At 44.1% G+C, this 115,296-nt stretch overlaps 2 protein-coding genes and 1 long non-coding RNA gene across 4 annotated transcripts; 2 read left to right on the top strand and 1 right to left on the bottom strand.

Annotated features, from left to right (window-relative positions):
* Positions 1-23,340: 23,340 nt before the first annotated feature.
* CIR1 (corepressor interacting with RBPJ, CIR1) lies at positions 23,341-66,232 on the bottom strand. The gene is made up of 10 exons (XM_069733171.1): positions 65,994-66,232; positions 56,042-56,136; positions 51,277-51,350; positions 49,436-49,446; positions 48,311-48,366; positions 48,155-48,203; positions 47,499-47,616; positions 30,600-30,706; positions 27,958-28,046; positions 23,341-24,326 (listed from the first exon to the last, which is right to left on the bottom strand). The coding sequence occupies exons 1-10, from the start codon at positions 66,063-66,065 to the stop codon at positions 23,702-23,704; spliced, it is 1,296 nt and encodes a 431-aa protein (XP_069589272.1). The 5' UTR covers positions 66,066-66,232; the 3' UTR covers positions 23,341-23,701.
* A 78-nt stretch (positions 66,233-66,310) lies between these two features.
* SCRN3 (secernin 3) lies at positions 66,311-83,131 on the top strand. 2 transcript variants are annotated; one of them, XM_069733172.1, is made up of 8 exons: positions 66,311-66,552; positions 76,393-76,562; positions 77,299-77,480; positions 77,560-77,759; positions 78,377-78,589; positions 78,833-78,995; positions 81,748-81,928; positions 82,802-83,131. In XM_069733172.1, the coding sequence occupies exons 2-8, from the start codon at positions 76,407-76,409 to the stop codon at positions 82,940-82,942; spliced, it is 1,236 nt and encodes a 411-aa protein (XP_069589273.1). In that variant the 5' UTR covers positions 66,311-66,552; positions 76,393-76,406; the 3' UTR covers positions 82,943-83,131. The 2 variants fall into 2 exon arrangements, with proteins under 2 accessions (XP_069589273.1, XP_069589274.1); XM_069733173.1 differs by having other exon boundaries at positions 66,381-66,552; positions 78,380-78,589.
* Positions 83,132-87,895: 4,764 nt separating this feature from the next.
* On the top strand, positions 87,896-89,272 carry LOC138644601 (uncharacterized). The gene is made up of 2 exons (XR_011314629.1): positions 87,896-88,076; positions 88,949-89,272. It is a non-coding gene; the product is annotated as an uncharacterized lncRNA (long non-coding RNA).
* Positions 89,273-115,296: the final 26,024 nt, after the last annotated feature.

Genomic DNA, 115,296 nt, shown 5'->3' on the forward strand with positions numbered 1-115,296 from the left:
TTGTGTTGATCTGTGTAGTGCCGGCTGCAGAATGAGCTAACTGAGAATCCATCAGCTAGCTCATTCAGTTTGAATGAGAATCTGTCACCCTCTTATCTGTCTTTCTCTGAGCTCCTCTCAGCTGATTTCTGAGCACAGACCACATCAAAGTTGAATATTCCAGGAAACAAAGAGGCGGTAGAAGTCAAACGCTACAAAATTTATAATGGAATCCGATTGCAAAAAATATTTTTAGCCCCTAATATATGCATGTCAGTAAAAAAAATAATAAATTGTCCCAAAAGGTAGATATCTCTTCCTTGGTGCAGTATTGTTAGCGTATCATGCAAATACAACTATGAGGCTGCCGTCACACTAGCAGTAATTGGTCAGTATTTTACATCCGTATTTGTAAGCCAAAACCAGGAGTGGGTGATAAATACAGAAGTGGTGCATATGTTTCTATTATACTTTTCCTCTAATTGTTCCACTCCTGGTTTTGGCTTACAAATACTGATGTAAAATACTGACCAAATACTGCTAGTGTGATGGCGGCCTAAGACTTACGCCACTCGTACATATTGGATAGCTGTTGGCTACCTCTCCCCGTACACGAGACCGCTCGTCCTCGGCCAAGTTCTCCTGCCTGTTCTTATGTCCCCACTGAACAAAAAGGATCAGATGTTGTAATCCAACAGCCCTGATCCTTCTCTCCCCTGACGACATCTGGCGGGGGGAAAGTCAGGAGCCCCCCATACACATTAGACTGTCTGCCGATCCCAGCAATATTGACAGGTTCACAAGACTTTAGTCTAATGTGTATGGAAGCATGTAAAAGGAGTGTTGCGTTACAGACAACCCTCTTACAAGGCTTCGGTTCCTCAAGTCCCCCAGCAAATGGCTAATTCTGCAAGGGCCGTCCATGCCTTACAGTCCTGTTATTAGCAGCCCTCTGCTCTGACTTATAGAAGGATCAAATATGATATCCAGATGCCTTAAAGGGGTTGTCCGGCCTTAGGGTACAAGTCTGAAGTCACTCTATGTGACTGCAGACTTGTAAACCCTCACAGTGTACAGTACATGTGCTGTCAGGATTCTCCGATGCCGGCGTAGGGAGTGGACAAGCGTAAGACTGCAAGTATAGGATTTGCATACATGCCGACTAGACATGTCCGGTCTCACTCATAACAAGTGTATTGAGCGAGGCTGGATAAGTCTAGTCGGAATGTGGCCGGGAGTATGCAAACTGCATACTTACAGTCACTTGACCGCACGTTCCGGACAACATAGAGTGACTGCAAGCTTGTACAACCAAGGGATACCGTCACCTCGGACAATGCTATTTATCTGCAGATACAGGGTTAAGCTGCAGGTTAATAGCGTAACAATGCTGACTGTCCGCCCTACTGAAAGCGTGGCCACCAGGAGAAAATTATCTTATATCCTCCCGGTAGCCGCCGGCTTTCAGTCATAGAGGTGTGCACGGAGCGGCTAAGTTCACCTGGAACTATACTGTAAGTGGCAGCTGTAAGCACGCCTCGCCACTTTGATTGACAGTCAGCTCTGCAGCACATATGTGCACAGTGAGCTGTCAATCATAGCCGTGGCGTGCTTACAGCTGACGCTTAAAGTATAGTTACCGGTGAACGTAGCCTCTTCGCGCATACGTCTATGACTGAAAGCCGGCGGCTGCCGGGAGGATAAAAGTTCATTTTCTCCTGATAGCCGCACTTTCAGTAAGGCGGACGAGCAGCGATGTAACGCTATTTACCTGCCGATAAACCCTATGTCTGCAGGTAAGTAGTGTTTTCCGAGGTAACATGATCCCTTTATTAGACCTTATGGAAAAGGATAGTGTAAAGGTGGAGCAGCAGTTTTTTTGCAGTCCTACGTAAAATCGCAAATAACATTGCATGGACACTTATCTCTGCAAATTCTGACAAACTCAGTTCCTCTTCGCCTGTACAGTTTATAGCTTGGAATGATCCTGGTGTCTTCCAAATGTCAGACTCAGAACATCTAAAATTTTTGTGCGTGATGGAAAATGACTGAACGATGATCTGCGCAGCGTATAAAGGCAATTAACATCCTCTTCATTTGGGTGTAATACTATTTTTTTTTTCCAAAATGTCATTTGAAACACAAGATGCAGATTTCTGGAAATGATTTTTTTTTTTCATTATCTAGAAACGTAGAAGTTAACGTGTTTGGGATGTAATGAAAGGTTCTTATTCTGTAAATGTTGCCAATCAAAGACTAAACACAAACAGTTCTGCATATAAATCTATAACCATTATTGTTCCTAATGAATCAAAGTGATCCACATCTGTGCACAATGGAGGAGACGAAGCAGAACGATGAGTGCGGTTAACTTCATAAACGGGGTGTCGCAGAAATTTAAGAAAACAAGATTAGTTTTTTTATTGGGATTTGTAGGCTCCGTGTTACGTGCCTGATTCTGTCCAAGCGTAAGGTCTCATATGATTTCAGTGATGTATCTCTTACTGGGCAGTAAAAAAACTTTTTTATTCGCTGCAGATCTACCAGTTCTCTGAATGCTGTTCTCTGTATAACCCCGCCCACATCACTGATTGGCAGATTTCTGTGTACATAGGCAGAAAGCTGCCAATAAGTGGTGGGGGCGGGGCTGGACTACATGGTAGCAGGTTTATTAGTCCTCTAGTGATAATCTCCTGCTAATAAAACAGTGATTTTATAAAAAACTACAGGAAACAGCTCAGTAAGTGACACATTGTTGGAATCCGGGTCTCTGCTCCCACATTATGCTGCTCTCAGATTAGGTGGCAAAAACCTAGTGACACATTCCCTTTAAGGATATCGTACATGATATATAATAGGACAATATATCATATTTTAAATGTATTTTAATAAAGGCTAATATTTGTGTAAGTATAAATAACCCAAAGGATATTTGGAAAAAAGGAGGAGTAAAACATGGGAGGAAAAAAGTATATATATTCACCATACGTGTTTCGGACAGGACATGTTCTTAGACTTGGTGTGAATAAATCATTTGTTTTGAGCGAAGCTGTGCATGTCTAGTAGGCATGTAACCACATGTATGCAAATTGCATACTTGCGGTCACGTCGCGTGGTCATCTACTTCTGGCATCGGTGAATCCTGACAGCACGAACACTGCATGCTGAGAGAATTCACAAGTCTACAGTCACATACAGAGACTGCAGATATTATCCCCAAGACTGGACATACCATTTAAAGGGAACCAGTCACCCCCAAAATCGAAGATGACCTAAGCCCACCGGCATCAGGGGCTTATCTACAGCTTTCTGTAATGCTGTAGATAAGCCTCCAATGTAACCTGAAAGATGAGAAAAAGAGGTTAGATTATACTCACCCAGGGGCGGTCCCGCTGGGGTCCGGGTCCGATAGGCGTCGTGGTCCGGTCCGGGATCTCCCATCTTCTTACGATGACGTCCTCTTCTTGTCTTCACGCTGTGGCTCCGGCACAGACGTATTTTGTCTACCCTGTTGAGGGCAGAGCAAAGTACTGCAGTGCACAGGCGCCGGGAAAGGTCAGAGAGGCCCAGCGCCTGCGCACTGCAGTACTTTGCTCTGCCTTCAACAGGGTAGACAAAGTACGCCGGAGCCGGAGCGTGAAGACAAGAAGAGGACGTCATCGTAAGAAGATGGGAGGCCCCGGACCGGACCGCGACGTTCATCGGACCGGGACCGCCCCTTTGTGAGTATAATCTAACCTCTTTTTCTCATCTTTCAGGATACATCGGGGCTTATCTACAGCATTCCAGAATGCTATAGATAAGCCCCTGATGCCGGTGGGCTTAACTCACCTTCGATTTTGGGGTTGACAGGTTCCCTTTAATGTGACCATTCACACATGCAGTTTTTGTTATGGATTTGTGTGTGGAGCTCAGTGTATGTCCGATCTTCACTCCACTCTAGTGGATCGGACTCGGGCAGTCAAGTCTGCCAACATACATTAAAAACTGAAGAAAAATGAAAGACATCACTATTCTGTTTTTAACTGATCTATTGCGAAGTGTCAATGAAAAAAATAACTTAGAAATAATTGGTATTAGATGCTTACTAAGGCCACGTTCACACTATCAGTATTTGGTCAGTATTTTACCTCAGTATTTGTAAGCCAAAATCAGGAGAGGAACAATCAGAGGAAACGTATCATAAACGTCATCACTTCTGTATTTATCACCCACTCCTGGTTCTGGCTGACAAATACTGAGGTAAAATACTGACCAAATAATGAATGTGTGACCGTGGCCTAATTCTCATACTGTTGTACTAAGGCTCCCTTCAAACATCCATTTATTTCCAGTTCCGGAAAAAAAAAGTACAGGCATCATCTGTTTTTTTTTCCGTTATGGCTTAAGAAAAATAAATTCCAAAGCTTCTCCTATACTTTGAAATATTAAACACGTACAGCGCACGGAAGACATATTTTTACAGGGAAGGGCCATAGACTTGTACTGGCCCTTGTCATCCGCGCTGCTGGTAAAAAAACAGACATGTGCACAGCAGCATAGGTTATAATGGGTACATACAGCGTCCATAAAAAAATGATGCCACCCGCACATGTGATGGAGGCCTTACCTAAAGTGCAAGTTTAGCTGAGCTACAGATGAATGTTACTGGGGAAATGCCACCCGCACCTGTGCAGCTGACCAATCCATCAATCCAACGTGAAACTTGATTACTTTCCATAACAAGGTCTGTAAAATGAACTAATTTGAATAGAAACTGATCTGCAGTACCAGGTAGCGGCCATAAGTGGACATAGCCATGGATACCTAAGGTCCTGCAATGCCTGCACATGAGGAAAGAGACAGTGAATCAGAAAAACTATCCTACATTTCTAATTGGAGGTATTTTCTAATATTATTATTATTATTACACCTACTACATATTGGTATAGGATCTTGGAGATGGGAATACCCCTTTAAGCCTATGTGGATACCTCTTATCCTACAGAGCCCAATATCACCAAAAGAGGATCATACTCCGGCAACATACAGCCAACCTATAGACACAGGAGTCTTCGGAATAGATGTATCAGCAGCCATCGCACCGTGGAGGAGTGACCGAGCACAGCCCGAGCACAGCAGCAGCGTCTCCTGATAGGGAGGAAATGCAGAACTTCCATCACCACCTCCTCCTCTTCCTCCTCCTCCTCCTCTGCTCCATACTCCTCCTCCACTAACTCGCAGCCATTGGAACCTACTATGAGCCTGATGCAGATTCTGATGCTGCCACCTGCTGGCCACCATAGTTATGTCTCCCCACAAACAAATGAAAAATGTCCTGAACTTGTGTAATAAGTTATCTGAATAAAGAAAAAAGAGACATTTAATGTCACTGTTCATCGCATGCAAATTTTTTTTTTTCAGTGCTGGAGTGGCGCTTTAAATGTAAGCCCCCTGCCCCCGGTCATGTACTTATTGTACATGTACTGCGTGTACAGTACCATGTAAACCTATGGAAAACTAAATCCGCAGTGGCCATGCTGCGGAAAATACAGCTCGGAAACGCTGCGTTGTATTTTCCGCAGCATGTCAATCCACAGCGGTTTACACCTGCTCCACAATAGGAATCCACAGGTGTAAAACCGCCGGTGGAATCCGCATTAAATCTGCATTAAATCCGCAGTGCATTTTACCTGCGGATTTTTCAAAAGAAGGTGGGGTAAAATCCGCACTAGATTCTGCAACGTGTGCACATAGAACAAAAATCAAAACAAATATAGAGAAATACCGAGGCCGAGAAAGGCAATAGCCCTGCTCCCTGAGTATATGCATATATGCAGACAAATATGACAGATAGTGTACTACTCCCAAAATATATCAATACCAGAGAACATGAAGTACAATAAACACCAAGGAAATGAAAAATTAAAAAACAGTTTATTAATACAAATATAATTATAAACAATAACAGCCAAATCAAAAGGCAGAACACAAAAAGAGAGGATAAGTGCAAGGAACCTGCTAGCACAACAGGAGATGAAGACCAATAGTACAAATGCAAATGGTTACGAGTAGATAGAACAAATCCTAATCCTAATCAATGAGGGTACAGGGGGGTGGTAAGATCCTGATAGGTAGACAGTGTTGGTTCTAAGCATAGATCCCTATGAACGCTACCAAAAAGGGCAAATCCCCACCACCCCTACATGTCCCAACAGAAGGCTATCACTCACCCATAATAATCAATGTAAGTAAGGTCCTCCTGCTGCGACCCCTTGACGCGCGTTTCGCGTAAGTGCTTCTTCGAGAAGGGGAGTAGCGTGTGTTGTGTCCCCTGGGTTTAAATCCTAATGCCCCCAAATGCCGGCAGGTGTGGCGCACGCGCATCGAGAAGCGCATACCGGAAGTAACCATCCCATACTGTGGCCGTCAGTACGGTGTGCGCATGCGGCAAAATCTTGCCTGGTGACGTCATGGAGCATGCGCACATCGTCACGTGTGCACATAGTCTCTGGCATCTGCATGTTTTTTTTTGGGTGCTGCTCCGGTCCCCCTGCACCATCTTGTGAGCGCAGCTTCTGCCTGGCCGTAAGTCAGAAGTTACGTCACAAGAGCACAATGGAAGCCAGTGAGAGCCAGAACGAGGATCTCATAGACTTGTATTGTAAAATGAAAGACTGGAGTCGCCTGTCGGTGACTTGTAGCCTGAGACTGAAGGGAGCGGCGCTGAATACGGATGAAAACGCCAGAAGGTGAGTATCAGACAGGGGACTTAGACAGTAGTGCAATAAAAAAAACCGCTAGAGAGCTGCTTTAATGCAGTTTTTGGAGCCAAATTCACAGGTGAATTGAATGGGAATGAGAACTATAAAGGAAGCGCTTGCATTCTCCTTGAATTCATTGTTGGATTTAGTTTGAAAAACTGCCTCAAAAACTACAGGGACATTTAAGAAAAAAAAAGCAAAAACAAACAAAAAACCTTCCGAGTGCAGAATCACTTTATTTCGGTTTGCACAATGCAGTTTGATGTAATTTTTGTGCATCTCACTAATTTTAGATAAAATTATAGAAGGTGGGACATTGGTATTTTCCCCTACAAAAACTAAAAAGATGGCTTCTAGAGAACAGTATACTGCAGAATGGGGGCAGACTGCATGAATGGCATACTATAACTTCTTATGTATTACCATGTACATGTTTATGAATATTAAAGGGGTTATCCAGGACTATATCATATTTTTACTACGGGCCTAAGAACTAACTAGTTGCTACCTCTCAGCCTGTTGGGCCCGGCGCTGGTCTCTGTCGTCACAGAGCAATCACAGATGACTCCAGCGGCTTTCACTGATGTTACGTCGACAGAGCAATGGCTGCTCTTCCGATCTGCTTTGTTGATGGGGCGTCACTGCCGTTGTCATGCTGATTGACTGCTGGCTCCGTGTTGCCTAACTGCAGGAAGCCGGCTGTCAATCAGCATGACATCGACAGTCTCACCCCATCCACAGAGCAGCCCGGAAGAAGAAGAGCTGCTCTGCTGAGGTGGAGGAGCAGAATCGCCATTGGTGACCACTCTTAGCCGGCGCCGAATAGAAAAGGCAGGTAGTTGCCTTTGTGTCCACCTACCTGCCTATTAGTTTTTAGGTCCATGGTAAAAAAAAAAAAAGAGTCCCCTTTAATAATAGTTTCAGCTGCAGGACACCTGTGCCCCAGCATTGCCCAGTGCATCCCCTGCTGTTACGCCCTTGGCGCAGTGGCCATAGTCATTTTGGACTCCCGTTCCCGGTACGGATGCACATCACACACCAGGATGTCACCTGCAGGCGGAGGTCGTGTTGTTGCATTCAGGTCTGGTTCTTACAAGCTGGAGAAATAATGAGATTGCTGATTCCTAAATTACTGCTGCACTCGCCTGGAAAATGTGTCTGCTGCAATCCCAGGCAGATGTAACATCAGATCTAAGAAATCATCGAGACATCAATCCTGCGACTATTTGCTTGTGATCAGGTGGACGTCCTTATCCTAACAGAACTATGGCGGATGTGATTTGCTTCTATGCAGAAATGTTAAATGCATAATAAAAGGTAAAAGCACAAACATTAATGTCCGGGTTTTCATTTTTATTGCTTTGCAATCTGGCACTAAGCTGCAAAGAGGCTCCATGAACAAGGGGGGACGGGGGACATAGAGGAGTTTATCATCATCATAACTGGATCTAAATAAGCAACTTTTAAAAATTAAAATCCTCTCCTTTTTCTTTAATTCCGCTTGTAACGGGGTCTACCAATCTGGGGTACCTCTTTCAGTACCACCCTGTGTTTCAGGAGGTCCACTCTGCTTTGGCTGGAGTCTGAATGAAGGACGCTGGCTGGAATTGCTTATACATGGGCGCATATAAAAGATCACTGCTTCTCCATGTATTTCCAGTCTGACAACACTTTACTCACAGGACACAGAGTGTATCACACAGATACAGAGGGCAGGCCAATAGAAAAGCGGCAGGCCAGACATACATTACAATAGCCGCAGGTGGCCGGAGACTGCCGATATTTACTGTGGGAATTCCAAAGGTGGGGGGCGGACAAAAGGGGAATATCGTGTCCCCTCTGCCCAGGGGCGCAGCCTGTGGACTGATGCATTAGGGACATGCATCTCACATGGAACCTATTATACATACATATAACTGCACAACATATTCTGGGTGCGGAGTGGTTCCGTAACACCGCTCATCCCTTAGGTTACAGACCACAATGGATCACAGGTGGCCAATTTCCTAAGAAAGGAGCGCAGTGCTTGCAAGCTCTTTGCTATAGAGCTTGTAAGCACTGCTCTGAAGCTGGCTGAATCACTGGTTCTGGCCAGAGACCCTGATTCCAGCGATGTGTCACATACTAAGCTGCTTGCTATATTTTTGATAAAATCACTGTTTTATCAGCAGGAGATTATAACTAGAGGACTAGGGCGGGATTATATAGAGCTGCTAGATCTGCAGCAGGAAAAACAGGGATTTTATCTAAGCAGCCAAGTGACACATCGCTGGAATCAGGGTCTCTGCCCCTACATTATGCCACTCTCATGAATTCACATATCACCTTCTATAGCGAAAATAAGTGAAAGTCCTATGTAGAAATACTGTATAGAAAAAAAAACACGTAAGCTCGCAGATCTAGTGACTTCTAGAAGGAACACGTCCACCGTTCAGAATCTGATGGAACAGGTGACATATTGGAAAGTATGTAATGCCGCCAGAATCATGACTTTATAGAAATAAAGGTGTGTAAATGACTCCACAGAATAACATTAGCCTATAGGGACTTACTCTATAGAGAACAAATGCAAATCCCAGATACACCATAGTTATAAGTCCCTTTTCTCAATATGTATTGTTTTATTTCATGTTACCTGCTCTAATCATAAGCTGTATGTAATAGGCTCCAATATGATGTTACGCAGCCTCGATAATGTCGTTTCTGGAGGAATTCCTTCATAAAAGAGATTTATTGAATTTATGTTATGCCGTTAAAGGATTTCACCCCGACTATTGATTATTATGTGTCACTTATGGCGAGACGTCGCATCATACACGGGCATTGGCAATGCAACAGCACCCCCTTCTGGAATATTGGACAAATTATTTTTTTTTTTCTTTAAACTATTTTTTATTTGATGAGGAACTATTTCTTAAGGTCTTCACTTTTCGCTATTACTGACATTGAGACATGCAAAAAAAAAAACCATCAGTGGGGTCCAAGGAGTCTGATAGCGAGGGTTAGTAGATTTCATGATGATGATTACAGACGTTTGATGCCACTTCTTTATTATAACGTGAATAAATAGATGCTTCCTCACTGCAGCAATGTTCATAGCAGTGCGGCCAAATCTGGACCAGTCTCAAACCCGTTCACGTGAATGGCCTGAGCAACAGTGTCCGACACGGCTCGACGCGGCTACACTTATAGACATTGGGCCCTGATTCATAATTTGGGATTTTTTTTAATCACTTTTCTTTTACGTGCGGTATTCGCTGACGTTTTTCCCCACTAAATTCATCAAAATGGTGCAAAAGGTTTAGGAAATATGACCCAAAGACCCAAAAGTTATCAATGTTATTTATTTTTGTTTTTAACTGTTTTGGTCACTTTTTTGTGCAAACCAAATCAATCCTTATTAGGTCTCTAACTGAGTCAAAATAATAAAAAAATCTGCCAGTAATTTTCTTACTCCTGACGGAGAAGGAGACTGGACTGAGATGTGTCAAAAAAGGTGATAAAAGTCGCATTTCATGAATCTGTCTAAAACATCTGTAATACGCAAAGTTGTAACGGAATAGTAAAAAGTAAAAACGTAAAATAGAAAGACAAGTTAAAAAATGGCACAACACCTATAGAAAATAAGGCACAAATGCAAAAAACAATAACAATAAGCAAATCACTATAGAAAAATACAACGTACAAATGGCAAACATGAACCGGAGCCGTTGGATGTTGTCCTCAGTAACATTCTGCCATTAGATTCCTTTGTGTTGGGACTGGCTCTTATTTGATTTCCCCTTAGGACTCATTCACACGTCCAAGGAAATGGGTCCGAGTTTTTGTCATCAGTCATTTTGATCAGAGTTTTATTAGAGTTTGGCTCGAGTTTTTCTCCGATGAAAAAGAAAAAAAAATGTTTCTGCAGCTTCTCTTATTAGTCCGTGGAAAACAGAGAACGCATGGACCCATGGTGTCATTGTTGACTTTGATCTGACACAAAAGTATAATAGAAACACGTCACCACTTCTGTATTTATCACCCACTCCTGGTTTTGGCTTACAAATACTGCTAGTGTGAACGTGGCCTTAGGGGAACAATCTTCCCACTTCTCCAGGCTCACATCTATGGAATCGGTGTATTTTCTGACCGACCCTATTTAGCCAATGTTTTTTTTCTGCCATTTTGGGTCACCGGCAAGCGAACCTATCCTTGTACTTACACCAGCAGCATAATCTTGTGAATGCTGAGGACAAAGCCTCATTTATAAATCTATATATTAAAGCTTTTAATGTAAAATAACAGGGCTTTGTTTATTTCACTTTACTGCAATGGCGTCTGTAGGATAAATGCAGTTACACCCATATTTTTCCCAGAATGGCTGTGCATTATAAAATGGTTTGGCTATGGTCTGTAATTATAATGCAAGACTCAATACGTACAATAAAAAAAATTACGTGAGACTACGCCGGCCGCCGAACGTCGCGCGCATTAAAACTAAGGAAACTGACATTAAAATCAGCACATTAGGTGGTTTATTCAGACCAGAGCAAATTATGACTGCATTGTTAACAATTGTTAATGGTATATTGCTGCGGCTTTTAATGAAAAGATCCCAACGCTTCTCACTTAATTCCCCCCTCCTTTGTATAGATGTTGGAAACCAAATAGTTACATTGTTAATGAGTCCTGAAAATATTTTATATCACTTTTTTTCTTTTTTTTTTGCTGCAGAACAGAAGTGACAACCAGGGGCTTTGAACAAAGCTTGTGATCAGGATAAAAAGTAAAAGGCAATTTGTAAAATTATATATGTTTCCCAGACTGAGAAAAAGAAGGTTGAGGCTTTAAAACATGTTGCTATTTCTGCTTGGTGTTAATTGGCTCTATGACAGCATAATGAACAGGTTCGCAGCTTTCCTCCGATCAGTAAAGCCGCTGGTGAATATTAGAAGAATGTGGATTTCAGCAGTGCGGATTATGATGTGAAGTTCGTCTACAAGGTCCAGATATTTCAGTGCTAGATGTCAATGCTAAGCCGAGACTTTGTGGGGATAAAAAGAAAAAAAAAAAAAAACAACAAGGCATAAAAATGTACGGTAATATATGAAAAAAAAAGAAGAAAACTTGCTTATGAGAAAGTATGGTATCAAGTGGGAAAAAAAGACTGCTGTGATAAAAGGATTTAACTTAGGAACGTTACTGTACAAAGTTTTATATTCACTATCATTGTGCAGCAGCATCGTTATTTCCATCCTCTGTTCAGTTAGTTATAGGAAGTAAAATTTTAAAATGTACAGTAATGTATGAAAAAAAAGAAGGAAACTTGCTTATGAGAAAGTATGGTATCGAGTGGGGAAAAAAGACAACTGCTGTAATAAAGGGATTTGACTTCGGTATTTATAGAACGTCACTGTACGAAGTTTTATATTTGCTGTCAATGTGCAGCAGCATGATTATTTCGATCCTCTGTTCAGTTGGTTATAGGAAGAAAAAACTAAAAAGCCTACAACCTGCAGTAACCACCGATCGACCAAACCGCTGCACAACCAGCTCTATCCTCACCTACTGTATTCTCACCCATCCCTTGTAGATTGTGAGCCTTCGCGGGCAGGGTCCTCTCTTCCTGTACCAGTTATGACTTATATTGTTTAAGATTATTGTACTTGTCTTTATTATGTATACCCCTCCTCACATGTAAAGCGCCATGGAATAAATGGCGCTATAACAATAAATAATAATAATAAAATAAAAGTAGTGCCGGGTCCATTACCTGATGAATCCCATTGACAATAAGTCCATTCACCCCCAGGCCATTTTTCTTTTTTTTCCTTCCCTTCTTCCAAGAGCCATAACTTTTTTCTTATTGTTCCGTCAATATGGCCGTACGAGGGCTTTTTTTTTTTTTTTTTTTTTTGCAGGATCAGTTGTACTTACGAATGACACCATTCATTCTACCACAGTGTACTAAAAAACTGGGGGAAAAAATCCAAGTGCATTGAAAATGCAAAAAAATAATAATACAATTTTGCAAATTCCAAACGTATACTTTTTTTTTTTTTAGTTAAGTGGCTATAAAAAAAGTCAGAAATTTGTACAGAAAAAAAAAGTTTGCTTTTGCCATCTTTTTCTGAGATTTGTAACGTCTTAATTTTTTTGGAATATGGAGCATATTTTTTGTGCCCTGAGAGGATGTTTTTATTGATACCATTTTCGGGTAGATACGATGTTTTGCTCTCCTCTTATTGCACTTTGAGGTGGCCAAAGAAAACCATAATTTTGGCGTGCATTTATATTCTTGATTAATTTTATATTTTCATAGATCAAACTTTTACAACACAACGATACCAAAGATGTGTAATTTTTTTTTAAATTGTTTTATTTTTTAATGAAGTAAAAGGAGGATGATTTTGAGATTGACGGCAGGATTTAACAGGTTAACAACCGTGGGTGGAGCATCGTTACACCAGTGGCTGTTAGAGGCTGGGATAGATGCGAGCTCGCCTCATAGGCAGAGACAAGACATATGACGTACATGTACGTCATATGTTGTGAAGGGTTTAATCGTTTTGTGCATTAAATGGTAAAGGAGTACCAAAATAGGAGTGCCAATCCGACCCATGACGCAGCATATGCGTCATGGAAAGATCGCGTCCCTGCAGGCCGGGTGAAAGGGTTAACTCCCATTTCACCCGATCTGCAGGGACAGGGGGAGTGGTAGTTTAGCCCAGGGGGGGTGGCTTCACCCCCTCGTGGCTACGATTGCTCTGATTGGCTGTTGAAAGTGAAACTGCCAATCAGAGCGATTTGTAATATTTCACCTAAAAAAATGGTGAAATATTACAATCCAGCCATGGCCGATGCTGCAATATCATCGGCCATGGCTGGAAACACTAATGTGCACCCACCCCACCCCTCCGATCGCCCCCCCAGCCCCCCGATCTGTGGTCCGCTCCCCTCGGTCCTGTGCTCCGCTCCCCCCGTGCTCCAATCACACCCCCCGTGCTCCAAACAAACCCCCCCGCACTCCGATCCCCCCCCGCACAGCGATCCCCCCCCGCACAGCGATTCCCCCCCCCGTGCTCCGATCCACCCGCCCGCACAGCGATCCCCCACTCCGTGCTCCAATCCACCCCCCTGTGTTCCGATCCACCCCCCCGTGCTCCGACGGCCCCCCCCCCGTGCCCTGATCTCCCCCCCCTTATACTTACCTGGCCTCCCGGGGACCGTCCGTCTTCTTTCCTGGGCGCCGCCATCTTCCAAAATGGCGGGCGCATGTGCAGTGCGCCCGCCGAATCTGCCGGCCGAATCTGCCGGCCGGCAGATTCGTTCCAGAGTGAATTTTGATCACTGAGATATAACCTATCTCAGTGATCAAAATAAAAAAAAAAAAGTAAATGACCCCCCCACCCCTTTGTCACCCCCATAGGTAGGGACAATAAAAAAAATATATATATATTTTTTTCCACTAAGGTTGGGGTAAGAACTAGGGTTAGGGGTAGGGTTAGGGGTAGGGTTAGGGTTAGGAATGTGCACACATATTCTGGTCCTCTGCGGATTTTTCCGCTGCGGATTTGATAAATCCGCAGTGCTAAACCGCTGCGGATTTATGGCGGATTTACCATGTTTTTTCTGCGCATTTCAATGCGGTTTTACAACAGCGATTTTCTATTTGAGCAGTTGTAAAACCGCTGCGGAATCCGCAGAAAGAAGTGACATGCTGCGGAATGTAAACCGCTGCGTTTCCGTGCAGTTTTTCTGCAGCATGTGTACAGCGATTTTTGTTTTCCATAGGTTTACATTGAACTGTAAACTCATGGGAAACTGCTGCGGATCCGCAGCGTTTTCCGCAGCGTGTGCACATACCTTTAGAATTAGGCTATGTGCACACGGTGCGGATTTGGCTGCGGATCCGCAGCAGTGTTCCATCAGGTGTACAGTACCATGTAAACATATGGAAAGCCAAATCCGCTGTGCCCATGGTGCGGAAAATACCGCGCGGGAACGCTGCGTTGTATTTTCCGCAGCATGTCAATTCTTTGTGCGGATTCCGCAGCGTTTTACACCTGTTCCTCAATAGGAATCCGCAGGTGAAATCCGGACAAAAAACACTGGCAATCCGCGGTAAATCCGCAGGTAAAACGCAGTGCCTTTTACCCGCGGATTTTTCAAAAATGGTGCTGAAAAATCTCATACGAATCCGCAACGTTGGCACATAGCCTTAGGGTTAGGGTTGGGTTGGAATTAGGGTTGTGGTTAGGGTTAGGGGTGTGTTGGGGTTACGGGTGTGTTGGGGTTAGGGTTGTGATTAGGGTTACGGCTACAGTTGGGATAAGGGTTAGGGGTGTGTTGGGGTTAGTGTTGGAGTTAGAATTGAGGGGTTACCACTGTTTAGGCACATCAGGGGGTCTCCAAACGCAACATGGCGCCACCATTGATTGCAGCCAATCTTGTATTCAAAAAGTCAAATGGTGCTCCCTCACTTCCGAGCCCCGACGTGCACCCAAACAGTGGTTTACCCCCACATATGGGGTACCAGCATACTCAGGACAAACTGCGCAACAATTACTGGGGTCCAATTTCTCCTGTTACCCTTGTGAAAATAAAGAAATGCTTGCTAAAACATCATTTTTGAGGAAAGAAAAATGATTTTTTATTTTCACGGCTCTGCGTTGTAAACGTCTGTGAAGCACTTGGGGGTTCAAAGTGCTCACCACATATCTAGATAAGTTCCTTGGGGGGTCTAGTTTCTAAAATGGGGTCACTTGTGGGGGGTTTCTATTGTTTAGGCACACTAGGGGCTCTGCAAACGCAATGTGACGCCCGCAGACCATTCCATCAAAGTCTGCATTTCAAAAGTCACTACTTCCCTTCTGAGCCCCGACGTGTGCCCAAACAGTGGTTTACCCCCACACATGGGGTATCAGCGTACTCAGGAGAAACTGGACAACAACTTTTGGGGTCCAATTTCTCCTGTAACCCTTGGGAAAATAAAAAATTCTGGGCTAAATAATTATTTTTGAGGAAAGAAAACGTATTTATTATTTTCACGGCTCTGCATTATAAACTTCTGTGAAGCACTTGGGGGTTCAAAGTGCTCACCACACATCTAGATAAGTTCCTTTCGGGGTCTAGTTTCCAAAATGGGGTCACTTGTGGGGGGTTTCTACTGTTAAGCCACATCAGGGGCTCTGCAAACGCAACGTGACGCCCACAGAGCATTCCATCAAAGTCTGCATTTCAAAATGTCACTACTTCACTTCCGAGCCCCGGCATGTGCCCAAACAGTGGTTTACCCCCAAATATGGGGTATCAGCATACTCAGGAGAAACTGGACAACAACTTTTGGGGTCAAATTTCTCCTGTTACCCTTTGTAAAATAAAAAATTGCAGGCTAAAAGATCATTTTTGAGAAAATAATTTTTTATTTTTATTTTCATGGCTCTGCGTTATAAACTTCTGTGAAGCACTTGGGGGTTCAAAGTCCTCACCACACATCTAGATTAGTTCCTTTGGGGGTCTAGTTTCCAAAATGGGGTCATTTCTGGGGGATCTCCAATGTTTAGGCACACAGGGGCTCTCCAAACGTGACATGGTGTCCGCTAATGATTGGAGCTAATTTTCCATTTAAAAAGCCAAATGGCGTGCCATCCCTTCCGAGCCCTGCCGTGCGCCCAAACAGTGGTTTACCCCCACATATGGGGTATCAGCGTACTCAGGACAAACTGGACAACAATATTTGGGGTCCAATTTCTCCTATTATCCTTGGCAAAATAGGAAATTCCAGGCTAAAAAATCATTTTTGAGGAAAGAAAAATTATTTTTTATTTTCATGGCTCTGCGTTATAAACTTCTGTGAAGCACCTGGGGGTTTAAAGTGCTCAATATGCATCTAGATAAGTTCCTTGGGGGGTCTAGTTTCCAAAATGGGGTCACTTGTGGGGGAGCTCCAATGCATAGGCACACAGGGGCTCTCCAAACGCGACATGGTGTCCGCTAACAATTGGAGCTAATTTTCCATTCAAAAAGTCAAATGGCGCTCCTTCCCTTCCGAGCCTTACCATGTGCCCAAACAGTGGTTTACCCCCACATGTGAGGTATTGGTGTACTCAGGAGAAATTGCCCAACACATTTTAGGATCCATTTTATCCTGTTGCCCATGTGAAAATGAAAAAATTGAGGCTAAAAGAATTTTTTTGTGAAAAAAAGTACTTTTTCATTTTTACGGATTAATTTGTGAAGCACCTGGGGGTTCAAAGTGCTCACTATGCATCTAGATAAGTTCCTTGGGGCGTCTAGTTTCCAAAATGGGGTCACTTGTGGGGGAGCTCCAATTTTTAGGCACACGGGGGCTCTCCAAACGTGACATGGTGTCCGCTAAAGAGTGGAGCCAATTTTTGATTCAAAAAGTCAAAAGGCGCTCCTTCCCTTCCAAGCCCTGCCGTGCGCCCAAACAGTGGTTTACCCCCACATATGAGGTATCAGCGTACTCAGGACAAATTGGACAACAACTTTCGTGGTTCAGTTTCTCCTTTTACCATTGGGAAAATAAAAAAATTGTTGCTAAAAGATAATTTTTGTGACTAAAAAGTTAAATGTTCATTTTTTCCTTCCATGTTGCTTCTGCTGCTGTGAAGCACCTGAAGGGTTAATAAACTTCTTGAATGTGGTTTTGAGTACCTTGAGGGGTGCAGTTTTTAGAATGGTGTCACTTTTGGGTATTTTCAGCCATATAGACCCCTCAAACTGACTTCAAATGTGAGGTGGTCCCTAAAAAAAATGGTTTTGTAAATTTCGTTGTAAAAATGACAAATCGCTGGTCAAATTTTAACCCTTATAACTTCCTAACAAAAAAAAATTTTGTTTCCAAAATTGTGCTGATGTAAAGTAAACATGTGGGAAATGTTATTTATTAACTATTTTGTGTCACATATCTCTCTGGTTTAACAGAATAAAAATTCAAAATGTGAAAATTGCGAATTTTCAAAATTTTCGCCAAATTTCAGTTTTTATCACAAATAAACGCAGAATTTATTGACCTAAATTTACCACTAACATGAAGCCCAATATGTCACGAAAAAACAATCTCAGAACCGCTCGGATCCGTTGAAGCGTTCCTGAGTTATTACCTCATAAAGGGACACTGGTCAGAATTGCAAAAAACGGCAAGGTCTTTAAGGTCAAAATAGGCTGGGTCATGAAGGGGTTAAAGCCTACGTACTTTTTTTTTATTGCTCATTTGCTTCCTAAATGTAAGTTTAAGCAACTTTCTAAATAATTTTCATTAAAAATGTCCAAATGTCCTACCCGTTTTCTGCTGCGGAGTAGGTTCACACAAGTCTATAAAAACAAAACAAAAAAAAAAAATCGGTCAGAGCTTCATCCAGAAAACTCAATTTTTTTTCTCACTTGTCATCCATGTCCAATCATTTTTTTTTCATGGATAGCATTCAGACCAAAAATACAGTCAGGTGAACGAGCCCTAAGCCCTTTATTTTGCTGTGAAATGTGCAGAAATCTCACCAATCTGTCAGAGCTCTTGCTTTTTTGGTTCTGACTAGGGATGAGCGGAGACGTGGGAGTTCAGGTTTTGCTACCCTACCTGAACTTTATTCCAAAATTTGGTTTGGGTACCCAAGCTTGAATGAGAACCCAAACCCCATTGAAAACAATGAGGATCTGAACTTTTGAGCTCTCTGTCCTCTCCCCCTTCTAATGGAAGTCCTTGGAGTTTCGGGGAAGTCCATGTTCGGCGTTTACCATCGCACACGAACTGCCCGGCACAAACCCTGAACTTTCAAGTTTCGGTTCGCTCATCCCTAGTTCTGATGGACCGCTGCTCTTCCACGCCTTCTCACAGTGTCAGGTTTTTCACGAATAGACCTTTAGACCTTGTACCTTATATAATACCACAAGGAAAGCGGTGTACTAGTCCCAATTGGTATAAAATATAAACTTTATTGGCATACAAATATGTAAGGTCAAACAGAGACAGTAGAGAGCTAAAAATCTGCAAAACATCCGTAATTACATGATGGGGGGGGGGGGGGGGGGGGAGGCGGCATACACACTACAGCAATAAAAAATCAAATGTAGATGATTTATGGTGGTACAAGAGATCCGCTGTCTAATTTTACATTGCTTAGAATTATCAAAATTAGCGAAATCGTCACATCTAACAATGTTAGGACAGGCAACACAACCGCCACACGGGTAGCATCCCACCCCTCTTGGAAAACTATCGAGAAACGTAGTCACCCCATGTTCTGGGTAATGGCTCGAAACGAGGTGATCCCTCAAGTTTTTTGCCCGTTGGAATGCCATAGATGGTTTCTTTGGTAACAGTTTGGCAATAGCCGGGTCCACCCTTAGAATCAGCCAAGCCCCTTGGAGGATTGATCTGATCCTGTCAGACTGAGAACTAAAAGTAGTGATAAATCTCAATTTAGGAGGGTCCACAGGGTCAGGGAAGGAGTCATTACCATATAGGAGATTATGGCGAGTAGCATGTTTGGCACGATTGAATGCATGCTTGATGGACCTATTGCTATATCCACGAGATTTAAAGCGCTCCCTCAGGTCATCCGCCTGGGACAGGAAGTCCGCCTCCGAAGAACATATTCGACGAAGGCGGAGAAACTGTCCAACAGGTACAGATCTTATCATATGTCGTGGATGGCCCGACGAAGCGTGAATGTATTTGTGGACGTCTCTTTACGGTAGATATCCGTTTGTAGTATCCCGGCAGGGTCTCTCCTTATTGTCACATCAAGAAAATCCAAAGACTTGCCACTATATAGGAATGTAAGATGGATATTGAGGTCATTGTCATTTAGGGTATGGATCAGCCGGCCGGAGTGCCCTGCTACATGAATAAGATATCGTCTATGTACCGTGTCCAAAACGGGACTGGTCCATAGACCCCAATTCATCAGACAGGAAGAGTTCCCTCTCCCACAGCCCCAGGAAGAGACCAGCATAGGCGGGCGCAAAGGCCGCCCCCATGGCGGTCCCCTGGAGCTGCAGGTAGAAGTGACCCTTGAACACAAAAAAATTGTGTGAGGATCGGGGGACGACGTGGCTTGCAGCTCAGCGTTCACCATTCCATGGTATGTCACCAGTTATCAGCTAAGTACTCCGCTTGTTTGATTATGTTCTCCCTAGTCCCACTGGTTGGTTACATATATTATGTATGGGAGTGTCTGATAAATCTAGATGGAGTATTAAACTAGATTTTATATTGCTGTAGTGTGTATGCTGCCTTTCCCCCCCCCATCATGTAATTACGGATGTTTTGCCAATTTTTAGCTCTCTACTGACTTTGTTTGACCTTATATATTTGTATAAAAATAAAGTTTATATTTTATAGCATTTGGGACTAGTACACCGCTTTCTTTGTGGTATTGCATTAGTATTGGTGTATCCTACAAACTTGGCTTCTATTTAATATGCCGTTATGATATTGTTACATCTCTCTAGAAGCCTTATATGTTTTCCTTGTTTCTATCTTGTACCTTATATAGTCTATGGGGCCTGTTCACACGTCCGAGTATTGTTGATGACCAAGTGGTCACCACAAAATCAGAGGCATGTCCGTTATAAACTAAAAGAGCCACCTTGTGCAGCAGTAATGCTGCATTCTAACAAGGTGGCTCTTTTAGTTTTGTGTTCAGTTATTATTAAAATAAAGCGTTTTGAAACTCTGCAGAAATACCGGTCTTTGTCCACGGAGGCGGGTCTGAAGCCTCCTCTGTGAAGTGCCCAACAGCCGTCACTCACATCTTCTGGGGCGATGGTCGCCGCCCCCTGCGTGCTGTTTTCTTTTCAAATCCAATGTCGGCGCTGTGTAAATATTTGTGGGGCAGGCGCAGTAAGCTCTGGCTGTCTGACGTCACAGCCAGGCTTGCAGACTGCGCCTGTGCTGGCAGTGCGGCCAGCCACCTCGGGAATCCCTGCCCCGCAATGTGTTATGCATTATGCACAGTGCGGGGCTAGGATTCCTGGGAATGCGCACTGCATGTCTCAGACTCTCACCCACGTCCCCCGCCTTCCAGCCTCTGGCTATTCAGCTGAGCTCATCCTGCCGCCTCCTCCTTCTGCTCATAGCAATCGCCGGGAAAGAAACAACCTACGAAACTTGCCTGCTAGCTGGAAGGCGGGGGACGTGGGTGAGAGTTGGATTTGAAAAGCAAACAGCGCGCAGGGGGCGGCGACCATCGCCCCAGAAGATGTGAGTGACGGCTGTTGGGCACTTCACAGAGGAGGCTTCAGACCCGCCTCCGTGGACAAAGACAGGTATTTCTGCAGAGTTTCAAAACGCTTTATTTTAATAATACCTGAACACAAAACTAAAAGAGCCACCTTGTTAGAATGCAGCATTACTGCTGCACAAGGTGGCTCTTTTAGTTTATAACGGCTGCAGGGAGGTGACAGTGGCCCTTTAAGTCTATAGATCTGTGGAAAAAAAAATGAGAACTTGAAATGAGAACATCAGCGTTCTGTCCATTTTTTTTTTTTTTTTACAGACTATTTGATAGGAGAAGTTAGAGAAATCTCCTTTTTTTTTCATACGAGAAAAAATGCTAAGATTTTGATAGTAAAAACTGACACACAGACCAAACACTGATGGGAATCTGATCCAAAACACTGGTGAAAATCTGTCCTTTTTTTGCGTACGAGAAAAATTATTGTCATCTGAATGAGTCCTAACCTATGTAAATTAAATGGAATGTGTCAGCAGGTTTTTGCTGTGTAATCTGAGAGCAGCATGACATAGCAGAGAGCCTGATTTCAGAGATGTGTCACTAACTAGGCTGCTTGCTGCAGTTTTGATAAAAGCACTGTTTTATCTGGGGAAGATCTACCAGTGCTCTTGAATGCTGAGCTCAATGCAACCCCGCCCACACCACTGATTGGCAGCTTTCTGTATATGGTGCGCATAGGTGGAAAGCTTCCAATCAGTGATGGGGGGTGGAGTTACACAACAGCAGGACTAGATGGCACAAGACAACTAGTCCACTAGTGATAATCTATTCCTGATAAAACAATGATTTTATTGAAACTGCAACATATTGCCCAGCATGTGACACATCGATGGAATCAGGCTCCTGCCTCTTCTTCCGAGGTACCACACACACTGAAGGCTTACCCATCAGGGACAGGAAACCAAATGATGCGTCAGAGAGGTACCGCCCTTTTACCTGTAGGTTTCCTGTCCCTGAAGGGTGGATCCACTCTCCGTGGTGCTGTCATGGGGGACTGAGAAAGAAACTTTAATAAGGCGATATTTAGGTTGGTCAAAATGTCACCACATAGACTATATAGTATTTTATTACTGAAGCATGAGGCGCATTTCTACCATAGAATATTCAGATTGTTAAAAAAAAAAAAAAAATCTATGTCCTAATTTCTTTAGAAATAAAAAATCTGAACAACTAAGGCCTCTTTCACACTTCAGTCTTTTTCAGTCAAAATCCGTAGTTTTGTGAAAAAACGGATCCAGCAAATTTGCACACTGGATCCGTCTTTTTCTCATAGACTTGTATTAGCGACGGATAGCCTCACGTTTTGTCCGTCGCGCGCTGGATCTGTTGGAATTTGTTTATCTGTCTGGAGAGGACGGACAAAGTAACTTTTTTTTGCCTGCGTCTAAACGTCGAACAGCGACGGATCCAGCGGCGTCTGTCGTTGGCTAGAATGGAAGCCTATGGGCACAGGATCAGTCACTGTCCATCAAATGACAGAATCCAGCGACGGATTTCGTTTTTGTTTTTTTACACTGAGCATGCTCCAAATTTGGATTTCAGAAGACTGAAGTGTGAAAGAGGCCCAAAGCAGTTCTGAAAATGATTTATCCACAAGTGTTTGCTGCAAAATAACAGAATTATTTTCAAAATTACTAATAAGATGTTTTTCATTAAAGTTATTTGCAGTCATGTAATAGTGCTAGAAATGTTATGGAGAATTGTGACAGTATAATAGAACTGTGTATTCATGGAGGGAGGGCAGGCGTTTTCTTACACAGCAAGTAACTGCCAAAAAAATAAATGGGAATAGAGAGAGAGATAAACAGGCATCTATTCTACCATTCTTGGTTCACATCACATCGTTTTCCCTGTTCAGGACTCTGTTGAGGGTTTCTATCCAAATCCCTGAAAAATGGGATTCAGACATGCCCTAATGGAGCCATTGACTTTGGTCTCCATTCCACCTGGTTTGTGGCAGTGTCCATCTTTTTAGCCAGACACAATAGCGTAAAAATTGATCCTAATTTTGTCCAGAAGTGTATGGCAGTGACTTACTCCTCTCCAAGCCCAATGTTAGCATTTGGAAGTCAGCGGACCACTGACAACTCTCCAAATTTTTTTTGCACCTTTATGAAAAGAAAAAAAAAAAAAATATGTAGGGAACAGAGACCACAAATATGTCCACGTAAGTTGAGTTTTGTGTGTGTGTGCGCAAGTGTACTAGCCATGGACAGCGAAACAAGAGATACTGTCTTCTGTTGGGGTAAAGTGGTGACCTACAAAATGCATGAATATCGCTAAGGCCAACAAGGAGATTCAGAACTGATCTGTCCTATGTAAGACCTGCGTGGATTTTGCATGATCCCCCCTCCAAGTACTCTCCTTTCACATTTTGACCCATTAATATGGTTTTTAATGGCTTCATGTGACAATGGACAATAAATAAAATAACCAATTAGTAGATGAAGGCATGCGAAGGATGAGGTCAGATAATTGGAGTCAGATTTGATTGTATTGCTCCTTTCAAGTCCAGGGCAGGACATCATTCGTTATAGTAAAAAGGTGTAGTACTACAAAAGAGGCTAAACAAGAAATGCTCAAAAAATGCAACATAAATATCACGTCAGCACGAGAAGGCAACACGCTATGTGACATCTAAAAATACAGCTCTAGTCTTCCACGGAGCACTAAACAGTTTAATGTAATCGGAAGCATGTGAGCAAGCCGGCAGTGAAATTATGTACATCCAGTCTATCTTCTTTTGTGATCTCTCTCTCGGCTCCTACTTCTTCCCCTGTCTCTACTTCGGCTTCTTTGATCTCTGCTCTTCTCCTTGTCTTTTCTATCCTCATATTCTCTTTTATCCCTGCAGTTACTTCTATGCCGGTGGTTTCCGGATCGTTCATTGCTTGGGCTTCTGCCAGATCTTGATTTTTCCGGCCCATGGCCCTTCGCTATTCTTTCCTCCCTTTGAGGGCCTCGGTGGTCTTCCCGTGTTCTGTGATGCTCCCGCTTTTCTTTCTGATCATGGGACCTCTGGAAATCTTTACTGCTCCTACAATCTTCCTGTCCACTCGCACTTTTTCTGCAGCTAGTGGATGACTCTTCTGAAAATTTGCTTCTTCTCGACTGAGATTGATCTTCACTGTCACTACTGCCATCTTCAGAGTCTTTGGAGGACTTCTTACTCTTGGACTTTTTCCTACGTTTCTTCTCCTCCTCGCTGCTAGATTCACTTTCACTACTAGACGAAGAGTCGCTGGAGGAGCTACTGCTACTATTTTTGCTTTTTTTGTGCTTCCTTTTGCTTTTTTTCTTCTGTGCCTTCTTTTTCTTTCCTTTCTTCTTCTTTTTCTTCTCAAGTCGATCTAGCTTTCTAAAAGATAAAATAGAAAAGATCATAAACTATGCAAATAAATTGCAGTAATTGACCTGCAGAATGGATATTAACTCATGCAACTTTACACGAGTTCCATCAGAAATAAAAGCAAAAACATAGTTGTGTGCAAAGGACTCCCAGAGCCAGAACTGCGGCAGAGGAAGATCAGAATTTCTGCTAATAATCTCAGTAATCGACCTTCTGCAAGTTGTTTTATGTTGCGGCTGTCACCTCGGATTCAACCCTTCGCAATGTAAAACGTGCAGATCATTAGAATGGAACTAGATGTAGAAAGCCAATTTGCATCTTATCCAGTGAGTAAAAGAGTAAATAATATAGTAAATAAAACATTAAAAAGGGGTTGTCCAGGCCTATTAATATATCTATCTATATTTTTTTTTTTTACTATGAGCCTAAAAACTAGTTGCTAATAGAGACCACCACCTGCCTGTTCTATCTGTTGTCAGCTAAAAGTGACCACTCCCGCCAGCAATTCAGCTGCTCTACGTCAGAGCAACTGTTCTTCCGGGCTGCTCTGATGCTGGGGCTTGACTGCAGACATCTTGCTAAACGCAAGGAGCCGGTTGTTAATCAGCATGACGTCGGCAGTCACGCCAACCCAACAGAGCAGATAAGAATCCACCCCTCTGTCGACATGACAGTGAAAGCAGCTGAATCGCTGGCAGGAGTGGTCTGTGACCTCTCTGTGCCAGCAGAGATTGGCACCGGGCACAACAGGCAGGTAGTTAGTGACAACCTGCCTGTTTGTTCTTAGGCCCATAGAAAAAAAAAAATTATATAGTCCTGGATGACCCCTTTAAAAGGAGCAGGGGTAATGCACAACTTATATGGCACTGCTCAGCGCTGCATTAGAGGCGAGTGGTGCAGATGACACTACAACCCTACATATCTGCTGAACCACATGAATCTGCAGGTGTCACGCACATGTCAAGTTCATTAGAATAGGACATGTGCCCAATACCTGGCAATAGTGCACTTGTTTCGGCAGGTATGAAGGACTGTATCATCATCATCATCAGCATTGTTCACTTTCAATTCAGAAGTGAGCGGCGGCAGGTTACCCCCTAATCTTCAGTTATCTACTCCAGGAAGCGGTGTCTGCAAGGTACCATCAAATCTCCATTACATACAAGCCATTCAGGCAAGTCTGTTCACAAGATTTATAGATGCACCACGAAGAGAGCAATCACTGGAGAAGGACAACATGGTCGGAAGACTAGAAGGAACAAGGCAAAGAGGAAGAACAGCAGTCCGACTGCTTAATAATATCAAGATAACGGCGGAGAAGACCCTGGTGGACCTATCTAGACCTGCACAAGATCGATCTTCCTACAGATCGTTCATCCATCAAGTCGCCATGGCTCAAGATCGAGCTGAAGGCCGTTAATAATAATAATAAATATTATTAATAATATTATAGAAGCACCAGGTCCACGAGTGTTATTAGTCATCAGTTTTTTCCTCAAAAAGGCACGAAAAAAAAATCAATTTAAAAAAATAATGCACTGATTTGCATCAGATTTTTATAAATTGTTGGCCATTTTGCCTGTTTTTAGCATGGTTAATATTCTCATGTAAAAAAAAAATAAATATATAAATATATATATATATATATATATATATATATATATATATATATATATATATATATATATATACACATATGCATATACATATATATACATACATACACACACACAAAAAGCTTCACCTACTTAATACAATATTAAAAGCAGATGGCTAATCGAGGATTGCATCCATGTGCAATCCATGATTACATATAGTTTTGTAAGAATAATTTTTATTTTTGTTGTTTTTTTTTTTTTAATCTGGATCAAACAAAAACCAAAACTGACATGTCCCCATGATTTTCTTTGCAGACACTTGTTCCACTAAACATCAAGGACATGTGAACACCCCATAGACTATAATGGGTATGTGTTCCACCTATGAAAAAAAAACAAGACAAACAAAACGTGGATTGAACACAATCATGAAAAATGGAGGTCAGCATGAGGCGTCTCCTCTCACGGAGGTGGTGGTCCCCATATGTCCCACTAGTGAGCAGTCTATGGCTCTCCTGGACTGCAATGTGTGATCAGTATTCATAAAATGTCGGCTCTATGGAGCACATAGCTGTAGAAGCTCAATGGTTTACTTTACATTAAAAAAAAAAAAGAAAAAAAAGAAGAAGTGGCTGTACTTTCTATTAAATGTGCATATATGTAATTTATGTAACACCCACCATTGTTTTGTGTAATCCATGCATCCCCGCTGTCACAGCAATGTTAACTAATAGACAGACCATTCAATAACTCCGGCTCTAAATCCTATAATTCGCCTTGCTGTATGCACGCTTGAGTATTTTCTCTCAATGGACGCACCAATTACAGTATACATTGCCACTTTACAAACGCATGGATCATGCTGTGAAATCAGACTTTATATTTGTCTAGCACAATAGAAGAACAGGAACATAAAACGACTTAATGGGGGACACCTATGCGGAACGGGGTCAGGTTTGATCAAAATGTACAGATAGAGTTTTTAGACAACAAAAGAATGAAAGGCTGTTGGTTTATATGGCCACAAAGCAACAGTAACTCGGAAAATATCCCCCCACGGCTCAGATCTAGGCTCCTCACAAGGACGTTGTCATCATGTAGGTATCCGATATATCACACAGATGCCAACACAAGCGTCAGACATAAGCTTGTGAGCTGAAACCCTTGTTGAATGCTAGAATAGAAAAGCGTTCGCGCTCTGATGGGCATGGTGCCCCTTTGTCAATGGCATTAGTATTGTAAATATCAATGGAAAGAATAAATTACTAATTGTTAAATGGGTTTTCCTCAAGAACAATAGTTCATTTTAACCAATAGACCTTGGAATAATAATAAGATCCACAATTGGATGTGAATAAATAAAATGTTCCTGTGCCGAGATAATCTTATAAATGTTCCCCTGCTGTGAAATGGCTGTGTCTCACTGTACAGGGACATTTGTTAAAATGTAATTTTGTTAGTAGAAAAACCCCTTTATGTTTACTCCTGCATCGGAGGAGAGTGGTACCGATGAGTCAACGACCGCCCACATCTACCGAAACGCGTGAGAAATCATTAGAATAAGACATGAGCATGATCACGCACACTTCTCAGCAGATATGTGGCGTCACTCACCCCCGCTGCGGAAGTAGGCAGTGCCGGATAAACTTTTCACGTTCTAGGTGTATCCAAATCGATTAGGCATAAGATTTCCATAGTTAGAGACAAGAAAGCAGAAACAAAGGAAATGGTTGCCTGGAATGTCACATTTTAACGAGACTCTTGGATGCTGTGAGGGTAGAATGTTGGCAGCATGGCAATGGCGGTCTTCTGTGACCTGCTATACAGTGGTGCCATTGGGACCGCTGACCCCCTATGACAATCACAACCACAGTACATAGTGACTAGGAGAAGGTATAGATGGGGGGGGGGGGAAAAAAAAAAAAAAAAATCACACTGACAATCTCTTACTGCATTTCACCCACGGTGAGCACATCTAAGGTGAACCTCGATGAGCCCCCTGACGGTGCGTGTAGGACATCAAAGCGTAACGCATAAATCACCTCAATAGCTTCTGCTTTTGCTTTGTAGATAAGGATTTTAAAAACTCCACTTCTGGATCATCTTCCTCGGCTTCACTTACAACATATCCCTGGAAAAGAGCGAGAGAAAAAAAAATAATACAGATAGTGTGACTTGTGAGCATGAAATAAATATAAAATCTCAAATGTTCCAAATTAGTAGCTTTAAAAAGGTGAAACGAAAAAGAGAAAAATGAAAAAAAAAAAAAAAAAAAAAAAAATTAAAAAGGCTTTTCCAGGCAAATAACTTAGGTCATCAATGTCACATCTGTGATGTAACTATTGATAGGAGCTGAACAGCACAGCTCCAGTCATTGTGTAGTGGCTGCTGCCGGGTGCTGTAGAACAGCTCCTGTTTTCCCGCAGGTCTCTGCAGCAGCCACTACACACCTCAGGAGCCATGCAGTTCTGTTCAGGGTTTACATCCAGCCACCGCTGGAGCTGTAAGAAGGTGGTGTCAGATGTCCTTGGAATAGGTCATCAATGCCCTGACAACCCCTTTAAGAAAACAATAGATTTACCATCTTTAAGGTCAAAAATTCTGCGCAGGTTTACTTCATGATCTATGTATTTAAGGAGCAGAGTTCAATTTTTTTTCTCTTAAAGAGCTCAAAATCTCTGTCTTTCCTTCCTACAGAGCTATAGCCATAGAAGGGGCCCATGTCCACATTAATGGCCATCAATGTAAGGGAATGCTCACACGTCGTCTTTTCAGTCTTCTGAAAAAGTGCTCAGAACAAGAATGAGCCCTGTGAATTTCCATGTAACTTGCTGCTCATATGTTCAGGCTTTTGAGCACCTTTTAAAGGGGTTGTCCACTACTAGAATAACCCTTTGTGGATCTAAATATTTGGCCCTGATAATATAAGATCTGTACTCCCCTCCTGTGCTGGTGCCGTTCCAGCCGTATCGGCACTCGCTCTCCCTCTGGCTCTCGGCCGGTGTTGCAACACATGACCCCTGTACCGAATCAGCGTTGGCATCACTGTCCCCGTCTTCAGACTAACTGAACATGAAGACTACGTCCGGGCTGCAGGAGGCATGCTCAATTCGACAGGTGGCAGGGACATTGACTCCAGTGCAGATTGGGTTGCAGGGTCACTTGTCACGACAGCACAGGAGAGTGAGTGCCGACACAGCGGGAACGGCGCCAGCATGAGAGGGGAGTATAAGCTTTATTATTTTATGGGGGCCAAGCAAGGGGTATGAGAAGAAGTTGTCCACGTAGTGAGAGCTTCAGGTTTCCAGAGACACCATTTCTTAATGTACTTGTGACATCATGGAAGTTGCAGGGTCTAGTAAACGCTTCTTTCACGGCTTGAGAAAGTTCCACACTTGGAACACGTCGTCGCCTTTTCACTATGGGTCAATAAACCACTCATTTTTGGACTCTGCAGTGCCGCCTTCATCTTTTCGGAGGTAAGTTGAGGTTTGATTTTGCCTGGCGGGCTTAGCACTTGCTTTTATCTTTAGCTTCTGCCAGTGCTGCACAGGAATGTTTTTAATTTTTTGAATGATTTTTGATTTTTTTTTTTTTTATGGGCTATTCATGTAACATTACAATTCTGAGAATATAAAGTGTAGTTGAGTAAGTAAAAGTTTACAGCAAGACTCCTACAGGTCTTTAAGCCTCTACAGGAAGCCACTACCGCTCTATAGACCCTGCTGCTCTCACAATACATTCACAGCAATTTAGCGCTCTATTGTATGACATGTAAAATACAAAAAAAAAAATAATAAAAAATAGCTTTGTTTATGGGCCATTTCCAGCTCAGCCGTCCGTATAAACTATTGCTTACGACGCCTATAAAAAGGGAAGAGCACCTACAATAAAAGGGACAAGGCACAAAACACGACTAGCAGACAGTAATACGCTGTGCCGCGCTTAATATCCATGTCCTTTACAGACTGTTCTGATGTGTTGCAGTTTGCACCTATCCGCGGCTTTGTCTGAATTCAAAGGCTCTTGACAAATCCATCACTAAAAGTGCCTGCGCACAGATTGCTGGCGGAGAAAGAAAAAAAATGCTTTATGAAGCAGCCATCAGGCAGCGCCGGTATTACACTTAGGTGTGTTGTTGCTGTGGAGAACTCGGCCTTTTATTATGAATATTCAATTACAGCAATCTTGGCGTGCCGGGGATGATACAATCTAATGCACCCAGTTTTTATCCCAGCACTATCAAGTCAATGTGGAGCGCCGCCATGCGCCATTGTGTCCATCTAGAAGCAAATTCCTTTCTATTCTTCATTTTCAAAAGCTCCTGGGGGGCGGCGGGGGAACAGTCAGCAGGTAGCACCAAACTAACAATGTGGTAGGAGATGATGGTTATTACTAAAGTTCACACTCTGGGTTCTGAAGAAAGAAGTTGTTTGATATATGCAAAAAAAAAAAAAAGCATAAAACAAAAATAACAAAAATGAAATAAAAATAATGTTTTTTTTTTTTCCTGCACCGGGTTGAAATCGGAATGGTTGATCCACTTTACTACTGTCGTTCTCCCTTACCCAATGGATATGCACATTGGCAAATGATAAGTAGTAATTTCCAGGCAATCACATAAAAATTTATAGATATTTTCAGCTTACTGATAAAAAAATAAAATAAAGAAGAAGATCATTACCTGCGATAGATCGTTTACGGTCAGGTTTCTTCCCAGTACATTTTGTTTCAGTGCAAAGCCACTGTTTCTCATCTCCGCCATTAACTCGGAGGGGTGCATTGATGGCCCTGAAAAGAGGAATTGGAGTCTGAATGCATCATTGATATCTCCCTACCTTTATTCTGACTCCGCTGTAGGAACGCGTTTGAAGCTTTGTTAAGTAAAATCGGTGCTAAATCAACTCAATAATCTTCTGCTGGGAAAAGCATCGGATATGATTTTCTAAAAACAGCGGCCGGGGGGGGGATTCGGAATACAAAATAATTGCATTTGTGTTTAAGCGAGGAGCTGGATTCTCCTCTTCTGTAACTTCCTAAGACTCGGGAACAACATGCCGAGTGCATCGTTAGTTAGGGGGATTCTCATTACCGGAGACTGCTGGAAGGTATCCCGGCATTACTTAGATTAAGCCGAGGACCTCTTGCAGCCCACCACCCCCCGTACGGAGCCACGATACAAGACAAATATGGGAAAACTGCCTGCCAGCTATGAAAACTAAAAAGAAAAATACAAAAATAAAAAAAAAAATACTTTCATGTTCACAGCACACTACAGAGGAGAAGTATTGCTTGTACTTATAAATCCAGCTTATTCGAATGATCATTATTCCACTTAAATGCTGGCACCTACGGCTCGCTTCACTTTTATGGAGATGTAAATCTGTGACAAAAAAAATAAATAAAATAAAATAAAAAAATGGCCTTTTAACTGCTCATTTCATACTTGTTATTCCTGCGGAGACAGCCATTATGAGCGGACGGGAAACATTTTCTGCTTATTGAAATAATTACAATAGGTTTAAAAGGCGCGGACCCTGGCAGCTTGGCTCCGGTATCAGACTGGAGGAGTTGTAAAATAGCGCACAGAATAGGAAACACGGAGGCACAAATAGACCTCCGATTGATACATTAATGGGGATAGTCAACCGCTAACGCTGATCGCTTGGTGCTTTTAGTTTTTTTATGTGCCAGTATTTGGAAGTAAAGCTGCAAAAGATTAATCATAACCGCCTTGGCTTATTGATTTCATCACTCATACAGAGAAAATAGAGTCTGACTGTGGCCAAAATGACCAAGAACACAAATGTCAAATTCTGGCCCGTGGGCCCACAGGGTGATTGTATTTGGCCAGCACCACCCCCTATTACACTACATGTAGGAGTACGTGGGGCCATTATACTGTGTAGGACTATGCAGGTGCCATTATTCTGTAGGGAGGGCTACGAGTTGCCCATAATACTGTACAGAAGACTATGTGGGGCCCATTATACTGTACAGAGGACTATGTGGGGCCCATTATACTGTACAGAGGACTATGTGGGGCCCATTATACTGTACAGAGGACTATGTGGGTCCCATTATACTGTATAGAGGACTATGTGGGTCCCATTATACTGTATAGAGGACTATGTGGGGCCCATTATACTGTACAGAGGACTATGTGGGGCCCATTATACTGTATAAAGGACTATGTGGGTCCCATTATACTGTATAGAGGACTATGTGGGGCCCATTATACTGTATAGAGGACTATGTGGGCCTCTTATACTACATGGAGGACTATATGTGGCCCATTATACTGTGAATAGGATAGTCTCGGGATCAAAGTTGCAGCATCACTATATATTGAGACACACATTAATGCAAACTCTTTATATACTCTTACTGTGTTTTTATGACTATTATGATGAGTGTATTTGACCTGGATATATGTAAACTATGTATGTCCATTTGTTTTTGTTGTTTAATAAACAAATTTAATATAAAGTTGCAGCATCACACTTTGCTGGTGGTGATTGTGGGATACCATATGGTCATCATACCGTGCACGTGGAGGAATCTACTGTGGGGGTATCATACTTTGGTTTTTTTTTTGGGGGGGGGGGGTTTGGGGGGGGACTTTTCCTTGTATCATACTTAATTATTCAAGGTTTTTTCCTTTACTACATATTCCTGGGTGGGATTAGAACCCAGGACTCCAGCGCTGCAAGGCTGCTGTGCTAACCACTGCGCCACCGTACAGTATGCCCCATTATGATATATTAAAATGTACTTTGTTCGTGGAACAACTCCTTTAAATCTGTTTCTATATGAAAAGGTTAATCGTTATATTTAATAAGGAAAAACTTCCTCAATTGTAGATTTTTTTTTTTTTTAAATCGATAAAGGTTGGCCCATGCTTTTGTCCAAGTTTTACATTCTGTCCCTCTGTGCATTTGAGTTTGACATCCCTGACCTAGAGAGAAGAACCTGAGATCAGATACAAGACCAATGGACATTTCTCTACTGATAGAGGGCACTCCTCCTCTTCTGCCAAGAGATTTACTCATGAAACCTCAACATTCTGGCTCAGTGGTTAGCACAGCAGCCTTGCAGCGCTGGGGTCCTGGGTTCGAACCCCACCAAGGACAACATCTGGAAAGAGTTTGTATGTTCTCCCCGTGTTTGCGTGGGTTTCCTCCGGGCACTCCGATTTCTTCCCACATTCCAAAGACATACTGATAGGGAATCTAGATTGTGAGCCCCATCGGGGACAGTGATGATAATGTGTGCAAACTGTAAAGCGCTGCGGAATATGTTAGCACTATATAAAAATAAAGATTATTATTATTAACATTCCTTAGATTTGATCTTGACAGATGTATTAATAAATATCAGCCAAGGATCTATTGTGCAAGGGAGCCTCCCGATTCTTTTCGAACAGAGGATGTTGGGGAAGAGAAGGATCCATAGGCCGATCCTTTCGTTATCCAGAGGATAAGCCGCTACCAGAGTGTGGAGCTCTCTGATCGATATTTCAGAACACAGCCCATATGGTCTGCAGACGTTATTATGCTGCCTACTGACAGTTAACAGTGTGACGTGTTGGTTGTACTGGGTATAAAACTGCTTACCGACAGAAGCTCTGTGCAGAGGTCATTGCGCAGGGAGTGAGAGAGAGTGGTGACGATCCCCTATTCTGATTAGTGGCTCCTATGCTCTCCCTCTATATAAATATATACATCTCACTTTATATATATATATATATATATATACTGTATACGTGTTATCTTTCACTGTGTGAGCTCTACATAGGAAAGTGTCAACTATAAGAGCCTATGTGGTAAATTGGTTTAAAACATAAAAACCTGACATAACAATCGGTCAATTTCGGATGATACAATTCCCTATAAAAAGGATTGCTACAGAATAATAATCGACTTCATAAACTTCATATCAGTTGTTTTTTCATTCAGACCCATTGACACCGATGTACAAAATTCAGCTCCTCGCCATGCCATCTCCCTTTAAAACACATCTGCGACCCCAGCGTGGTCCTGTAGCAGGAGCCACCGGTGTAACAAGGCAGGTCATGACATTTCTTCCTCCTAACTATTCCTCCATCACCAGATTGTGGCATTATCGAAAAGTGGAAGCATTTAGGAATCACTGGTGAATGAGCTGTTGTGAGCGCAGCCTCAGTGACGTCACAGGCGGTGTTCCCAGCCGGGCTGAAATGCGGTGACCTTGGTGAGATCCCTGCTAGCACCGTGAGAAAGTCGCACGGTGCAGAGGCGAGTTCACCTCAGTGAAATTCTCCCGGTGAGCTCGCCTCTGCACCATGCGACTTTCTCACGGTGCTAGCGGGGATCTCACCGAGGTCACCGCAGTTCAGCCAGGCTGGGAACACAGCCTCAGTGACATCACCCCCGGTCACTGACGCTGCGTTCGCAGCTGATCGTTCACCAGTAGTCCTCAGCCTGGATGGTCGCATCTTGGCACCGTCCAGGTTGGAGACTAATTATCCCCCAGACATGGATTACGGAGTGGGACAGAACAACTGACAGGAGAGGGATATTATTGTTTTTTTTACTTTTGGTTTATTACAGGAGAACGAGGGCTTTGGTTGAATTCGGCGAGGTCGTAAGTATGGTTTAACTGAGATTATTAAAGGAGTCTCATTTTTTCAATTAAAAGGACTTTATTCTGGGTGCGTGTTTTCTTACAATGCGACTATGGGGCTAGTAATGGGGGTGTCTTATTGACACCTCTCCATTACTAACCTCGAGCTTGATATCACCTGACCATACAAAGGTGGCATCAACCTCCCAACTATCACCCCACTCGCCACCGCTACAGGGCAAGTGGGAAGCACCGGGCAAAGTGCCAGAATTGGCGCATCTAATAGGTGTGCCTTTTCTGGGCGGCTGCAGGCTGATATTTTTAGGCCTGGGAGGGCCAATATCCATGGCACCTTACCAGCCTGAGAATACATGCTCCCAGCTGTTTGCTTTAGCAAGGCTGGTTGTCAAAAAAATAGGGGGGCCTACATTGTTTTTTAATTATTTAAATAATTAAAAAATATGGCGTGGCGACCCCTCTATTCTTGATACCTAGCCTTGCGGCTAATCAATACTCCCATCTGCCGCTCCTGCTGTCACTGTAATTAGCGGCAGTAGGTGTCAGATGATGGGAGCAGTAGTCCCATCAGATGACACCAGTGAGCGGAGGTAAACTGTATACCTCTGATCACAGCTGAGCGCTCCCGCTGTCTTCTGCCAGCGAGGGAACCGCAGCTCTGACTGGCGGGGATTGTTTCACCGCCAATCAGAAGCGGTGTTTGCGGCGCCATCATGCATATGACTGTGTCAAACACTGTATTGTCAGGCCCCCCATTCAAGTGAATGGGGTTCGGGTCCGCTCTGCTGGATGACAAGGCTGTATGGACACATCATGCAGCCTGCCATCCAGAGGTAGCAGAGCCAGTGTGATGTCACATCCGGCTGTCCTTGACTTTTCTGCAGCAAATACGCTGCAAGAAAAGTCAACCTTGCGTATTTGCAGCGTTTTTCACCATGTATTCAAGTCAACAGGTGAAACACGCTGCAAAAATGCTGAAAGAAGAAGTGACATGCTCTATGTTAAAAAAAACACTGCAAAGCACAAAATCCGGATAACAAAAAAACAACAACTGTGCGCTCTGTGTATGAGCCAGAAGTCTTTTATAATGTAAGTCTATGGAGTCTCGTTCTGCCACGCCATAGACAAACATTGTAAAAGCCACTTCAGAGCCAGACAGCGCGCTGTGTCACCTGCAGAGTCTGTAGAGCGGTGACGTCACACAGAAGAGGAGCCGAACGACACGGATATTGGAGAAGACGGCGGTAGTTGAGTATATTAAACTAACATTGCAGTACATTCACATATACATAGGTATGGGGGGGGGGTGGAGTTCATAGGAGGGGCTCTTTAAGAGTAGATAAAAATCTATTTAATTCAATGCTTAAAATATCCAAAATTACATGTTTTCCCCATATGCCCTTGGGATGATGACCTGCTCTCTGTACATTATCCCAATCAAGAGGCTCGCAGACCCAACCTGTTCACATACAGGGTCATCCATTAATTTCTCCTGCAGTGTTTTGGCTGCGAGGTTTCCCCCAGCAGTAGCAGCCAATTGCTGGAGATTTCTAAAACAAGAACTGTGGTGCTCAGCTGAATGCCAGGGTGAATTTAAAATTTAGAAAAAGGAATGGTCTATTAAAAATAATAATAAAAAAAAAAAAATATCTAAAAAAAATAAATAAATTGACTTTCACTTGTGCACTCAACATGAGAGCTTCTGGGAGCCACATCAATTAACCCCTTAGTGACAGAGCCAATTTTTACAATTCTGACCACTGTCACTTTATGAGGTTATAACTCTGGAATGCTTTAACGGATACCGCTGATTCTGAGATTGTTTTTTCGTGACATATTGTACTTCATGTTAGTGGTAACATTTCTTCGATATTACTTGCGATTATTTATGAAAAAAACGGAAATATGGTGAACATTTTTAAAATTTAGCAATTTTAAAAATTTGTATTTTTATACCCTTAAATCAGAGAGATATGTCACACAAAATAGTTAATAAATAACATTTCCTACATGTCTACTTTACATCGGCACAATTATGGAAACAACATTTTTTTTTTTGGTAGGGAGTTAAGGGTTAAAAGTTGACCAGCAATTTCTCATTTTTACAACACCATTTTTTTTTTTTTTTTTTTTTAGGGACCACATCACATATGAAGTCATTTTAAGGGGTCTATATGATAGAAAATACCCAAGTGTGACACCATTCTAAAAACTACACCCCTCAAGGTGCTCAAAACCACATTCAAAAAGTTTATTAACCCTTTACGTGCTTCACAGGAACTGAAATAATGTTCTTTTTTTTTTCCTTGCACATTTAACTTTTTTTTGCAAACATTTTACTTTAGAACCATTTTTTTTTTTTTTTTCACAAGTGTAAAAACAGAAATTTAACCATAAATTTTGTTATGCAATTTCTCCTGAATACGTCGATAGCCCATATGTGGGGGTAAACCACTGTTTGGGCGCATGGCAGAGCTCGGAAGTGAAGGAGCGCCGTTTGACTTTTTCAATGCAGAATTGGCTGGAATTGAGATCGGACGCCATGTCACGTTTAGAGAGCCCCTGATGTGCCTAAACAGTAGAAACCCCCCACAAGTGACCCCATTGTGGAAACTAGACCCCTTAAGGAACTTATCTAGATATGTGGGGAGCACTTTAAACCCCCAAGTGCTTCATAGAAATTTATAAGGTAGAGCCGTGAAAATACAAAATCCTTTTATTTTCCTCAAAAATGATTTTTTTAGCCCGCAATTTTTTATTTTCTCAAGGGCAACAGGACAAACTGGTCAACAGATTTTGGGGTCCAATTTCTCCTGAGTATGCTGATACCCCATATGTGGGGGGGGGGGGCACTGTTTGGGCACACATCGGGCTCGGAAGGGAAGGAGCGCCGCTTGGAATGCAGACTTTGATGGGATGGTCTGCGGGCATCATTTTGCATTTGCAGAGCTCCTGATGTACCTAAACAGTAGAAACCCCCCCCACAAGTGACCCCATTTTGGAAACTAGAACCCCCCAAAGAGCTTATCTAGATGTGTGGTGAGCACTATGAACCCCCAACTGTTCACAGAAGTTTATAATGTAGAGCCATGAAAATAAAAAAAATCATTTTTTCCACAAAAATGACCTTTTCACTCCCAAATTTTTACTTTCACAAGGGTAACAGGAGAAATTGGACCCCAAAAGTTGTTGTCCAATTTGTTCTGAGTAAGCTAGTACCCCATGTGTGTCGGGGGGGGGGGGGGGATGGGGGGGAGGAACCACTTTTTGCGCTCCTTCCCTTCCAAGCTCTGCCGTGCGCCCAGTTTTGGAATGCAGACTTTGATAGAGCCCCTGATGTGCCTGAACAGTAGAAACCCCCACAAGTGACCCCATTTTGGAAACTAGACCCCCCAAGGAACTTATCTAGATGTGTGTTGAGAACTTTGAATGCCCAAGTGCTTCACAGAAGTTTATAATGCAGTCGTGAAAATAAAAAAAAAAATTTTCCACAAAAAATATTTTTTAGCCCCCAAGTTTTTATTTTCACAAGGGTAACAGGAGAAATTGGACACCAAAAGTTGTTGTCCAATTTATCCTGAGTACGCTGATGTCCCATATGTCGGGGTAAACCACTGTTTGGGCGCACGGCAGAGCTCAGAAGGGAGGGAGCACCATTTGACTTTTTGAGCGCAAAATTGGCTGTCGTGTTTGGAGATCCCCTGATGTACCTAAACAGTGGAAACCCCCCAATTCTAGCTCCAACCCTAACCCCAACACACCCCTAACCCCAACCCGATCCATAATCCTAATCACAACCCTAACGATCATCATAACCCTAACCCCAAAACAACCCTAATCTCAACCCTAACCATAACCCTAATCAAAAACCCTAAATCCAACACACCCCTAATCCTAATCTCAACACTAACCCTAATCCCAATACACCCCTAATCCCAACCCTAACCTTAACCCTAATCCCAAACCTATCCCTAATCCCAAGGGTAACCCTAATGCCAACCCTAACCCTAATACCAACCCTAATCCAAACCCTAATCCCAACCCTAACTTTAGCCCCAACCCTAACCCTAAATTTAGCCCCAACCCTAACCCTAAGGCTACTTTCACACTTGCATCGTGTGGCATCGTCGCAATCCGTCGTTTTGGACAAAGAAAACGGATCCTGCAAATGTGCCCGCAGGCTGCGTTTTTTGCCCATAGACTTGTATTGCCGACGGATGGCCACACGTCGCGTCCGCCGTGCACTGGATCCGTTGTGTTTTGGCGGACCATCACAAAAAAGTTCAATGTAAAGTTTGTGTACCTCGCGTCCGCCATTTCCGACTGCGCATGTGTGGCCGCAACTCCGCCCCCTCCTCCCCAGGACATAGACTGGGCAGCGGATGCGTTGAAAAACTGCATTTGTTGCCCACGTTGTGCACAATTTTCACGACGTGCGTCGGGCCGACGCATTGCGACTGCCCCGTACCAACGCAAGTGTGAAAGAAGCCTAACCCCAACCCTAAATTTAGCCCCAATCCTATACCTAAATTTAGCCCCAAATCCTCTAGCTGCCGGCCGGCAGATCATGGCGGGCCTGAGGGAACGCAGGAGGACCCAGGGACACCGGTAAGTATGATAGGGTCCCCGAATCTCCCTATTTCTCGGTCCTCTGATGTGCGATCACATCAGAGGACAGAGAATGACACATTGTTTTTTTGCGACCGCCGGTAAGGCTACTTTCACACTTGTCCGATTATCAGAGATCCCAATATCATAGTGCTGGTCCGGGTCACACTACACAACCATAAAGTGTCCCCGGATCAGTCACACAAGCTCCATAATAGACATTTTTATCAAAAAGGAGAAAGAGAGGAGCATACAGTCTAGGTATTATTTTATAAACGCATATCTTTATTTAAATACAGAAAGATAAAATACAGAAACAATTCCATATAAAGTGCAATCCAGTCAAGCACGGGGGGGAGAACCGTCCCCTGCAAATCCCATACTACATATAACGATAGTCATCAGGGGGCAAAGAGAAAACCCCACATAAAAAAGTGCTAGGAAGCCTCAACACACATATATCTGATGCGATATTATGGCAAATAGTGGCACTAAACTAGAGGTAATGCATAGTGCGTGATAAGGTAACAAGCACTGTGACTAAGCCTATCCACAGGCATTATAACAGCCAGTGACACTCTGCCATAGATAATGTATATAGTGCATGATACACAATGGGGTAACAAGTGCTGTGGCCAAGCTTACCTACAAGGGATGCAGGAGAGGGGTCCCACCGGAAAAGAAAAGCGCCCCTTTCACACTTGTCCGTAGGTATGGGCCGTCGCAAACAGTCGGCCTGACGGACAGTGTTTTAATATAGCACAACCTGGGCAGCGGATGCAGTTTTACAACGCATCTTCTGCCCATTGTAAGTTCCGAGGAGGAGGGGGCGGAGTTTCGGCCGAGCATGCGCGGTCGAAAATGGCGGACCCGACGCACAAAAAAAGTTACATTGAACATTTTTTGTGCGTCGCGGCTGCCAAAAACACGACGCATCCATCGCATGACGGATGCGACGTGTGGCCATACGTCGCTAATGCAAGTCTATGGAGAAAAACGCATTCTGCAGGCAACTTTGCAGGATACGTTTTTTCACCAAAACAACGCATTGCGACGTCCGTCACACGACGCTAGTGTGAAAGGAGCCTAAACAGTTAATTATCGGCGATCGCAAATCAGGGTTCGGTAAAAACCGACCCCGATCATGTTCTTTGGGGTCTCGGCTACCCCCAGCAGCCGAGACCCCAAAGATCTTCCGGATGCCGGCCGCCCGCCATTTTTTGTCCGGAACAAGATGGCGGCGCCCATCGGGAGCCACGAGGAGCACCGGGGGAGACAGGTGAGTATCGGGGGGGCTATCGGGGACCCCATTTCTCTGTCCCCTGATGTGCAATCACATCAGAGGACAGAGAAATTAAAAGGGAAATCGCGTGTTTTTTTTTTTGCGACCGCCGGTAAACTGTTAATTAATCACGATCGCAACCAGGGGGTCGGTAAAAACCCTTTGAATCATGTTCTCTGGGGTCTCGGCTACCTCCAACAATCGAGACCCCAGAGAAAATCCGACTCTGGGGGGGGGGCGCTATTCACTTTTTCCACAGCGCCGTTAATTAACGGCGCTGTGGTTTAAGTACCCTTAACTGCCGCCGTTAAAAGGCGTATCGGCGGTCGTTAAGGGGTTAAATAAAAAAGCACATTTTTGTCATCTTAATAAAAAGGTCAGACAGAAGGTAATCTAATCTTCCATTGAAGCAAGACTATTTTGCCCATTAGAGCGTCAGCGATGAGCCGCGAGTGACAGTCAGGTGAAGGGCCAACGCTCGTTTCATACGCCTTGAATCTGTCTTACAACTGTTGCCTGGGGATTGCTGCCAGTTGCTACCCTCAATTTATATCCATGTGGTGTCCTTCTCAATAGGATCACCAGACATCTATAACACATGATGGAGAACAGAAGACCAATAAATAATCCTGCCCTTTAAAGAAGATTGGAAGCCGGCCCCTTCTGATGTTTTTGAACTATTCCAAGACCAAGCCGCCATGTGGCGAAACCTCACATCTTTTTCATCATCTGAAAGCTCTGATTTCTGAGTCTTGTAGACATCACGTTGGGTTTCATCAAGAGGGACTCTCCTCTGGCTTCTCATGCTGGTGAGTTGTGACCTTCACCACAACCATGTATATTTTTAGACCTACTCTAGTGTTTTCTTAGCTTTGCATTCTGTGCTGTGTTATCAAAAAGACCCTTTCAGAAGAGGTGCAAAATAGTCAGGAAGAAAGACCCCCGTTCAAATATCCAAGTATGAACACAGACCTGATACGACTCGTAATGTGTGCACAATTAAAATAAATTAAGAAAAAATATTTAAAAAAAAATAAAATTATGCAATTGATTTAACACTTTTTTTTGTCAAATACGTTGTGTTGTGCTATAAAGAGTGACAAAGTTACAAAAGTATATAAACTGGACAAAAAAAAAAAGTAAATAAAAAAAAACGAACAGCACTTACGTTTTGACCTCTGGTCCAATCCTCAGCGGAGGATAGACTTCCCTTCTGCAGCTGACCTTTCATGAGCACCTGTGTTGCCTCTAAGGCTAAGTGCACACGTTGCAGAATTGACGCGGAAATTGCTGCGGCAATTCCGCAACTCCTGCAGCGGGTAGATCGCATGCGGAATTGGCATGCGTATTCCCGCTAAACACTAGCGTTTTTAGCTTGCAGAATGCTAGCGTTTTCCAAGCGATCTGTAGCATCGCTTGGAAAACTGATTGACAGGTTGGTCACACTTGTCAAACATAGTGTTTGACAAGTGTGACCAACTTTTTACTATTGATGCTGCCTATGCAGCATCAATAGCAAAAAGATAGAATATTATTATTATTATTTTTAACAATAAAAAAAAAAAATCATGATATTCTCACCTTCCGGCGTCCCCGGCAGACATCCCGCTCCTCGTGACGCTCTGGTCCCAGTAATGCTTTGAGGCATGACCCCAGATGACGTAGCGGTCTTACGAGACCGCACGTCACAACAGCTCATTTTTGCAATGCATTACTGGGACAGGAGCGTCGCGAGGAGCAGGAAAGCTGTATGGGTTGCCAGAAAGTGAGAATATCACAGTTTTTAATTTTCTTTTTTTTTTTTTTTTTTAACAATTCTATGGTCTCCTCTCCTCCACCCTGGGTACCAACCGCACATGATCCGCTTACTTCCCGCATGGTGGGCATAGCCACATGTGGGAAGTAAGCGGATCAATGAATTCCTATATGTGTGGAATCGCCGCAATTCTGCACTTTAATGAACATGCTGCGGTTTTTTTCCAGAATGCAATTCCGCCGCAGAAAAAAATGCAGCATGTGCACAAAAAATGCGGAATGCATTCTGAAAATAGGATGCTTAATGCATGCGGTTTTTTCATGGTTTTATCGCGTTTTTATAGCGAAAAAACGCAAAAATTCCTAAACGTGTGCACATAGCCTTAGGCCAGGGCCGGCGTCAGCACCCGGCGCACCCGGGCAAATGCCGGGGCCCTGGCAAGACGGGGGGGGGGCCCCATTTGGTAGTACACGTCAGCCGCCAGCGCGCATCACTCACTATATCCATCCACTGTCCACACGTCGCCCGGCGGCGCCTTGGCTGCAGGGGGCACAGTCAGCTGTGTCTGAGGCCATTTCGCTGGCGCCTGGTGCTGCGCAGTTGCAATAGCAGCAATACTCACCTCTGCCGGCCGTCACCATGGATACAGAAGAAACTTCCGGGTCGCGACGCTGGGTCATCTCCTCTCCTGTTAGTACATCCGGTCGGTGGGCAAGGAGAGGACAGAGACAGAGAGAGCCGTTTGGAGTTGGACCGCGCCGCTGAAGCCTTCCCTCTTTCCATTCCAGGCAGTCCAGTCAGAATCTATGCGTCCACCATCCTTCCAGATGATCCAGGCCAGCATAGGAGAGGACAGATCCGGACCTGCAGCGGCGCGCCAAGCAGGAGGAGAAGACGAGCAGCAGCTGCAGCCTGCAGTGAGGTGAGGACGGTGCACCCTCTCCTCTCCTGCTGTGTCCACAACGAGGGGGCCGGCGAAGCAGTGAGTCAGCACTGAGATAGCACTGATTATTACCCTGCACTGATTATTACCCTGCACTGATTACTACTACACGTGGCACTGATTATTACCCTGCACTGATTATTACTAGACATGGCACTGATTATCACCCCGCACTGTTAGTCTGCACTGATGACTACTACACGTGGTACTGATTGTTACCCTGCTGCACTGATTGTTACCCTGCTGCACTGATTGTTACCCTGCTGCACTGATTGTTACCCTGCTGCACTGATTGTTACCCTGCACTGATTATGAGTGTGTCGTCGTGACTCGTGACTCTCAGTGAATCGTCTTCGGTGAGGTTAAAAGAGGGTGAGGGTCCGTCCGTCCCAACTCCAGCGCTGCTATATACTACGTGGGCTGCGCTGCTATATACTACGTGGGCTGTGCTGCTATATACTACGTGGGCTGTGCTATATACTACATGGGCTACTATATACTACGTGGGCAGTGTTATATATTACATGGCTGTGTTTATATGCGATCATGAATCGTGGTATGTGTTAAAGGTGGGCCCACTGAGACTCTTTCGCCCGGGGCCCTCAAAAACCTGGAGCCGGCCCTGCCTTAGGCCTAGCGATGTCATGTCGGGACACACATCATGACGTTGCGGGAGGTAAGGAGACTAGGCCTCAAGCAACGTCATTACATCGCAAGGCCTAAAAACCCAACACTGGTGCCTAGGAGATGCCAGGACGAGGATGAAGTGAAGTCTAACTGTAACAGAAGACTGGGCCAGAAGTTAGAACTGGATGCCCAACCACCACTCCATTCATTCTTCATGGGACTGCCAGAAAAAGCCAGGCGGTAATAGATCAGTGGTCAAGCAAGTGCTCTGCCACTGCATTCTAGCAGGGATAAACGTGCCCAATTCTGCTTATCGGCGTGGGTCCAGGGGGGCAGAAATCCCACCCATCACATCTATAGGCAATAAATGGGTTGGATGGTTAAAACAAGGTAACAAGTACAAGTCTGGCCCTTCTATTTTAGCCTGAATATTCTTCTGCTTAGTGAAACTATTTACAGGCTACATACAGTGGGGCAAAAAAGTATTTAGTCAGTCAGCAATAGTGCAAGTTCCACCACTTAAAAAGATGAGAGGCGTCTGTAATTTACATCATAGGTAGACCTCAACTATGGGAGACAAACTGAGAAAAAAAAATCCAGAAAATCACATTGTCTGTTTTTCTAACATTTTATTTGCATATTATGGTGGAAAATAAGTATTTGGTCAGAAACAAACAATCAAGATTTCTGGCTCTCACAGACCTGTAACTTCTTCTTTAAGAGTCTCCTCTTTCCTCCACTCATTACCTGTAGTAATGGCACCTGTTTAAACTTGTTATCAGTATAAAAAGACACCTGTGCACACCCTTAAACAGTCTGACTCCAAACTCCACTATGGTGAAGACCAAAGAGCTGTCAAAGGACACCAGAAACAAAATTGTAGCCCTGCACCAGGCCGGGAAGACTGAATCTGCAATAGCCAACCAGCTTGGAGTGAAGAAATCAACAGTGGGAGCAATAATTAGAAAATGGAAGACATACAAGACCACTGATAATCTCCCTCGATCTGGGGCTCCACGCAAAATCCCACCCTGTGGGGTCAGAATGATCACAAGAACGGTGAGCAAAAATCCCAGAACCACGCGGGGGGACCTAGTGAATGAACTGCAGAGAGCTGGGACCAACGTAACAAGGTCTACCATAAGTAACACACTACGCCACCATGGACTCAGATCCTGCATTGCCAGACGTGTCCCACTGCTTAAGCCAGTACATGTCCGGGCCCGTCTGAAGTTTGCTAGAGAGCATTTGGATGATCCAGAGGAGTTTTGGGAGAATGTCCTATGGTCTGATGAAACCAAACTGGAACTGTTTGGTAGAAACACAACTTGTCGTGTTTGGAGGAAAAAGAATACTGAGTTGCATCCATCAAACACCATGCCTACTGTAAAGCATGGTGGTGGAAACATCATGCTTTGGGGCTGTTTCTCTACAGAGGGGCCAGGACGACTGATCCGGGTACATGAAAGAATGAATGGGGCCATGTATCGTGAGATTTTGAGTGCAAACCTCCTTCCATCAGCAAGGGCATTGAAGATGAAACGTGGCTGGGTCTTTCAACATGACAATGATCCAAAGCACACCGCCAGGGCAACGAAGGAGTGGCTTCGTAAGAAGCATTTCAAGGTCCTGGAGTGGCCTAGCCAGTCTCCAGATCTCAACCCTATAGAAAACCTTTGGAGGGAGTTGAAAGTCCGTGTTGCCAAGCGAAAAGCCAAAAACATCACTGCTCTAGAGGAGATCTGCATGGAGGAATGGGCCAACATACCAACAACAGTGTGTGGCAACCTTGTGAAGACTTACAGAAAACGTTTGACCTCTGTCATTGCCAACAAAGGATATATTACAAAGTATTGAGATGAAATTTTGTTTCTGACCAAATACTTATTTTCCACCATAATATGCAAATAAAATGTTAGAAAAACAGACAATGTGATTTTCTGGATTTTTTTTTCTCAGTTTGTCTCCCATAGTTGAGGTCTACCTATGATGTAAATTACAGATGCCTCTCATCTTTTTAAGTGGTGGAACTTGCACTATTGCTGACTGACTAAATACTTTTTTGCCCCACTGTATGTCATCAAGGCAGAAACTTGTATTTAGTTTCGACTTTTATTTTCCTGACCTTTATGCCTTTATTTTCTGACCACCGCTTCCATCTGGAATAAAACCAAAACAACACCCACCACGTTTTGATCTCGTCTGCAAGAGGCCCGACTGGACGGTGACTTTCATAGGATTCGGTCAGGAGACTGAATACTAAACTAAACCCAAATCTGGGGCTGCGTGAAAGTGGAATTCATTGAGCTTCAATGTTACTCAAAGGGATCCAACCCCATTGTGATCAGTCTATGTTACAAATCGGTCATATGGGTTTTGTAAAAGGTCATGTTTATTCCAAAACCTTAAGTTTTGGACATAACTAAAACGTGCGTCAAGTTAAAAAAAAGAAAAGAAAAAAAAAGAATCCAAAACATAAGCGCGAGCCCCACCGAGGACGGCGACAGAAGGCACAGTGCTGCGGAGTAGGCTGGTGAGAACACGTGGCGAGATAGTGACAGGTCGGGGATTGCTACATTTCTCCATTATTCCTCTCGTGTGAATACAAAAGGATATAACTCAAAGCAAAGCCAAAGAATAAAGTGCTTTGGGGATTCCTGTTTGGGGCCTGGATTTGCACGGAACTGTCGGCAGTTTGGTAGCCAAGTTGGTCATTCTGTTCCTGGCCCCAATCAGTCCAGTGTTAAGTGATCCATTACTACAGGGTCAAGAAGAATCAGCAGTGTGCCCACAAGAATGGTCTCAAGAGGCAGAAAATGTCTGACCAAGTGAAGCTCTAAATGTGGATGTAGGATCTCCGGTTTGTGTTATTGGCGAGAAGCAACTCAGGTCTTTTTTTGGAGGTTGGTCGTTTGCCACCTGTATAGCAAGGAAAGCTTAGGTGTGTTTTTCTGCCTGCCAGCGATGACTATCTGCAAAGTGCATCGGAATACGATGGCGCTATATAAGCAATGCATAATAATTTGGTTGCATCTTATGCAGTGATTTTCACTCGTACCAGAAGATGCTTAACAAAAAAAAGTCACTTGTGCACCTTTGGCTTTAAAGTCTAAAAGATTAAGACCCTAATTTTTTTTGGAGCCTATTAATTAAAACTTATGGACCGCAGCGTGACCATTAGCCAACGGCACAAACGAGCAGCAGCGAGTCTACTAGACTGCGGCACGACAGGACGGAGCATGAAAGATCAGAAAATACAAATTCTATACTATCAGACATCCATACATAATGACACATAAGCCATTTATATGAGCACATAGCTATACACAAGAGGCTCACTGATGGGTTAATAGGCAGAAATGAGGATCCAGAAGCCATGAATGTCCTTCTTGTGGCCTGCAGTGATGGGGGTTAATAGACCCTCAGCTGTTGACTTTCCGCTGTTGGTCTTACTTTTGGAGGGGGCCATTTGTGTCCCCTAATACACATAAGTAGTGCAGCATCCATTTGTCAAAATATGTACAGGTACAGAATAGTGGTGGCAAAGGCTGGTCTCAAATGAGAAGAGAACTGAAAATTCAGTCACTTATCCATCTAAAAACAAAGGGGTTTTTGTGACCCCTTCCGGCCACCTGGAGCCCTGTGCATAGGCAGAAATAGCCAATTTACAAACATTAGCTCAAGCTTCACAAGTGCAGTTTGTAACCACGATACAAAACATCTAAACATAATATTCTGCCATTACCTGATCCGTCTGCAGTGACCGAGCTTGCGTTTATCCCCGATAGACCAAATAAAGGACATTCTCTGTCGGTATTGACGTGACCCCACTTATGACATTTAATGCATCTCACATTGCGAACCTTTAAAAATGAATACAAGAGAAAGTCAAGGAAAAAATAAAAAATAAAAATATTTTTTTTTTTAAATTGCAAAAGGAATGGAAAAATAACACAAAAAAACCCTATACATTTTTGGTTAAGGTTTTAATTATTTTGTGGAATAAAACCCTTTAAAAAAAAAAAAAGTTCATTTTTTGTGTGGCGCCTTATCCTGAGAGCTAAATGTTTGTTATTGTTCTGTTGACGTGTACATACACATGTAATGTATTCTGCCAGGCTGATACATGAAGAGGAATTCTAGCATTGTCTCCCCCCCAATAGTCACCGGTATTCTAAAAGCTGGAGGTCTCTATGAATAAGTTATTACCAATAATGTACACTTTGCTCATTTATCTCTCTTTTACATAGTGCAAAAAAAGGGATTATTAAAGGGGTTGTCATCTTTCAGGAATACATGCCTTAGACCATGTTCACACTCTTACAAATCAAAGAGAGGATAACCGTTACAAAGAAAAAAAAAAAAAAAAAAACAAAAAAAAAACGGGGGGGATAAAAGTACCTGAATACCGAAAGGTTGATCTCTGATATTCATATCATCTTTAGCGTACCTGCAAGTAAACGCAAACGGTTAACGCTCTGTAGACATCAAACATTTAAGACTAAATAAGAAAAAAAAAAAAACAGCAAAACACACACTTAAAATAGTATTACGTACTTTTCTCGAGGAGCCATCTTCTGCCACTCAAATTTGTAATCTGTCTCCCCTTCATTCTAAAAAAACAAAAAAAAAACATTCTTTTCTTCTGGCCTCCAAAGTGTGATAGGAGAAGCTATTTGCTGATAAAGTCACACAAAAAAAAACAACAAAAACCAACACACTTTAATCATCATCCTTTACAATAAAGGAAAGTGGAGGAGAAAAAAAAAAAAAAAAAGTAAATAGTCACGTGGTGCTTATGGATTAAGAGGTTTGGAACATGGAACCTGTTGCAAACTCTTATATTAAAAAGGAATTTGTTTAATAAAAATAAAGACTTTTTTCTGCTCAACTGCATTTGTGATTCTATCCTTATAGGAGTGTATATAAAAATGGAATAAAAAGTAATATGTACAGAATAAAAAAAAAAAAAAATAAAGCAATAGGATTATTTCAGGATATCAGATTCCAATATGTGGCTCTCCACTTCTTGCAAAACTAGTATTCCCAGCATGACCTGTGAGCTGGGAGAAAGGATGGAGGCCATTGGTTAAAGCTAGAAGATCAAACTAAGGTGTTATCTGAGCATGCTCGAGTGCTAATAGTACCCCACAAGCCACATAATCATCATCTTAAAGGGGTTGTCCAGAGCTTTGATATTGATGGCCCAGACCAGTGTTTCTCAACTCCAGTCCCCAAGAGCCACCAACAGATCAAGTTTTCAGAATTTCCTTAGTATTGCACAGGTCACAATGTCATCACCTGCACAAGCATTAATTCCATCCCCTGTGTAATAAGGAAATTCTGAGAACGAGACCACCAACAGGTCATGAGGACTGGAGATGAGAAACACTGGCTTAGACCATAAATATTAAGGGGGGCCGAGTTGCAGTACCCCAGAACGGCCACTACAGAGCGCTGTGATGTTTCAACCTGCTAACAGCTGACGGGCAGGGGGTTGCAGGCGTCAGACCCCACTAATCTGACACTGATGACCTACCTTAGTGATAAACCATCAGTATCCGTGTCCTGAATAACCCACCATTAAGTGCAAAAAAAAGAAAGTTTGGAACAGTATATGGGAATGCTGTGGTGTATGGAATAAACACAAAGAAAGCAGGTTTTCATTTTTATAGTAATTACCTCTTTTGTTTCTTGAATGATGATGCATAGAAGGGAAAAAAAAATTATAAAATTAAAACTACAGATAGATCATCTACAGTCATTATAAGTAGCCTAATACACCAAAGGTTAGCAAAAGGGAAGCTACAGAACCCCCACCCCCATATGTAGGTTTTTAACCCCTTTGAGATGTGGACATTTTTCATTTCCTTCACTTTTTGGTAAAACATGACGTTAAGGCTACGTTCCCAAATGGAGATTTTGGTGAGTTTTAGATGCTGCAGAATTTCTGCGCCTATTATTTAAAATTAGGTTACCTGCATTTTTATCACGTGCTTGACGTTGTGGTTTTGTTCACAATTTTGACGTCTCATGCTTTAAATAAAACGGTTTTGTTTTTCAAACATTTTTTTTTGCTTGGACAAAAATTTATTGCTACACTTTGGTGCAGACTACATGCGTTTCTGCAGCGAAAACGCACTAAAAGCACACGTGCGTTTTTTTCCATCTAACGTGAGGCTATGTAGAAAATCCACAGATAAAACTCAGGGTACTCACAAGGGTTAAAGAGAAGCACTATAAATCCCATCCACTTTGCTGGAACTGATAAGATGCTGCACTTTTGAAGAAGAAAAAAAAGCACGCACCAAAACCTCATTGTGGGAACGTAGCCTAAATTTGTTCTATGTATCAGTGTGGTTATGGGAATAGCAAATGTATATATTTTTTTTTTTTTATATTTTACATTTTGGGGTACATACAAGATTCGGATTTCTTTTCAATCCATCAAACCAAAAAATGGATTCTGTAAATTTTTTTTTGCAATTTACCATGTTGGAAAAATGTTATGATGTTTTAATAGTTGGGGAAATTACACATGTGGCAACAACAAATATACCGTAATAGAATATAGATAAAATTTACTTTTTATTCACTAGAGCATAATTAACAAAATAAAAAGAAATAAAAAATGATATATTTTTTGGGTTTTCATAATTACACTTTAATGAATAAAAGGGTCAAATTACATATATTTTACATATTATATTATGTATATTTTTTTTTTTTTTTTTTTTAAATATAACATTTTATTAGTCACCTTAGGGGTCTAACCTGCTTGATCGGAGAACACCTCACCTTTAGTAGGTCTCTGGATGCCATTACAATCCTGAGGTGCCAATAAGGGTGAGCCAATGTTTCCAACTACTTAAATGTTGTGGTCGCGTTTGATGGGCATTTAACAGGCTAAACTGCTGCAACAGGCGCTTGCTCCATTTGCAGCAACTACAGTGGAGTGTCGGCTGTATAACACAGCCAGCGCCTGCTGTGTATCAGTGCACAGAGCAGGACCAGCCCCTGAACTACATGTGCTGCAGGCCAATGATGAATGTCGCCAAAGGCTTAAACATCAGAAGAGTCAGTATATAACCCTCTAGATTGAGGTTTCCCATACTCTATGGTGCTCCTCTCCAGTGAAATGGTCCCGCCATGCGCTGCACTGGAAGGTGAGAAATAGCTGTCCTGTGGGTAATGAATGGAGCAGAAACTTGCATGCTTGACCTTCAAGCAAAGAGAGGGACTCAAGAGCCTCGTTTTGTGGAAAAGTGGGGGTCCCAGCGGTGGGTTCACCAGCAATCAGATGAAACATCCAAGCATATTTTGCGGTGTTCATGGTGGTGTTAGTATGAAGATTCACCCAATGCTACCATCCTTGTGTGCTCACTGGTCCAATATATAATGCGGGTAGCCGTATACTCACCAAACTTTACACTCTTCATTGAATTACGCTAATTATATAATTATAAAAGCAAAGAGTCACAATGTATTGGAATATGATATATGGAATATGATAAGTAGCGCACCTTTCTCAGCTCCTGGAGGGGCTTCATACATAAAATTGAGTCCATTTTTCACCTTTTCATCACCCAGCAGCAATCTGTGAATGCAATGAGGAAACAGAAGGAGAGTCAGTCTATGCCTTCACCTACAGTCTGCACCTGTTTTAGTTCATGAATGTCCTTCCTGCTGACTGATCATTGCCGTCTCTTCACTTCACTTTGTGATGGGACTTAAAGAGTTTAAAACCTTCACAATGTTCCCTTATAAGACCTCTGCTTGCTATGTGGATTATTGCAAGTTCATTCCCTTTGAATTCTGTTGTTGATTGATAAAAATAATTTTTTTTACACTTCTACAGTTTTTATAGATTTTTTACCAACACCTGCCTAAAACTTTTGCACGGTACTGGACTTTAAGGCTGCCGTCACGCTATCAGTATTTGGTCAGTATTTTTCATCAGTATGTGTAAGCCAAAACCAGGAGTGGGTGATAAATACAGAAGTGGTGCATATGTTTCTATTATACTTTTTCTCTGATTGTTCCACTCCTGGTTTTGGCTTACAAATACTGATGTAAAATACTGACCAAATACTGCGAGTGTGATGGCAGCTTAAAACATGCATGCTAAATGGATGCCTCACACTGGTAATCATTATAGGGTGTAGTAAACCAGGTACTGTAAAACTCAACCTGTTTACGGCTCATCCACACCTCAGCCGCACTGTTCACCCGAAACCAGGAGCCATCCAGAGCAGCCCCCCGAAACCGAGAGCCATCCAGAGCAGCCCCCGAAACCGAGAGCCATCCAGAGCAGCCCCCGAAACCAGGAGCCATCCAGAGCAGCCCCCCCGAAACCGAGAGCCATCCAGAGCAGCCCCCCCGAAACCGAGAGCCATCCAGAGCAGCCCCCGAAACCGAGAGCCATCCAGAGCAGCCCCCCCGAAACCGAGAGCCATCCAGAGCAGCCCCCCCCGAAACCAAGAGCCATCCAGAGCAGCCCCCGAAACCGAGAGCCATCCAGAGCAGCCCCCCGAAACCGGGAGCCATCAAGAGCAGCCCCCCCGAAACCGAGAGCCATCCAGAGCAGCCCCCGAAACCGAGAGCCATCCAGAGCAGCCCCCCGAAACCGAGAGCCATCCAGAGCAGCCCCCCCGAAACCGAGAGCCATCCAGAGCAGCCCCCGAAACCGGGAGCCATCAAGAGCAGCCCCCCGAAACCAGGAGCCCCTGCTCCTTTACGGATCAGCATCACTGCATCCTGCCATGGGGATAGCTGCCCCGCTGCAGGGAGATACACATACCACACTCAGCACTAACAATGCATTGTGCCTGTAGGTAAAGCTGTGCACATAGATGCAACCAGTGAGGAAATATCTGGATTATCTTTGTGTAATAAACGGATGTGTCAAACTCTTGCAGCAAGGCAAATTATTCCCATTAGAATAAAAGGTTTCCTAATGCATCTGTGGATTCCTGCACATCACAGATAGGAAAATTCTCATTTATGGTGGTATCACGTTTAGAAAAAAAATAAAAATGAAAAATGGCTCCCTCTGCTCAGGGCGAGGCTGCTGTCACAGTGCGTTCTGCAGCATCCACTCTCTGGAAATGTTGTAGAAGGCTGGCTTATTCCACAGAGGTGTCAGGTACAGTAACAGGATGTTTAATCCTAAGGGACTGAGCACATCTTATATGTAGTGAGGGTGTTCTAATGTATTTATTTGGAGAATATTGAGGAGTGCATCCATGTTAGGGCACCCGTGTACGTGGTGGACGTTCATCCGTGTGCATTCCTGAGTTTGGGCAGTTCTCTGTATAGGACATTGTGGCTGCAACTATAGAAGTGACATTGGGGTTAAAGTCTTGAAGGATAAATATGGTGAAAGCAGACCTGTCCCTTATGGCTGCCCAGGTTTAATGATTTTTTTTTTTATCTGTGCTTACCTAGGGGCTCATTCACACATCAGTTATTTTTCTTGTGCGCAAAAAAAAAAAAGAAAAAAAAAAGAAGACAGTCCAAGTTTAGGCATCAATTAGACATCCATGTTATGTGATTTTCATGGATAGAACATGTATCTACAGTGGGGCAAAAAAGTATTTAGTCAGTCAGCAATAGTGCAAGTTCCACCACTTAAAAAGATGAGAGGCGTCTGTAATTTACATCATAGGTAGACCTCAACTATGGGAGACAAACTGAGAAAAAAAAATCCAGAAAATCACATTGTCTGTTTCTTTTAACAATTTATTTGCATATTATGGTGGAAAATAAGTATTTGGTCAGAAACAATCAATCAAGATTTCTGGCTCTCACAGACCTGTAACTTCTTCTTTAAGAGTCTCCTCTTTCCTCCACTCATTACCTGTAGTAATGGCACCTGTTTAAACTTGTTATCAGTATAAAAAGACACCTGTGCACACCCTCAAACAGTCTGACTCCAAACTCCACTATGGTGAAGACCAAAGAGCTGTCAAAGGACATCAGAAACAAAATTGTAGCCCTGCACTAGGCTGGGAAGACTGAATCTGCAATAGCCAACCAGCTTGGAGTGAAGAAATCAACAGTGGGAGCAATAATTAGAAAATGGAAGGCATACAAGACCACTGATAATCTCCCTCGATCTGGGGCTCCACGCAAAATCCCACCCCGTGGGGTCAGAATGATCACAAGAACGGTGAGCAAAAATCCTAGAACCACGCGGGGGGACCTAGTGAATGAACTGCAGAGAGCTGGGACCAATGTAACAAGGCCTACCATAAGTAACACACTACGCCACCATGGACTCAGATCCTGCAGTGCCAGACATGTCCCACTGCTTAAGCCAGTACATGTCCGGGCCCGTCTGAAATTTGCTAGAGAGCATTTGGATGATCCAGAGGAGTTTTGGGAGAATGTCCTATGGTCTGATGAAACCAAACTGGAACTCTTTGGTAGAAACACAACTTGTCGTGTTTGGAGGAAAAAGAATACTGAGTTGCATCCATCAAACACCATACCTACTGTAAAGCATGGTGGTGGAAACATCATGCTTTGGGGCTGTTTCTCTGCAAAGGGGCCAGGACGACTGATCCGGGTACATGAAAGAATGAATGGGGCCATGTATCGTGAGATTTTGAGTGCAAACCTCCTTCCATCAGCAAGGGCATTGAAGATGAAACGTGGCTGGGTCTTTCAACATGACAATGATCCAAAGCACACCGCCAGGGCAACGAAGGAGTGGCTTCGTAAGAAGCATTTCAAGGTCCTGGAGTGGCCTAGCCAGTCTCCAGATCTTAACCCTATAGAAAACCTTTGGAGGGAGTTGAAAGTCCGTGTTGCCAAGCGAAAAGCCAAAAACATCACTGCTCTAGAGGAGATCTGCATGGAGGAATGGGCCAACATACCAACAACAGTGTGTGGCAACCTTGTGAAGACTTACAGAAAACGTTTGACCTCTGTCATTGCCAACAAAGGATATATTACAAAGTATTGAGATGAAATTTTGTTTCTGACCAAATACTTATTTTCCACCATAATATGCAAATAAAACGTTAAAAAAAACAGACAATGTGATTTTCTGGATTTTTTTTTTCTCAGTTTGTCTCCCATAGTTGAGGTCTACCTATGATGTAAATTACAGACGCCTCTCATCTTTTTAAGAGGTGGAACTTGCACTATTGCTGACTGACTAAATACTTTTTTGCCTCACTGTATTATAGTCCACGGTGCTAATCACGTCTGTTTTTCCCCCCACTATCACAGATGCAAAGGGCCAATATAAGTCTATGGGGCGGCACCATTCGATATTTTTATTGATGTTGAACAAGTCTTGGTGCTTTTGTTCCCCCTGAACAGGAAGGACATGTGACCTATCCCACAGACCATCGTAGGTATCTGTGCTATCTGGGAAAAACACCGATTGTAGTCATACGAGAAACGTAAATTTAAGTGCGGGTTGGGATCATATTCTGACAGTAAAACGTATCCACTCACTAGAGAAACAAATAACATGCTGCTGGTTGTTACAGGGGTATTACAAACATTACAAAAAAAAAAAAAAAAAATTATCAGCCATCCACAGATTACTTCCATCATCATTTCTTTAAAAGTGAATAGAGCCATAGTCACATGTGAAACGTAAATGTATTTAGGAGAAGAAAAAAAACAACCCCACAACATAAACTTAGCAGGGGGTGTAGTCAGATTGTCATATAGAATCGACTGATCGGACTGGTCGCGGCTCTCATAGAAATATACCCAGCAGTCACACTCGGGTCCGGAGAGCCGCGGCCAGTCTGAGCATTGGGGTCCAATCTATATCGCCTTCTGAATGGGTGTTACTCCCACAATGTAAGATACACCGGTTATATAACCTTTCAGAACCATACCAGCCGTATACATTGTATTGTATGTATTAGTGGTGGAGAAATCGGCGTTTAATCCACATACAAATGCAGGAAATGTGAATGTGTTGCATCCTTGGTGTGGCCACAGGCCGGGATGTCCCACTTCATACACGGCTTACATCCAGCACTGGAGCCGATCAGTAGCAGCGTCGATTCTCAGACCCCTGATAGACAGTGGAAAACTCTTAACATACAAGTGTTTTAATAAACCACAGTTGTAAATGTTAAAGATGGCGTATTTACATTCTCATGTTTCCACAATAAGGCCAAGACGATCATCAGGACTATCCTACATCAGCATTTCCACACATTTACAAAAACTTTATAAAAAAAAAAAAAAAAAAAAAAAAGAGAAGAGTTTTTTCGACCAGTCTGCTGGATGGAGGGGACATTTTTTGTATCTCACCGGTTGTTGTAGGACTCTTGTTCTTTTACATATTGTTGCATTAAATCTTCCTGCTTTTTCTTGTCATATGATATTTTCTGCTCGGCCATCCATACCTGGAGATAAATCAGCAACAGAATTTACATTTGCAGAATGGAAAGAAAAAAAAAAAAAAAGTGTTCTTCAGTCTCATAGAAATGCAATAATCAGCGCCTCAGAAATCCATCCACTACTGAAGAGCAGCACGTAATCCTGAATCATGCAGACAGTAACACTGCCGTACTGAGCACCATAGAGCAAGGGCTATGTGCAGGGAGCATTCGGGTCTGCTAACATTTTGGATTTTTGCCACGTTTTGCAGCGAAAAAATGCAGCATTTTACTGTCCCAGCAAAGCGTATGATATTCAAAAACACAGATTTCCCTCTGCGCAGTTCCGTAGACGAACCGATAATGGAGCAGAACCGTTATTACGAGCGCTGGATTGTCGACTATTGTTAGGCTAGTTTCACACTAGCGGTTTGAGGAGCTGCGGAGGGCTGTGGACTTCATGTGAAGCCCCGCCCTCGTCCGCACCTACACAGCTAGCTCCGCCTACTTCAGCATGCGGCCTGCGTACCCATCTTTAACATTAGGTACGCAGGTTGTGCGGCTGTATGAGGATGCTTCCACATGTGTCGTTTTTCCGAATCCTGAGACATCGATGACCAGACAAGGGGGTGTGGGGGGTTTGGAAGCAGCAGTAATGCTGATGGAAACAGTCAGCGATATCACTCATGCGTTGGAATTACAAATAAGTAATATTCACCTTAACATTCCCCTAGTGGACCAGAGACTAGGTGCTATGTGACCGCTGTAGGCAATCACTAGCCACAGCGGTCACATCATAGCTAGAGAATGGTAGCATGGGAGTGGCTGAAGAATAATTACTACCGGTACTTTTGCTATTTTACATCTTTGCAAACAAGGTCCTGACAATCTATTTAAAGGGGGTCTGTTGCCATGACAATGGTCACTAATAGGCATTAGCGGGAGTTAGAGTGCTATACCAGTGCGTGCATCCACAACCCCACCCAATAAGATGGCTGCAAACACAGCACGCCCCGATCCTGTTGCGTCACAGTTAGGGTTGAGCGAAACGGGTCGTTCATTTTCAAAAGTCGCCGACTTTTGGCAAAGTCGGGTTTCATGAAACCCGATCCGACCCCTGTGCGGGGTCGGCCATGCGGTACGCGACTTTCGCGCCAAAGTCGCGTTTCAATGACGCGAAAAGCGCCATTTCTCAGCCAATGAAGGTAAACGCAGAGTGTGGGCAGCGTGATGACATAGGTCCTGGTCCCCACCATCTTAGAGAAGGGCATTGCAGTGATTGGCTTGCTGTCTGCGGCGTCACAGGGGCTATAAAGGGGAGTTCCCGCCGACCGCCATGTTACTGCTGCTGATCTGAGCTTAGGGAGAGGTTGCTGCCGCTTCGTCAGAAGCAGGGATAGCGTTAGGCAGGGTCCATTAACCACCAAACCGCTTGTGCTGTAGCGATTTCCACTGCCCAACACCACCTTCGGTGTGCAGGGACAGTGGAAGCTACATTTTTTTTTTTTCCCCTCAGCGCTGTAGCTCATTGGGCTGCCCTAGAAGGCTCCCTGATAGCTGCATTGCTGTGTGTACGCCGCTGTGCAAACCAACTGCTTTTTTCAAAGCACAAATCCTCTTGTTCCTTCCTTTCTGCACAGCTATCTTTTTGGTTTGTACACACTTTTTATTTAATTTGTGCATCAGTCCACTCCTTATTGCTGCCTGCCATACCTGGCTGAGATTACTGCAGGGAGATAGTAATTGAAGGACACTCCGTTTTTTTTTTTTTTTTGTGGGAGATTAAGATTGACATGTCTGCTAGAGTGCCATCCCTGTGTGTGCCATCTCTCACTCAGTGGGCCATAGAAAGCCTATTTATTTTTTTGCTTGATTTTGGTTCTAAAATCTACCTGAAAAAATCACTACATCAATCAGTGGGAGAAAAATATTGGCCTCAGGGCTTGTGTGCCACTCCTGACTCCTGTGTGCATCATCACTCACTCAGTGGGCCATAGAAAGCCCATTTTTTTTTTTTTTTTTTTTTGCTTTATTTGGGTTCTAAATTCTACCTGAAAAAATCAATAAATCAATCAGTGGGAGATTAATATTGGCCTTTGGGCTTGTGTGCCAGTCCTAAGCGTGCCATCTCTCTCTCTCAGATAGTGGGCCATAGAAAGCCTATTTATTTTTATTTTTTTATATTGGGTTTATAAATTTTCCCTGGAAAAAAAAAAAAAAGTGGGAGATTAATATTGGCCTCTGGGCTTGTGTGCCAGTCCTGAGCGTGCCATCTCTCTCACAAATAGTGGGCCATAGAAAGCCTATTTATTTATTTTTTTTTGGTTTTATAAATTCTCCCTTAAAAAAAAAAAAGGGAGATTAATATTGGCCTTTGGGCTTGTGTGCCAGTCCTAAGCGTGCCATCTCTCTCTGTCTCTCAGATAGTGGGCCGTAGAATGCCTATTTATTATTTTTTTTATTGGGTTTATAAATTTTCCCTGGAACAAAAAAAAAAAAAAGTGGGAGATAAATATTGGCCTCTGGGCTTGTGTGCCACTCCTGACTCCTGTGTGCGTCATCTCTCACTCAGTGGGCCATAGAAAGCCTTTTTTTTGTTTTGTTTTCTAAATTCTCCCTGAAAAAATCATTTTATTTTATTTGGTTTCTAAATTCTTCCTGAAAAAATCATTTTATTCTATTTTTTTTTTCCTAAAGTCTCCCTGAAAAAAAACAAAAAAATCAAATCAGTGGGAGATTAATATTTACATTTGTGCTTCAGTGACAGTCCAGAGTGTGTAACATTGTGCCTGATTTTCGCTGTGGTCTCACCAACCTGTAAAGGGGTAGCTAAATCATACTGAAGTTATAGCTCACCGTGTAATTTGTGTGACAGCAACAAATACCGTTAGTTTGTTTACGTTTTTAAAACAATGAGGAAGTCTGGTGGAAGAGGTCGTGGCCGGGGGCGTTCATTGTCAGCTGGTAATGAGGGTAGTGGTAGTGGTGGAGCATCAGGTGGTCGTGGGAAAAAAAATATTGCACCTAAGTCTGGAGCTGTGGAGCCAGGTTCGTCGTCTGGCTACACAAGGCCTCGAACGCTCCCTTTTCTGGGAGTAGGAAAACCGCTTTTAAAGCCGGAGCAGCAAGAGCAAGTTTTGGCTTATCTTGCTGACTCAGCCTCTAGCTCTTTTGCCTCCTCTCGTGAAACTGGTAAATGTCAAAGCAGCGCGTCGTTAGTGGATGTTCACGGTCAGGGACAAGTCGCTTCCTTGTCCTCTTCAGCAAAAACAACAACAGAGAAGAATGCAGCAGGCGACAACGGGTTACTCCATGGAGCTCTTTACACATACCGTCCCTGGCTTAGAAAGTGAAGCAGTTAACAGTCCATGCCCATTACAAGTTGAATCTGACATGGAGTGCACTGATGCACAGCCACAGCCAGACTACTATGCTGGTCCTTTGACTCAGACCACAACATTGCCCTCGCAGGGTGCTGATCAAGAATCAGACCCTGATGAGACTATGTTGCCCCATCACGAACGCTATACCACCGACCGACACGGTGACACAGACGAAGTTGCACACGAGCTACAAGAAGAGGTAATAGATGACCCAGTTCTTGACCCCGATTGGCAGCCATTGGGGGAACAGGGTGCAGGCGGCAGCAGTTCTGAAGCGGAGGAGGAGGGGCCGCAGTAGGCATCAACATCGCAACAGGTTCCATCTGCCGGGCCCGTATCTTGCCCAAAACGCGTGGCAAAGCTAAAACCTGTTGGAGGACAGCGTGGCCATCCGGTTAAAGCTCAGTCTGCAATGCCTGAAAAGGTATCCGATGCTAGAAAGAGTGCAGTCTGGCATTTTTTTAAACAACATCCAATTGATCAGCGCAAAGTCATCTGTCAAAAATGTTCAACTACCTTAAGCAGAGGACAGAATCTGAAAAGTCTCAATACAAGTTGCATGCATAGACATTTAACCACCATGCATTTGCAAGCCTGGACTAACTACCAAACGTCCCTTAAGGTTGTAGCACCCTCGGCCAATGAAGCTAGTCAGCAACGCAACATCCCTTCCGGCAGTGTAGGGCCACCATTTTCCGCACCACCTGCAGTATCTGTGCAGGTTTCTTTGCTAGGCCAAAGCCGTCAGGGTCAGGGAATCACCAGTTTCGTAGTAGGAAACACTGCATCTAGGGCACCGGTGGCAACAATACCATCTCCCACCGTCTCTCAGTCTGCCATGTCCACCGGCACCCACGCTAGTTCCACGATCTCCAGCTCTCCAGTCCAGCTCACGCTACATGAGAATATGGTTAGAAAAAGGAAGTACTTAGCCTCGCATCCGCGTACACAGGGTTTGAACGCACACATAGCTAGACTAATCTCGTTAGAGATGATGCCCTACCGGTTAGTTGAAAGCGAAGCTTTCAAAGCCCTGATGGACTACGCTGTACCACGCTACGAGCTACCCAGTCGACACTTTTTTTCCAGAAAAGCCATCCCAGCCCTCCACCAGCATGTTAAAGAGCGCATCGTCCATGCACTCAGGCAATCTGTGAGCACAAAGGTGCACCTGACAACAGATGCATGGACCAGTAGGCATGGCCAGGGACGTTACGTGTCCATCACGGCATACTGGGTAAATGTGGTGGATGCAGGGTCCACAGGGGACAGCAAGTTTGGGACAGTTCTGCCTAGCCCACGGTCTAGGAAACAATTGGCTGTAGCCGTTCGCACCCCCTCCTCCTCCTCTTCGTCCTCCTGCAGAAGCGAGAGCTCGTCCACAGACCGCAGTCGCACAACCACTCCATCCGCAGCTGCCACTGTTGCACACCAGGTCTCCCATTATGGGGCAGCTACTGGCAAACGTCAGCAGGCTGTATTGGCTATGAAGTGTTTGGGCGACAACAGACACACCGCGGAAGTTCTGTCCGAGTTCTTGCAGAAAGAAACGCAGTCGTGGCTGGGCACTGTAGATCTTGAGGCAGGCAAGGTAGTGAGTGATAACGGAAGGAATTTCATGGCTGCCATCTCCCTTTCCCAACTGAAACACATTCCTTGCCTGGCTCACACCTTAAACCTGGTGGTGCAGTGCTTCCTGAAAAGTTATCCGGGGTTATCCGACCTGCTCCTCAAAGTGCGTGGACTTTGCTCACATATCCGCCGTTCGCCCGTACACTCCAGCCGTATGCAGACCTATCAGCGTTCTTTGAACCTTCCCCAGCATCGCCTAATCATAGACGTTGCAACAAGGTGGAACTCAACACTGCACATGCTTCAGAGACTGTGTGAACAGAGGCGGGCTGTTATGTTTTTGTGGGAGGATACACATACACGGGCAGGCAGTAGGATGGCAGACATGGAGTTGTCAGATGTGCAGTGGTCGAAGATTCAAGACATGTGTCAAGTCCTTCAGTGTTTTGAGGAATGTACACGGCTGGTTAGTGCAGACAACGCCATAATAAGCATGAGCATCCCCCTAATGCGTCTGCTGATGCAAAGTTTGACGCACATAAAGGATCAGGCGTCTGCAGCTGAGGAAGAGGAAAGCCTTGATGACAGTCAGCCATTGTCTGGCCAGGGCAGTGTACAGGACGAGGTAGCGGGCGAAGAGGAGGAGGAGGACGAGGAGGATGATGGGGATGATTATATTTTTAATGAGGAAGCTTTTCCGGGGCCACTGGAAATTGGTGGCGCGGCAAGGCCGGGTTCTGGTTTTTTGAGGGACACAAGTGACGTGGATTTGCCTGAAACTGCCCCTTAACCAAGCACAACCGCAGATTTGAGAACTGGAACTTTGGCCCACATGGCGGATTATGCCTTACGTATCCTCAAAAGGGACACACGCATAACTAAAATGATGAATGATGACGATTACTGGTTGGCCTGCCTCCTTGATCCTCGCTATAAAGGCAAATTGCAAAATATAATGCCACATGAGAACTTGGAACTAATATTAGCAACCAAACAATCAACTCTTGTTGACCGTTTGCTTCTGGCATTCCCTGCACACAGCGCCCGTGATCGTTCTCACACGAGCTGCAGGGGCCAGCAGACCAGAGGAGTTAGAGGGGCAGAAATCAGAAGTGGCGTTGGCCAGAGGGGTTTTCTGACCAGGTTGTGGAGTGATTTTGCTATGACCGCAGACAGGACAGGTACTGCAGCATCAATTCAAAGTGACAGGAGACAACATTTGTCCAGTATGGTTACAAACTATTTTTCATCCCTTATCGATGTTCTCCCTCAACCGTCATTCCCATTTGATTACTGGGCATCAAAAGTAGACACCTGGCCAGAATTGGCAGAATATGCATTGCAGGAGCTTGCTTGCCCGGCAGCTAGTGTCCTATCAGAAAGAGTATTCAGTGCTGCAGGTTCAATACTAACAGAAAAAAGGACTCGTCTGGCTACCCAAAATGTAGATGATCTAACCTTCATTAAAATGAACCACAACTGGATTTCGAAATCTTTTGCCCCACCTTGCCCGGCTGACACCTAGCTTTCCTATGAAAAGGTCTTGCCTGTGGACTATTCTGAATGCCTTTTCCAATCTCGTAATTTTCTGCACCTGATTGTCCAGCATACGACATGTTTACACCTCACTAAATGGCCAAACTCCCCACACGGGGCCGTGGTATCGACACTTGGCGACAGCACCCGTGAGAGTGCAGTTTGTCTGAAGAGGTGGGTGAGCCCGCTTTTGGTCGACGGCACTGCCACTGGGTCCCTCCTAGTACAATAAAGTGTCTCTGGCGGTGGTGGTGCGCACCCAACGTCAGACACACCGTTGTAATATGAGGGGCCCTGGGCCTGTACCGCCGGCCACAAGACAGTTTCCCCCCACCCCAGCTCAAACAGTGCTCTACCACTTGCAAAATTATCTCACAGCTCCACCAATGTTTAGTCTATGCGCTGACATCCTTCAATGCCTGCCACTGACAATACCATTGTATTGACATTTTTGTTATGTTAGGCCTTCGATGCCTGTCTGCGGTCACTCCTTCCACTAGGCCTCCACTGACCACACACCACTGCTGCCCGTGTACCCCTGGAACCAATTTAAAATTGCCTATAGCCATGTGTTATTATTTTAGGCCTTCGATGCCTGTCTGCGGTCACTCCTTCCACTAGGCCTCCACTGACCACACCACTGCTGCCCGTGTACCCCTGGAACCAATTTAAAATTGCCTACAGCCATGTGTTATTATTTTAGGCCTTCGATGCCTGTCTGCGGTCACTCCTTCCACTAGGCCTCCACTGACCACACCACTGCTGCCCGTGTACCCCTGTAACCAATTTAAAATTGCCTACAGCCATGTGTTATTATTTTAGGCCTTCGATGCCTGTCTGCGGTCACTCCTTCCACTAGGCCTCCACTGACCAGACCAATGCTGGCCGTGTACCCCTGGAACCAACATCAGAAAATATAAAAATAAGTATTTTGCTTATAAAAAAGAAAATACTGGTGAGATATCAAATGCAGACATTTTAACATTAAAAACAAACACACAACAAAAATCTGGTACAGTACTAAAAATGGCCACCAGCTACAATAACTTTCTCCTGCAAGTAGTTAACTGAAAGGTTTTTTCAATTTTAAACACAGATATGGCATCCACCGAGTGTTGTCCTGTCGCGTCTTCTTTATATTATTGCCAAGAAGATGCAAAACAATGAAAATAATAAAATCATTATTTACCAAAAAAATAGAGTAAGTCAAAACCACATTGCAAATAAACATTCATTACAAATAAAGAAGCAGGGCGCGTCCGAGGGTGAGTATATACCTAATAAGAATATAGTCACACTCGGACGCGCCCTGCTTCTTTCCGACAGCCTTCCTTCCTAAGAATCAGCCCTTCCGTGGTGTAGAGAGATGGTTTGTTACACTCCAAGGTGTTCCCCAGGTTTCCTCTCCATTGCTTCGATCTTCCGGCTCTCGTTTAGTAGTTGTTGGAAACTACGCTGCATTAGGCCTACAAATTGGGTATGGGGTGTAGAGAGATGGTGTGTTCCACTCCAAGGTTTTCCCCAGGTTTCCTCGCCAATGCTTCGATGATCATGCTCTCGTTTAGTAGTTGTTGGAAACTACGCTGCATTAGGCCTACAAATTGGGTATGGGGTGTAGAGAGATGGGGTGTTCCACTGTAGAGAGATGGTGTGTTCCACTCCAAGGTGTTCCCCAGGTTTCCTCGCCAATGCTTCGATCATCATGCTCTCGTTTATTAGTTGTTGGAAACTACGCTGCATTAGGCCTACAAATTGGGTATGGGGTGTAGAGAGATGGTGTGTTCCACTCCAAGGTTTTCCCCAGGTTTCCTCGCCAATGCTTCGATGATCATGCTCTCGTTTAGTAGTTGTTGGAAACTACGCTGCATTAGGCCTACAAATTGGGTATGGGGTGTAGAGAGATGGTGTGTTCCACTCCAAGGTGTTCTCCAGGTTGCCTTTCCTGAACTTCTATCTTCAGGCTCTCATTAAATTGTGGTTAAACGGAACAACTGCATTTGGCGTACTAGTTGGTTTGGGGCCTACTATCGGTGTCTGCCGCTCCTTGCTGTTCTCCTGGTTTCCTGTCCTGAAATTCCGTTTTCAGGCGCTCGTTAAGTAGTTGTTAATGTTAGACTGCATTTGGCCTACTAGTTGGGTTGGGGCCTACTATCGGTGTCTGCCACTCCTTGCTGTTCTCCTCCACTGAACAAAGCTGTGCCGCCTGTTTACTACTGTTGCCAATTTTGAACTGCATTTCGACTACTTACTGATTTGGGCCTACTCTCTGTGTCAGCCTCTCATTCCAGTTGTCCTCCACTGCAATGCCCCCTGATTAGTCCTGTGTTACCAATTTTGAACTGCATTTAGCCCACTTTATTCTTTGGGCCTATATCTGTGTTTCCTCCTCATCCTGCCCATTGCCAAGCCAGTGATAGATGAGTCTGCTGGTACATTGACCCATAACGCAACATTTCCCGTGCACGCTACACTGCAAGATTGTGACCCTGCTGAAAGTCAGGTCCCCCTTCCCGCATACCATACCACCTTACACGGGGACAAACAGGAAGGTGCAGATGAAAGTGCAGGTTCCTTCATCAGGTGGGGGGAGGAATACTAGTTGGCGACGTCACTGGCACAGGGCCTCTCATGGTACGCAAAAGTGTTGCTGCCGGTGGGAGGCGCCCCCGCCGTGCAAACACACCGCTGTACTTTGAGGGGCCCTGTGCCAGTGCCAATGCCAACGAGTGGGCCCCCCCTGCTTGCTCAGGATCACAGCACTTGCAAAGTTGAAATACTTACCTCTCCCTGCTCCACTGCCGTGACGTGGTCCAGATTTCCTGGGCCCACTAATTGCTTGAACCAGCCCTACCCACCACAACTTTAGCCAAATGACCCCCAATTTCAAATGCCTTCCAATTATTATAAGGTAAATTACGCTTGACAAGCTTCATTAAGAAGAATGGATGGTTTTGACATTAAAATGGGCACTCTAGGTGTTTTCCTGGCCCCCACTCACTACCGACTATGCTGCCCCATTGACTTGCATTGGGTTTCGTGTTTCGGTCGATCCCGACTTTACGTCATAATCGGGCGATTTCACTCGACCCGACTTTTGAGATAGTCGGGTTTCGCGAAACCCGGCTCGACTCTAAAAAGGTCAAAGTCGCTCAACTCTAGTCACAGTCTGTGACTACTAGGAGACCTGGAGGTAAAGAGTCACATGATCATTTCTGAGCTGCTGATTGGGTAGAAGGGGTCATGTGACGCTACCACACCAGGAGATGCTATATGTCCCTCCCGTGATAAATAATGCAGCAATTCGCCACATCCCCGGCCCGGACTCCTCGCCGGGAGCCCCGAACACCGCTCCCCGGCCCGCACTCCTTACCGGGAGCCCCGGACACCGCTCACCTTCTTTATGTTGGACTTGGAGGCAGGATGGAAATCCTTCTTACACATGAAGTTGGCAAACGACTTCCCCATGGTCACTGAGCGTCCCCGGAGGAGGCCCGGTCCTCGTAACACACAGGTATAAGGCTACGGACGGCGTCTCCACGTCCCGCGGCCACCAGCATCAACCGAACAGAAACTCCTCCTCCTTCAGGGTAGGAGTGAGATTCTGGACTGCGGAAGGACCTTTGATGACGTCATGACCACGTGATCACCTAGTGGGAGGAGTCAAGCTCCGGAATGCAGTCTTTAGTGGTTGCTACCGCGTAACAGACGTCAGAGGTCACGTGGCTGCGAAAGTCACGTGACTCCATATAATTAATAACGAGTGTGTCGCTAATGCTGGGCGTTCTGCGTAGTGCTGACAGAGAGTAGGAGCAGGGTGCACTCAGATACGGGCTGTGTGGAGAGAGAGCCTACACGTGGCGGGGCAGCAGCGGGCAATCTACAGGGTGGTCCTGGGGGTGTGACAGGGTGCAGCAGGCGGACCTTGGTGTGAGTCACGGTTGATCCTTTGGGGGTGAGTATAAACATGCGGGATGTCACATGACTATCGTCAGCGTGTGCTGCAGGTGCGGGGCTGACACTGACAGCTCGGGGCCCCTCCGCCTTTTATAGCAACAAAGCTACAGCTATATAGATATACACACGCATATATAATCTTACGTAGTCTCAGTTATTATGTAGATTATAGCCCCTTATTACACCGTGCCCTCGCGTGTTATATACAGCACCATCCGTTATTGTACCGTGCCCTCCCTTGTTATATACAGCACCGTCCCTTATTATACCGTGCCCTCCCTTGTTATATACAGCACCGTCCCTTATTATACCGTGCCCTCCCTTGTTATATACAGCACCGTCCCTTATTATACCGTGCCCTCCCTTGTTATATACAGCACCGTCCCTTATTATACCGTGCCCTCCCTTGTTATATACAGCACCGTCCCTTATTATACCGTGCCCTCCCTTGCTATATACAGCACCGTCCCTTATTACACCGTGCCCTCGCTTGTTATATACAGCACCATCCCTTATTGTACCGTGCCCTCCCTTGTTATATACAGCACCGTCCCTTATTATACCGTGCCCTCCCTTGTTATATACAGCACCGTCCCTTATTATACCGTGCCCTCCCTTGTTATATACAGCACCGTCCCTTATTATACCGTGCCCTCCCTTGTTATATACAGCACCGTCCCTTATTATACCGTGCCCTCCCTTGTTATATACAGCACTGTCCCTTATTACAGTACCCTCCCTTGTTATATACAGCACCGTCCCTTATTATACCGTGCCCTCCCTTGTTATATACAGCACCGTCCCTTATTATACCGTGCCCTCCCTTGCTATATACAGCACCGTCCCTTATTATACCGTGCCCTCCCTTGTTATATACAGCACCGTCCCTTATTATACCGTGCCCTCCCTTGCTATATACAGCACCGTCCCTTATTATACCGTGCCCTCCCTTGTTATATACAGCACCGTCCCTTATTATACCGTGCCCTCCCTTGTTATATACAGCACCGTCCCTTATTATACCGTGCCCTCCCTTGTTATATACAGCACCGTTCCTTATTATACCGTGCCCTCCCTTATTATATACAGCACCGTTCCTTATTATACCGTGCCCTCCCTTGTTATATACAGCACCGTTCCTTATTATACCGTGCCCTCCCTTGTTATATACAGCACCGTTCCTTATTATACCGTGCCCTCCCTTGTTATATACAGCACCGTTCCTTATTATACCGTGCCCTCCCTTTTTATATACAGCACCGTTCCTTATTACACCGTGCCCTCCCTTGTTATATACAGCACCGTCCCTTATTACACAGTGCCCTCCCTTGTTATATACAGCACTGTCCCTTATTACAGTACCCTCCCTTGTTATATCCAGCACTGTCCCTTATTAGTGCCCTCCCTTGTTTTATACAGCACCATACCTTATTACACAGTGCCCTCCCTTTTTATATACAGCACTGTCCCTTGTTATATCCAGCACTGTCCATTATTAGTGCCCTCCCTTGTTATATACAGCACCGTCCCTTATTATACTGTGCCCTCCCTTTTTATATACAGCACAGTCACTTATTATACAGTGCCCTGACATGTTATATACAGCACCATCCCTTAATACACAGTGCCCTCGCGTGTTATATACAGCATCGTCCCTTATTATACCATGCCCTGACTTGTTATACACAGCACCGTCCCTTATTACACAGTGCCCTCCCTTTTTATATACAGCACTGTCCCTTATTACAGTGCCCTCCATTGTTATATACAGCACCGTCCCTTATTATACCGTGCCCTCCCTTTTTATATACAGCACTGTCCCTTATTACACAGTGCCCTCCTATGTTATATACAGCACTGTCCCTTATTACAAAGTGCCCTCCATTGTTATATGCAGCACCGTCCCTTATTACAGTGCCCTCCCTTTTTATATACAGCACTGTCCCTAATTACACAGTGCCCTCCCGTGAGATATACAGCACCATCCCTTATTACACTGCCCCTCCCATGTTATATACAGCACTGTCCCTTATTATACTGTGGCCTCCGTTATTATATACGGCACCGTCCCTTATTACACAGTGCCCTTCCTTTTTATATACAGCACTGTCCCTTATTACACAGTGCCCTCACATGTTATATACAGCACCGTCCCTTATTACACAGTGCCCTCCCATGTTATATACAGCACTGTCCCTTATTACACAGTGCCCTCCCTTGTTATAGACAGTACTGTCCCTAATTACACAGTGCCCTCGCGTGATATATATACAGCACCGTCCCTTATTACACTGCCCCTCCTTGTTATATATAGCATCGTCCCTTAGTACACAGTGCCCTCCCTTGTTATATACAGCACTGTCCCTTATTATGCTGTGCCCTCCCTTGTTATATACAGCACCATACCTTATTACACAGTGCCCTCCCTTGTTATATACAGCAGTGTCCTTTATTACACGATGCCCTCTCTTGTTATATACAGCGCCGTCCATTATTACACAGTCCCATCCCTTGTTATGTACAGCACCATCCTTACATATCGGATTATATAGCACCCTCTTTTTTATTACATGCTGTCCTGTCGTTGGATGTATAACTCAATAACTGCTGATGGAGGAGCTGGTGGACTGGTCTTCTAATCAGATGCTGCCCCATCAGCAGTCCTTTTATATCTAATAAGAGCAGACTATGTAATAAAGAGAGGGCATTTTGAGTAACAGAAACAACGAGAATATGCTATGTAAGGGACGGTGCTGTATATAACAGAGAGAAAGCTATATGTTAAGGGACTGCCGCATACATTACTACAAAGGATGGTACATAATAATGGACGATGTTAACATAAGATGAAACTATGTAACTAAGGATGGTGCCATGCATAATAAATGAGTACACTATATACTAAGGGACTGTGCTATACATAATAAGGCTACATTTGTGTATCCGTGTGCATGGTCGATGTGCTGTCCGCCTTTACAGACGCATTCAGCATCGGATCAGAACTGAACATTCTCTGACCCTCGCGGATCTCATTCTCAGCTGTGATTTTCATGGATGTGTGAATGTATCTATGAAACTAAGAGTTCATGAGCCGTCCAATTAAAACAAAAAATAAAAAATCTGGCTGCACACGGACATTTTACACCAGGGGTGTCAAACTGCATTCCTCGAGGGCCGCAAACCATGCGTGTTTTCAAGATTTCCTTAGCTTTGCACAAGGTGCTGTAATCATTATGTGTGTTGGTGATTAAATTATCACCTGTGCAGTACAAGGAAATCCTGAAATCATGACCTGTTTGCAGCCCTTGAGGAAGGCAGTTTGACACCCCTGTTTTACACAAATGTGAGAATGTGGCCGCAGGGATTTCACAGATAACATTATCACTCCACGTCACAGTGCAGATGCAGAATAATATCTACATCCAGGCACTTATCGCTGACATCTCGTCTGATTAGTCATTTTCTGCTGTTTGTTCTCCATCTGATCAGACCTTCATGTCAACACCTCCCGGCCACGACTCCTCTTGTCACGATGATCGTCGCAGCCTTGAAATAACAAGGTCGCATACTGTACATTGTATACATACATGTCTCCCCCGCACTGCACCCCTGAATACAGATATGGACCCCACCATTAATACACTATTAGCCACGCTCCAGTCAAAATATAAAGTGACAAGCTGCACTGTGCCCCCCATTAACTACAATCTGCTTCACCCAGTAATATAAATTATTCCTTCTCTGTGACTCTCCCCAATTAACTTTAAAGCAATATACACACATTGCGTTTTTGTTACAGAAAATATATAAGGTTTTACAGTACAAGCGAAGTGAATGATGTCCCTGAAGTTTCATGCACACGCTGCCTACTTTTTCCTTGCAGATTAAAATCTGCATAATGTCAATTCTTGCAGCGTCTTTCACCCATACAAACAAGTGGAGGAAAATACGCAACATAAACATGTAAAACTATGGCAAAAAAATGTATTTTATGCAGCGTTCTTCCTTAGGACATTAAATTAGGACAGAGAATTTTCTGCTGCAAATCCTGAATGTGTGCACATAGCCTTAGTCCCTGTCCTGTGCTCCCCCCATTCATTATAAGTAGAGATGAGCAGACCCGAGGTGGAAACGTCAGCGTTCGTACCGGACAGTTAGTGTCTGATGCCAAACATGGGGTTCTCCCGCAAGTCCGTTGTAATGTTCAGAGTTCCGGGGGAAGTCTGTTGGAGGGAGAGAGCATTTTCCAGCTTAAAAGTCCAGGTCCCCGTTTTCAATGGGGTTCTGGTTCAAGTACAGGTATTTTCTGTTACCCCAACTGGTATTTGGAATAAAGTTCGGGTCGGGTACCAGAAACCAAACTTCCACGGGTCTGCTCATTCCTAGTTATAAATCCTTGATAGCATCATAATGAATTTAGGGGTGGGAGAAGACGTTAACAGATTCTTAAAGGGAACCTGTCAGCAGGATGGTGCTCAGTAACCTACACACAGTGTCAGGTCGGCGCCGTTATACTGATTACAATGATACCTGGTGATGAAATCTGTCTTGTGGTTGTTGTGTAATCCTTATTTTCAGTTTGTAGTTAATGATATGCTCATGCTCCGGGGCGGCCTGTGGGGGTCTTCATGTGGTGCTCTGATTATTCATAATGCGGACTGCTGACAGGTCACTGATCCCTCACTGACCTGCCCCCGTTTACATAATTAATATCTGTACATGCTTATCTGTGCTAGGACTGATTCTTTTTAACCTCTTTATTAATGAGCTTGTGGATGGGATTGAGAATAAAGTATTAATCTTCACTGATGACACCAAACTATGTAGGATACTAAAATCTGATCTTCACATTACAATATTGCAAAGTGATCTGGATAAGATGACTGAATGGGCAAACACTTGGCAAATGAGGTGTAATGTAGAGTATTGCACCTGGGACGGAGCAATCCTATTGCTGCATGCACATTAAATGGGAGTATACCCAGGACTAACGAACAGGAGAAGGACTTGGGTATTCTGGTTACATGTAAGCTAAGCCGCAGTACTCCATGTCAAGCAGCAGCTACTAAAGCAAACAAGATTTTAGGGTGTATAAAAAGAGTGAAAATCCCGCGATCCCAACGTATTGTTACCCCTTTATAAATCGCTTGTGAGGCCACATCTAGAATACGGGATCCAGTTTTGGGCTCCACATTTTTAAACAGGACATTCAGAAGTTAGAATCAGTTCAAAGGCGGAAACTAGATTATTACAAGGGATGGAGGCCTCTCGTATGAGGAGAGGTTGGAAAAGTGGGGCTTGTCTAGCTTAGAAAAAAAACATCTCTGAGGAGATCTCATTTACATGTATAGATATAAGGTATGTGTGGCCAGTACAGAGGAAGACACATGGCCTGGTCCTTCCAAGGACCATACTGGGGACCAGGGAGAGCTCATTACGGGTAGAAGAAAATAGGAGCTAAACAGGAAAGGGTTCTTTATAGTTAGAGCAGTGAGATGTGGAATGCCCGAGAGGTAGTAATGGCCGACATTATAACAGCTTTTATACAAGAGCTGGACGAGTTCCTTGATACATGTAACATTGCGGGTTATAGATAACTTGGTGATGAATTGTAGAATTGGTGGAGAAAGGTGGAACTTGATGGACCCATGTAAGAAAGGTAAGGCAGACATCTGTGGGCTGACATTATCAGCCTGCAAGGTCCATGGTTATTGGGCTCTACCCAGACTAAAAATACCAGCCCGCAGCCTTGCCACATGACTTGGGACAGAAGCCACCTTTCCCTCCCCTCTGTTCTAGCCCAGATTACTGGCTGCAGAGGGAGGACAACTAATGCTGAAGATTATGTGAGCGGAGCCGCCCGGCTGTACGTGACTGTGAAGTGTCAGAGCATCAGCACAAAGGTCTATACGTTGTCGCTGTGTGTGTATATGTATATGTGTATATATATATATATATATATATATATATATATATATATATATATATATATATATATATAGTAGCTGCCTGCATGGATGGGCCGGGGGCTTTGCTGGGGAGCAGTGGTCTGCAGCTTGTGGCTCTCCAGCTCTTGTGAAACTACTAGTCCCAGCATGCCATGTAAGCTACTGAATATAATGGAGGCAATAGCTGGAGCGCTTCCCGCTGCGGTATATGAGCTGTGTTTGCACTGTGCATACAGCAGAGCTGTGTACATGCATGTAGCAGCGCCGGGTATTTAAAGGGGTTCTCCACTCACATGAAGCTGTAGATCCGTCCTCCGTACAGGATATTGGGAGCGACACCTGCCCCGATCCCCTGTGGTCTATTCCAGAGAATAGATGCTGCAGCGACATATTGATCGGCGCTGTAGTGTTCAACTACATAGAATATATAGCTATGGCCATCACCAAAGTGAATGACAGCATATTGGTGGGGGTCCCGGACCCCCGTGATCTGATACTGATGACCTCGCCTAATGGTTATCAATATCCTATAACCAGAGAACCTCTTTACATTGTGCCTGTCACAGCTTCTACATTACAGCATGCGCAGGGCCTAGTGCGTCCCCATGGAAATAATGAGGGCACCTATCAGACATTTCCGGTATATACTATGCCTAGGCAGTATATAGCTGTTATTGGCATAGCCCTTTCATTGCTAGCTGTGTTTTATTTCCTTAGTTATAAGGGTATGTTCACACTAAGTTTTTTGTTTGTTTGTCATATGGATTTTTTTGTTTGAAGAATGCTTGTCCAGTAATTATATAACCTTTTTTTCAAGTTTTTAGAGCATTTTTAGGCGTGTTTTTTTTTTTTTTTTGTTGGTGCATAGGATGTTTTTTTGTTCTGTTGATTCATAAAATTAATTTGGAGTGTTATGTTTTCGCCACACTGAAAAAAAACTTGGGTGAAAAAAAAAAAAAAAAAAAAACAGCGCCATGTGCTGTAAAGTTGGGTCCAATAGGAGACTTATAGAGTAATTTAACTTTTTTTTCTTTAGATTGTTTTTTGTTTTGCAAACAGATTGATTGGAGTCTGAGTTCTGAGACCCCCCACTGTAACATAGTTAGTAAGGCCGAAAAAAGACATTTGTCCATCCAGTTCAGCCTATATTCCATCATAATAAATCCCCAGATCTACGTCCTTCTACAGAACCTAATAATAATTGTATGATACAATATTGTTTTGCTCCAGGAAGACATCCAGGCCTCTCTTGAACCCCTCGACTGAGTTCGCCATCACCACCTCCTCAGGCAAGCAATTCCAGATTCTCACTGCCCTAACAGTAAAGAATCCTCTTCTATGTTGGTGGAAAAACCTTCTCTCCTCCAGACGCAAAGAATGCCCCCTTGTGCCCGTCACCTTCCTTGGTATAAACAGATCCTCAGCGAGATATTTGTATTGTCCCCTTATATACTTATACATGGTTATTAGATCGCCCCTCAGTCGTCTTTTTTCTTGACTAAATAATCCTAATTTCGCTAATCTATCTGGGTATTGTAGATCTCCCATCCCCTTTATTAATTTTGTTGCCCTCCTTTGTACTCTCTCTAGTTCCATTATATCCTTCCTGAGCACCGGTGCCCAAAACTGGACACAGTACTCCATGTGCGGTCTAACTAGGGATTTGTACAGAGGCAGTATAATGCTCTCATCATGTGTATCCAGACCTCTTTTAATGCACCCCATGATCCTGTTTGCCTTGGCAGCTGCTGCCTGGCACTGGCTGCTCCAGGTAAGTTTATCATTAACTAGGATCCCCAAGTCCTTCTCCCTGTCAGATTTACCCAGTGGTTTCCCATTCAGTGTGTAATGGTGATATTGATTCCCTCTTCCCATGTGTATAACCTTACATTTATCATTGTTAAACCTCATCTGCCACCTTTCAGCCCAAGTTTCCAACTTATCCAGATCCATCTGTAGCAGAATACTATCTTCTCTTGTATTAACTGCTTTACATAGTTTTGTATCATCTGCAAATATCGATATTTTACTGTGTAAACCTTCTACCAGATCATTAATGAATATGTTGAAGAGAACAGGTCCCAATACTGACCCCTGCGGTACCCCACTGGTCACAGCGACCCAGTTAGAGACTATACCATTTATAACCACCCTCTGCTTTCTATCACTAAGCCAGTTACTAACCCATTTACACACATTTTCCCCCAGACCAAGCATTCTCATTTTGTGTACCAACCTCTTGTGCGGCACGGTATCAAACGCTTTGGAAAAATCGAGATATACCACGTCCAATGACTCACCGTGGTCCAGTCTATAGCTTACCTCTTCATAAAAACTGATTAGATTGGTTTGACAGGAGCGATTTCTCATAAACCCATGCTGATATGGAGTTAAACAGTTATTCTCATTGAGATAATCCAGAATAACATCCCTCAGAAACCCTTCAAATATTTTACCAACAATAGAGGTTAGACTTACTGGCCTATAATTTCCAGGTTCACTTTTAGAGCCCTTTTTGAATATTGGCACCACATTTGCTATGCGCCAGTCCTGCGGAACAGACCCCGTTGCTATAGAGTCCCTAAAAATAAGAAATAATGGTTTATCTATTACATTACTTAGTTCTCTTAGTACTCGTGGGTGTATGCCATCCGGACCCGGAGATTTATCTATTTTAATCTTATTTAGCCGGTTTCGCACCTCTTCTTGGGTTAGACTGGTGACCCTTAATATAGGGTTTTCATTGTTTCTTGGGATTTCACCTAGCATTTCATTTTCCACTGTGAATACCGTGGAGAAGAAGGTGTTTAATATGTTAGCACCCAAAATCTCCCCAAAAGGTGCACCATGCAGGATTTCATGCACACAGCGGGGTATGGGTTCATTGGGGAGCATATGCTATGAAGCTGATGTATAGGCTATAAAGCCTCTGTATCCTTCATTGCCGTGTCTGCGCCCTTGAGCCCTGCCCCTCTTTGGGGAGATTTCGAGTCTCAGGACCTGAACCCTTCTCCCTTTCTTTAAGGGCACTCATATCTTTAAATAAAAGTTATAAATGTTTAGTTAGTTTTTAAGTGTTTTTTTTGTGTGACTTTTACATCAGAATCTGCTCCAAAATCAATGTAAGCAGACTTTTTTTTTATGACTTTTTTTTTCAGCAGTATCTGTATCCCTTTTCTTCATGGGGGGATCCAGCGCCCACTCCACTGCTCAGCTCTGCACCCGTCTTCAAACATGTTGAGGACTTTGGAGTTTTATGTAGAGTTGGACCAAGTGGCACCAGAGCCCACTTTTTTTTTTTCTCCATGCAGCTGTTATTTTAAGGCACCTAGAAAAAAATAGCCTCTGACCACCCATAGTAAAACTAATATAGGTGGTCACTAATGGGAATTTTTTTTTTTGTTTTTAAGAAGCCGCAGTTCATCACTGCAGGTCTAGCTTGACAATCAGACACTATTGCCAGGATAAGCTGTGGTCAGCCTCATACTTCCCCAGGAGGAGCTGGTCTGCATTTATCAGTGAGTGTATGGAGTAAAATAGGACAATGACTACTTTGTGTGATGCAGTGGTACACTTCGCCAGCAGGTGGCAGCAAAGAGCAATCGGCAAAATTCAATGTGTAGATGAATGCAAGTTATGGGCCGCCCCTTTAAGAATGAATGTTGATGGACTAGCAGCAAAATGATAAAAAAACAACAAAAAAAAAAAAACAACACAATCATTAGGGTTGGGGCATGAATGTTTTTGTATTTCATACATCCAGCATTAATGGGCATTATTAGAGAACATTGTACGATAACATCATAAAACAAAGTGATCGGACTCTGCTGTTATCAGACAGGGAGAGTAATATAAAACTCATTATTTTTTCCTATTCTTTTCACCTGCAGACTATAGTGACAAGATGGATCCCTGCTCCTGTGACACCTTCATTGCTTTTCCACCAGCAACAGTTGGCAACAGAATTATTTTCGGAAAAAATTCCGACAGGCCGAGTGATGAAGTCCAGGAGATCGTGTATTTCCCAGGACAATCTTATGCCCCCGGAGAGAAACTAGAGGTATGGAAATTATTGACTCTTTTTTTTTTTTTTTAAATAAAATATTAATTGGATCAAGAAAAATAAATACCTTAAATACGTAAATAAATAATAATAAAAAAAAGTTACAACTTTAGTTGTAAATACAAGGTCATAGAAGATTTATAGGAAATAACAAAAAGTTGGGTTTGGCTGATACTACAAGGCCCCGTTCACATTGCGTCCTTCGTGTACATCAGCGCATGTGGCAGGCGAGGTGCTGACGTACCCGCAAAACGTACCAAAAAGAAGTGAAGGACAGCATCCAATCCGGGAGAAATATCAAAAAGTTCTTTATTGTGACAATTGGCAGAATAAAGAACTTTTTTGATATTTCACCCAGATTGAATGCTGTCCTTCACTTCTTTTTGGTACGTACTTTTCCATTGGGTCCAGTGGAGTTAGGACTTGCATCCCCATATCTGATGTGCTGTCGGCTAGTTTCTAACTTGTGGAGTACCCGCAAAACGTGTCTATAGGGCTCTGATATGTGTCCATATGCCCTTGGCAATTGCTGACTAATGACGCCCCCAGATGTGCTCAACGGGGGCCAAGTCCAGAGACGCTGCAGACCTCTTTCATACAGTGGCATCATGACTTGGGGGGCAAATACTTTTGTTACTGCAGGTGTGGAGCTTTGATGCCATGTGATTGTACATAGGTTATATATGACATATTGCTCCTTTTTTTACATTTATAATATTACTTTTGCTCCCAGTGCACGTACATCGAAATCGAACAAGCGGAGAAGACCCACGCGGTGGTTTTAAGTCGCCCATCCTGGCTGTGGGGAGCGGAGATGGGAGCTAACGAATTGGGCGTGTGTATCGGAAACGAAGCCGTATGGGGTAAAGAGGAGATCGACGATGACGAGGCTCTTCTGGGCATGGACCTGGTCAGGTCGGGGAGTGAACGCGTTACTTTTACTGTCAGAAGCAGCAGAGACCGGGTTCTTGTGATGCCGATGTGTATCCTCTAGGTTAGGTCTGGAGAGGGCGGACACGGCTGAAGGAGCGCTGGATGTGATCGTCGGCTTGTTAGAAAAATACGGTCAAGGCGGCAACTGCATGGAGAGTCCGATGTCCTTTACTTATCACAACAGCTTCCTCATAGCCGACAGGAGGAGTGCGTGGATCCTGGAAACGGCCGGCCGGTATTGGGCCGCGGAGAAAGTGGACGGTAAGTAATGGGTGCAGCGCAAAGGCGACTTATTAGATGGTAATATATAAAATGGAATAATAGTTGGAGAATCCATAGTAAACCTCCTTTTTGGCTGCTTCCACCTGTTTTACCTAAAGTCCCCCATACAATGTAGACAGCTGATTGTTCGGTCTGCGCCTGTCTCGCCCAACTCTTACATCCGTGGGAGCCCTTACTCTGCTGAGTGCTCTCATGTTCTTTAGGAGAGACATCGCTTGTGGCGGCTTATCTCCCACCAGCAGACTTGTTGGACCAGTCTCTGCCCTGACATCATCTGTCAGGGGGCCCCCACAGGCTGTCGGCTAAACCCATCGATATCGGTGGGTTCGTCTGACGTTAGTCCAATGCTTATAGTTGCCTTCCGATGTGTGCCAGCTCCTCAGACTGCCATATGCGGTGCCCAGCGGTAATCTATGCCACTGTTCCGCTCATCACAGCCGTGCATCTGACAGCAGGGGGCAAACCCGTCTCTAGTCCCGGACACCCCTTTAATTATATAATTATAAGTAGACCCTCCTATTTAGCATGTACCCTTATGAACTTTCCATGAAAACCTTTCATTGAATGATATTATCTAACTCTTTTCTTTTATAAAGAAGGTATAAAGAATATATCCAACAACCTGTCCATCACCACCAAAATTGACCGTGAGCACCCTGCAATGAGGGAGTACGCAAAGACGAAAGGCTGGTGGGATGGAAGAAAAGAATTTAATTTTGCAGCCGTGTATTCCTATTTCAACCCATCCAGATCTTCGTCCTCTGGGGACAGATTTTGTGAAGGCTACAAACTGCTCAGGAAATATAAAGGTAAGTTACATAAGTGCGTCTCTGTACCAAACAATCGGCTTTTGCTGTCATTTCCGTCAGGTCCCAACTACATAAACTGCATAATAATTGGTCGTATTTGATGTTTGCATTTTATTTATTGTAAAGAGGATTGTACGGGTTTGTCCACATTCGTGCTATTATATTGGCTGATATCATTATATATAAATGCTGGCAACACGGGACTTCCATGAGGTTATTGGGAATCCATCATACATCTTCTAGGAAACCTGACAGCTGAAGCCATGATGGAAATCCTATCAGACAAGCCAAGTGGCATCAACATGGAGGGCGGATTTATGACAACTGGAAGTATGGTCTCCATTCTGCCGCAGGATCCGAGCCAGCCATGCTGCCACTTCTTCACTGGAACCCCTGACCCTGCCAGGTAGGTCATCAGCAGATACTCGCTCTCCCTACATCACATTATGCCCCGGCAATTCCTTTTCTTTGGTTTTCTTATTGAAAAATTGCATCCATAGTTGATACGATACACTTTATTGATCCCGTGGGAAATTATGGTATCAATAAAGTGTATCGTATTATATCAATAATGTCTGATTTTTTTTTTTTAGGCAAGGCAGTCTGAAAATGCACAATTTATCATAGCGTTTGCTAAATATTAATATATCATAAGTGTTGACTGAAAAGTTAATCATAAAAACAAGGAGCAATGAAAGCAAGGGGAGGCCAATGAGCAACACAAAATAATCAAAATAAGAGTACAATACCAAAGGTAGCCACCAGATGGCAGAATACTACCAAGTAGTACTGATAACCGGTATGTAAAGGCAGATAGCCACAAAGTTAACCCATTACTTGCCAAATTAAAATTTTTACAAGTACGGATTTTTCAGAAAAGGGCGTCCCAATATTCCATTAAAAATGACAATGACATGATTTCCTATTTTGAAAACATTCATTTTACAAACACAACACAAAAAATTGGACCTAATTATAAAATCTTAGTTGCTAGAAGCTAAAGATTAGGCGTCCCAAAAAAAGGACATTGGTAGATAATGGGCTAAGGGGAGCCTGTCGCCTGAATAAACAATGTTAGCCTGCAGATCTGGCAATGATCTTCAAGTTAATAGCATTGTGAACCTGCCTGGTGCCTGCACTTAGTCCCCCGCTGCCGGGAGGAAATTAACGTTATTTCTCCCGGCAGCATCATGGTTTCTGCCGGCGGCGCAGTGCCTGTACAGGTTCAGTCGCTATTCTGTGTTGCCGCACCCCGGCAGCTCAGCATAAGGGCCGGGTGTTAGTCAGTGCGGGGGTGCAGTTACAGCTGCCGCTCTATATACACAGATCTATGACTGAAACCGGGACACTGATGGAAGGACTAACGTTAATTTCCTCCCAGCAGTGTGGGTCTATGTGCCGTGCCAGGCAGGCTCACCACACTTTAAACCTGCAGATTAGCCCCTTATCTGTAGGTTAATAGCGTTTTTTCAGGTGACAGGTTCCCTTTAATTACAATGAAATTCTGCAAGTTAGATATATAGAAATTAGGTGCAATGTTATACACAAAAAATAAAATCAATCATTAAAAACAAAGATACATTATTATTCAGACATACCCAAAATAATAAGACTGTGTGTCACCACATCAGCCTCCACCTCAGACCCTGACGCGCGTTTCGACCCTACTTCATCTGGGGGGGGGGGGGGGGGGTGTTTGATAAATCTTGTTTAATTTTCAGACTTTCTAGTCTGTGTATGCCACCTATACGTTTTGCTTACTTTATACAGCACCACAATTTTGGCGCATTATATTGGACATTAAGCCATGACCCCTTTCTGATAAGCCACATTTTCATGCAGCGAGACCACGGCCCATTATTCTGACAAGTCGTAAAGTGTCTAAAACACGTAATAAATTCAGTACAGATCACAAAAGAAAGTTTTTGGTTTACAAATTAGGGCAGAATTGATATATGTGCTCTAATATGCGTGCACGTCATAATTTGATTTCAGTGTTTGTTCAGCCTCCCCCTTATGGGATGATGTGAAAGCCTTTCTTAGGGGAATGCTTATTATAGAAATGTTGAGGGTTGAATCCAAAACCAGAATCAGAGGAGAGATAGTGGCCTGTAAAAGTTTGGGCACCCCTGGTCAACATTACTATTATTGTGAACAGTTAAGCAAAATGAAATGATCTCTAAAAGGCCTAAAATTAAAGATGACATTTATATTTATTTATTAATATATAGTCATTTTTTTCCATTTTAAAAATTACAGAAAGGAAAGTGGGGCGATTTTATAAAAGTGCATATTTCCTCTCCATCAATAGAGAATAAAAATGGGTGGGGGCACAGAACTCTTTATGACCATCCTTTGGCCGAGTGTACGCTTTTTTTTTTTTTTTTGGTGTTGGTCAACTTCTGAGAGCCATCGCTAGAGGACAGCACGGTCCAAGTTCAATCCCAGCTCATGCGCTCACTCCGGATGCTGTGGTTTCTTGGACTCCTTTTTAATAGTGGTAAGGGAATTTTAGATATTTGGGCATTAAAGTGTCCAGAGACCTGCGCTCCATTAATTCTTAAAGGGGTCGTCCAGAACATGAACATTGATGGCCTATTGCATGCGTCTCGGCAGATGTCAGGTCATAATGTTAGCGGTACTAGGGTTACCCCCTCATCGCAATACAAAAATAATAGAGGTCATGGGCTACATACGGTAAATATTATTTACACCCACAAGCACATGAAAACAGTGAGGACCTGAGAAGATCTGGAAGCTTAAGAACGTCCACCATATCTCCTATTTGATACCGTTTTCGATGTGGAAGTGAGTGCGGTATAATCCTAGGACGCTCACTCCAGCGCTCAGGACAGCAGCTCGGCAGTGGACGGACACCACTTAGTGTAGCCCGCAGACGACTTGCGGGGGTCCGTGCTGCAGGTATCATCGCTACTAGAATATTACCGCACTATAATCATTTACTTGTGAACCTGGAGGGACACTTTAAAGGCAAGATGGATCTGTCCTGCTTATTCAGGTGCAATACCCTATTTATATAAAGCCGACATTTTTGCTCTTACAGAACCATCCCTTCTATGGATTTAGTGGACGCCTTTAGTTCGATAAACCATAAACTTGGTTCTCTCTCTGCTTACTAAATTATTGTTTTTCTCTAGATCTGTTTTCAAGCCGTTCATCTTTGTGCCTCAGATTGCTCCGTTTGTAAGAACAGCGTCACCCCTATTTGGCGCCGATGACCCCGTCAAACAAAAGCCAAGATTCCAAAAGAAGCCCGACAGGAGCCATGAACTATACAAGAAACACAAAGATGCACTCGTGTCCATGAAGACATCACAGGTACAATATAACCGGTCTAAGGGGGATGTGATGATTTACGCTTTATAACCACGAATTCACACACTGCAGATTTGTAGCCAAACATTTCTGTGGCTCATTTCCCTTTATCTGAAAATGGATTCCAGAAATCCATGCACGTGTGCAGGAATAACCCCCATTCACATTTACGGAGTGAAAGTTGAGGTTCTTGGAAAAAAAAAACCTGGGAGGGGGAGTAAAACTGTCTCTGCCGCTGCTCTCCTTGTGTCTTAATGTTGCATAGATGGCACAAAGAACTGCGCTTAGTGGCGCTGGCTCTCTGCTCAAGCCGCTCAGCTCGGTTATTGGCTGCAGCGGTGTCGCGTCAACGCTGCAAACAGACAGCGGCAAAAACTTGTAGATCTAAACAGGTTTTAAAAATGGGTAAGACCCTTGAAAGAGTACTTATCATTTTCAACTTTTTTTTTTCCATAAATGCTACTACCTAATGTGTAGCAGATAATATAATTACCGCGAGCCCCTAACAATCACTCAAAGACTCTTTGCTCAGCAGACAAAATTGATAATGTTTGGCTAAGTGGATAAGTTTGGTGCACAAAAACCTGAGCCTAAACTCCACTCTGTCCACAGATTCATAGACTTTCCGTGGCGCTCTTACACAGCAGAACTTTTTTTTTTTTTATTTGAGTGATGAATTGGGCTGTTGAACCCCAGATACCCTCTGATCTGCTACATAATAAATAGTACCCGTTATGTAAAAAATAAAATGAATGAAAGGATAGGTATTCTGTAAACAGGACAGGCTCATAATGGTCTGTAGAAAGTTGCATTCAGGAAGTGGTGGTACGACGTCGTGTTTAAATAAATCCTATTTTATTTATTTTTTTACCTAAGGAGTTGCTGAAGAAGATGAAACATTTCGAAAAAAAGAAAATTGAGGAGGTAGAAGAGTTTCTTAAAAGCAGCACTGATCGCGCAGGACTTGCCCCACTGTTTGCCAGTTGTGTTGAAGAGGAAATGAACCTTTATACATAAAATGTTAATGCCGTGTTGTGGTATTTCTCCTCTAACCTACATCGGCCTTCCAAGTCTTGCTGTGAATATAGTTTCGATAAGGAACTTATGTTGTAGACATTACCGCTATCTGATTTTGTTAGACTTTAAAGGGAATGTGTCATCAGAAAGAAACCTCCTGAATAAATCAGTTGTTTGTTTCCTTTTTTATTTTCAGATCATGATCTATAGAAAAAAATAATTCAGAAAACTTTCAATTTTCACACTTGCCACTAGGCCTAATATAAACTCTTCATTCCTTTGCTTTCAGTAAAGCCTCATGGACACTAGCAACTAAAGGCTGACTCGTCTAAACTTATGTAATCAGCATTCTTTAATTAAGGCAAATGTCCTTCTGACAGGAGGGGAGTTGGTCAGGACATGACCTATTGTAAATGGTGGATCTGGTGTCATCTAGAGGTGTTATTGGTCATTGTACAACAGGGGGAGGAGGTGAGCTGTGACATCCCCTATTGTGAATGGTGGATCCTGTGTTATCTACAGTCATGGCCAAAAGTTTTGAGAATGACACCAAAATTATATTTTCACATGATCTGCTGCCCTCTGGTTTTTATTAGTGTTTGTCTGATGTTTATATCATATACAGAAATATAATTGCAATCATATTATGAGTACCAATAGGTTATATTGACAGTTAGAATGAGTTAATGCAGCAAGTCAATATTTGCAGTGTTGACCCTTCTTCTTCAAGACCTCTGCAATTCTCCCTGGCATGCTCTCAATCAACTTCTGGACCAAATCCTGACTGATAGCAGTCCATTCTTGCATAATCAATGCTTGCATTTTGCCAGAATTTGTTGGTTTTTGTTTGTCCACCCGTCTCTTGATGATTGACCACACGTTCTCAATGGGATTAAGATCTGGGGGGTTTCCAGGCCATGGACCCAAAATCTCTATGTTTTGTTCCATGAGCCATTTAGTTATCACCTTTGCTTTATGGCAAGGTGCTCCATCATGCTGGAAAAGGCATTGTTGGGCGTCAAACTGCTCTTGGACGGTTGGGAGAAGTTGCTCTTGGAGGACATTCTGGTACCACTCTTTATTCATGGCTGTGTTTTTAGGCAAGACTGTGAGTGAGCCGATTCCCTTGGCTGAGAAGCAACCGCACACATGAATGGTTTCAGGATGCTTTACAGTTGGCATGAGACAAGACTGGTGGGAGCGCTCACCTCTTCTTCTCCGAATAAGCTGTTTTCCAGATGTCCCAAACAATCGAAAAGGGGATTCATCAGAGAAAATGACTTTGCCCCAGTCCTCAGCAGTCCACTCCCTGTACCTTTTGCAGAATATCAGTCGGTCCCTGATGTTTTTTCTGGAGAGAAGTGGCTTCTTTGCTGCCCTCCTTGAAACCAGGCCTTGCTCAAAGAGTCTCCGCCTCACAGTGCGTGCAGAAGCACTCACACCAGCCTGCTGCCATTCCTGAGCAAGCTCGGCACTGCTGGTAGTCCAACCCCGCAGCTGAAACAGTTTTAAGATACGGTCCTGGCGCTTGCTGGTCTTTCTTGGGCGCCCTGGAGCCTTTTTGACAACAATGGAAGCTCTCTCCTTGAAGTTCTTGATGATGCGATAGATTGTTGACTGAGGTGCAATCTTTGTAGCTGCGATACTCTTCCCTATTAGGCCATTTTTGTGCAGTGCAATGATGGCTGCACGTGTTTCTTAAGAGATAACCATGGTTAACTGAAGAGAAACAATGATGCCAAGAACCAGCCTCCTTTTAAAGTGTCCAGTGCTGTCATTCTTACTTAATCATGACTGATTGATCGCCAGCCCTGTCCTCATCAACACCCACACCTGTGTTAATGGATAAATCACTAAAACGATGTTAGCTGCTCCTTTTAAGGTTGCCGTCACACTAGCAGTATTTGGTCAGTATTTTACATCACTATTTGTAAGCCAAAACCAGGAGTGGAACAATTAGAGGAAAAGTATAATAGAAACATATGCACCACTTCTGTATTTATCACCCACTCCTGGTTTTGGCTTACAAATACTGATGTAAAATACTGACCAAATACTGCTAGTGTGACAGCAGCCTAAGGCAGGACTGCAATGATTTTGAAATGTGTTTTGGGGGTTAAAGTTCATTTTCTGGGCAAATATTGACTTTGCAAGTACAGTAATTGCTGTTAAGCTGATCACTCTGACATTCAGGAGTATATGCAAATTGCCATTAGAAAAAATGAAGCAGTAGACTTTGGAAAAATTAATATTTGTCTCATTCTCAAAATTTTTGGCCATGATTGTACTGTATATAGAGGTGTTATCATTCATTGTACAGGAGGAGGAGGTGAGCTGTGATATCACCTATTGTGAATGGTGGATCCTGTGTTATCTACAGTATATAGAGGTGTTAGCTAAGTAGTCCTGTCTGCAATGATGGAGACTTCTGAAGTCAGATATAGAAGAGGAAGAATGAGTCTAGTATACAGCCTGTTTTTATTTTCTTAGTATATGATGTTATGGAGAATTAACCCCTTAATGACCTGGCCATTTTTTGCAATTCTGACCAGTGTCCCTTTATGAAGTAATAACTCAAACGCTTCAACGGATCCTAGCGATTCTGAGATTGTGTTTTCATGACATATTGGGCTTCATGTTAGTAGTAAATTTAGGTCAATCATTTTTGCGTTTATTTGTGAAAAAAATCGGAAATTTGGCAAAAATTTTGAAATTTTCACAATTTTCAAATTTTGAATTTTATTTTGTTAAACCAGAGAGTTATGTGACACTATAGTTAATAAATAACATTTCCCACATGTCTACTTTACATCATCACAATTTTGGAAACAACATTTTTTTTTTGCTAGGAAGTTAAGGGTTAAAATTTGACCAGCGATTTCTCATTTTTACAACAAAATTTACAAAGCCATTTTTTATTAGGGACCACCTCACATTTGAAGTTAGTTTGAGGGGGTCTATATGGCTGAAAATACCCAAAAGTGACACCATTCTAAAATCTGCACCCCTCAAGGTGCACAAAACCACATTCAAGAAGTTTATTAACCCTTCAGGTGCTTCACAGCAGCAGAAGCAACATGGAAGGAAAAAATGAACATTTAACTTTAGTCACAAAAATGATCTTTTAGCAACAATTTTTTTATTTTCCCAAGGGTAAAAGGAGAAACTGTACCCCAAAAGTTATTGTACAATTTGTCCTGAGTCCGCCGATACCCCATATGGGGGGGGAACCACTGTTTGGGTGCACGACAGGGCTCGGAAGGGAAGGAGCGCCATTTGACTTTTTGAATGAAAAATTGACTCCAATCGATAGCAGACACCATGTCGCGTTTGGAGAGCCCCCATGTGCCTAAACGTTGGAGCTCCCCCTCAAGTGACCCCATTTTGGAAACTAGACCCCCCAAGGAACTTATCTAGATGCATAGTGAGCACTTTGAACCCCCAGGTGCTTCACAAATTGATCCGTAATAATGAAAGTACTTTTTTCACAAAATTGTTTTAGCCTCAATTTTTTCATTTTTACATGGGCAACAGGATAAAATGGATCTTAAAACTTTCCTGGGCCATATCCAACAGTGCGCCGTACCAACTCCTTCTGGCCACATGGGGGCAATCAGAATTGTATTGACCCGCTCGGATCTTCTGTAGTGTTTTTGACAGAATCGGGATTTGAGGGAAGGCATAGGTGAGGCTGAACTCCCAGGGTTGTGAGAAAGCATCCATGCCCAGAGCTGTCTGTCCTGTTCAGGGAAAAATATGCTTGTAGTTTGGCATTATGGCTGTTGGCGAATAAGTCTATATCCGGGATTCCCCGAGAGACTAGGGAGAGAAAGACTTACTGATCCAGGCACCATTCTCCCGGATGCACATCCCTTCTGCTTGGGTATTCGCAGACCTCTTTAGATGGACTGCTGTGATAGATAAGAGGTGTTTTTCCACCCAGGAAAAAATTCTTGCAGCCAGAGACTTTAATTTTTCGTATTTGGTGCCTCCTTGATGACGGAAGTACAGTGGTCATGTTGTCGGAGTATATTTTGACATGATGACCCTGGACAAGAACCAATGCGGCTTTAACCCCTTCATGACCTTGGGATTTTTTGTTTTTCCATGTTCGTTTTTCACTTCCCTCCTTCCCAGTCCATCCTTTGGCCGAGTGTACGCTTTTTTTTTTTTTTTTTTTTTGGTGTTGGTCAACTTCTGAGAGCCATCGCTAGAGGACAGCACGGTCCAAGTTCAATCCCAGCTCATGCGCTCACTCCGGATGCTGTGGTTTCTTGGACTCCTTTTTAATAGTGGTAAGGGAATTTTAGATATTTGGGCATTAAAGTGTCCAGAGACCTGCGCTCCATTAATTCTTAAAGGGGTCGTCCAGAACATGAACATTGATGGCCTATTGCATGCGTCTCGGCAGATGTCAGGTCATAATGTTAGCGGTACTAGGGTTACCCCCTCATCGCAATACAAAAATAATAGAGGTCATGAGCTACATACGGTAAATATTATTTACACCCACAAGCACATGAAAACAGTGAGGACCTGAGAAGATCTGGAAGCTTAAGAACGTCCACCATATCTCCTATTTGATACCGTTTTCGATGTGGAAGTGAGTGCGGTATAATCCTAGGACGCTCACTCCAGCGCTCAGGACAGCAGCTCGGCAGTGGACGGGCACCACTTAGTGTAGCCTGCAGACGACTTGCGGGGGTCCGTGCTGCAGGTATCATCGCTACTAGAATATTACCGCACTATAATCATTTACTTGTGAACCTGGAGGGACACTTTAAAGGCAAGATGGATCTGTCCTGCTTATTCAGGTGCAATACCCTATTTATATAAAGCCGACATTTTTGCTCTTACAGAACCATCCCTTCTATGGATTTAGTGGACGCCTTTAGTTCGATAAACCATAAACTTGGTTCTCTCTCTGCTTACTAAATTATTGTTTTTCTCTAGATCTGTTTTCAAGCCGTTCATCTTTGTGCCTCAGATTGCTCCGTTTGTAAGAACAGCGTCACCCCTATTTGGCGCCGATGACCCCGTCAAACAAAAGCCAAGATTCCAAAAGAAGCCCGACAGGAGCCATGAACTATACAAGAAACACAAAGATGCACTCGTGTCCATGAAGACATCACAGGTACAATATAACCGGTCTAAGGGGGATGTGATGATTTACGCCTTATAACCACGAATTCACACACTGCAGATTTGTAGCCAAACATTTCTGTGGCTCATTTCCCTTTATCTGAAAATGGATTCCAGAAATCCATGCACGTGTGCAGGAATAACCCCATTCACATTTACGGAGGGAAAGTTGAGGTTCTTGGAAAAAAGAACCTGGGAGGGGGAGTAAAACTGTCTCTGCCGCTGCTCTCCTTGTGTCTTAATGTTGCATAGATGGCACAAAGAACTGCGCTTAGTGGCGCTGGCTCTCTGCTCAAGCCGCTCAGCTCGGTTATTGGCTGCAGCGGTGTCGCGTCAACGCTGTAAACAGACAGCGGCAAAAACTTGTAGATCTAAACAGGTTTTAAAAATGGGTAAGACCCTTGAAAGAGTACTTATCATTTTCAACTTTTTTTTTTCCATAAATGCTACTACCTAATGTGTAGCAGATAATATAATTACCGACACCCCCTAACAATCACTCAAAGACTCTTTGCTCAGCAGACAAAATTGATAATGTTTGGCTAAGTGGATAAGTTTGGTGCACAAAAACCTGAGCCTAAACTCCACTCTGTCCACAGATTCATAGACTTTCCGTGGCGCTCTTACACAGCAGAACTTTTTTTTTTTTTAATTTGAGTGATGAATTGGGGACTTGAACCCCAGATACCCTCTGATCTGCTACATAATAAATAGTACCCGTTATGTAAAAAATAAAATGAATGAAAGGATAGGTATTCTGTAAACAGGACAGGCTCATAATGGTCTGTAGAAAGTTGCATTCAGGAAGTGGTGGTACGACGTCGTGTTTAAATAAATCCTATTTTATTTATTTTTTTACCTAAGGAGTTGCTGAAGAAGATGAAACATTTCGAAAAAAAGAAAATTGAGGAGGTAGAAGAGTTTCTTAAAAGCAGCACTGATCGTGCAGGACTTGCCCCACTGTTTGCCAGTTGTGTTGAAGAGGAAATGAACCTTTATACATAAAATGTTAATGCCGTGTTGTGGTATTTCTCCTCTAACCTACATCGGCCTTCCAAGTCTTGCTGTGAATATAGTTTCGATAAGGAACTTATGTTGTAGACATTACCGCTATCTGATTTTGTTAGACTTTAAAGGGAATGTGTCATCAGAAAGAAACCTCCTGAATAAATCAGTTGTTTGTTTCCTTTTTTATTTTCAGATCATGATCTATAGAAAAAAAAATAATTCAGAAAACTTTCAATTTTCACACTTGCCACTAGGCCTAATATAAACTCTTCATTCCTTTGCTTTCAGTAAAGCCTCATGGACACTAGCAACTAAAGGCTGACTCGTCTAAACTTATGTAATCAGCATTCTTTAATTAAGGCAAATGTCCTTCTGACAGGAGGGGAGTTGGTCAGGACATGACCTATTGTAAATGGTGGATCTGGTGTCATCTAGAGGTGTTATTGGTCATTGTACAACAGGGGGAGGAGGTGAGCTGTGACATCCCCTATTGTGAATGGTGGATCCTGTGTTATCTACAGTCATGGCCAAAAGTTTTGAGAATGAAACCAAAATTATATTTTCACATGATCTGCTGCCCTCTGGTTTTTATTAGTGTTTGTCTGATGTTTATATCACATACAGAAATATAATTGCAATCATATTATGAGTACCAATAGGTTATATTGACAGTTAGAAAGAGTTAATGCAGCAAGTCAATATTTGCAGTGTTGACCCTTCTTCTTCAAGACCTCTGCAATTCTCCCTGGCATGCTCTCAATCAACTTCTGGACCAAATCCTGACTGATAGCAGTCCATTCTTGCATAATCAATGCTTGCATTTTGCCAGAATTTGTTGGTTTTTATTTGTCCACCCGTCTCTTGATGATTGACCACAAGTTCTCAATGGGATTAAGATCTGGGGAGTTTCCAGGCCATGGACCCAAAATCTCTATGTTTTGTTCCATGAGCCATTTAGTTATCACCTTTGCTTTATGGCAAGGTGCTCCATCATGCTGGAAAAGGCATTGTTGGGTGCCAAACTGCTCTTGGACGGTTGGGAGAAGTTGCTCTTGGAGGACATTCTGGTACCATTCTTTATTCATGGCTGTGTTTTTAGGCAAGACTGTGAGTGAGCCGATTCCCTTGGCTGAGAAGCAACCGCACACATGAATGGTTTCAGGATGCTTTACAGTTGGCATGAGACAAGACTGGTGGGAGCGCTCACCTCTTCTTCTCCGAATAAGCTGTTTTCCAGATGTCCCAAACAATCGAAAAGGGGATTCATCAGAGAAAATGACTTTGCCCCAGTCCTCAGCAGTCCACTCCCTGTACCTTTTGCAGAATATCAGTCGGTCCCTGATGTTTTTTTCTGGAGAGAAGTGGCTTTTTTGCTGCCCTCCTTGAAACCAGGCCTTGCTCAAAGAGTCTCTGCCTCACAGTGTGTGCAGAAGCACTCACACCAGCCTGCTGCCATTCCTGAGCAAGCTCGGCACTGCTGGTAGTCCGATCCAACAGCTGAAACAGTTTTAAGATACGGTCCTGGCGCTTGCTGGTCTTTCTTGGGCGCCCTGGAGCCTTTTTGACAACAATGGAAGCTCTCTCCTTGAAGTTCTTGATGATGCGATAGATTGTTGACTGAGGTGCAATCTTTGTAGCTGCGATACTCTTCCCTATTAGGCCATTTTTGTGCAGTGCAATGATGGCTGCACGTGTTTCTTAAGAGATAACCATGGTTAACTGAAGAGAAACATTGATACCAAGCACCAGCCTCCTTTTAAAGTGTCCAGTGATGTCATTCTTACTTAATCATGACTGATTGATCGCCAGCCCTGTCCTCATCAACACCCACACCTGTGTTAATGGATCAATCACTAAAATGATGTTAGCTGCTCCTTTTAAGGTTGCCGTCACACTAGCAGTATTTGGTCAGTATTTCTTTATCGCCTCTCATTGGGGGACACAGGAACCATGGGTGTATGCTGCTGCCACTAGGAGGCTGACACTATGCAAATAAAAAGTTAGCTCCTCCTCTGCAGTGTACACCCCACCGACTGGCATTATACTCTTCAGTTTAGCTTAGTGTCAGTAGGAGGTGGACACGGGTCTTTCATTAGACCCTTATCTACCTCAATGTGCGTCGTTTCTTTTCAGGTTTTTCTGGAGGGATACAGGGTGAACAGTCACACCTGTAGTCCCACAAGGTGGACTATGAGTACGGCGTGTACTGCCACCCCGTATCCTCGTAGATCCCACAGCAGGACCAAGAGCCTAGCACACAAACGTGCTTAGAAGTCCGGTCCTGGCTCCGTCCCCCACCCACTCGCCCACCAGAGCCTGTCGGTTGGAGGAGACGAGGACGTCCATCAGCTCCCTGGACGTCTGATATCTTCCCCGGATTGAGGTTAGTAAGGACGGCGTGGGATGTTTTAGGTGAGTATTCCTAGCCCCGGGGTCCCTTGGTTTTCCCTTTTTCTTGGCATTTCCAGGCCATCTTTTTCCCTGGCCTGCTGTCCTAAAGGGGTCCTGGGAATCGCAGATTGCCGCTTTCGCAGCACTTTCCGGGGTTCTTTCCAGCGCGGCTGGCTTTAAAGCTGATATTTTCCTGCGACCGCATGGGGCTTCGCCGCGTCCCGCTCCGGTGGTCGCCACCTTCCTAATTTAGGGCTCCGGCGGCAGCGCTTCACCCTGCTATGCGGCGACTTTGCTGGCTGCCGCGCCACTCTGCACCTCCCAGCCGAGCAGCGCCGTCACCGCGGCTTTAACCCGGCGGTTGTCGGCTCCTAATCTAGGCCCCGGCTTCCCCTGGGCCTACCTCCAGCGGCAGCGCTTCCCCCTTGCTGAGGCGACTTCGCTGCTGCGCCGCTCTCCAGAGGCCGCATCCTCCAGCCGGGCAGCGCCGGCGCCGCGGCCCCCCCCCCCTCAGGCGGTCGCCGAGCTTTAATCTAGGTCCCGGCTTCTCCCGGGGCCTACTTCCGGCGGCTCCTCTCCGCCCACTTCCCCACTACTCGGCGGGCTTTTCTCCCGCCCGGCCATCAGCCCTCGGTGTTGCTCCGCCCACCGGCGCCATCTTAACTACACCCAGTGGACAAGTGCCTTAGCCCACGCACGCCTCTGTGCGCTGCAGTGGACTACTACGGGTATCAGATCCCTTCGGCTGCACCACTGCAGGATCCGCATTATATTCTAAGAGGATTTCTTCCCTGGGGGACCATCTTCAAGCTGTGTCCTGCGTCTGGAACTGCTTCGTCTGCGTGAGTAGCTGCACTGCAGACTGACACTCCCCTCTGCCCCCCCTGTCCCCTAACCTTCTGGCTTTTCTTCAGGGTCTTTTCTTTAAAAAAAAAAAAAAAAAAATGGCTACCTCTAAGGGAGGCCGCTCTCGTCCTCTGTCAGGCCTGCAGCAATTCGATTGTTCCCACCGCCCAGGATCCCCCGGCCGCTCCACTCGAGAGTGATACCCCCACCCCAGGCTGGGTTTCCTCTCTGTCACAATCGGTGGCATATCTAACACGGGTGTCGCTAACTCTTGTGTCCATGCTGGACCGATTACCCCTGCAGGCCCCCGCAGTAGCCAGCGGTCGCAGGAACCTCCGTCGGAGCCTTCCATTATAGGCCGCAAAAGGTCCAGACAGGAACGCCGGTCTGAGTCCTCTTTTCGCTCCATCTCACCACACGGTCCTTCTCTGCGGTTGACTTTCCCCCGGTCCTCCTCCCCTGAGTCAGGCGAGGCGTTCTCTGATGCGCCTTCGGAGGATGTTTCGGAGCTGGATTCGAACCAAATCGCTACCAGGAGGGATATGGTTCAGAATCTCATTGGAGCGATAAATCTAACCTGTGGCATCACGGAGTCCTCTACGGAACCCGCAGATCAGGCGGTTTCGTTTAGACGGGCTAAACCACCTTCAAAATTTTTTGCTCCTCACCCGGAATTCGAGGAGATTATGACCAGAGAAAGAGAGAACCTGACCAGACGCTTTGAGAGGAAAGCGACTTGGCGTTTTATATCATTTTTCTCCGCAGCTCATCGCTAATTGGACGGCTTCTCAGTCGGTGGATTCTCCGGTTTCCAGACTATTCGCCAACACGGTCCTCCCACTGTCCGGATGTGCATCTCTGAAGGATTCTAACGATAGAGTCATAGAATCCTTCGCAAAGTCAGCCTTTGAAGTGGCCTCAGCCAGTCTTTGCCCAGTCTTTGCTTCCACTGGGGTTTCAAAATCCATATCCAAATGGGCCAATCAGCTCCGTCAGGGCATTCTGGACAGGGTTCCTTCCGGACAGCTGGCGGAACTTGCCAACCAGATTTCTCAAGCGGGGAATATCTGGTCTCAGCCTCCCTGGACGCCGCGTCTTGTGCGGCTCAGGCGTCCAGCAACGCGATTGCCATCCGCCGGTCCGTTTGGCTTAAGGCCTGGCAGGCGGACTTGTCCTCTAAAAAGTCCCTTACCAGCCTGCCTTTTTCAGGGGTCTCGTCCTTTTGGTTCTAAGCTGGACCAATTCATTAAGGACGCTACTGGGGGCACAAGCTCCCTTCTTCCCCAGGCCAAGCTTCGTCGCCCCCCTCCTAGACGTCAATTTTGGTCTTTTCGGCCTTTTTGTTGCTTCGCGGCATCAATCTCCTTCTCCCAGCAGCAACAGAGGCCACAGGCACGTCAAGAGAAAAAGGCGGTATCCTTTAGGCCCACTCCTTCCTGGCGTCCTCGCCACTCCCAGGGTAGGTCCTCCAGGACTGGAAGAACCACCTCGGCCCGACTCTCGGCTAGTCGACAACCCACCTCCCCGACTGGGCGGCCGTCTCCTCTTCTTCAGGGACGTCTGGATCTCCTCAGTAGAGGACGCATGGGTCAGGGATGTTATATCCTCGGGATACAAACTAGAGTTCGTATCACGGCCCCGGGATCGTTTTTTCGAATCCCGACCTCCAAGAGATCCCGCTCCTAGTTCCGGGTTTCTTCGCAGCCATCACTTCTCTCCTCAAATTGCTGAGCAGGAGAGTTCGTCTGAAACACTTCAGGATGGAATCCCTTCGTTCAGTAATTGCTTCCATGGAGGCTCAGGAATTTCTGTGTTCCATAGATTTTCAGGAACGCCTACCTCCACGTTCCGATATTCCCGGGACATCACCGATCCCTGTGCTTTGCAGTGCTTCAGGAACATTTTCGGTTCGTCGCCCTGCCATTCGGTCTTCTAACCGCCCCAAGAGTTTTCACGAAGATCATGGCTGCGCTGATGGCCATCTTGAGGGTCAGAAGCCTGGTTCTGTTTCCATACCTCGACGACCTCCTCATCAAGGCTCCCTGCTTTTCTCAGGCCCACGAAAGCCTGTCCATCGTTCTCGACACCCTAGTCCGTTTCGGGTGGCGGGTCAACCGGAAGAAGTCCTGCCTTATTCCTTCTCGGCGCATCATCTTTCTGGGCATGCGCTTCGACACTCGTCAGACGAAGATCTTCCAGAAGACTAGATCCATCCTTCGTCGGGACATACGCGTACTCCAGGGCCCTCGGTCTCCCTCCTTCCGGTCGGCCATGAAGGTTTTGGGGAAGATGCTAGCAACATTGGAAGCGATCCCATTCGCCCAATTTCACTCGCGACCTCTTCAGCAAGCCATCCTGTCTCAGTGGAACAGGTCCATCTTCTCCCTGGACCGCCCGATCCGACTCTCTCCCCAGGCCAAACAGTCTCTCAACTGGTGGCTCACGTCACCTCTCGTCTCCCAGGGCCGGTCCTTCCTTCCAGTTCCCTGGCAGGTGGTGATGACGGACGCCAGCCTGCTCGGCTGGGGTGCGGTGTTTCGCCACCTGACTGTACAGAGCCGCTGGTCGACGCAGGAGGCAACCTTGTCGATCAATGTCCTCGTGATCCGGGCCATTTTGTGTCCCTTCGTCTCAGGGGTCTTCCAATCCGAATCCAGACGGACAATGCCACGGCGGTGGCATATGTCAACCATCAAGGGGGGACTCGGAGCTCCTTGGCCGAGGTATCCAAGATCCTCCATTGGGCAGAGGCAACGGTTACAGTGATATCCGCGGTGCATATCCCCAGCGTGGGCAGTTGGGCCGCTGACTTCCTCAAACGCGAGGGCCTCGCGGCAGGGGAATGGTCCTTGCATCTGGAGGCCTTCCATCAGTTTTGTCTTCGATGGGGGACTCCGGATGTGGATCTCACGGCGTCTCGAATGAACAGGAAGGTTCCACAGTTCATCTCCAGGTCTCGCGATCCTCTCGCAGTGGGTGTCGACGCTCTGGCCATTCCTTGGTCACAGTTCGTGCTGCCCTACCTGTTCCCACCCCTTCCATTACTTCCCAAACTGTTAAAGAAGATCAAAGCGGAAGGGGTGCCGGTCATTCCAATCGGTGGCTGTTGAGACCGCAGTTATAAGAGCGTCCGGCCTTTCGGACCGGGTTATTCACACAATGATTTAGGCTCGGAAGCCTTCGTCTTCCAGGATCTACTATCGTACCTGGAAGGCATCTATGTCCTTTTCCCTGCCTTCCATTTTGGCCTTCCTTCAGGCAGGACTGGATTCGGGCCTGGCTCTTAGTTCCCTGAAGGGCCAGGTCTCTGCGCTTTCCATCCTTTTTCAGAAGACTTTAGCTTCCCGACCACAGGTTAAGACCTCTCTTCAGGAGTGGCCCACACTGTTCCTCCGTACAGGGCCCCTGTGGATTCATGGGATTTAAACCTGGTACTGGACGTTCTGAGAGTTTCCCCCTTTGAGCCCCTCAGGGAGATTCCCCTGTCAGCCCTATCTTGGAAGGTGGCCCTTCTTGTGGCCATCACTTCTATCCGCCGCGTTTCCGAGTTGGCGGCCCTGTCTTGCCGTTCTTGGTCATCCACCAGGACAAGGTGGTCTTCAGGCCTCCGCCTTCCTTTCTTCCCAAGGTGGTTTCCACCTCAACGAGGTGATCGTTCTTCCTTCCTTTTGTCCAGCTCCGACTCATCCTTTGGAGCGATCGTTGAACAAGCTGGACCTCGTCAAGGCAGTGAGGATCTACCTGGATAGAACGTCCGCTTTCCGGGAGACGGATTCTCCTTTTGTCATTCCTGATGGCCCGCGCAGAGACCAACAGGCTTCTTAGGCGACTATTGCTCGCTGGATCAGAACGGCAATTCTGGAGGCTTACCGGGTCAAGAACAGAGTGCCCCCTCCTGGGATCAAGGCTCACTCTACTCGGGCAGTCGGCGCCTCCTGGGCGGTGAACCACATGGCTTCCGCCTTACAGCTTTGCAAAGCGGCAACTTGGTCTTCCATCCACACGTTCGCCAAATTTTACAAGGTCCATATCTACGCTTCGGCGGATGCCAGCCTAGGCAGAAGGATCTGGCAGGCGGCAGTGGTGAGTCCTCGGACCTGATGGAAGTCTGTTTTTCCCGCCCTAGGGACTGCTTTGGGACGTCCCATGGTTCCTGTGTCCCCCAATGAGAGGCGATAAAGAAAACAGGATTTTTGGTTGCTTACCGTAAAATCTGTTTCTTGGAGCCTCCATTGGGGGACACAGCACCCTCCCAATGTTTCTCAGTTCTCTATTTTATGTTCTATGACTGTTCTCACGTTTACAGTTCTCAAGTTTGTGGTTATGGTTTTCAACCTTGTTATTTATCTCCTACTGCTTTCTCACTAACTGAAGAGTATAATGCCAGTCGGTGGGGTGTACACTGCAGAGGAGGAGCTAACTTTTTATTTGCATAGTGTCAGCCTCCTAGTGGCAGCAGCATACACCCATGGTTCCTGTGTCCCCCAATGGAGGCTCCAAGAAACAGATTTTACGGTAAGCAACCAAAAATCCTGTTTTTACATCACTATTTGTAAGCCAAAACCAGGAGTGGAACAATTAGAGGAAAAGTATAATAGAAACATATGCATCACTTCTGTATTTATCACCCACTCCTGGTTTTGGCTTACAAATACTGATGTAAAATACTGACCAAATACTGCTAGTGTGACAGCAGCCTAAGGCAGGACTGCAATGATTTTGAAATGTGTTTTGGGGGTTAAAGTTCATTTTCTGGGCAAATATTGACTTTGCAAGTACAGTAATTGCTGTTAAGCTGATCACTCTGACATTCAGGAGTATATGCAAATTGCCATGAGAAAAAATGAAGCAGTAGACTTTGGAAAAATTAATATTTGTCTCATTCTCAAAATTTTTGGCCATGACTGTACTGTATATAGAGGTGTTATCATTCATTGTACAGGAGGAGGAGGTGAGCTGTGATATCACCTATTGTGAATGGTGGATCCTGTGTTATCTACAGTATATACAGGTCCTTCTAAAAAAATTAGCATATAGTGTTACATTTCATTATTTACCATAATGTAATGATTACAATTAAACTTTCATATATTATAGATTCATTATCCACCAACTGAAATTTGTCAGGTCTTTTATTGTTTTAATACTGATGATTTTGGCATACAACTCCTGATAACCCAAAAAACCTGTCTCAATAAATTAGCGTATTTCACCCATCCAATCAAATAAAAGTGTTTTTTAATAACAAACAAAAAAACCATCAAATAATAATGTTCAGTTATGCACTCAATACTTGGTCGGGAATCCTTTGGCAGAAATGACTGCTTCAATGCGGCGTGGCATGGAGGCAATCAGCCTGTGACACTGCTGAGATGTTATGGAGGCCCAGGATGCTTCAATAGCGGCCTTAAGCTCATCCAGAGTGTTGGGTCTTGCGTCTCTCAACTTTCTCTTCACAATATCCCACAGACTCTCTATGGGTTTCAGGTCAGGGGAGTTGGGAGGCCAATTGAGCACAGTAATACCATGGTCAGTAAACCATTTACCAGTGGTTTTGGCACTGTGAGCAGGTGCCAGGTCGTGCTGAAAAATGAAATCTTCATCTCCATAAAGCATTTCAGCCGATGGAAGCATGAAGTGCTCCAAAATCTCCTGATAGCTAGCTGCATTGACCCTGCCCATGATGAAACACAGTGGACCAACACCATCACTGACTGTGGGTACTTGACACTGGACTTCAGGCATTTTGGCATTTCCTTCTCCCCAGTCTTCCTCCAGACTCTGGCACCTTGATTTCCGAATGACATGCAAAATTTGCTTTCATCAGAAAAAAGTACTTGGGACCACTTAGCAACAGTCCAGTGCTGCTTCTCTGTAGCCCAGGTCAGGCGCCTCGGCCGCTGTTTATGGTTCAAAAGTGGCTTTACCTGGGGAATGCGGCACCTGTAGCCCATTTCCTGCACACGCCTGTGCACGGTGGCTCTGGATGTTTCCACACCAGACTCAGTCCACTGCTTCCTCAGGTTCCCCAAGGTCTGGAATCGGTCCTTCTCCACAATCTTCCTCAGGGTCCGGTCTCCTCTTCTCGTTGTACAGCGTTTTCTGCCACATTGTTTCCTTCCAACAGACTTACCATTGAGGTACCTTGATGCAGCACTCTGGGAACAGCCTATTTGTTGAGAAATTTCTTTCTGGGTCTTACCCTCTTGCTTGAGGGTGTCAATGATGGCCTTCTTGACATCTGTCAGGTCGCTAGTCTTACCCATGATGGGGGTTTTGAGTAATGAACCAGGCAGGGAGTTTATAAAAGCCTCAGGTATCTTTTGCATGTGTTTAGAGTTAATTAGTTGATTCAGAAGATTAGGGTAATAGGTCGTTTAGAGAACCTTTTCTTGATATGCTAATTTATTGAGACAGGTTTTTTGGGTTATCAGGAGTCGTATGCCAAAATCATCAGTATTAAAACAATAAAAGACCTGACAAATTTCAGTTGGTGGATAATGAATCTATAATATATGAAAGTTTAATTGTAATCATTACATTATGGTAAATAATGAAATTTAACACTATATGCTAATTTTTTGAGAAGGACCTGTAGAGGTGTTAGCTAAGTAGTCCTGTCTGCAATGATGGAGACTTCTGAAGTCAGATATAGAAGAGGAAGAATGAGTCTAGTATACAGCCTGTTTTTATTTTCTTAGTATATGATGTTATGGAGAATTAACCCCTTAATGACCTGGCCATTTTTTGCAATTCTGACCAGTGTCCCTTTATGAAGTAATAACTCAGAAACGCTTCAACGGATCCTAGCGATTCTGAGATTGTGTTTTCATGACATATTGGGCTTCATGTTAGTAGTAAATTTAGGTCAATCATTTTTGCGTTTATTTGTGAAAAAAATCGGAAATTTGGCAAAAATTTTGAAATTTTCACAATTTTCAAATTTTGAATTTTATTTTGTTAAACCAGAGAGTTATGTGACACTATAGTTAATAAATAACATTTCCCACATGTCTACTTTACATCATCACAATTTTGGAAACAAAATTTTTTTTTTGCTAGGAAGTTAAGGGTTAAAATTTGACCAGCGATTTCTCATTTTTACAACAAAATTTACAAAGCCATTTTTTATTAGGGACCACCTCACATTTGAAGTTAGTTTGAGGGGGTCTATATGGCTGAAAATACCCAAAAGTGACACCATTCTAAAATCTGCACCCCTCAAGGTGCACAAAACCACATTCAAGAAGTTTATTAACCCTTCAGGTGCTTCACAGCAGCAGAAGCAACATGGAAGGAAAAAATGAACATTTAACTTTAGTCACAAAAATGATCTTTTAGCAACAATTTTTTTATTTTCCCAAGGGTAAAAGGAGAAACTGTACCCCAAAAGTTATTGTACAATTTGTCCTGAGTCCGCCGATACCCCATATGGGGGGGGAACCACTGTTTGGGTGCACGACAGGGCTCGGAAGGGAAGGAGCGCCATTTGACTGAAAAATTGACTCCAATCGTTAGCAGACACCATGTCGCGTTTGGAGAGCCCCCATGTGCCTAAACGTTGGAGCTCCCCCTCAAGTGACCCCATTTTGGAAACTAGACCCCCCCAAGGAACTTATCTAGATGCATAGTGAGCACTTTGAACCCCCAGGTGCTTCACAAATTGATCCGTAATAATGAAAGTACTTTTTTCACAAAATTGTTTTAGCCTCAATTTTTTCATTTTTACATGGGCAACAGGATAAAATGGATCTTAAAACTTTCCTGGGCCATATCCAACAGTGCGCCGTACCAACTCCTTCCGGCCACATGGGGGCAATCAGAATTGTATTGACCCGCTCGGATCTTCTGTAGTGTTTTTGACAGAATCGGGATTTGAGGGAAGGCATAGGTGAGGCTGAACTCCCAGGGTTGTGAGAAAGCATCCATGCCCAGAGCTGTCTGTCCTGTTCAGGGAAAAATATGCTTGTAGTTTGGTATTATGGCTGTTGGCGAATAAGTCTATATCCGGGATTCCCCGAGAGACTAGGGAGAGAAAGACTTACTGATCCAGGCACCATTCTCCCGGATGCACATCCCTTCTGCTTGGGTATTCGCAGACCTCTTTAGATGGACCGCTGTGATAGATAAGGTGTTTTTCCACCCAGGAAAAAATTCTTGCAGCCAGAGACTTTAATTTTTCGTATTTGGTGCCTCCTTGATGACGGAAGTACAGTGGTCATGTTGTCGGAGTATATTTTGACATGATGACCCTGGACAAGAACCAATGCGGCTTTAACCCCTTCATGACCTTGGGATTTTTTGTTTTTCCATGTTCGTTTTTCACTCCCCTCCTTCCCAGTGCCATAACTTTTTTATTCTTCCGTCAGTTTGGCCATGTGAGGGCCAAGTTGTACTTTTGAACGACATCATTGGTTTTAGCATGTCGTGTACTAGAAAACGGGAAAAAAATTCCAAGTGCAGTGAAATTGCAAAAAAAGTGCAGTCCCACACTTGTTTTTTGCTTGGCTTTTTTGCTAGGTTCACTAAATGCTAAAACTGACCTGACATTATGATTCTCCAGGTCATTACGAGTTCATAGACACCTAACATGACTAGGTTATTTTTTACTTAAGTGGTGAAAAAAAATTCCAAACTTTTCTAAAAAAAAAAAAATTGTGCCATTTTCCGATACTTGTAGCGTCTCCATTTTTCATGATCTGGGGTCGGTTGAGGGCTTATTTTTTGCGTGCTGAGCTGGCTTTTAAGGATAGCATTTTGGTGCAGATACGTTCTTTTGATCGCCCGTTATTGCATTTTAATGCAATGTCGCGGTGACCAAAAAAAGGTAGTTCTGGCATTTCTAATTTTTTTCTCGCTACGCTGTTTAGTGATCAGGTTAATGCTTTTTTTTCTTATTGATAGATCGGGCGATTCTGAACGCGGTGATACCAAATATGTGTAGGTTTGATTTTTTTTATTGATTTATTTCGATTGGGGCGAAAAGGGGGTGATTTAAACTTTGATATTTTTTTTATTTTTTCACATTTTTTTTTTTTTTTTTACTTTTGCCATGCTTTAATAGCCTCCATGGGAGGCTAGAAGCAGGCACAGCACGATCGGCTCTGCTACATAGCAGCGATCTGCTGTTCGCTGCTATGTAGCAGAAAATCAGGTGTGCTGTGAGCGCCGACCACAGGGTGGTGCTCACAGCTGCCGGGGATCTGTAACCATAGAGGTCTCAAGGACCTCTATGGTTACAATACTGAAGCCCGGCCGGATGCGGTAGTTAAATGCCGCTGTCTGCGTTTGACAGTGGCATTTAACTAGTTATTAGGTGCGGGCAGATCGCGATTCTGCCCGTGCCTATTACGGGCACATGTCAGCTGTTCAAAACAGCTGATATGTCCCGGCTTTGATGCGGGCTCACCGCCAGAGCCCGCATCAAAGAGGGGCTTCTGACCTCAGACGTATTATCCCGTCCGAGGTCAGAAAGGGGTTAAAGGCCTCTTCCACCGCCTGCAGTTCTTTGAAGTTGGATGAGCTGGCTCTGGTGTCTGAAGACCATATGCCCTGGAAGTGAGAATATTCCACTATGGCTCCCCATCCCCTCCGACTGGCATCTGATGTATCTTTAGCGGGATCTGGTTCCAGCTGACCCCCTGTTGGAGGTCCGGTGACACAGCCACCATGCCAGGGATATCCTGACATGGTTGGGGAGGAGTCTCCTGGATAGGGAGCTCTGCTGTCTGTCTCAGGATGACAGTACATGAGTCTGAAGAACCCTTGTGTGGGCTTTTGCCCAAGGCACCATCTGGATACAAGATGTTAGGGACCCCAGAATGGACATTGAGTGTCTCAGGGTGGGAGCCTTCAGAGTTCTGTATTCCGTTGTTTTCTGTACCAGGTCTAGCCGGCGCTCTCTGGGCAGAAAGGATTTTCTTAACTCTGAATCTAGAAGAACGCCTAAGAATTTCTTCCTTGTGGAAGGAAGTAGGTCCGATTTTTCCCAGTTCGGGATCCACCCCAAGGGTCCTTGCCACATCCGTGTTTAGACGGGATGTGGATGGAGCGACAATGAGCAGGTCATCTAGATATGGTATAATGCAAATCCCCTGAAGTCGTATAAAAATTATTGCCTAAGTCATGATCTTTGTGAAGACCCGAGGTGCCGATGAGATTCCGAACGGGAGGACGTTGAACTGATAATGTGTGATCAGTTGGTCTTGGGAGATTGCAAACCTTAGGAATTTTCAGAATTTTGGATGGATGGGGACGTGATAATATGCGTCCCTCAAATCCACTGTAGCCATCACCCATTCCTGACCTAGCAGGGGAATTGCAGATCTTATGGATTCCATCTAGAATCTTCTGTATGTAATTACCCGATTTAGGGGTTTCAGATTGATAATTATTCTGTGCTTCCCTGAAGGCTTTCTGATCAGAAATAGGCGAGAATAGTGTCCCCTGCCTATCTCCTGTTGAGGTACTGGGGAAATCACTCCTGCTTGGAGTAATTCCTGGAGGCCAGATGAGAATGCATCCCAGGGATGGAGGCTTTGTAAAGGGGTGACCCTTAGGCGGCAAAGGGGAGGGCTCCCGAATTCTAGTTTTAACCCATGCTGAATGGTACCGAGTACCCAAGGGTTTGTGGAGATGGAACACCATTGGCCGATAAAGTTCGAGAGCCGACCCCCAACTCCTTGGATGTAGTCACTGTTTATCAGGAGTTTGCTGGGTTTGGGGAACAAGGATATTTCTGCCTTTACCCCCTTTTGGATAACTCCAGCGACCCGATTTGCTCTTCCCTCTGAATTCTCTTTGGGAGGTCTGATCTTTTGAGGGACGAAAAAACGCTTTTTCAGATCTCTCTGTTCAGGAAGTGCTTTCTTCTGGTCTGTGGCTTTGTGTAATATGTCACCAAGGGCCTGGCCAAACAAATAGCGACCCTGACATGGAATGGCACAAAGTTTAATTTGTATGTGATGTCGCTACTCCAGGACTTCAGCCACAGAGCCCTTCTGGCAGAGTTGGAAAGGACTGCGGATTTGGCTGCCACTCTAACAGATTCTGCTGAATCTTCAGCAAGGAATCCCGTGGCCTTCTGGAGAAGGGGAAGTGAATCAAGAATAACCTCTCCAGACGTTCCCTGGGTCAGGTGATCTTCCAGAGTGCTGAGCCAGCGAAACAGAGACCTAGCCACACAGGTAGATGCTATGTTCGCTTTAAGGAGGTTCGTGGATGTATCCCAAGATCTCCTTAGTAGACTCTTTATTTTCCGATCCATGGGGCTCCTGAGCTGGGATGAGTCCTCAAATGGAAGGGCTGTCTTTTTTGTCACTCTGGACACCTGAACGTCTACTTTCGGGGTGTCCCACAGAGAGGTATCTCCATCTAAAGGGAAGCGTTTTTTTTAATTCAGATGGAACGCTAAGCCCTTTCTCAGGAGGCTCCCATGCAGAATGAGGCTCTGCACATTTTCATGTACCGGAAACCCCTTTAACTTCCTAGGTTTTAAGCCCCCAAACATTTCCTCCTGCACTGACTGTTTCACCTCTTCTTCCTCAACACCCATAGACCCCCTAATCATACTAATCAACTCTCGTATGTCCTCAGAGGAGAAATATTATTTATTTTCCTCTGTGGGGGTAGAAGTGGAGCCCTCATTCTCCCACATATCCTCAGAGTCAGAAGAATGTAATTCACCGGAGTCTGAGTCAGACTCTACCACAGATATTTCCTCTTTTTTGAAGGAGGTGGCTGCGGTAATAAGCTCTGGGAAAGGGCTGATACAGATGACTGCACTTCTTGTTTAATAAGTGATTTAATGCTCTAAAATAAAGATGGTCGTTCAGTGCGTAACATCTCGTCTGTGCAGGATTGGCAAAGCTTCTTCTTGTATGAAGGAGGAAGCCTTGATGTACACACACCACACTTGCGGTCTTCCACTTTTATGGATATTTTGTCCTTCTTAGGCCGGCTTCACACTCCGCGTATGAAAATACGGTCCGTATATTACGGCCGTAATACGCTGAAATGTCCCGAAAATAGTGGTCCGTAGCTCCTCCGTAGGCAGGGTGTGTCAGCGTTTTTTGCGCATGGCATCCTCCGTATGTAATCCGTATGGCATCCGTACTGCGTGGTTTTCTCGCAGGCTTGCAAAACCAACATACCGCTATAGAAATGATCCATGTGTCCCAAAAAGAAAAAAAAAATATATATATATATATATATATATAATATAGATCAATGAGCTATATTTAGCTTCATTTGCGGTGAGGCGCCCTCTGCTGGATGTTCATAGATCGTGGGAACTTACCTAGAAAGCCTGGGAGCTTTCTAGGAAAGTTCCCACGATCTATGAACATCCAGCAGAGGGCGCCTCACCGCAAATGAAGCTAAATATAGCTCACTGATCTATATTTAGACTCATTCCCCGGGGTTTTGCAGCGAGGAGTAGTATTGCATTAGCAAAGCTCCTTGCTGCAAAAGGTTTTAACCCCTTCAGAAGGATTTACATCGTTGGACGTTACAGATCTGCGGAGGGTAAGTATATTGTTGGTTTATTATGTTTTTTCTTTCACAGAACGAGGGTCTTTAGTGACTGGATTGGGCGTAGAATAAAATACTCCAACAACCATTGTTTTTATTTCATTAAAATAATTTTAAATAATGTGTTTGTGTTTTATTTAACCCTTTACTACAATTGGATTAATAATGGATAGGTGTCATAATTGACGCCTCTCCATTATTAATTAGGCTTAATGTCACCTTACAATAGCAAGGTGGCATTAACCCTTCATTACCCCATATCCCACCGCTACACGGGAATGGGAAGAGAGTGGCCAAGTGCCAAAATAGGCGCATCTTCCAGATGTGCCTTTTCTGGGGTGGCTGGGGGCAGATATTTTTAGCCAGGGGGGCCCAATAACCATGGACCCTCTCCAGGCTATTAATATCTGCCCTCAGTCACTGGCTTTACTACTCTGGCGGAGAAAATTGCGCGGGAGCCCACGCCAATGTTTTCCGCCATTTAACCCTTTATTTTAAGAGTTTGTATCTGCAAAATTTGGCCGTTCTCTCTACTGACATTAGTAGTGTGGAATCTGCAAATCAAATGGAGAGAAGACATGGTTTACTGTAGGTAAACCATGTCTCAAATCATGTCGGGTTTTAGGAAGGAGAAAGAAAAAGGCGGTAATTGAATTACCGGCTTTCAAGCTGTATAGCGCTGGAATAAATATTAATATATATACATATATGTGTCTCACTGACATATATACATATATACCTATTCTGTGTACACATTTATTCTACCTATTTTACTGTAAGCTGTCAGTGTGATTTTACTGTACACCGCACTGAATTACCGGCTTTTCTCTCTAACAGCGCTGCGTATTTCTCGCAAGTCACACTGCTTTTCCGTGTGTAATCCGTATTTTTCACGCTTCCATAGACTTTCATTGGCGTATTTCTTGCGCAGTACGGTGACAAACGCAGCATGCTGCGATTTTGTATGGCCGTAGAAAGCCGTATAATACTGATCAGTAAAATACGGCAGATAGGAGCAGGGGCATAGAGAATAATTGTGCCGTATTTTTTGCGAGTTTTACGGACGTAGTTTCTGCGCTCTTACGTCCGTAAAACTCGCAAGTGTGAAGCCGGCCTTAGGGGCAGGAGCCTTGTCTCCCTAAAAAGAGAAGGGGACTAAGTCCAATTGCCACCTAGAAGTAAAAGGACCTTCGTTCGCTACTCACAGTAGGAGGGAGGACGCTGTGTTCAGCATTGGCGGTGCTGGGCGCGTGTGCGTTCCACAGTGGAACACACAGGAAGTAAACCGGAAGTCGAGACGTGTCACTTCCGATGGGCACGCACTCCGGAATCCAGCGCAGAGAGGAGGAAGCCGGGGAGGCACCTGGGGACCCCAGACGCACGTCACCACCCCACTTTACCACTGGAGGGGGCGCGGGAGAGAGGGTCCCAAGTCCATGACCCAACATGGCAAACAGGATCATGGGGTGCATTAAAAGAGGTCTGGATACACATGATGAGAGCATTATACTGCCTCTGTACAAATCCCTAGTTAGACCGCACATGGAGTACTGTGTCCAGTTTTGGGCACCGGTGCTCAGGAAGGATATAATGGAACTAGAGAGAGTACAAAGGAGGGCAACAAAATTAATAAAGGGGATGGGAGAACTACAATACCCAGATAGATTAGCGAAATTAGGATTATTTAGTCTAGAAAAAAGACGACTGAGGGGCGATCTAATAACCATGTATAAGTATATAAGGGGACAATACAAATATCTCGCTGAGGATCTGTTTATACCAAGGAAGGTGACGGGCACAAGGGGGCATTCTTTGCGTCTGGAGGAGAGAAGGTTTTTCCACCAACATAGAAGAGGATTCTTTACTGTTAGGGCAGTGAGAATCTGGAATTGCTTGCCTGAGGAGGTGGTGATGGCGAACTCAGTCGAGGGGTTCAAGAGAGGCCTGGATGTCTTCCTGGAGCAGAACAATATTGTATCATACAATTATTAGGTTCTGTAGAAGGACGTAGATCTGGGTATTTATTATGATGGAATATAGGCTGAACTGGATGGACAAATGTCTTTTTTCGGCCTTACTAACTATGTTACTATGTTACTATGGAGGCAGGAGCAGCTGCACGGGGAGGAGAGGACCGGACCCAACCCCAGCTGCCCAGCTACAAGTAAGTTAACCTGGGAGCTCCGATCGCCGGCCACGGCAGCACCACAGCAGGACCTCTTCATGCCCCATAAGGGACAGGCAAAACACTGGAGGTGGCAGGAAGAGGAGGGTATTTAACCTGTGTTTCCTGTCCCCCATTAGGGCGGGAAGACATCCTCCTGTACCGCTGTCATGGAAGGTGACTGGAGAAAACTCTCCCCTTGTCACAAATGGTTGCTTTGCCCTTAGATCTCTACAGGTCCTTCTCAAAAAATTAGCATATAGTGTTAAATTTCATTATTTACCATAATGTAATGATTACAATTAAACTTTCATATATTATAGATTCATTATCCACCAACTGAAATTTGTCAGGTCTTTTATTGTTTTAATACTGATGATTTTGGCATACAACTCCTGATAACCCAAAAAACCTGTCTCAATAAATTAGCATATCAAGAAAAGGTTCTCTAAACGACCTATTACCCTAATCTTCTGAATCAACTAATTAACTCTAAACACATGCAAAAGATACCTGAGGCTTTTATAAACTCCCTGCCTGGTTCATTACTCAAAACCCCCATCATGGGTAAGACTAGCGACCTGACAGATGTCAAGAAGGCCATCATTGACACCCTCAAGCAAGAGGGTAAGACCCAGAAAGAAATTTCTCAACAAATAGGCTGTTCCCAGAGTGCTGTATCAAGGCACCTCAATGGTAAGTCTGTTGGAAGGAAACAATGTGGCAGAAAACGCTGTACAACGAGAAGAGACCGGACCCTGAGGAAGATTGTGGAGAAGGACCGATTCCAGACCTTGGGGAACCTGAGGAAGCAGTGGACTGAGTCTGGTGTGGAAACATCCAGAGCCACCGTGCACAGGCGTGTGCAGGAAATGGGCTACAGGTGCCGCATTCCCCAGGTAAAGCCACTTTTGAACCATAAACAGCGGCAGAGGCGCCTGACCTGGGCTACAGAGAAGCAGCACTGGACTGTTACTAAGTGGTCCCAAGTACTTTTTTCTGATGAAAGCAAATTTTGCATGTCATTCGGAAATCAAGGTGCCAGAGTCTGGAGGAAGACTGGGGAGAAGGAAATGCCAAAATGCCTGAAGTCCAGTGTCAAGTACCCACAGTCAGTGATGGTGTGGGGTGCCATGTCAGCTGCTGGTGTTGGTCCACTGTGTTTCATCAAGGGCAGGGTCAATGCAGCCAGCTATCAGGAGATTTTGGAGCACTTCATGCTTCCATCGGCTGAAATGCTTTATGGAGATGAAGATTTCATTTTTCAGCACGACCTGGCACCTGCTCACAGTGCCAAAACCACTGGTAAATGGTTTACTGACCATGGTATTACTGTGCTCAATTGGCCTGCCAACTCTCCTGACCTGAACCCCATAGAGAATCTGTGGGATATTGTGAAGAGAAAGTTGAGAGACGCAAGACCCAACACTCTGGATGAGCTTAAGGCCGCTATTGAAGCATCCTGGGCCTCCATAACATCTCAGCAGTGTCACAGGCTGATTGCCTCCATGCCACGCCGCATTGAAGCAGTCATTTCTGCCAAAGGATTCCCGACCAAGTATTGAGTGCATAACTGAACATTATTATTTGATGGTTTTTTTGTTTGTTATTAAAAAACACTTTTATTTGATTGGATGGGTGAAATATGCTAATTTATTGAGACAGGTTTTTTGGGTTATCAGGAGTTGTATGCCAAAATCATCAGTATTAAAACAATAAAAGACCTGACAAATTTCAGTTGGTGGATAATGAATCTATAATATATGAAAGTTTAATTGTAATCATTACATTATGGTAAATAATGAAATTTAACACTATATGCTAATTTTTTGAGAAGGACCTGTATATGCGTCCCGCCATCACAATCACCAAAGTTGATTTATTTTATTTCTTCAATATATTTTGACAGCAATGTCATCCACAATAGAAAACTCACAAACAATTATGCAACACATGAATTTTATTTAATAGCAAACAAAATCCATTAAATGACATGAACCCCTAATTAGAGTAATGTAGAGGTGAATGTCTCATACGGCGGCTCATAAGCACAGAATTCAGCATCTATGGTTGTGTAGTCATTGTACCACTCGGCAGTAGCTGTCATCAGTCAGTGTTAAATCTTGTAAAGTCAGTTACATGCCTGTATTGCATAATTACCGTAAATATACAGCAACCTTTTGCTATAAAAACAAACAAACAAAACAAACCCCAACTCATGACCCCTTTGTATAGTGGAAAGATCAGGCCTCTTATCCATTTTTGACTTCTAAGGCTGCATTCCCAAAATGCGTATATGGTTTTTGATGTTGCAGATTTTCTGCACCTATTAGCTACATTAAATCACTTGTGGGGTTTTTTTTTTTAATTGTATTTCAGTTCTTTTTACATGAATTTTATTGCATTTTTGTAGCTCTTTATGTTATTCTTCACATTAAGGCTTCTTTCACATTTCCGTCGGTACGCAGCCGTTGCTAAGCGTCGGCGTGACATACCGACGCACGTTGTTAAAATTCTGCACAACGTGGGCAGCGGATGCAGCTTTTCAATGCATCCGCTGACCATTCTAAAGTCCGGGGGAGGAGGGGGTGGAGTTCCGGCCGCGCATGCGCGGTAGGATTTGCATGACCGGATGTACGAAAAAAACGTTCCCTTGAACTTTTTTTTTGCTACGACGGTCTGCCAAATACCGACGCATCCAGTGCACGACGTATGGAACATGTGTCCATACGTCGGGATGCTTCGGTAATACAAGTCTATGTGTAAAAAAACACATCCTGCGGGCAACTTTGCAGGATGCGTTTTTTGCACAGAACGGCGCATTGCAACGACTTGCAAAAGACGGAAATGTGAAAGTAGCCTAAGCTGCATCGTTCTTGATACTTGCTTGGATTTGGCTTTCACCACTTTATTAACCCCTTTCTGACCTCGGACGGGATAGTACGTCCGAGGTCAGATCCCCCGCTTTGATGCAGGGCTCCGCGGTGAGCCGGCACCAAAGCCGGGACATGTCAGCTGTTTTGAACAGCTGACATGTGCCTGTAATAGGCGCGGGCAGAATCGCGATCTGCCCGCACCTATTAACTAGTTAAATGCCGCTGTCAAACGCAGACAGCTGCATTTAACTACTGCTTCCGGCCGGGCGGCCGGAAATGACGTTATCGCCGACCCCCGTCACATGATCGGGGTCGGCGATGCGTCTCCATTGTAACCATAGAGGTCCTTGAGACCTCTATGGTTACTGATCGCCGGTGGCTGTGAGCGCCACCCTGTGGTCGGCGCTCACAGCACACCTCCATCCTGCTACATAGCAGCGATCAGCAGATCGCTGCTATGTAGCAGAGGGGATCGAGTTGTGCCTGCTTCTAGCCTCCCATGGAGGCTATTGAAGCATGGCAAAAGTAAAAAAAAAGAAGTTGAAAAAAAATGTTAAAAAAATAAAAAAAAATATAAAAGTTTAAATCACCCCCAATCAAAATAAATCAATAAAAAAAATATAAAATCTACGCATATTTGGTATCGCCGCGCTCAGAATCGCCCGATCTATCAACTAAAAAAAAAGCATTAACCTGATCGCTAAACAACGTAGCGCGAAAAAAATTCGAAACGCCAGAATTACGTTTTTTTGGTCACCGCGACATTGCATTAAAATGCAATAACGGGCGATCAAAAGAACGTATCTGCACCGAAATGCTATCATTAAAAACGTCATCTCGGCACGCAAAAAATAAGCCCTCAACCGACCCCAGATCACGAAAAATGGAGACGCTACGGGTATCGGAAAATGGCGCAATTTTTTTTTTTTTTTTTCAGCAGAGTTTGGAATTTTTTTTCACCACTTAGGTAAAAAATAACCTAGTCATGTTAGGTGTCTATGAACTCGTACTGACCTGGAGAATCATAATGTCAGGTCATTTTAAGCATTTAGTGAACCTAGCAAAAAAGCCAAACAAAAAACAAGTGTGGGACTGCACTTTTTTTGCAATTTCACCGCACTTGGAATTTTTTTCCCGTTTTCTAGTACACGACATGGTAAAACCAATGATGTCGTTCAAAAATACAACTCGTCCCGCAAAAACTAAGCCCTCGCATGGCCAAATTGACGGAAAAATAAAAAAAGTTATGGCTCTGGGAAGGAGGGGAGCGAAAAACGAACACGGAAAAACGGAAAATCCCAAGGTCATGAAGGGGTTAATACAGCCAGGTGTGGATTACACAAGTTGTTTTTTTTACCTGCAGATTTTCCACATGTAATTCTGCAGGGAAATCCTCACATAACCGCAAGAAAAATCGACATGTTGCAAACATTAATTTTTTTAAAAAAAAAGTGCAAGAGAGTTCTGTAAATTCTAACCAGTTTGCTGGAACAGTAAGACGCCGACTTTTGTTAACCAAGAACTCAACCTAGGAACTTAACCTAACAGGTTATATAAAATAGCCAGCTACGACAAAGTTGTTTTTGTGTATTTGCATGCAGGAAAAATGCACCCAATTATGGTTCCAGTATTGTGTAGGAGGTTTCCATTAATCTCATGCCCGTGCTTTAAAAAAAAAATAAATAAATAAATCTGCAGAAATTGACTTTTGTTGCAATTTTGAATTACATAATGTCAATTTCTATCGCGGTTAATGAGTTTTATTTGTGGATTTTGCGCAAACACTTTAATGAGGTGCAGAAATTCTGCAGCTAAAAGCATATGTGGGTATTTTTTTTTTTTTTTTTGCGATTCTGTTACAGAAATGCATGTAACATGACTTAATAAAGTTTTCTGAAATCTGGCTTACGGAAGAAATGGGAAGTTTCCAAAAAAATTTTATTTAAAGCTTGAACGACCAAAAAGACAAAAATTGTAGCAGAAAAAAAAAAATGATAGGTAGACTAAATGCGTCCAATTGGTGCAGACAAGCTGTAACATCAAAAACACGCATTGTGGGAACTTATCCAAACCGTACATATTCCTTGAATGGTGTCCTAAGACACCATTCAATCCTAATCATGTCCACCATTCTTTCAATTTTCCATTTTGTAAAATGATGGGCAGCCATATCCGCAGTGATCCTTAATCTGGCTTATCAAACTGATCACTTTGATATATTGTAAAGATACCGTCATCACGTTATCATCGAGGCGTCCGTCCGAGCTCTGAGAATTCAGGGGCTGTAGCACTTCGCAGATGCACTCCTGGTCACCCAGTTGTGTAGAGGAACTCCAGCCGGCCTCCTTTGCCTGTGTCTTAAAGCAGGAGGCTCCAGGGAAGAATAAAAGTTCATTTTCTCCCAGTAGCCAGAGAGCATTGTAACGCCATTAACATCATTTGAAATTCCCTTACAAGCCATATTCCCACATCATGTAAACGATACATTTGGCAGTTCCAGCAAAGTGGATGTGATTTCATGAAAACTCATGGCCATATGCCTCCTTGGGAAGCCTGGAAGAATCCATGTAAGAAATGCAAATGCTTTGTTTTAAAATACCAAAGAAAAAGTCTCTGCTTTAAATCAGCACCAAAACACACACATGAAAAGAAAAACATAAAAAATAAAAAAAATATGGAGTAGTCAGACCCGATTTCTATGGCATTTTTTAGTGCAAAAATAAAAGCAGAATTTTCATAGGTGGGAACTTGGCTTTAAAGGTAAATTTACACATTGCAGATACTTCCTGCATTTTCTAGTGACAGATATTCTGATTTTGCTACAGATTTCGCTATAGACTAGTGGGGAAAATGAAGAATTGTCAGTGTAACAAATACTTAAGTTTTCCCATCGACAAAGAATGGTGAGGGCTGTAATTGGTGTACATTTCAACTGTGAGAGACAGAATCTAAAAAATAGAAAATCACATTGTATGATTTTTACATATTTCACGCAATAAAATGCTAATTATTTGATCACCAACCAACTAGCAAGAATCTTGGCTCTCACAAACCTGTTAAAGAAAAACTAAGAAGAAGCCCTCCTACTCTGCACTCATTACCTGTATTAATTGAACTTGTTACCTGTATAAAAGACACCTGTCCACACAATCAAATCACACTCCAACCTCTCCACCATGGCCAAGGCCAAAAAGCCAAGGACACCAGGAACAAAAATTATAGACCTGCACAAGGCTGGGATGGGCTACAGGACAATGGTGAGAAAGCAACAATTGTTGGCACAATTATTAGAAAATGGAAAAACCAGAAGATGACTGTCAATCTCTTTCGGTTGGTGGCTCCATGCAAGATCTCGCCTCGTGGGGTAAGGATGATTCTGAGAAAGGTCAGGGATCAGCCCAGAACTACATTGGAGGACTTGCTCAATGACCTGAAGTGAGATGGGACAACAGTATCAGACATAACCGTTTACAGTAACACTACGCCGTCATGAATTAAAATCCTGCAGGACACACAAGGTCCACCTGCTCACAACAGTACATGTCCAGGCCCATTTGCAGTTTGCCAATGACCATCTGAATGATCCATAGGAGAAGGTAATGTTGTCAGATGAGACCAAAATAGATCTTTTTGACATCAACTCCACTCACTGTGTTTGGAGGAAGAATGATGAGTACAACCCCAAGAACACCATCCCTACAGTGAAGCATGGTGGGGGAAACATCATAGTTTGGGGGTGCTTTTCTGCAAAGGGGACAGTACTGCACTGTACTGAAGGAAGGATGGATGGGGTCATGTATCGTGAGATTTTGGCCAACCATCTTAGTCCCTCAGTAAGAGCTTTGAAGATGGGTCGTGACTAGGTTTTCTATCATGATACACAGCCAGGGAATAAGGAGTGGCTCCATATGAAGCATTTAAAGGTCCTGGAGTGGCCTAGCCAGTCTCCAGACCTGAACCCAATAGAAAATCTTTGGAGGGAGCTGAAACTCAATGTTGCCCAGCGACAGCCCCGAAACCTAAAAGATCTGGAGAAGATCCGTATGGAGGAGTGGGCCAAAATCCCTGTTGCAGTGTGTGCAAACGTGGTCAGGAACAACAGGCAATCTCTGACCTCTAATTGCAAAGAAAGGTTTCTGTACCAAATATTACCGTATTTTTCAGACTATAAGACGCACTTTTTTTTTTTTACCCAGACTGGGATCTGGACTGTGGGGGCTCCGGGCTTTCACAAAATGTCGCCGGAACACCCGCACCACCGAACCTGCGCACCAGTCTGACTCATATCATCGCCGGGCCACCAAACACCCCCTGTGACTCCACTCCACCAGCGCTGCCGATCCCCATCCCCCATCCCCGGGGTAAGCTGAATTCAGGACTGCAAGATGTACCTCAATTTGACGCATTAATGTTTTTCTCCATTTTCCTTCTTAAATTTTGGGGTGCGTCTTATAGTCCGAAAAATACAGCAAGTTCTTTTTCCTACTGCATCAAATACTTATTTCATGCAATAAAATGCAAATTAATTATGTAAAAAATCATACAATGTGATTATCTGGTCTTTATTTTTAGATTTTCTCTCACAGGTGAAGTGTACCTACGATAAAAATTGCAGACCTTTCCATTCATTGTAGGTGGAAAAACTAGCAAAATTGGCAGAGTGTCAAATACTTATTTGCCAAACTGTACCATCTTACAAATCCAAAAAGAAAATCTAGGGAGAAAGAAAAAAAAAAAACATTACCCAATAAGGCAAATGGACAAGGGTCGGTTAAGAGAGGACTTCACTTTTTGTGTTGCATTTCCTAATTTGTAACCTGTAAAAAGCTTGAAAAAAACAAGGAAAAATTGTGACAAATTAAAGTAGGTCTTAGGCTAGTTTCACACTAGCGTTTTGCTGAGCTGCGGAGTTCCTCGGTTTAGCTCTGCCCATGGACGCACCTCCGCGCTCAGCTCCACCTACGTCTGTGCATGCTGCCTGCGTACCTATCTTTAACATTAGGTACGCAGGTTGTGCGGATGCCTCCGCATGCTTCGTTTTGCCGATGCGGCGACCCGCGTCAAACGCAGCTGGTTGGAATTTCTTTTTTTCTCTGCATCGTCAAAAACGACGCATGCGGAGGTATCCGCACGACCTGCGTACTTAATGTTAAAGATAGGTACGCAGGCCACATGCGGATGTAGGCGGAGCTGAGTGGTGGCGGTGTGGCCGTGGGCGGGGCTTCACAGAGCCCTCTGCAGCTCAGCAAAACGCTAGTGTGAAACTAGCCTAACATGTTATAAATTATGGGATAATACTAATCCATTAAAGGGATGGTCTGAAATTAAAAAAGGTTACTTTATTTTCCCAGAAAGCAGCATCACACTAGTTGACGAGCTGATGTGAGACATCAGAC

This window comes from Ranitomeya imitator, chromosome 7 (assembly GCF_032444005.1).
Source record: "Ranitomeya imitator isolate aRanImi1 chromosome 7, aRanImi1.pri, whole genome shotgun sequence".
Lineage (NCBI taxonomy): Eukaryota > Metazoa > Chordata > Amphibia > Anura > Dendrobatidae > Ranitomeya > Ranitomeya imitator.

Coding starts and splice junctions, on each gene's coding strand:
- SCRN3 (XM_069733172.1), top strand. CDS start 76,407: ATGGATCCCTGCTCCTGTGACACCTTCATTGCTTTTCCACCAGCAACA. Junction 77,760..78,376: donor GGCCGCGGAGAAAGTGGACG/GTAAGTAATGGG, acceptor TCTTTTATAAAG/AAGGTATAAAGAATATATCC. Junction 81,929..82,801: donor TGTCCATGAAGACATCACAG/GTACAATATAAC, acceptor TTTTTACCTAAG/GAGTTGCTGAAGAAGATGAA.
- CIR1 (XM_069733171.1), bottom strand. CDS start 66,065: ATGGGGAAGTCGTTTGCCAACTTCATGTGTAAGAAGGATTTCCATCCT. Junction 56,137..65,993: donor CCAAGTCCAACATAAAGAAG/GTGAGCGGTGTC, acceptor ATTTATCTCCAG/GTATGGATGGCCGAGCAGAA. Junction 47,617..48,154: donor ATCAACCTTTCGGTATTCAG/GTACTTTTATCC, acceptor TCATTTTTAAAG/GTTCGCAATGTGAGATGCAT.